General features: G+C 54.3%; 6 protein-coding genes across 13 annotated transcripts in view; 4 read left to right on the top strand and 2 right to left on the bottom strand.

Moving 5' to 3' along the window:
• Nucleotides 1-4501: 4501 nt before the first annotated feature.
• Nucleotides 4502-10443, bottom strand: KIAA2013. The gene is made up of 3 exons (XM_081306019.1): nt 9228-10443; nt 6350-7203; nt 4502-5043 (listed from the first exon to the last, which is right to left on the bottom strand). Exons 1-3 carry the CDS (start codon nt 10258-10260, stop codon nt 5026-5028), a joined length of 1905 nt encoding a protein of 634 aa, XP_081162145.1. The 5' UTR covers nt 10261-10443; the 3' UTR covers nt 4502-5025.
• A 5154-nt stretch (nt 10444-15597) lies between these two features.
• Nucleotides 15598-38557, top strand: PLOD1 (procollagen-lysine,2-oxoglutarate 5-dioxygenase 1). Its single transcript, XM_081305185.1, has 19 exons — nt 15598-15756; nt 22236-22327; nt 23282-23415; nt 24042-24205; nt 25266-25378; nt 25940-26003; nt 27139-27236; nt 27877-27978; nt 28182-28313; nt 29761-29882; nt 31065-31169; nt 31482-31607; nt 31917-32058; nt 32753-32866; nt 33502-33567; nt 34108-34212; nt 35404-35550; nt 36365-36490; nt 37672-38557. Exons 1-19 carry the CDS (start codon nt 15681-15683, stop codon nt 37825-37827), a joined length of 2184 nt encoding a protein of 727 aa, XP_081161311.1. The 5' UTR covers nt 15598-15680; the 3' UTR covers nt 37828-38557.
• Nucleotides 38558-42970: 4413 nt separating this feature from the next.
• On the top strand, nt 42971-70548 carry MFN2 (mitofusin 2). Of its 6 annotated transcripts, none has more exons than XM_081308713.1 (20): nt 43930-44067; nt 44484-44551; nt 48497-48572; nt 49077-49255; nt 52145-52280; nt 56373-56535; nt 57130-57254; nt 58108-58216; nt 58318-58425; nt 59725-59878; nt 60082-60149; nt 60261-60382; nt 61913-62039; nt 62407-62511; nt 62775-62877; nt 63340-63560; nt 64079-64234; nt 66178-66374; nt 67154-67288; nt 68598-70548. In XM_081308713.1, the coding sequence occupies exons 4-20, from the start codon at nt 49081-49083 to the stop codon at nt 68665-68667; spliced, it is 2274 nt and encodes a 757-aa protein (XP_081164839.1). In that variant the 5' UTR covers nt 43930-44067; nt 44484-44551; nt 48497-48572; nt 49077-49080; the 3' UTR covers nt 68668-70548. The 6 variants fall into 6 exon arrangements, with proteins under 6 accessions (XP_081164834.1, XP_081164835.1, XP_081164839.1 ...); XM_081308711.1 differs by having other exon boundaries at nt 44467-44551; XM_081308708.1 differs by lacking the exons at nt 44484-44551; nt 48497-48572 and adding an exon at nt 42971-43196 and having other exon boundaries at nt 43927-44067.
• Nucleotides 70549-77966: 7418 nt separating this feature from the next.
• On the top strand, nt 77967-87994 carry MIIP (migration and invasion inhibitory protein). Of its 3 annotated transcripts, XM_081308715.1 has the most exons (10): nt 77967-78353; nt 79502-79673; nt 79937-80272; nt 80635-80716; nt 83617-83725; nt 83839-83891; nt 84291-84420; nt 84542-84638; nt 85370-85498; nt 85776-87994. In XM_081308715.1, the coding sequence occupies exons 2-10, from the start codon at nt 79542-79544 to the stop codon at nt 85860-85862; spliced, it is 1155 nt and encodes a 384-aa protein (XP_081164841.1). In that variant the 5' UTR covers nt 77967-78353; nt 79502-79541; the 3' UTR covers nt 85863-87994. The 3 variants fall into 3 exon arrangements, with proteins under 3 accessions (XP_081164841.1, XP_081164842.1, XP_081164840.1); XM_081308714.1 differs by having other exon boundaries at nt 77968-78353; nt 85370-85779; XM_081308716.1 differs by lacking the exons at nt 83617-83725; nt 83839-83891 and having other exon boundaries at nt 85370-85779.
• A 108-nt stretch (nt 87995-88102) lies between these two features.
• Nucleotides 88103-88496, bottom strand: LOC308657196 (cytochrome c oxidase assembly factor 5-like). Its single transcript, XM_081308717.1, has one exon. It carries the CDS (start codon nt 88425-88427, stop codon nt 88233-88235), a length of 195 nt encoding a protein of 64 aa, XP_081164843.1. The 5' UTR covers nt 88428-88496; the 3' UTR covers nt 88103-88232.
• Nucleotides 88497-108051: 19555 nt separating this feature from the next.
• The window catches only part of TNFRSF8 (TNF receptor superfamily member 8), a 58809-nt gene continuing 29679 nt past the window's right edge, over nt 108052-137181 (top strand). The window contains exons 1-3 of the mRNA XM_081308773.1: nt 108052-108280; nt 120444-120531; nt 131304-131426. Of these exons, the coding sequence (XP_081164899.1) occupies nt 108218-108280; nt 120444-120531; nt 131304-131426 (274 nt within the window). The 5' untranslated portion in view covers nt 108052-108217. The remainder of the gene's footprint in view (nt 108281-120443; nt 120532-131303; nt 131427-137181) is intronic.

Here is a 137181-nt window from a genome sequence, read left to right as displayed (position 1 = left end):
TTTGAATCTGCTGAAACACACCCATACACCCGTGGTGTCAAGGCCGGATCCCAGCCAGTCTGTGGAGTTGGAAGGTGTCGTTAGACTTCTACAGATGGGAATGTGGGGCTCACAGGCTTAGCTCACTTATTATTAGATCACCTGAAGGACCCCTTTCCCGGCCCAGCGCCCTCACAGCCACCTCCCTGGGACCTGCAGAGTCCTGCCCCCACTGAGCAGACCAGGAGCCTCCTTCCCAGGTAGCAGTCGACCTGCCAAGGAAGGCCCCACCCAGGCTTCCTTAGTAACCCGCATCTGCAAGCTCCCTTTTCTCATTGGTTTTCATTTGTAAATGGGAGGTAAACGTTCTCTCTTTGTTTTTGTTTTGGGGGGAGGGGTGGGATTGTTTACTTTGTTTTTGTTTTGTTTGGAACTGGGGATTGACCCCAGGGAGTTTTACTACTGAGCCAGGTCTCACTGGGAGCGTGCTAAATCCTGGGCTGGCTTCTAACTGGCCATCCTCCTGCCTCAGCCTCCTGAGTCACTGGGATTACAGGCGTGCACCACTGTACCTGCTAGCATCGTCCTCTGGTTTTGGAGGAGGCTACGGCTATGACAGCCATCAGCCGTCACTCCTTGACGGCCCTGCCCTGGGAGGTTAGAGGTGTGGGCAGGCCCCAGCTTCCAGGAGAGGCAGGAGCTGCCGTCCCATTCCTGGACACAGTCCTGACAGCCGACCCCCATGGCCCTCGGGTCCCCACGCCTGTCTTCCTCACCACATCCAGCCAAATAAGTGACCACATCCTGGCCACTTAGGGCCTGGGATCCCCCATCAGGCTCATGAGCTGGAGTGTCCACCACGTCCTGCCGTCCATCTCTCAGAGGCTCTGAGGCCTGCCCTACCCAGAGACCTTCCTGGGTGAAGGGGGTATTGTCCCTGCCTGGTGGAACTGGTGCTGTTTCAGGACAAATAGGCAAGTGACTCTTTTCAAAATGTGTCCCCGCAACTGGGGCCAGCAGAGGGGAAACCTGGCTTGGAGCTGGACAGATCTGGGAGCGTATCCCAACTCCTTGGACTGTGGGACTTGGCCAAGAGACGTCACCTTAGATCCTCACTGTCCTCATCTGGAAGGGACCAAAGCTCACCTTGCATGGCATGTGGGAGACGGCACTCTGCCCTGAGCCTTCATCTGCTCCTTCCTCATTAGACTGTCCAGACTTTCCTTTGGGAAACCACCTTTCTCCTGTGACTATCTGTCCAGTAGTTTGAGATTGACCCCATCCCAGCGCTGGGATGTCCTGTTGGTCTAACCTAATTTACATATGTAAATAGCGACAGTGATTGGCTCCAGGTTGGGCTATCCAATCAGAGGTGAGCCTCAGCGCTTTGGGTGGGAATGCGGGATTGGACTCCTTTGGAGTTGAGGCTTGGGCGCCTGATAACTGGCCATTTTTTTTTTTTTTAACCACAAGGGACAAGGGTAGCCAGTCAGAAGATGAGCCCAATCTACCATGGGGCAGGGCTAAGAATTGCATCCTCCTGAAGTCACTTGAGTCCTGGATCAAACCACTCCTAAATCTCCCACTGGACTCTACTGACCTGCGAGCCAACGCTTCCCTCCTGGGTAAGCCAGTTGTCATGAATTTCTCTATCACCTGCAACACCCCAAGTCCTAATAGAAACAGGAGGGTTACGTGGTATAATATGTAGGAATCCTCCCTTTGTTCCTCCCTTTGTTCCCCAAGGGCCAGATGCATATGAAGCTTCCATCCGCGGAGGGAGCTTTTGAAGGGTGCGGCTGTTTGCTCAGCCATCGCCCGCAGCTGTGGGCCTTCTCAGCCCAGGCTTCCCTGCTCTAGGGAGGGCAGGTGGGGTGGCTGCCCATTGCCAGCCCCCTGACCAGACCTGCAAAGCTCAGGCCCCTGCTGCCTATGAGCGAGGTTCCCAAAGACAAGGGCCCAGGGGCTGGGGCTGGGGCTCAGTGTCACAAATGAGGCACTGGGTCTGATCCTCAGCACAATAAAAATAAATAAATAAAGATATTGTGTCCATCTACAACTAAAAAATAAAAAGAAAGGAAGGAAGGAAGGAAGGAAGGAAGGAAGGAAGGAAGACAAGGGCCAGCATACAGAAGCTCCAGTTCTTAATTTTAAAGTGAGGAAAATCTAAGACAAGCCGTAGACCCCCACCTCGGGAGGGAGAGAGGGCCTGCGTTTGTTGTGATCTAGGTCTTGAAAGTCCCCTAAAGGCTGGAGACTCGGTCACCAGCCCATGGCACTGTTGGGAGGTGGTGGAAACGTGAGGTCACGGAGGACGTGCCTACTGGAACCCCAGCAGGCCCCTCCTCTTTTCCCAGCCACAGGAGGTGAGCTCCTGCACCACCAGGCACTCCTGCCATGATGTGCCACCTTGCCCCGTCTGCAATAGCACCGTCTGACTGGGACGGAAACCTCCAAAACCAGGAACCAAAACAAGCCTTCCTCTTTTTTTTTTTTTTTTTTTTTTTGGTACCAGGGATTGAACTCAGGGACTCTGGACCACTGAGCCACATCCCCAGCCCTATTTTGTATTTTGTTTAGAGTCAGGGTCTCACTGAGCTGCTTAGCAACTCCCCATTGTTGAGGCTGGCTTTGAACTCATGATCCTCCTGCCTCAGCCTCGCGAGCTGCTGGGATTACAGGTGTGGGCCACGGTCCCTGGTCTAAATTGATGTTCTCAGGTATTTTGAAACAGTGACGGAAATCTCACCAACATTCCCAAGGGTCCCAAGGGTCCCTTGAAGCTGCTCTTTTTTTTTTTTTTAAAGAGAGTGAGAGAGGGGGACAGAGAGAGAGAGAATTTTAACATTTATTTATTTTTTCTTAGTTCTCGGCGGACACAACATCTTCATTTGTATGTGGTGCTGAGGATCGAACCCGGGCCGCACGCACGCTAGGCGAGCGTGCTACCGCTTGAGCCACATCGCCAGCCCCGAAGCTGCTGACTCTTGAGCAAGAAAAACCAAGGCCTCTTCTTCCCTGGAGACCCTGTGTGCCTCTGTTCTTGGCTTGTCACCTCCACCAACGGAAGCACTTTATCCTTTCTGGCTTCTAGAACAGGCTGGGCACCCTATGAGCGGAAGAAATGTGTCTGTCCCTCACAGTTCTGGAGGCGGGGTGTCTGCAGACAGGTGCTGGTATGGTAGGGTCTGGGAGGGCCTTGCTCCGGCCCACCAGGCTGGGGACATCTCCTGCACCTAGCAGCCCAGGCAGGGCAGGCCCACTCAGGTTAGCAGCTGGCTGCCCCCACCTAGACTGGCAGTCTCTCCTCTCTGCCAGGTGGTGCACTGGAGGCCCTGCCAGGTGCCATTGGAGGAAGGCAGTGGGGAGGGGGAGCTGGTGGAGACAGCACCTCCAGCCAGGGTGCACTTCCCGGTGCTTGACAGGTCATCCTGCATGCAAGGCCTGGACTCCAGCAGCCTCCTCCCGGTGGGGACATGTGGGTGAAAAACACCTAACGCCACGGGGGGCAGCTCTTAACTGAGAGCTGTCACTTAATGCTAGACGTTCAGCAGACCTTCCTCAGCCACCAGGGACGTGGGAACCTTCCACAGGCCTGGTTCCAAGTACAACAGTGAGTCAGAGTCACCAAGTGTGGCCGTTGTCTAGCAGCTTCCAGCTTAATGGGACAACTGGCAGGCATGTGACACCATAAATGACACCCAGGCCTGCCCTGACACTCCCGCTCCAGTCAGGCAAGCCATGTGCAGCCTCATCTGAAAGATGGCCTGTCTGCGATCCGCACCAACCAGAGGGGTGGGAGGGCCGTGGACTGAGCAGCTGGAGAACCAGGGCCACCGCAGCAGAGAGGACCCGGCTTCCTCTCCTGCACCATCTGCCGGGGGCGCAGCTTCCAGCCTGCAGCCCAGCTTCCTGTGAAGTCATGCTGCACACAGCTGTCGGGGACCCAGGGCGATGGCCCAACCCTGGGGACCTGCAGTGAGGGACTGCCAGGTCCGAATGAGTCCTTTCCCAGTCCCTGGGATGGACAGCTTCCTCCTCGCAAAGGTGAGGGCCCTGATCTTGGCTTGCTCACAGAGGCCAGCAGTGGCCCCGTCAGGGCTCGCTTCTGCTCTGGTCCTGTGGCCAGGCTCCGCAGGACAGGCAGGAGCAGAAGGCATTCCGAGCCGTCAGCCCACTGTGGCCACCAGGCAGCCCCCAGTGAGAAGGTGGCCAGCAACACAGCTTGAGGTGACTCCTTGGCCTGCAGAGCTGGGTGAGGCGAGTGTCCTGCTTCAGGCCACCCAGCAATGCAGCAAGGGAGAGGACAGGTCAGGGCTCTTGACACACAAACCAGTCGTGGAAGTTTCAAAGAGATTTATTTAAAAACAACAAAAAAAGCTTTGGTATTTCAAAACCAAACAATCATCAACTGCTAGAAAGTACAACACCTCCCCTCAAAGCCCCAAAGTACAAAACCACAGGTCCCCACAGGCTCATGATAGGGAGACGGTGTGCAAACCGGAGGACGCGGTGGCCCGGAGGACGCGGTGGCCCGGAGGACGCGGTGGCAAGTGCTCTCTAGTGGGCAGGGCAGCCGCCAGGGGCCCAGCCCCAGCCCCAGGACTGTGGGGCCTCCCAAGGAAGGGACACCACTCACCATCTCCCACAGAGGCAAAGCCGCCCAGCAGATCTCAACAAAAATAAATTAGAATTCATTCAAGAAAGAACACATTAAATTAGGAAAGAACACAATTTTTCCTAAACAAGAGTCTTTTCAAAAGAGGGTCTGTTTCCTGGGACAGAAAAGGGTGTGTGGAAGGAGTGAGTTCAAGTTCAAGTACGCTCCGCACAGGTTCACTTTATTGAGTGGAAGGCTTACAGGTCCACCAGCCCCTCCCTCCCCACGGGACACTCATTCCTTCCAATGCAAGCTGGCATCTACAAGCGCTTCTGCGTCACTGTCCCCCACAAGGCACAAAGGGTAGGTGCTTCCAAAGGATCCCTTGTCTGTAGCAGCAGATGGTGTCTTGTGCAACGGTGGCAGAAAGCAGGACTCGCGGTTCCTCAGACACTGGGGTCTTCCTGTTCAATCAACAAAATAAGGGATTACTGCCCACCACCCGGGGCTGCCACAGAACACCAGGGTGGCAGCCATGGAGGTGGCCCTGGCGACCCCACCCAGGCTCAGACCCGCCTGCAGGCAGCTCCTGGCCAGCAGCAGGCTAGTCACCACGGCTCAGCGGCCTGTGACCGCTGCCTGGCATTCCTCTGCTCTGGCGTAGCCCAGCTGGAGCACTAGGGAGGGACACAGGTCAGGTCCCCATGAAAGCAGTTTGGCTCATGTCTGGGGAACCAAGGTACAGAGAAGCCACTGGTCAGCAGGCTAAGTGGCAGCCCGCTGGCAGAGGCTGCGGACCCCACAGTGCCAGTGTGGCTCTATCCCAAGCGGTGAAGAGGCGGCTCTGGGGTGGCTCTGATCTATCTCTTCTTCAGGCACGAGAACCCGGCCTGCTCCCACCTCCCCTGCAGTCGAGCACTGCTTCCTGGGCAGTCCAGCCTTGGGGGGCACCAGGAAGGAGCCACAAAGCTCCTCCTTCACCTGCGTGGGTCTGGGCTGGGCAGAGAGCCCTGGAGGAGGGAGAGGCTGAGGGGGGGACAGGGGAGAGGAGAGGAAAGGAGGGGCAGAGGGGGGAGGGGAGGGGAGAAGAGAGGAGAGGAGGGGAGGACTAGGGGGAAGGGAGGAGGAGGAGGAGGGGAGAGGAGACAGTAGGGAAGCTCAGCTCCTCTGGACACTTTCTTCCCCGCTGCTGCAGACCAGGGTCCCTCTGGCTGTTCTCCCGAGGCCCTGACGGGGAAAGCACGGAGGGTGGCATCAGGCAGAGGAGGCTGCCTGACCCTGAGACACCAAGATTATCCCAGATGACAGTCCCACTGGGTCAAAATCACAGCTTTCTGGGGGCAAAGGTGTTTCGGGAGACAGGAGGGGAGTGCCCTGTCCTGTGCTAATCAGAGGGCCCTGTGGATAGAGGCCCACACAGAGGCACTGTCCTCTAAGGTAATGGACAGGCCCGGGGTGGGGACGGGGTTCAGAGCAGTTCAGAGGGCTCCATGGCAATCTGGGGGTCTGATGTTTTCTTAAAGGTCTGTTTTTAGTGCCTAGACTGGTGGGGGGCAGCAGCTGCCACAGAAGCCGTGGACTCATCTGCTCCCCCTGGGATTCCACAGCCTTCCCCCCAGGCCTCCTCGTGAAGTCTCTCTGATGGCCTCTCAAGACACGATCTCCTCTCTGTGGTGACGGCTGGAGGCACCAGCTGAGGAGGACACCCTCCTGCCGCGGCCAGCCCCTCCTGTGTGCGAGGCCTGGGCTCTAGGACCGGCGGCGCCCTACCTTGCTCCTGAAGAGGGGCTTGGCCCCCGGCCCGCAGTACTCGTTGTAGATGAGCTTGAAGAGGAAGAGGTGGAAGAGGGTGATGAGGGAGGCCACGCTGAACCAGAAGAGGAAGGGCAGCCCTGGGTCCTGCTGGGCCATGTGCTCGTCGTGGGCCAGGATGGCCTTGAGGTGCAGCGTGTGCCGCAGGTCCTGCAGGTGTGTGAGGTCGGTGGAGATGTAGAGCAGCGGTGTGATGGGCTGCGTCACCATGACCGAGAAGGTGTGGCCCCCGCGGGCCGAGGTCAGCTCCACGGGGTCGTCCAGGCAGCCCGCCTCGCAGGCATAGATCTTGACGGGCTGCCCACGGGACTCCACGGACACGTGCAGGTAGGGCTTGCCCTCGGCATCGGCCAGCACGGCCAAGTCGATGTGGTCGGTCTTGTAGCGGATGCCGTGCAGCGCGTAGCTGTTGTGCAGCACGTCGGGGTCGGCCTGGAACTGCAGGTGGTTCTCCGTGAACTGCAGCCCCCCGAAGCTGAGCACCATGCCCTGCAGGATGCCCGGAGCGCCCACCTTCACCAGCCCCTTGCAGCCACGCTTCTGGAGGGTCAGCCTCCACAGGTCAGAGAGCTGCAGGATCTGCTGCACCGAGGACAGCCTGGCCGGCCACAGGTTCTCGGCATGCATGGTGGCGTGGCCGCTGAAGCAGTGGTCTTCGTAGTTGAGTGTGGCCTCCATCTGGTCTCGCTCCCAGTGGCTCAGGGAGGGGCTGAGCAGAGGGGCTGGTGAGCAGGAGAGCATGTAGTAGAGTGTCAGGTTCACGGTCAGGCCTGATGGCGTGTGGGCGTCGGTGATCTTCTTCATTTCCACCCCTGTAACACCAGGAAGATTGTGTGTTAAGGAGGAGAGTGTGGCCGGGCACAGAGGAGCCGACAGGTCAGGGGCAGCAGAAGGAAGCTCTGGGCCCCAGTGATGAAGACAGAGATCTGGTCCCCCTTGAGTATAGGAGAAATCTACCCGCCTGCCCAACATGGCCACCAGAGCGCCAGGGCCTGAAACCTAAAGTCCCGTCCAAAGGCAATAGGGCCTCCCACCTTAGCTGAGGACTGCACATCCTCGCAGCATGGGGCACCAACCCCAGGACCCCTTCCATGAGAGGCAGTCATCAGAGCCTGGCCAGTCCTGCCGCCTCTCCCACCCCTCTCCAGGCCAGCAGCTTTACTTTCTCAGTTTCTGGGCGTGACTTTGGGGATGGAGGGCCTGGCGCCCGCTAGGCAAGTGCTCCACCACTGCACTACATCCCCAGCTCTTTCTTATTTGCTAAAATGCCCTGGCTGGCCCGGAACTTGCAATCCTCTTGCCTCAGCCTGGGATTATAGATGTATATCACCACACCTGGCTTAGTCCTGTAGCTTTAAATGATGTCTCCCAAATTTGTACACACATGCTGGGTATCACACAGTTACCTCCCGCATGTGAACAAATTCTAGACTCAGCCACTCTCCTGTTGTTTCCACCCAGATGTCTGACAGGCATTTTGAACCTGACATGGAAGGTGGCCCCAAACCAAGCTTTCCCCAAGCTGTCACCAAGCAGATACTCAAACCCCCAAATTTAGGAGTCATCGTCCAGGTCTCACTCCCCACAGCCAATCCATGTCCCTGCTGCCTCCCACCCAGCACAAATTATCAGCATCCACCCACTTCTGTCCGCACGATCACAATCCTGGTCCCAGCTCCCTGCCCCTTGTCAAGGCTCCTAAAGAACCTCGGACCTGCTCTCCCTCATCCATAGGCGCCCCACCCCCAGGCTACACTCTGCACATAGCAGCCAAGGGCCTTTTCAAATGTCATCAGATCTGCCCTCTTCCCATCCCTCTAAGAATAAAATGCACCACCTCTACCAACAGCTTCAAGGCCGCTGACCTCCTTAGCACCTGCCACCCAACCTGCTCCTGCCACAGGGCAGTCTCCAGTCTGAACACCCTCCTCCCCGTCACATGACTGACTGGCTGAGTCTCACCACTCAGAGGTCAGCTGTGTCTCCTCCTCAGAGAGGCTCCGGGGACGACAGGGTAAGCTGTAGCCCCCACTCCACACTCCCACCCATCACATTTTTAATCCTTCTCCACAGTGGTCTTAATTCAAGGTGTCTTATTTAAATTTCACTTTTCTAATGTCTGTCTTCCACCCAACCAGACTTAAGTCCCATGAAAACAGGAACTCTGTTCTGCTCACCTGTTTCCCCCATGCAAAGAACAGCCCCTGACCCCCCCACACACAGAAGCATTTAATAAATGTTTGTTCAATGAACTAAACTCTGAGCAACTGAACATACAAGTTCAGACAACTGGAACCCTGGAGACCAAAATCCCCCCCTCATCCCAACAGGATTTTCTTAACAGTGAATGGGGGAGACAGCTTTCATTTGGTGTGAATGTTCCAATCTGCTGAAAGAAGGGACTGCAACCTCCTTGCAAACAGATACAGCCACGGTGCCAGGAACACCTCAGCCTCTCAGGAGCCAGGCCAAGCCCAGGCCTGTTCCAGGCAGACCCTGATGAGCTGTGGAGAGGGTCTGGGATTCTGCTGGTTTACCTTTATGAACTGACCCTATAAATTCCACCTACTCCAATAAGGCCTCACTTTACAACAATACCCGACCTTTACACTCATTTTTTAACTGAAATCTCATCCTCTGAGGTAGATGAGGCCATTAATCCAGGGTCACACAACTGTTAAGAGATTATAAGTACTGAGATCCCCCATCAAATGCCAGGCCCAAATTTTAACCTTCAGGGTCACCTCTGCAGATCTCAGAGAGACACATCCAGGGTGGACTGTGGGCACCCTGGTGCACAGTGTGGTCTGTGCACCAAGACCTTGCCAGGCCTCACCTGGGCTGAACAGCTGCGCCCAGAGGCGCTGGTGATCCTGAAGCAGCTCAACCGCGGGCATCTCCAAGAGCTCCAGCATCTCCTTCCGGGCCAAGTCCTGGAGTGCCTTCAGCTCCTTAGCTGCTTTGCTTTTGAGCACCTGGGGGTTGATGGGGCCTGAGACGTACACCACCCAGAGGACCGTCTCATCCAATTGCGTCTTGGGAGCCACCTGGAGCCGGTTTACTAGCTTTTTGGCAGCCACCACCACCAGGTGCACCCGCCCAGAGGGCACTGGAGTGGATCGGCCCGAGTAGAGGAGGAACTGATGATCTCCGACCTTCTCCAGGGTGCTGGTGAAGGCTTTCGGGACCGGGCCCGCAGTGGGCCCTACAGTCTGCAGCGCGGCCACGCGCTCCGTTGGGTTGTTGAGCTGAATGCGCTGCAGATAGACGTGGGGTCGGCCCCGGTGCGCCAGAAAGTCCTCCTGCAGCAGCACACAGTCACGGCCGGACCCCGCGGCAAGACCGGAGGCCGAGGCGGGCCCGGGGCCGGCGGCTGCAGGGCCAGAGCCTGGGCTTCCGAGCTGCAGGCAGCGCACCCGGCGCAGCAGCCCCTCGCGCAGCAGCAGCACAGCCTCTCCAGCTTCGGCCAGCACGTTCAGCGGGCGCAGCTGCACGAAGGGCACGAAGTCCGGCGCCACAGCGGGCTCCCGCTCTCCAGGAGTCACCCACAGCCGGTTGGCGGTCACGTCCAGGGCTAGGAAGCCGTTGGCCACCAGGGCCGGCACTCCGGGGCCCAGCGGCACGGCCTCGCCGCGCTCCCGCAGGCCGCGCCAGGCGCGGGTGGCCGCCTCCAGGCAGGCAGAGGGCTCGGCGGCGCCCGGCTCGCCGCGGGCCCAGGGCGGCAGACGCAGACCGCCCGCCGCCCGCCGCGCCCCGGAGCCCGCGAACCACAGGAGCAGCAGCAGGAGGCCGAGCAGGCAGAGGAGGCGGCGGGCCCAGCTGCTCGACAGCAGTCCCGGTAGCCCCTTGAGCCGCTGCTGCAGCCACATCGGGCCGCCAGGCGCAGGCGACGGCGCGGGGCGGCCGCCGGGCCCGCCGCCCAGCCCACCGGCCCGGCCGGCCCCGCCTCACTCCCCGGCCCGGACCGCGGCGCCCACCCCGACGCCCGCCGCAGCCGCCCGGGGAGCCACCGCCACCGCTTCCTCCTCCTTCTCGGTTACCTCCCGCCGTCAAACGACGCCGGCCGTAAAGCGCCGCCGAGTCTTTTGCGACAGATGGAAAAGGGGTGGGGCGGGAAGGAGGAGGCGTGGTCACCGCGGGCCTGGAGGCGTCCAATTCACATGTTAAAAAAAATCCCAGAGATGGCCAAGCTGTACACGTGTTGGGCCTCGTTTGTTACTGATGGATTCAGCAGCCCCAAGATTTAAAAAAATACATTGTTCCTGTAAAACTGATGATCCTCACAGCAATAAATAAATAAATAAATAGATAGATAGATAGATAGATAGATACGGAAAAGTACGAAAAAAAAAAAAGAAAGAAAAAGTAACCATTGGAAAGGACTTCCAGGGAAATATTCTGTTGACAACTCTGCTGGCCTGTCTAGCTGTCTGTATACCAGATGGGGACACAAATCCGGCCCAAGACTGTCAATGTCTCTAATACCAAGTGTTTTTCTTGATGTCAACCTTGAGTTTTAACTCATTAAATGACACAAAACACTAAAATCTTATATTTCTAAAAATGCCTTTAGATTGTGAATTATCAATGCAAAAAAAAAAAAAGAAATTTCGCATTGCAGCTTGAGCAGAAAGTTCAGCATGAACACAGGCTGGACAATGGGCGATTGTTTCCACTTGGTTTGTGGGCATTCCAAAGCCAGACAGAGCTCTCACAGTTGGAAATGGAACTGTTGCTTGAGGTGGCTTCCTGTGGGCTGTGAGTAGACACAGAAATGTTTGTCCAGATAAAGATCCAGTGCCAGGCTGGAAGCTGTCTGTCTGTGTGATCCTACATATGCTTACCCTTGAAGACATTAAAGATTATTAGGGGGGAGTGGTGGTATGCTCCTGTAGTCCAGCTACTGGGGAGGCTAAGATAGGACACTTTGAGCCCAGGAAATCAAGGCCAGCCCAGGGAACACAATCAGACCCCATCTCAAAAGGGAAATGAAATTCCAAAATCTTTTTGGGAGTTCACATATCCCACAGAATATCCGCATGGATGCATGGGAATCCATGATGTCCTGTTACAGAAAGCAATTAATCCACCTGCTCACCCTCCTCCCTTTGTGAAAGCCCAGACCAGTGTGATGGAGACAACCAGTGCTTCTAGCCTCTAGTGACTCTGAGGATGAAGGAGCTCAAGCAGGAAAAGCAAGCATAGTGCAAGACACATGGAAGTATTCGGGTGTGTAAACCTGTTCACGTATTTTTGCTACACATACTGGTGTAACAGATGTGTATATATCTTGGCTCACTTCTGTGACTGTTTCGGGGGAAGCAATTCCTGAAAAACAATCCCAGGGTCAAAGGAAAAGCTCACTTCTGGTCTCTTAACTCCTTCGCCAAACTCTCCAATGCCCTAAGGCAGGTAGGAATGGCCGCTGCAGCTACGGGTGAGTCGCAGAGCCACAGAAAACCAGGGGAGCAAGAAGGAGGACTGGGCATCAGGCTTGGGTTTTGAATTTTTGCCCTGCCCCTTGCTAGCAAGTTGACTAACCTTCCTGGGCCTCTGTGTTTCCATCCATAAAATGGGGATCATAAGGCAAAGTAGGATTGCTCTGAGACTTCAAGTGGATAAGTCCACGGAGCATTTAACACACTGCCTGGTTTAAATACTGCCTGGTTTAAATGGACTGTTATTGTTCATTTATCTTTTTTTTTTTTTGGTACTGGGGATTGAACCCACGGTTGCTTAACCACTGAGCCACATCCCAAGCCATTTTTTTTTATATATATATATATGTAGAAACAGGGTCTCGCTGAATTGCTGAACTCATGATCCTCCTGCCTCAGCCTCTGGAGCTGCTGGGATTACAGGCACACGCCACTACACCCATTAACTTATTTTACTAGGAAACACCTAACACCTGCCCATGATGCCAAATTCAAGCACAAAATTGTGAAGGGTGACCATGTACTTTTCTCCCTCCTGGGGCCCCAGTTAATCTGTTCTTTCTCCTGTGCAGCCACTATTACCCATTCCTTGGATATTCTTCCAGATTCCTTGGAGAGTCTTCTATTTGTATCTAGGTATATCCATACTTTTTCTTTACACAGAAATTGTAGCATATGACATATACTTTCTTTAAAAAAAAATTTAAAAACTTAAGGGAGGGCTGGGGATATAGCTCAGTTGGTAGAGTGCTTGCCTGGCACAAGGCCATAGGTTCAATCCCCAGCACCATACACACACACACAAAAAAATCCTTTTCAGTTTGGAAATCATTATTATCATTGTTGTTTGGGTTAAATACCAATGGGAAGCCAGGCACGGTGGTGCACACCTATAATCCCAGCGGTTTGGGAGGCTGAGAGACAGGAGGATTGCGAGTTCAAAGCCAGCCTCAGCAACTGCAAGGCGCTAAGCAACTCAGTGAGACCCTGTCTCTAAATAAACTACAAAATAGGGCTGGGGATGTGGCTCAGTGATAGAGTGCCCGAGTTTAATCCCTGGTACCAAAAAAAAAAAAAAAAAAGCCAATGGGAGGTGACAGCCCATCTGGTACACAGAGTGTGTCTATCTCTCTGAGCTGTGGCTCTTCCTCAGGCCAACAAAGAAAATGAATAATAGAAGAGGTTAAAACCCAGCAAAGCCCTCCTGTCACTAGGAGCTGTCCTCCAGCCTGGCTGCCTCTGTACCTTCCCTGTAAAGCTGAGTCCTGCGCCTTTAACTATCCACAGCACGTGTTGCACGTACAGGGAGTAGCATCTGGATGGCAGCCACCACTGGTTAAAGAGACAGGCCTCCTGGATGAAGCTTGGACCAGGTGCAAGTTTTAGCGATTCGGAGAAGGGGACAGGAAACAGATACTAAAATAGTGGAGGGCAGGTTTTGCCAGAGTGAATCCTTTCTTCTAAAGAGGCCAGCAGCCTCCAAGAATAATCCCCCCGGGGCTGGGGATGTGGCTCAAGCGGTAGCGCACTCGCCTGGCATGCGTGCGGCCCGGGTTCGATCCTCAGGACCACATACCAACAAAGATGTTGTGTCCGCCGAGAACTAAAAGATAAATATTAAAAATTCTCTCTCCTCTCTCACTCTCTCTTTAAAAAAAAAAAAACCTACAAAACATTAAAGTGACATAAATAAATTCTCTTTAAAAAAAAAAAAAGAATAATCCCCCCTCCTGATTTATGATGATTCTGGGATTTGGGCCAGGTACCACTGGCAAAGAATTTTTTTCTATCCACGGCACATCGTTGAACTCTAGCAAACGGGCAGGGCAGTTAGAGCTGGGTTCCAATGCTACTTCTGTGGCCCCACAGCAGCCGAGTGCTTCAATTTTCCGAGCCCCACTTGTCTTATTTTGCAAATGGGAATGATACTGCCTAACTTGAGGGCTCTTGGGAGTGGGGGAAATGACAGAGAGCTTTGAAATGGAACCAGTCTGCACAGGCTTGCTACTTTTGCCTCTGCTCTTGCTTGCATTTCCTGCTGTGAGGGTTTGGAATCTGTCTGCAACCTCCTGAATTCAAAACATCCGGTGGATTCTGGCACCAAGTCCTGTCCCCAGCTGCAGAAAGTCCCAGCCCTGGGTCCCACAGAGGCCCTAGATTCTGCTCACTTTGCTTCCCTTTACTTGCCTTGTGATCTTGAGCTTGCTGCTGGGTCCCTCTGGGTTTCACTTTTCCCATCTGTACAAATAAAAATCATATGTGTTCCTTTTGTTTGAATTACACCAAATACTGCATATTCATTGTAAAAATTTAAAAAATAGAAATAAGAAAATAAAAATTACCTAGAAATGATAAGTGTTTTATACATGCGCGCGCGCACACACACACACACACACACACACAGGCGCACACACATGCTTGTTTGTTTTAAAGAATCCCATGACCTAGAAATAATCACTGCAACATTTGACTGTAATTTTACCCCAGCACTGTCTCTATGAGTGGCTCCATGTATAAGAATGTATCTTTATTGGGGATGGCACCAGAAGATCTTAGAAATGACTGTCTCCCAAATGAGCAAGTGAATTACAACTCCAGACATGTGGAATGTAGCCTTTGCATCATTCTTTAAAAGCCCCCTGTTCCTGCTGAGGGCAGGATCACAGCCTTCGGGACAGAGTGCCCTGTGTTTCTCCTGTGCTATCAAGGCTTCTTTTTCCTTTTTCTAAAAAAAAAAAAAAAAAAAGGAAAAAGAAAGGAAGGAAGGAAGGAAGGAAGGAAGGAAGGAAGGAAGGAAGGAAGGAAGGAAGGAAGGAAAAAGTATCTTTACTGAGTGGGACCATACTGCAGTGTCCTAGGGTAGAGTATCTCTTTGCAGGCGCAGCGGCACCTAGGCATGGTCTGCCCTATGTTGTCATGGACCTCCACCACATTCTCCCCCCCTCCCGCCCTCACCTATTGTCACACACACCATCTGTTCCTCTAGAGTCTAATCTGCCAGAAGGAACCTCCTGGGTCCCTTCTGAGGTCTCTTCCAAGGAGAGGAGGACTTTGCCCAGAGGTGGATGCCTCTAGCCGGTCTGGATCAGGAGCCCTTGCACTAGAGACCCTCCAATTGTTTGTTGGGCCTTTGGTGTTTCCATTCATTCATTCGTTGGTTGGTTCACTCATCAACCATCAGCGCTTAACCTCCAAAGCTCGGTTTGGTTTCCCTAGGCTCAGAAGTTTGCCTCCCAGGGACATAAAGCCAGGTTTGGATTCCCTTTGGGGGTGAGAGTGGGATTTCTGCATTTCCAGCACCCTGCAGGGCCAGAGCAGGGCCGGGCCTTCCTCCACATCCCTGAACCCCCCAGGCTCACATCCTCTCCCCTTGGGTTTGGGGAAGAACTAATGAAATCTCAAGAGTTGACTTTCTCAGGGCTTGTCCCCAGGGTCACTCTAGTGCGCTCCAGGTCACCCCAGCCCACCCGTGCGCCCGTTGCATAGATGCCCTTATAAGCTCCACTTGGGTTTCAAGTGAGCAAACCGAGACTCCGCGGGGTGGATACCGAGAAGCCTCGGTGCCGTGTCGGGTCTAGAAACTGTGGCTTGGCTCTCCTTCCTCCAGGAGGTGGTGAGACCCCGGAGAAGGGGGCCGGCGGAAGGACCCGAGCGCCACCAGACCCGCGCGGACCCGCCCCAGCGCGGGGAGCCCGGCGCGGCCCGTCGGCAGCGGCACAGCCCTGCGGGGCGGGAGGAGCCGCGGCGCCGCCCCCGGGGCGGGCCCAGTGCGTGGCAGCCGCCGGCCCCGTCGCGAAGTTTCCAATCCGGTGAGAGCCGCCGGCCCCCGCACACTGTCCCCGGACCCCGCCATGCGGCCCCTGCTGCTCCTGGCCCCGCTGGGCTGGCTGCTCCTGGCCCCCGCGAAGGGCGACACGAAGCCGGAGGGTGAGGGTGCGGCCGGGGCGGGGCGGGGCGGGAGGGCGCGGGCCGGGGTGTCCCTGCTGCCCCGAAAGGACCGGTGTGGCCCGGGGCCTGGAGCGAGGGCTGGGCTCCGGCGGCTTGTCCACTTGCCCGCTGGTGACTTGGACAAATCACTTCCCCTCTTGGAGCCGAGGTTCCCACTTTCGTGCAGCGGGCTGGACAGGGTGACAGCTGAAGTCCCATTCAGCGCGGAGACAGGACAATGATAATACCGTTGGTAATGATAACCCACACTGGCTACTATTTATGGGCTACTAGGACCAGACACTGGCGTCGCGCTGGGACCTGTTTCCTTCTATTGTCTCCATTTCTTAGCTTGGCAAACTGAGGCCACAGAGTTGATCACTTGGCTAAGGCCGCATAGCTGTGGGCCTCCGATCAGGAGTCACCCCAGGTATGTCTTGTTTCTAGGGCCCAGCCCAGAGCCACTAGGCCTTGGCCGGTGATGGGGAGGTGAAGGTGTGGTTCAGGTTTGTGGAGCACTTTAAGCCACCCCCCTCCTCTGTGTGCTCTGCCCAGCCTCCTGCTAGGCTGGTCCTCCTCTCTCTGGTTGGCATGTGAGGAAACTGAGGCACAGACAGGTGAGATGCTTGCCCAGCCCTAGAGCAGCTCTGAGTCTGTGTGGACCCTCAGTCTCCTGCCTCTTTACTTCTCCGAGGCAGATTGGGTTTCCAGGTGCGCTCCCCTATCCCAAGTGGGACTTCTGTCCTCCTCAGCCTTCCCTGGTGTGGCCCATTTCCAGGGCTGCCCACTGAGCCCCGGCAAGCCCTGAGGAGCCCATCTGATCAGAGCCAAGTCACACTGGCCATAGCCTCCCTGGTACCCATTCCCCTTGGCCCTCCATGGCACCCTGTTCACCCTTCTGGAGAACCTGGGAGCATCCTCAGCGTGAGGGGTGCTGGGATAGCAGAAGGAACTGGGTTCTGTGACCCTTGGACCAGGGGGGATGGGAACCCCATTTCTTGGACACCTTCTTTGTGCTAGGTTGTACCCAGAACCACGTACCTCTCAGTGGTAAAGCCCTCGGCATCTCCATGAGGCTCAGTGTCCTAGGTGCAGAACAGGGTGATAATATCTCACTTCTAGAGCTCTTGAAGGATTCCAGAGGACGAGGCCAGTGTGTGAGAATTCAGCTCAATGCTCGCCCCAGTAAAGGTCCTCGGAAAATGGCCTTTCCTGTCCTGGGCCAGGGCTGCCACCTTTCCTGGAGAGGCCCATCAGGGCATAAGATGGGTCAAAGAAGTCCCCCTAGAGAGATGCTGAGCACAGGCCTGAGCTGGTGGTGTGTGCAGGGGCCTGTACCAGCCTGGGGCCACTCACTAGTCAGGAGCCACGAGCCCTATGATAGCCTCTTTTTCCTGAGCCTCACTTCTCCCTGCTTCTGCTGATGTGGGCCTCCTCCACCTCAGACCATCCCAGGAGGGAAAATATGGCTGCCCACACTAAAGCCCAGAGAGGTGAGTCAGAGATGGACCAAGCTGATGGCAGGGCTTCGGGCACCCCCACTGCAGTGGGTGACAGGAGGAGGGCAAAGGAGATACAGGGCGGCCAGCATAGAGGTGCTGCTGCTGGGGTTGGGGGATGTTGCTGAGCTCATCAGGGTAATGTGCCTAGCAGGTAGCAGGCCCCATTGATGTGCAGGAGCGAGGGCTCTCCGTCCCTTGCTTCATCTGGAACCCAGGGCCTTGCTCACTTGTGATGCATGATGCACTCCCTCTGAGCTGCACCACCAGCCCTGTTAGACTCTTGATAGGTGAGGAATCACTAGCCCCAGTTGTAGGTGGGAAGATGGAGGCCCTGAGAGGTTGAATGCCTGGTCTCAGGTGGGGTCCCTCAGTGTCTGGGACTCAGATCCACAGCTCCTTCCTGCTGGTCCCCATCTCTGATTTCAAGGCTTCTACCTGGAAATGCTGCTTGTGGGGAACCTGCCCGCTCCCCCTAGCTGAACGGCAGAACAGAATGCAGGCCTTGCCTGAGCCCCCCACTGACCAGAGTCAGGGAAGGCACAGTCATCAGCCCCCAGGGAGGCCAGCTCCTGCCTTACCTGGTCAGGTGTCTGGGATAGGAAGTGTTGATTATGGCAGGGACTGTGCCACGTGTCCCCCTGGTACTCAGCCAGGCCTGAGGTGGGACCTGGGGAGCGTGGTGGGTGGGGTGCTCTTGTCTCGTGTCTAACCTCTCATCTGAACATCCATGAACTTGACACAGGGAGAGAAACATGGGCAGTTGTCACTTTGAAGGGTCCTCCAATCAGAGGGGACACAGAGCTCCTCACCTCAGTAGAGCAAAGAGACACGACTCTTTGCTCCCAGGGAGCCCTGTGTCTGAGGGAGGAGACCTTGCCCTGTCCTCGGGGAGCCTGTGGACCAATGTGGCAGATGGAAGAGGCCCTCAACAGAGCAGCAGTGCACAGGCAGATGCTGGTGCCCCAAGGGAGTGAGTCCAGGTGCCCCCAGGCCCTGGGGCCCATCTCCTGCCCTCCTTAGGCCCATGCCTGTCCCTGCAGGCCTTGGTTTTCCACAGGGAGGGGAGGACACCTGGCAAGGTCAGAGCCCCTGGGGAGGTGAGCTGGGCTTGGGTGGGGTTCCCAGTCTTGCTGTTCCACGGAAGGGGTTGGAAGAGTGCCAGGAGCCAGGCAGCTGGGCTGGATGGGTTGGGTCCTGAGGTGCCTGAAGGCAGCCAGAACCAGGGAGGCCCCAGGCACAGGGATCCCCACTTCTGTCTGCCCTTCTGCTGGACCTTCTTTATACTAGTCCTAGTCAAGGGCTGGGGTGGGCCTGGGGTGGGGCTGGGAGGAGCCTTGTTCATTCCTGCTCCCCAGAGAGCAGCCTGGGTGTGTCCTGACCATGCCTGAAGAGGACACACTGACCACCCTTTCCCTTGCCTGGGCTGGAGCTGCTGGGGAGGACAGGGCCAGCTCAGTCAGCCTGGGTCTCAGCCTTCCCCGTGGGACCCCAGAGGCCCTGTTCTTTCAGGACCTCCTCAGCTCTCCCGCCCGCCTCCCAGAGCCCCCTTGCCCAGCCTCTGTCTGCCACTCTCGTTCTCAGGAGGGTGGCTGTTGTCCACCCTGACCCCAGGCCAGTGCCCGCCCCTGCATGGCCCCTTTTCTCAGGGGAGACTCCTCCCTCAGACAAGAACCCAGGTGCTCCCATTGCCCAGCACTTGACAGCCTGGCTCAAGGCTCCTCGTGGAAGTGCTGTCTTCCATGTTATTCCCATACTGCGACTGGGGAAAGCCGGCCCAGAGAGCCTGTCTGTCTCCCCCTCTGCATCTCATTTATCCCTGCTGGATCGCAGGTTCATCCATCTGGGGAAATCATTGCTGGACTCTAGCCAGCAGTTGGGGGGGTGCTGAGTTCTCTGGTGCCAGGCCCAACGTGGCCCCTGGCCTGAGATCAAGGCCAGTGGCTGAGCAGAAAGAAAGCAGGTGGGCGGACCTTGGTATCTCCAAGCCCAAGCTGAGTCTCCACGTTGACACCCTGAGGGCTGTCCAGAGCTCTGGCCAGCTTGACCAGGGATTGGGAACAGGCCTGGACCATGTGTCCACCCTGGGGAGGCCAGAGAGAAGCCTTGGAAATGCTGGATTCAGTCTGTAGCGGGGAGTCTCTGGAGTCCTGGGTGAGGTTAAGAGCATGGCGTTTGGGGTGCTAACCAACTGGTTCCCATCTTGTGCCAAGGTCTGTGGCCTTGGGCAGGCATTTAGCCTCTCTGTGCCTCATGTCTGCGGCAGGCGGAGGGTGCTGAGGTGATGGGGACTGCAGCAGCAGGTGGCCTCTCGTGGGGATTCGGACCCTGGAGCTCTTTAAACTCACCTCCCGAGAGTGCTCCTCTGGGCCTGACAGGAGCACATCTCGCCTTGGAAACTGTCCAGCTAGGGCGAGGGTCGGGGAGGCCAAGGAAGGGAAGGCGTGACCCTGGCCCCACAAAGGGAAGAGCAGCAGGTCTGTCCCAGTCCTTCAGCAGCCCGGTGGCTAGGTAAGGGGAGAGACTGAAGAGGGCCTCCCGGAGGCCTTGGGCTCGGGGTCTCCCTAGGAGAGCTGTGGCTGCCGCAGACAGGACAAGGGAATGGAGTGCCACCTGGGTCACTGAGGCATTTATTTTCCTGGGGGGTGTTGGGGTTGATGCCAGGGTCCCTTAGGAGAGGCCTTACTTGCGATCTCTTGCTGAGAGCCACTCCCCCACCCCACATTGGAGCCCAGAGGACTGGAGACGGCTTGGCCTGCTGGTTCCCAGATGTGGCTGACACCGAAATCACTTGGGAAAGTAAGGAAGACTCCAGGCTCCTGGGCCCACTGCAGACCTCAGGCCATCGATTGTCACAGCCTCCCATGCTGGTGTGCAGAAACCGCTGAGCCACGTGACCTCGTGGCACCCTTGGCTGGGGAAGCAGGCACTGCCACAGCCCAGGGAGCCCAGGGCTTTAGGGCCCCAGAGTGGGCACTGGCAGCAGGCGAGAGTGAGAGAGGGACAGGCACGTTAGGAGGGTCTGGCATGGTGGGGACCTCACTGTGACCCAGCTAGACAGTTTCCTTAGAGGGACAGACGGGGCCCTCAGAGGAGATGGCCTGGTCACTGTGCCAGGCCTGGGCAGTGCATGCAGTTAGGTTGAGAGGGCACAACCCTGGTGCCACCATATCCTGGCTCCCTAGGGTACGCTAGACGCCACCCAGCCTGTTTCCTAACTTCAGGGTGTAAAGTGCTTAGGGTGGCATGTGGCACGTGGCATGTGGAAAGTGAACAGTGAGCCAGTAAGTCACTGTCCTTTGGAAGCAGAGCTGGAGAAGGGAGCCTGAGACCCTCCCCGGTTCCCCTTCCCTCCCCTGAGCCGCGTTTCTTCCCAGAGTCCAGAATCACACAAGCTGGCTTTTTCCATTGGTGAAATGTGACACTCTTCCTGTCCCCTGGCAGCCCCCTTTTGGCAGGAGGGCCTCAGAGCTGGTGGCTACACAGTTCTTCTCACCTGGGGGAGACAGTCATCCTGGCAGGAGTTGAGGGGAGCCCTTCCCAAGTGTGAGAAGCCCCCCTTTTCCTGGCCCCTGGGGTCAAGTGGGAAGCACCCACTCCTACCCACCCCGGCCGGCTCCTGCCCTTCCCTGCTGGGTTGCCTGGCACCCGCCACCCCTGCTCTGGGGCCAGAGCCTGCAGGCTGCTCAGCTTCCACCGCTCTGGCCTGATGTCCCCCTTTGTTCTTTGAGCCCAGGCCCCTCCTGACTGGGGTGGAGCCTTAGCTGCCTGCTGCCGGCCTGGCTGCTGGTTAATCTTGGTTAATCTTTACCAGAACAGCAGGGTGCTGAGGGAGCTAAGCCCCACAGAAACAATGAGCAGCCAGAGAGGGCGGTGTCCGAGGTCTTCAGAGAGGTGGTGGGGGGAAGGGGTGTCATTGTTACTAGCCCTGGACCTGCAGAAAGGGGACACAGGGGGAGGCAGGGGGAGGCAGAGGGAGGCAGTTGGAAGGGGCGGAGCCCAGTGGCCAGAGCCCTGGCAGGGGGAGAGCCTGAGAAGAGCCTGGATGAGCACAGGGCAAGCCGTTTGCCTCTCTGGCCAGTGCTGGCCATGCTCTTGGTGTGTGCTGAGCGTCCCCTAGAGGATCTCACGTGCCTGGTCTTACTTGACTAGTGCCTGGGAGGCAGGTAGTGTCATTGTTTTTACTTTATAAGGGGAAAGCCGAGTCTGGGGGGGACAGGGACTTGCCCAAGGTCTCACACTGGCAGGGGCACAGCCAGGGGTCTGAGCAGGCAGGCCAGCTCCAGATCCCGCTTCTCAGAGAACACAGTCTCCCAGCGAGTCTGGGAGGGCTTCCCTGGGGCTCCCAGATGTGCTGTCTGGGGAGCTGTTTCTAGCAAGTTCTGTTGGAGAAGTGAAGCCCCACTGCAGAGCCTGGGTGAGGTCCCTTGTCCAAAGGTAGCAGCTGCTGTGGCCCTGTGTCAGCAATGGACCCACATGGAGTTCAAGTCCATTCCCACTCTGGGCCAGCTCAGACTGAGAGATGCTGGGAGAATCCAGGGCTGGGTGAGGCCCGTTGGAGTAGCAGTGTCTGTGCTGGGCGCCGGTGTGAGAGCAGTGGCCGCGGGACCTCGTGTTTGCCATCCTGGGCTAACGTCCAACATCAGCTGGAGAGACCTTCTGGTGGTCAGAACGAATCCTTCTCTCCGCCCCGTGAGGCTCAGCTCCTCACGGCAGGGTGCTGACGCCTCACCTGTGGACACTGCTTGACACATTGGCAGTTACCAGCTAGGAGTCCTGGGAGGGAATAGGGAGTCCTGGGTTTGTCCCAGCTCTGTCACTAACCCGTGGAGTAATCTTGGGTGCACCCCCTCCAACGTGGGTCTTGGGTTGACATGAAGGCACGTGCTGCCAGGATTGGACAGGTCACTGTGACCCCCTGCTCCCCGTCAACTCCCCACAGCTTCTATTCCCATTCAGCACGTCCTTCTCTGCCCACAGACAACCTCCTAGTCCTCACAGTGGCCACAAGAGAGACCGAGGGGTTCCGCCGCTTCAAGCGCTCAGCTCAGTTCTTCAACTACAAGATCCAGGTGAGGGGCTTCCTGGGCAAGGTAGAGCCAGCAAGGGGTGGTGGCAGAATTGCCAGGGCCCCGGAGACAGACTTGGGGCCACAGGGAGGCTTCCAGAAGGTGGAAGGATGAAAACTAGCTAGGACAAGGACAGAGCATGAGCATTTCCTAGGAGGTGAGCAAGAGGTGAGGCGAGACTGGAAAAGTCCACAGGAGACTCACCCCGGGGGGCCTGGGTAATGGGCAGGCCCTGGGAATCGGCATTTCCACAGGTGACCCTGGGACGTTTTGGGACAATGATCTGGGGACCTTCCCTGTGAGCACTGTTCTGAGTCCCTGTCATGGGCTTGGTGTTCTCTGCCCGTGGTCAACAGGGCTTAGTCCTGCAGGTGCTTCTCTGTGTCCCCGGTGTGGGGAACTGGGGATGGAGTGGTGGACAAGACCGAGGACGTCACTGCCTCCCCAGAGCTTGGCCTGAAGCCAGAAAGGAAATGCGTTAGCTCACATGGATGAGGTTGAAGAAGAGGTTTGCTTCAGGCCTAGGTGGCTCCTGGGTTTCAGCAGAGAGAGGGCCCTGTCCTTCTGGGTCCAGGTTCTGCTTGTCTTTACCTGCAAACGTGCTTCCTCTGCTCGGTGGCCAGGTGACCACTGCCGCAGACTCAATGCATTAGAGCAAGAAGCTTTTCCTAAATTTCAACAGAATAGACCAGGGAAGGCTGGTAGACAATGCTTGGGTCACATGCTCAAACCTGGCCCTGGAAAGGTGGGAGGAATCGGACCCTCTGATTGGCCAGGGGTGGTCACGGGACCCCTGGGGGCCAGGCCAGCCTCACACATGGGTAGATCGGTTTTTCCACAGGGGAGGCCCAGAGGGGCTAGGCAAACAGGAGTCAGGATGTTCGCTGCTCTGCTGCGGGTGGGAATTTGGGAAAACATTTCTTTGCCAAAAGCCAATGTTAAGGGCTCTCTCCGCAGGCACTGGGCCTGGGGGAGGACTGGAGTGTGGAGCAGGGGGCATCCACAGGGGGCGGGCAGAAGGTTCGGCTCCTGAAGAGAGCTCTGGAGAAGCATGCAGACAAGGAGGACCTGGTCATTCTCTTCACAGACAGGTAGGTGGCTGGGAGCTTCCTGGCGGCACCCTCACCAGAGTGGAGGGAGGAATATTCTAAACCGAGGCCCTCCCTGCACATCAGGAGCCAAGATTGTGGCTTTAGGGGATCCATGAGCCCCAGGATAAGACCATTGGTGTAGCTCACTCCCACTCCTGGTCCGAAGATGGAAGTGGGTGACCTGCTCAGTGTGGGTTTTTTGGAGGGCACCAGGGATTTAACTCAGGGGCACTTAGCCACTAAGCTACTTCTCCGGCCCTATTTTTATATTTTATTTAGGGGACAGGATCTCACTGGGCTGCTTAGCACCTTGTTTTTGCTGAGGCTGGCTTTGAACTCACAATCCTCCTGCCTCAGCCTGGGATTACAGGCTTGTGCTACCACATCCAGAGCTGTTGTGTTTTGAATGTGACAAGGACATGGGTTATGGGGATCGTCTCTGTGCAGCACTGGGGTGGAGAAGTAGCAGGCTGGGCTGGAGCCCGTGGGCAGATCAGATACGTCTCCCAGCTGGTGACCCAGGGCTGGCAGGGAGAAGGGATTTGTGGGGCACCTTGGTCCCTGTCCCCTCCTGCCAGTGCCCTCCCTGGACCCCTGCTCACCTCTTTTCCCTGCTCTGGCCATAGCTACGATGTGGTGTTTGCCTCGGGGCCCCGGGAGCTCCTCAAAAAGTTCCGGCAGGCCAAGAGCCAGGTGGTCTTCTCGGCAGAGGAGCTCATCTACCCAGACCGCAGGCTGGAGGCCAAGTATCCGGTGGTCTCTGATGGCAAGAGGTTCCTGGGTTCTGGAGGTGAGAGGCCTGGGTGAGCATGGGACCCTGCAGAGGGGTGTCCCCCCCGACCCTGCCCTCCTGAGGGGCCCCTTGGGTGAGACCCAAGTGCATCACAGGCCACAGATGCAGAGCATCATGAAGAGTCTTAACCTCAGCCTGCTCTCCCTACAAAGGGTGGCCTCATTAAACAGCCTCTCAGCTGCAAGGTCAAAACCTGCAGTCACACTGGCTTTCTCTGACGTCCTCACCTCCCGTCCATCTCACATTGTATCACTCATGTGTCTGAAAGGCCTCTCGACTCTTCAGGATGCCTGAACCTGCCCTTGTGGGGTCACACTCCCTACCTTGCAGTCCCCATGCCCCCCCCCCCCACCTCTGGCCCTCTGTAGTCAGCTTCTAATTGCTCTGCCAGCCTTGGCCTCATCCCCTTCCAGTACATTCTTCACCCAGCAGCGCCAGAGGTCTTTAAGAGGATACGAATCCGCGCTGTCACTCAGGGACTTCCTGCTGCAGAGGATAAAACCCACAGGCCTGTGTCAGCAGCAGGTCTGCCCCTGACAGCCACTGTGTCGTTAGCTCAGAGAGTTAGCCCGGCAGATGACCTGGCTGGTCAGGGGCCAAGGTGTGCAGTTTCTCTTCGCCTCTTGAAGGCTGCACCCTAACCAGGGAGCCCGCGTGGGCTTTGCCCGCTTGCCAGGACTCAGCCACCAGAGCGCTGTGTGGCGTTGGCCCAGCCCCTGCCCTCCTCTGGGCCAACTTTACCAGATCAGTATATAAAAGGGGGTCCAAGCCTGGACCCCCCCACAACTCCACCCTCCCAGGGCTGGTGCAGTCCATCTATTCAGCACCTGTAGGTGCTCAGCACTGAGTAGGTGCATGTTGGTGGGAACCATTAATCTTGGGAACTCATCAGTTAATGACACAAATAGCTGCCCTCCTCCAATCCAGGAGGACTGCTGGGAGGAGGCAGAGCGTGTAGGTAAAAGCCTGGGAGGTGGGTGAGTTAGGGGATAGGGGAGGCCCTTGGCTTAGAGGCCAGAAGCTAAGTGTCTGACTCTGTGTCCCCCACACTGCCCAGGCTTCATTGGTTATGCTCCCAGCCTCAGCAAACTGGTGGCCGAGTGGGAGGGCCAGGACAGCGACAGCGAGCAGCTGTTTTACACTAAGATCTTCTTGGACCCAGAGAAGAGGGTAAGAGCTGGCGGTGGCCAGAGAGAGGAGGCTGGAGTCCTGGCTCTGGGTCCCACTGGCCAGGCTGCACTGCTCACCGTCCCCCTGGGCCCCGGGCCGCTGGGTCGATGTCCTAACCCCGTGGGCAGCTGTAACAGATGGACGAGGGGCGTCTAAGCAGTGCTCAGGGTTCTGGAGGCTGGAGTCCGAGATGAGCATGGCTAGGTTCTTGACTGTACAATGAAGCGAGAGTCCTTTCCCCAGGGGTGTGGTGAGGATGAGATGAATGTGTACATGCAGGGCACTTAGACTGGTGATTGGCATTGGTCATTACAGTGGTCATCACTCCTTATGGTAGGACCAGCCCCTTCCTCCGTTCCTTCTAGTTCTGAGATCCCCTGATTCTCTGTGAATGGACCCCCAAGACCAGAGACCCCAGGGCATGGCTGCTGGGTGGCCTCCTCAGGGCTGCCGTCACGTGCCAAGGCAGAGAAGTGGGGGTCAGGCTCTCCCACTGTGTGCTCAGGCCCCGGCCTCAGCCAGGGCCTGTGTCTGCTGCACCTGGTCCCCTCCTTCCCCCAGGAGCAGATCAACATCACCCTGGACCACCGCTGCCGCATCTTCCAGAACCTGGACGGAGCCTTGGGTGAGCGGCCCCTGGGGTCAGTGGGAACCCTCTTCCAGGTGGGCCCCCTTCTTCCCTGCTCTCCCACCTTCCAGATGAAGGATTCCTGGGTTGGGGTCCAGGACTGCGCTGGAAGGGAGAGGAGGGATAGCACTTGAAGGGGCAGACACCTCTGGCCTGGGCTCATGTCCGCGGCTGGTGATGACGTTGCTTTGCTTTGTCACGGGTCTTGCTGGGTGATTTCTGGCGTGACTCTCTCCCTGTACACACACACACACACACACACACACACACACACGCACCGAGTTCCCGTTTCCTATCTTTAAAAATGGGAAACGGCTGGGTACAGTGGTGCTCGCCTGTAATCCCAGTGGCTCCGGAGGCTGAGGCAGGAGGATTGCAAGTTCAAGGTCAACCTGGGCAACTTAGACCCTGTCTCAAAACAAAAAATAAGAAGGGCTGGGTTGTGTGGCTCGGTGGAAGAGCACCCCTGGGTTCAATCCCAGTTAAAAAAAAAAAAAAAAGAAGAAGAAGAAGAGGAAAAAGTGAAATGCAGAACCATCATCCTCCTGCCTGTGGCTTCTCAGGCTCTGGGACCCAGGTTAAGAGCTGGGCCGGGCCACTCCCTTGGCCTTCGGGAGCTTGCACTGAGGGGCTGTCCTCGTGGTTACCCCCATGGAGGCCTCCCTCCCTGCATCCTCTCAGGCCACTGAGAAGAAAAGACCTCTGTGCATTTTATACCGACTGCAGTGCCCCCCCATTTCCCTCCATGCAGAGTACCAGGGTCACAGCATGGGTCTGGAGACCCCATGGGGATCTCCCTGCCCAGCGCTCCTGGTTTGCCTGGTATATTCTCAGTGCTCCTCTCGTGACTGGAGCTAGGGTGTCCTGGGGCTTTGTTCTCCTGTCCCCACTTCTAGTTCCATTAGGACGTCATAGGTTTGGGCTCGTGGATTCTGTGCTCTCGCCACGTGCCCCTGTGGTGCCAAGTGCTGGCTGGACACAGGATCCTCCCATTCACCTATGAGGAAGGGATCTGCCCTGCATTACAGATGAGGAAACTGAGGCTCAGAGAGGTGACACGATGTCACCTGCTGGCCCCTGGGCTTGGCCTCTGGGTCTGACCCTGGGTGGCGCTTTGCCTTCTGACCCCTAGATGAGGTGGTGCTCAAGTTTGAAATGGGCCACGTGAGAGCGCGGAACCTGGCCTACGACACACTCCCGGTCCTGATCCACGGCAACGGGCCCACCAAGGTAGGGAGGAGCCCAATATCTGGGAGAAGGGCCACCTGCTTCCACCTCGCATCGGAGTCCATTCCTCCTGTGCTCAGGAGTCCACTGTCCCCATGTGGGCCTCGGCAGTGCTGCCAGCGCTGTCACAGTGTTAGCTGGGGGCAGAGTCCTTTACTCTCTCCGTGGGCATTTATTGACTTTTTACACCTGAGGCCAAGTCATGGTCAGTTGCAAAGAGGACAGATGGTTCCCGTGTTCGTGGTGCCATGCAAGGGCCTGGGGCACGCTCTGCCTGGGGACAGGATGGACCTAAGTCACTCCTGGGGAACTGGCCCATGGCTCCTAACATTTTTCTCTGTCTGTCCTCTGCCACCTGCATCAGAATTGCAGGACAGGGAGGAAGGGAGTGTGTAAAAGATTGAGGTTTCCTGACTGCACCTGGGGTCTGCTCCCCTGGAGCCTCTGAGGGTGGGGACCATGACCACCAAGTTCTCCCTCTGCACCGCCCTGCAGCTGCTGTGCACTCTGGGGGATGGGACATTGTCACCAAGACCCACTCAGGGCAGGAGAGGGCTCACCAGGGACCCAGGGAGGGCCCTTCATGACTTGGTTGGGGAGGCCGGTGGGCGGGCTCCTCTTCATTCCCGTGTCCCCTCCACAGCTGCAGCTGAACTACCTGGGCAACTACATCCCTCGGTTCTGGACCTTTGAGACGGGCTGCACCGTGTGTGACGAGGGCCTTCGCAGCCTCAAGGGCATTGGGGTGAGGCTATGGCCATCCCTGAGCTTAGGGACATTCAGGGCTCAGTGCCCCAAGGTGGGGCAGGAGGATGGTTCTGGAACAGACGTTGGCTCTGGTGGGAAGTGAAGGGGTCACCCCATGTCTGGATGCGTCCACACTGGGCACTTGGTGGCCACATAGTGTCTGGAAGCTCCTGGATCCTTAGCCACCCCTCCCCCACGCAGGATGAAGCTCTGCCCACGGTCCTGGTCGGGGTGTTCATTGAGCAGCCCACGCCGTTCCTGTCCCTGTTCTTCCAGCGGCTTCTGCGACTCCACTACCCGCGGAAACGGATGCGGCTTTTCATTCACAACCATGTGAGTAGCAGACACCCTGAGGGTCTTCGTGTGGCTTGGGGTAAGGGGACAGCGTCATGAGCTGGCCTGAGCCCTCTGAGGATCTGACCGAGCCATGCTTATCTGAGCCAAACGGAGTCGATGTGGCAGGGTCCCCAAATCACTAGTTGACTCTGGAGTCAGAGGGCTGGGCGTGATTCCCAGTAAGACTGCTTTTATTGACTGTGTGACCTTGGGCACATCCCCCAACCTCTCTGAGCTTCTGTTTTCTCAACTATAAAGTAGGGATAATAATAGCACCAATCACATAGAATTGCTGCAGGGTTTAAGAAGGTTACCTCCAAAAAAGAACCTAGTGCGGAAGAGGCACGACATAGTAGGTGTTCTTAGCTGTTGTCATTTTTGTTTTGTCCCCTCCGGTGCTGCCCCAGCTAATGCTTTCTAATTTGATCTTATGATGTCAAGTTGGATTTTGCTCCTTAGGTTCCTCCCGGGGAACCGCGGAGGGCCTGAGGCTGCTCTTTGGTGAGTGGGCCTGGTTCCACTCCAGCTCCTTCCTTTCTGCCTCTCCTCCTGCCTCTCAGCCTCTGCTCTGACCATCTCCCGCCAGTTCCTGCCCAGTCCTGTGTGTTCTGCCGGGCTCTGTCTTCCAGAGTCTTCTCAGCCAGCTGCAGCCTCCCACTTCAGAGAGCTCTCAACCCCTCCAGAGGGCACCCTGCCCCCAGGGACGCAGCTCAGCTCCTTGCCTAGGTCACCAACATGCATGTCACCTGTTTCCTGCACCCCCAGGAGCAGAAGGGGTGTGGGCCCTGCCTGGCGGGGCTCTCAGCCTCCCTGGAGGGCCCACCCATGAGGTGTAGCTGAATAGAAAAGGAGAACTGTCACAGGTGGTCTTGAGACCTACTGTGTGCTGTGTCTGACTCACAGTGACCTGGGGAGGGATGTACTGCCCTTCTGTAGAGGAGCAAGCTGAAGTGGAGAAGGCCAAGGGACTTGTCCAGGGTCACACACTCAGCATGACAGGGCCACGGTTGGTCTGAACCTTGAATTCGAGCCTGAAGACTCTGCTGTTTCCACACACCTTATGACAGGGCTCCTGGTCTGGGCTCTCATTAGCCAGGTTGTGGCCAAGGGTCATGTGGTGCAATTTGTAACAGAGCATTTTCCTGAGCCGCACCCAGGCCCGCGTGGACGGTGTCTCTGTGCGTGGGCCTGGGGCTGGGTGGGATGCTGTTCTGGCGTCAGAGGCCCTGAAGAAGCCTGCAGGCTTGGCCTGGTCAGGGAGGATGCTCCAAGATGCAGAGGAGGGCAATCCAGGCAGAGGGCCTGGCCTGGGCAGAGTCTGGAGATGGGAATGCAAGTAACGAGCTATGTGCCGAGGTGACAGGGAATAGCCCGGCAGTGACCGTGGGGCTGTGGTCCCTGGGGTGGAACCTGAGTCCTCTCCTCCCCCTGCCGCCTGCCCCAGGAGCAACACCACAAGGCCCAGGTGGAGCAGTTCCTGGCAGCCCATGGCAGCGAGTACCAGTCCGTGAAGCTGGTGGGCCCCGAGGTGCGGCTGGCCAACGCGGATGCCAGGAACATGGGCGCGTGAGTCACAGGCCGTGGTCGTCTGCGCTGACCATGGTGGGCAGATGGGCCGTGGTGTCAGGAGCCGCAGGCCGGGCATCAGGAGCCCAGAAGCTCTGGGTGACCAGTGTGTTTCGGCCTTTTCCCGAGCCTCAGAGTTCCCGTCTGTCACATAGGGAAATGGTCTCTTTCCTGTCAACCTCCAGGCTCTTGGGCAGGCGGAACACTGTCATTTGGGTGCAGAAAGCAAACGAGAAAAAGAGGAAGAGCTGGAGAGTCAGAAAATGACAAAAGCTGACATTAAGGAAAACAACTTCTGGGGTTTTTTTGCCTTTACTATGAAAAAGGCAAAAACACACAAAAAAAAAGGTGCAAGTAATTTGTGTTGATTGTAGAAGAATTGGACATTCCAGATCCGGGTTGGCCAACTTCCTCCATAGCTCTAGAGTGTAAACGGATTTGCCAATCAGCTTTGTGGGGTCATCGGTTGCAACTGCTGGGCTCAGTCCTTGCAGCACAGTGCCAGTCACAGATGTCATGAAATGAATGAGTGGGACTGTGTTTTATTTAGGGACACTGAAATTTGACTTCCACGTACTCTTCTGATGTTCTTTTTTCTGCCCCAGTCATTGAAACACAGAACATCATTTTTTTTTTCACTCATAAGCAGTTCAAAGCCAGGCAGTGGGAAGATTTGGACCAGGGACCGTAGATTGCTGAGCCCTGATCAGATGAAAGAAAAGGACACGCTTTTTAGTTGATTTATTCACCTGCAGCACTGGGGACGGAAACCAGGGCCTCCCTCATGCTAAGCAAGTGCTCTACCACTGACCAACACCTCCAGCCCCCGTTTTTAAGGCATTTGGTACAAGTTACCAAAATGCCCTCCAACATCAGCCTCTCCCCTGCCCTGAGCATGGTGGGGACCTGTCTGGTGGCCTGTGCTGTCCCTTGTACCAGGTTTTCAGGGCACTCGATGCCGGTTGCCAGGCTCTAAGCCTCTGTCTTGTAAGTGCGGAAGCCGAGGGTGGGAGTCTGGGAGTCGGACCGTTGTGGCAGCTGGTCATGCCTCAGGGCTGGCTGACCTCTCTGTGGCCCTTCAGCTGGTACACTGTAAAGCCAAATCATGGTCACAGTTGTGGGCAGCTGCTGGGCGGCTCCAGGACCAGCCTGGCCGACCCGGAGTCCTCCTTTTCCTTGCAGAGACCTGTGCCGGCAGGACAGGGCCTGCACCTACTACTTCAGCGTGGACTCAGACGTGGCCTTGACCGAGCCCAACAGCCTGAGGCTGCTCATCGAGCAGAACAAGTGAGGCTGGGGTGGGACCTCCCGGCTGGGCCCTGGCCCTCCTCGCTCAGGAGAAGCCTGTGCAGGGTGGGAGCCCCTTGGCTTCTCCCCCTCCTCCAGGGCTTGCCTGTGACCTGGGCTATGGGACCCCAGCCTGGGGACTCCGTGGGCTGGTAGAGAATGGCTGTCCTGTGGTGGGGAGGGGCCTGATGAGCCACATGACCCTCCAGGTAGACCCCCACCCCATGAGGTAGCCCTGTGAGCAGGTGTCTGCCCCCCACCCCATCCCTGTCAGGTCTGTTTCCTGTCCCACTAAGATGCCCATTTCCTCAGGAACGTCATTGCCCCTCTCATGACCCGCCACGGGAGGCTGTGGTCCAACTTCTGGGGGGCAATGAGTGCAGATGGCTACTATGCCCGCTCTGAGGACTACGTGGACATCGTGCAGGGGCGGCGCGTGTGAGTGCCTGAGGGGTGGGCCACCTTCTTCCCTCTTCTCCCTGGGCTGGTCGAGGCTCCCTCCCCATGACTCCTGACCTGATTGCCCTCAAATTTTTCTTGGCCCTCAAGTAATGAAAACTGCAGCCAGACACAAAGAAAGACTTCCTGATAATTGCTCTGGGCCCACATACCCAGAGTAGGGGATTCAGATCCACAGTATGCTGCCCTCCCAGCCTGTGACCTCCCTTTCCTCCTGGCCCCAGGCCCCTAGCCTGTAAGTCCTTCCACCAGCCTGTGACCCCCGCCGTCTTGCTCTCTCGCCCTCAGTGGTGTGTGGAACGTGCCCTACATCTCCAACATCTACTTGATCAAGGGCAGCGCCCTGCGGTCTGAGCTGCAGCACACAGACCTGTTCCACCACAGCAAGCTGGACCCAGACATGGCCTTCTGTGCCAACGTCCGGCAGCAGGTCTGTGAGGCTGGGTGGCCATTGGGGTCTGTGGGCAGGGGGAGCTGCCTCCAGCTCTGACCTGCTCAGTGGGCTACCTTGCACTGTAGGCCAGGAAGCACCTGAGGGAGGGTCCAGCAGGGTCACTCAGAGGCCACCAGGGCCACTGCAGTGCCTGAGGGTGGTCCTCAAGGATCTACAGGGACCATTTTGGTGGACTCCGTTTTCACGCTGTTTGTATTATTTATATTTTTGTCAAAGCCTAAAGGAAATTAAACTTCCCCCTAAATGTCATCTAAGTAAGGTATCCAGGGGGCCCCACACTCCATCTCTGCTTCCCAGCACCCCCTCCCCATATTTCTTGGTGATTTTTTTAGTGGGGTCTGGGGATGGACCCAGGTCTCGTGTGTTGGGCAAGTGCTCTACCACTGAGCTGCATTCCCAGCCCCGGGGATGATTTTTTCTGATCCTGGGGTTTGAACCCAGGGGCACTTTACCACTGAACTCTATCTCCAGTCCTTTTTAAAAAGATTTAAAGCCTTGCTTGATTGCCTCCTGGATGCTGGTCCTAGGCCAAGTGCTGGGGGCCCAGGGACAACCTGCACTTATCTATCCCTGGTCTTGGGAACTGGAAACTGGCAGCATCGCTGCCCCTCCTGGGGACATGCAGGGGAGGGGTGGGCCAGGGCTTCTTCAATCATGCCTTTGTCCCCAGGAGGTGTTCATGTTCCTGACCAACCGACACACCTTTGGCCACCTGCTTTCCCTGGACAGCTACCAGACCACCCACCTCCACAATGATCTCTGGGAGGTGTTCAGCAACCCCGAGGTGAGTCCCGGGGTGGGTGGAAAGGGCTGGGAACTGAAGGGACTCCCCTGATCCTGTGGCCTGTAGGCTACCTGCGTCACCCCCTCCCTCTGCCCTGGGGGCTGGTAAGGGCAGATTTCGGGTCAGGAGGGTCCCCCAGAGACAGCGCCACCTAGTGGAGGAGGGACCAGGCCTCAGAGGCCTTCTTTTGAGGCCCAGATCTGTCAGCTGTGACTTGGTCAAGACCCTCTTACCTTTTGGGCCTTGATTGTCTTGGCTGTAGAATGGGTATGCTACCTCAGCCTGTCTTGTCGCTGAGGGTGTCATAATGATCAAAGGAGACAGTTGTGACAATGTTCCTAGATGGTGGGAGCTTATAGTTGACATGGGCATTTTGCACATACACATATACACAGACAGGCATGTTCATATGTGTGCAAAAACCATCTCCTGTGGGCACACTTGGGTGCCTAGACAGCACACCCTCACACGTGGGCACAAGCGAGCACCTACCTACCCCAAGCGCGTACCGTAGCCACTTACATGTTGAGGAGCCCGTCGGAAGCTCCCTTCTTGGAGCGTCCTGTGGATTGAGCAAGTGGTGAGCCCCTGGCTCAGGCCAGACCCGAGGGCCCAGCCTGGTTCCCGCCCTACAGGACTGGAAGGAGAAGTACATCCATGAGAATTACACCAAAGCCCTGGCGGGGAAGCTGGTGGAGACGGTAAGCTCCAGATTCACACTCAGGCCTGCTGCCAGGCCCTCCCCTTCTGCTGGGCCTTCGCCTGCTGCTGGGTGAAGGGTGGCAAGAGGAGTTGGTGGCGGGATGGGCCCTTCCTGCTGGCGTTTCCTCCGTGAGCCTGCAGGGGCCTCAGGGCCCGTAGGCCTCTTCCCTGGCATATGCAGAGGGAAACACGTCTGAATGGGTCTCTGCTGTGGCCCCTGTGCCAGTTGAGGAGTGGCTGTCTGTCCTGTCTTCCATGTCCATTCCCCTGGGGCCCTCGGTATGCACGTTCCTTTGTGATCCTGGTGCTGGTAGCTCTGTGAGCTGGCTGGGCAAGCCCATCTCTGAGCTCTGCCTCCCGCTTTCAGTAGCTCACCTGGTCTGAGAGTCACTGCTGCTTGGGGTCACTCAGGGGTCCCAGAGGGCTCTGAGGTGTAGTGGACGTGAGCTCCCTAGGGGCCCTGCTGCAGGCTCAGCATCACAGGGAAGATACAGGGGTCGCCCTGCAGCCCCCTGAGACTGGGCCCTCTCTCTCTCCAGCCCTGCCCCGATGTCTACTGGTTCCCCATCTTCACTGAGGCAGCCTGTGACGAGCTGGTGGAGGAGATGGAGCACTATGGCCAGTGGTCGATGGGCGATAACAAGGTAGGGCTCCAGACGTTGGGGTCGGCCTGCAGGGGCTGCCCCTCCGCCCGCACTGCTTTCTGGGCTCTTCTCCTGGCTACATAGCCAGTGTCTCTGGGACTCTTCACATAGGAGCGCTGGCTGGGGTGCCTGCAAGGCAGTCAGGAATAGAGGGAATGGGAGACTGGAGGTGGAGGGTCGGTCCCCAAGCAGCCATTACCACTGTGTGACTTTGAGCTGCCTTAACTGTGAGTTGCTGGGTTTTCAGGTCCTGGCTTATTATTAGAATGGTTTAGCTTCCTGCCTGACTTGTGCATGGAAGAGGAGAGGAATAGGCAAGTGTGGGGTGAGGGGCCTCAGGACTTGGTGGTCAGGGCCAGGTTCATCAGCCATCCTCTGCAGGGCCTGGTGGACATGTGTTCTCTGAAGTGGGAATCCCATCCCCGCACTTGCCTGGGACATTCAAGCTCTGCTCGTAAAGGCACAGGAGATCCTGAGCCAGTGTGCCTCAAAGGTTGGGCTGCCTTTGATCTGGAAGCTGGACTGTCCTGTGGTTCTGGTTGCCTGCCCAATCCTTGTGCTTTGGTGGCTGGGCAAGTCTCCAGAACCCAGGAACTAGAATAGCTCATGCATTCTGGGGTTTCTTGTGCTTCAGTGACAGGGCCAGTCCTTGGACCCCCCCACCTGAGCTAACTAGCCCATGGAACTAATTATCTGTGTCACGTGGCTAATGACCACAAGCTTAGTGGCTTTGAAAACACCCATTTATCATCTCCTGGTTTCTGTAGGCCAGAATCTGGCTTAGTCGGGTCCTCTGCTCAGAGTCTCACAAAGCTACAGTTGAGGGTCAGATGGGGTTGGTGTCTCCTCCAAGGCTTAGGGTCCTAAGCTTAGGGTCCTGGTTGGCAGGTTCCTGTGCCTGCAGCTGGAGGACATAAGGCATCTGGCTTTTTTGAGGCCAATGGGAGCCACAGTCTCTCTCCAAGACCCTCCCCCTCAGGTCTGGTCCACCCAGACTCTCTTTTGATTAACCCCAAGTCAACTGATTTGGGGTCTTACATCAGCAAAACCCTCTGCTTTTGCCATATAATGTAGTGAAGCTCCATCCTATGCCCAGGCCAGGGGAGGGGCTCAGAGCCTACATGCCAGGACATGGGGACCTGGGGGACTGTCCTAGAATTCTGCTGCCGCATTCTCTCTGGTCACTTCCAGGACAATCGCATCCAGGGCGGCTATGAAAACGTGCCGACCATCGACATCCACATGAACCAGATCAACTTTGAGCGAGAGTGGCACAAGTTCCTGGTGGAGTACATCGCCCCCATGACGGAGAAGCTCTACCCAGGCTACTACACCAGGGTGCGCCCTCCATGCAGCCAGACGTGGGCGGGTGGAGTGTCTGGGAGGGGCGTGGCCAGGTGGTGGCGGAGTTCCTGTGTGGGCGGGGCCAAGTGAGTGGGTGGGGTTCTGGGGAGGGTGGAGCCAGATGGAGTGGGCAGGGTTCTGGGGCGAGGCCGTTGAGGGTGGGCAGACAGCAGCCCCAACTTCCTGCAGAGGCCCTGATATGTGGTTACCAGGAAGAGCAGGGTCTCCCCATCATAGGAGTGTGGGGGTGGGGATGCAGGGCCAGGAGATGGGTGGGGCCTTGGGGTGACCATGTCCCAGGAGGACACTGCCCCAGCTTCTCACCTTGCCCCTCTGTCCTTAAACCTTGACTCTGGTTGGTACACCTGCCCACCAAGTGAACCCCCCAGTTGGCCTGCGGGTACACCCAGTCCGCCCCTGGGTTTCTCTCTAGTGCCATCGCTCCTCTCTGTCCACCCCATCTCTGGCTCGCTCTCTCTCTTGCTCACTCAGCTGCTTCCTCCTCCCCATGGTTCTGTCCACCTGGCCTGTCTGCATGGTGGTTAGGTTCCTTCCTCCTCCTCCCTCCCCTTCTTCCCTCCTTTTACATTCTTGCTTTCGCTTTCCTCCCCCTCCTTGCCCCTCTTTCCCTGTATTTTTCTTGAGGCTCTTCTGTGCCAGTGCTGTTCCTGGCAGAGGAGGAGGTGACCCTGGGAGCTGCCATGCCAACAGATTGGACTGGGCCCTGCTGTGTACCCTGCCCCTCGGGGTCCTCGGCAGCTTCTCTTGACTGGCGCCTACCCTTGACTGTCCCTCTGCTCTGGCACAGGCCCAGTTCGACCTGGCTTTTGTGGTCCGCTACAAGCCCGACGAGCAGCCCTCGCTGATGCCACACCATGACGCCTCCACCTTCACGGTCAACATTGCCCTGAACCGGGTGGGGGAGGATTACGAGGTGAGCAGGGGCCAGGCCACAGGGCAGAGCAAGGGTTGGCTGGAGAGCATCGTGCAGGTGACTGAGGCAGAGGAGCCTGCCAGGTCAAAGGGCCAGAGGGAAGGGCTGCCGGGTGTGTGGAGGGGGCTTCCTGGAAGAGGTGGGTTTGAGGCACTACTTGGCAGGAGGGAGGGGACTTTCTAGGGGACAGCCTGAACTCTAGGAGATCTGGAGCTAGATTGCTCTGTGGCCTTGCCTCATTTTTTGGCCTCTCTGTTTCCTGTGTCTGAGTGCGCTCCCTGGAGTTTTGAGAACAGTTGAGGTCGTGCAGGGAGCCATGATAGGCTCTCAAGGAAGGGCCTCACAGGGGATAGGGAGCTTGGGTTCTCCTGTGGGAAGGGAGAGGGCTGCCTTGGGAGTGGCAGGGGATGGCATCATCTAGGTATGGGGCACAGGCTTGTAGCTGGAGGGAGAGTTGAGGACGGTGGGAAGCTGTGGGGGCCTCTGGGCCCATGGGGGCCTCTGCATGTGGTCAGGCTTGCCTCCATCCTCTCCTTAAGCTACTATTTTTGAGGGTTTTCTTTTTTTCTTTTGGCCCAGGGGTGGGCCAAAAAAAAATTGTAAAAACTGTTCAAAAACAGTTCAGTTTTTTGGGACTCTGTCAGGCGTTCCCTAAGCTGGGGGTTCTCCGCCAGGAGCCGTTTTTGTCCCCCCCCCCCCCCCCCCGCTGGAGCCATTAGCAGTGCCTAGAGACATTTTGTGTTGTCACAACTGTGAGGTGCTCTGGCATCCACTGGGTAATGGCCAGGGGTGCCCAGGACAGCCCTCCCTGTTGGTAGTGGCAAGGTTGGAACCTCGGCCCGACACTCTTCTGCCTCCTCTGTGACTTCTCACAGCCAGGGCAGCTTCGCTCCCACTTGACAGGCGGGATTCCCACTGACCCCAGAGTTAGTGAAGGGTGGAGCGACAGTTGCCCAGGGCTGCCTGACTCTGAGGCCAGAGCCCTCCACCTCGCAGTCTTTGCCCTGTGTCTTCCTTAGGCAGCTAGTGTCTGTCTGTCACTCCACAGGGTCCCCAGGCTGGCTGTGCTCAGGGCCACTTGGCTGTGGCAGTCAGTGGGACAGAAGAGAATAGGAAAACGGTTGGGTTGGGGGTGTGGGGGGCCCAGCTCTGCCCTGGGCACTGACACTTCTCTCTCCCAGGGAGGGGGCTGTCGTTTCCTGCGCTACAACTGCTCCATCCGAGCCCCCAGGAAGGGCTGGACCCTGATGCACCCCGGGCGACTCACGCACTACCACGAGGGGCTCCCCACCACCAAGGGCACCCGGTATATCGCCGTCTCCTTCGTGGACCCCTAACTGGCCAATCCTGGCTCCCTCCGACTGTTCCTCCTTGCTGACAACCACTGCCCAGCAGCCCCTGGGGCCTTGGGGTCCCCAGGAACCCGGTTCAGCCTCCAGGCTCTTGACCTCCTGTTGCTCTTGGAATGGCCGGTCGCCAGGCCAGTCGCCAGCCCAAGAGATCTAGAGTGCCAGCCCTCGACACAGCACCCCTGGGGCGGGGCTTTCTGAGGCCTGCAGTCCAGCCCCAGGAGAAATGGATCGCTTCCTGTTTTGTGACTCATCCTCCCTGATGAGCCCGCCCCTCCTCCTCCAGGCTTTCCCAGGGCAGGACTTAGCAGAGCAGGGCCACCCGCTGCTCAGAGACTCCAACTAGCTGGAGAAGCCGCCCCCAGAGCGCCTCAGGTGGACTGCAGCTCTGCGGACTCTACTTAAAGCTTTGCGGCGTCACAGAGACCAGAACAGACCCAGGTTCCTACCCTGGGCCTGGGTCCTCTGAAGCCCCTTCCTCCTGGCTCTTGTCTTGAGAGCACAGCTTTGTCCCCTGGAGAGAGCAACTCAGAAAACCTCTCAGGGAACAGAAGAGACATCAATGCCGCAGCAGCCACATCCTCTACTTGATCCTGCTGGGGGGAGGGGAGTGACATGTCCACACTGCACTGGGCCACCCTGTCCCAATGCCTCTGGAGAGAGGGACAATCAGAAACAGGACAGTTCTATTAAAGGTTGTTCAGACCACCGAATGGGAGGCACTTGGTGTGGGGGAGTGTGCAGATGTGGAGGAGAGACTGGGGGTCGGGGGTCAGGAGCCCCTGGCTGGTTCCCAAACCCAGTGCCCTGTGGCCTTGGCATTTGTAAACTTCAGAATCCCTTCGGGCGAGCTGGGCGCTGGCTGCCTGGAGCGCACTTCTTCTTCTGTCAGGCCTGCATCAGGTGTCACCGCCCCTCTGGAGCCTTTGCTGATCCTCCTTCCTTGGAGCATGAACGTGGGAGACTGGTGCTTCCAGTGGTCCCCCGCACCCCGGGGCATTCTCTTCTGATCATACTGAGGGGATGTACCAACCCTAGGAGCTGCGCCTGCTCACCTCTTGCTGTGGCTGGGCTGTGTACAGGTCTGGTGCTCAGCACACAGCACCCCCCCAACACATAGCCCCCCCCCCATTTCCTCTTTACTGAAGGGGAAAGAGGCTCAGAGAAGCCAGGTAATTGGCCCAAGGTCACGCATAAAGTAAGCGGTTGGGATGAGGGGATTTGAATGATTTTACCACTCAAAACACTTGCCCCCAAGGTATTGGTACTCAGCCCTGGTGGGCAGCAGGGGCAGAAAGAACCAAATACAGTTTGGTGATAAATGTCCCAGTGGCTATAAGAACAGAGTGGAGCCAGAGACCAGTCAGTGAGTATAACCTGATGCTCTCAAATGAGGCTTATTTTGCCTCTTAGGGGACATCTTTTTTGTTTGTCACAACTGCAGAGGGGGTGCCACTAGCATCTAGCCGACAGAGCCTAGGGTGCTTCTACAGTGCATAGGGCGGCCCTACCACCACCACCAAAAAAAGAATCATCCATCCCAAAATGTCAGTAACGTGAGGCTGAGGAACCCTGATGCATCTGAGGCTGGACCTTAAAGGGGGAGGAGGGATCCACCAGGCAGAGAGACCCTCGGGGCCTGGAGAACACTGGTTGGTGGGAGTGGGTGGGGTGGCAGTCAGAGGCCTACTTTCCCAGGTGTCTTAGTCTGTTTTCTGTTACTATAATGAGGTACCACAGACCAGGCAGTTATAGAGAACAGAGGTTTCCTGAGCTCACAGTTCAGGAAGCTGGGAAGTCTAAGATCCTGACCATGTGGTGAGAGCCTTCTTGCTAAATCATAACCTGTGAGAGGTCATCATAGGGTGAGGGCCAGAACTATAGGCCACTGATGCCATCATGGGAACCCCACCCTCATGACCTCATCTAATTCTAATTACCTTCCAAAGGCCCCAATCCAAATACCATTAACATGACTTTTAGGATTGAACTTGCAACCCTTGAATATTTGGGGGCACATTCAAACCAAAGCACCAGGCTGTGGAGAGCTTGGGCACCCAGAAGGCAGCTGGAGTCATTTGAGGGTTGTGTGTATGCCTTTTAAAGATTTTTAAATTTTTAGTGTTTAAAATTGGCTCATGAGGGCTGGGGATGTGGCTCAAGCGGTAGCGTGCTCGCCTGGCATGCGTGTGGCCCGGGTTCGATCCTCAGCACCACATCCGCCGAGAACTAAAAAAAAAAAATAAATATTAAAAATTCTCTCTCTCTCTCCTCTCTCACTCTCTCTTTAAAAAAAATAAAATTGGCTCATGATAAATTTTTTTTTTATTTTTTGAGACATGGTCTTGCTAATTTGCTGAGGATAGCCTCAAACTTGTGATCCTCCCACCTCAGCCTCCTGAGTTACCAGGATTACAGGTGTGCATGACCACTCCTACCTCCTTTTTTATTTCTTGAGACAGGGTTTCAGTTGCTGAGGCTGGCCTGGAACTTGGAATTCTGGAATTAAGGTGTGTTCCACCACACCTGGCCAAAGAGCACAAATCTCAGTCTCTCTCACTCCACCCCACCTCCCAGCTGCCCAGTTCTCTCAAGAACTCACCAGGCTAGTCTGTTTCTTGAATTTTTTTTTCCCCCAGTACGGGGATTAAATCCAGAACCTTGCACATGCTAGGCTCTCCCACTGAACTACATTCCCATTCCTTTTTATTTTATGCTGAGACTCACTAAATTGTCCAAGTTGGTCTCAAACTTGGTGATTCTCCTGCCTCATCCATCTGAGTAGCTGGGATTATAGGTGTGCACTACTATGCGCAGCTTTTGGATGTTCTTGAGCTCATCTGTACATACACAATTGTGTGTGACTGTGTGTGTGTGACTGTGTGTATTAAAGTTGGGTTTTTTTCCTGTTTTTTTTTTTTTTTTTGGGGGGGGTGCCAACAATTAAACCCATGGCCTTGCACACGTTAGTCACTTGCTCTACCACTGAACTACATTCCCAGGCCAGGGTTGGTTTTTTTGTTTGTTTGTTGTTGGAACCAGGGATTGAACCCCAGGATACTTAACCTATGAACCATATCCCCAGCCCTTTTTATTTTTTTTTATTTAGAGACAGGGCCTCACAAAGTTGCTGCAGCTGGCTTTGGATTCATAATCCTCCTGCCTCAGCCTCTGGAGCTGCTGGGTTTACAGGTGTGTGCCACACCGCACCTGGCCAGGGTTGTTTTTAACTCTAATTTTACTTTTTCTCTGATTATAGATGCAATTCATGTCGACTGAAAAAATCAACCAGAACAGAAGTAGGGAATGCAGGAAAGAGGCCATCTGCAGCTCCACCAGCCTGCCCTGCGCTTCCCAGTACCACCGTCCGCAGTACCAGGGAGCCTTATCAGAACGGGTTGAAGCAAGGGCTCCACACTTTGGGGTTGTTTCATAGAACCCCCAGGGTCTGAGCAGGGTGGACTCAGAGGTTCCTGGGCCAACCCTTGCAGAGAGGCTTAGAGAAAAGGAGAAAATGACAGGAGAGATCCTCAAGGCTTCCACCTGACTTAGACGATTCTGCCAAAGGGAAGGGAAATGGAAGTTCCTATCCTCTGAGAATCCTTCAGGGAGGCCAGAGGTTATGGAAGAGGAAATAGTGACAGTAGAAGCAGCTGATAATTGAGGCTGCTTGCAAGCCATATCTAAGGACCTGGCTACACCCCAAGTCAGGGCTGGGTGTGGCCTCACAGAGTCAGAGGCCCAGGCAAGAGGCTACCCCTAGGGCAGTGAGGGGGGACAGCTGCCTCTGACCTACCTCTCAGAAGGCTGATGAGCAGGTTAGTCACCGAGCCCTGATTTACCTCTTGAGGCTATTTGTGGCAAGATTCTACCCTGGTTAGGGCACAGAAATACAAGGGGAGCCCCAAAGGGAAGGCACTCATCTACTTTTAAATTTTATAAAAGCCACAGTTTATTTAACTTTGTTTTCTTTTTTCCAGTACTGGAGATCAAACCCAGGCCCTCACAAACACTGTACCACTTAGGTACATCCCCAGCCCTTCCAGAAACCATATATTATTTTAAATCTTTATTTTGCTACGCTGGGGATAAAACCCAGGGCCTTGCACTTGTTAGGCAAGTGTTTTACCACTGCACCACACTTCCAGCCCCTAGCCATGTTTTTTTTTTTTTCTTTTTCTGTACTAGGGGTTGAACCCAGGGTGCTTTACCACTAAGCTACACGCTGTTCCTTAATTTTTTTTTTTAGTTTGAGACAGGGTCTAAGCTGAGGTTCTTGCTAAATTCTGAAGCTGGCCTTGAACTTGTGATTCTCCTGTCTCAGCCTCCTGAGTTGATGGGATTATAGGTGTGTCCCACTGAGTCCAGCCCTAGCCCCATTTTTAACAGTAAAAGAAACAGGTGCATTTAACTCAATTTACATAAACTATTTCAACATGTCATCACTACAAAAATATTGATATCATTTCCATTCTTTTTCATATCATGTCTTGGGGCAAATCTCATTTTTCACCAGCATTTCAAGGGTTCAATAGCCACATGTGTCTGGGGCAGGTATTACATAACTTAGGCTTGGAGCCCACTGCTGAGGCTGTTTCCTGCTGTACCCTAGTGCCTGGCACACAATGAGGGGCCTAGTGACTGACATTGGGCTTGGGTAAGCACCCTCTGAGGCTCCTGGGTCTGTCGTTAGGATTAAATAAAAGGATGCTTGTTGGGTATCCAGTTCGGTGATTGGCGCTCAGTTTGAGCCTGATACGACGTCGAGGCTGCTGTTGTTCTGACTTCCCCAAAGGCAACCGAAGGGCAGCAGGCCCCAGTGTGCTTCTGTCTCCCTGGGTGAGTCACCTCACCCTAACGGACTGGTCCTCTTGAGAGCCCTTCTGTACAATTACAAAATGCAAGTCAGGTTTCCAGCGCTGGCAGAAGCTGTGGGGTCAGGATCTGGGGCAAAGAACGAAAGAGAGGGAACATCTAATCCGCGCCTTTGTTTTTTTGGCTCTTGACAGCTCGAGGCCCCGCCTCACCCGCCCCGCCCTCCCGGCCCTAGCAGGGACCTGCCGGAACTACAACTCCCATGATGCCTCGGGAACCCCGAGGCTCTGCGTCATCGGCCGGGGACTCCCGGGCGGTAAAACAGAGCGCCGAGACGCCTCTCGATGCGCACAGCCGTGGGTTCCCTGAACCTTAGGAGTAATAGAATCCAACTGGCTGATCTCGAAGTCCACCGGTTCATCCTGGTCGAGCGGCAAACCCGCGGCGGCTGGTGACGCGCGCACTCCCTCCGCCTTTCCCTGGGTGGCGCCTGCTGGTGACGTTGTGGGTGTGATGGCGGCCGCGAGGCCGGGAAGGTGAAGGTGAGAGGGCGAGCGCGCTGGGGTGGTGGGAGCGGCCGGCCCCGGCCCGGAGAGTCCAGAACAACCTGGCCTGGGCCGGTGGGACGCTGGGACCCCCAGGGGTCAGGATCCGGCCGGACGGGCGTCCCCACGCTGCGGCCTCGCCTCCGGTCCGCACGGCCCTGCGGGGAGCCGGTGGGGCGCGGGACCCCGGGCAGGGGCGTGGGGTCCCCTGGCGCTCCCGTCGCCCCGCCTCCCCAGACCCCTGCCCTTTCGGTTTTCATCTGGCCCTCTTTTGCTCAGCGCCTGACAGGTGCCCCGGGTCAGTGCGGGCAGCCTGCCCTGCCCTCCCGCAGCCGCCTCGTACAGCAGCTGTGACCCACTGACTTCCAGTCAGTTCCACTGCTCTTCCCCACCACCCTGCCCCGCGACTCTCGTTGGCAGTTTGTCCTCAAGCCCAGTCCTCGCCCTGGTTGTGCTCCCTCCCCTCCCCCTCTGGACGTGCCTTACGGGCCGCAGGGCACCTCCCTGGTGCACATGGTTGAACACATGTGTGATCAACCTGCACCAGTGTTGTGTTTTCCCCGGGCCATTTGCTCACATGACAGCCCTGCTCCCCAGTACCTCAATGAGTAAGCTTCCCTCAGGGACGAGTCTGTTTGGCTTTCAAACCTGATTAGACATGTTTTGCACATCAGTTGTTTTCCTCTTTTGGTCACCTGTTGACATCTCCTTTTTCCTTTCCAATAAGTCGGGACAGGTGGAGTCAACACAATCAGTAGCCAACCTCGACCTGAGACAGCACAGAGGAGAACCCAAATTCTTTTCGTTTTTTTGACTCCAGCCATGTCCATGATGCCCACCCTATGAAAAGTCTCTTACCATCCAAAAAGTAAGTGGTGCCTGTGACTTCTGGTGCCCTGGATCAGGGTTCAGTGGGAAGGGGCATGCTGTGCCTGCCCTGGCCCTGCAGTGGCAAATTTCTGGGATGGGGTCCTGCTTGTATAGATCTATATGGTGCTTTGCTAACTGTGGAACAAAAATATTATATCTCCTTTTTACTTCGTGGAGGATTTCGCTGGGCCTGTTTAAAGGTTGGCAGTTCAGGAAGTGGCTGGGATCTCCTGGGCTCCCTGAGGGTAGTCTTTCTCTCCCTTGTTTGTTCTTCTCTACTGTGCTGACTCTTCTCCTCCCAATCTCTGCCCAGCAGAAGTTGGCTCCTTATCACAGCTCTTCTAAGAGTCTGCTCTGCTCCCTTTACCCTGTATACTCTTTTGTTTCAATTTCTCAGCTTCTCCTCTGTTCCAGTTGTGCCAGCAGACGATCCGTGGATCCATTTTATTTTCCCTGCTAGGAGTTGCTGTACATAAAACTGGGTAAGGAGGTGGTGTGGATTCAGGGACTATGCTTGGGATCCAAACACACCTTGCAGTGAATTTTGCTACTGCCTTGCTTCCACCCCAGATATCTAATACTCCTGAACTAATAGCCTAGGGCCTAGGTAGAGGCAAAGCTTTTGATCACCTTGAAGTGCTAATAGCAGTTTCCATTCAGAGTTGGGTTTGTTTCCAGTCTTAGGTTAATATCTGTTGTGCCTCTAGCACTTCTGGGGGGTGGAATTAGACTACCAGGATAAATGAACCTTTCCCTAAAGTGTGATCCTCAGAATTTTGAAGGCTGTTAACAAAGAAGAGTTTCTTGACTGAAAAAAAGTTTGTGTACTGCTGATCAAATATACTTAAATTGCATTTAAACTGGTCTTCCTTGCCAAGGCCTTTACTGTGTTCATGTGTGCCGGTGGAGAGGGGTGGTGGCGTGTGGTGTGGTACAAACTGATTCTAGCATGGAACCCTTTTTACATGGAACATTAGGTATAAGTAGAGTTCTGTGGACCATACTTTAGGAAGTACTGCTGTAAACTGTCTGAAACCATAAACTCAAGATCACTTTGAGGCTGTCATAAAAACCTGGAGTGTGTAATTGACACTGGAATTGGGCCCTCTGGCTCAGCTATGCTTAAGTGACAGGTCCCACATGCCTGCAGCAAGCCCTGTGGTGAAATAGGACTATCAGGGCTTTCCAGAGGAGGAACAGGAACCCAGCTGCTCTCTCTGCTCTGGGAGGATAGAGTCAGCAGACAATCCCCTGAGGCAGTGGGGTCTCTATCTTGGCTTTTGGGCATATTTTGCAACTTTTTTTTTTAATATTTATTTTTTAGTTTTTGGTGGACACAACATCTTTATTTGTATGTGGTGCTGAGGATCGAACCCAGCTCCGCGCTCATGCCATGCGAGTGCGCTACCGCTTGAGCCACATCCCCAGCCCCCATATTTTGCAACTTTAGTTGTGTTCAGTTTGCTTTTTGGAAGGATTCAATTTCAGAATCTGAAAGGTTTGTTCAACTCTTTTGACTCATGGAACTCCACATAGATAGCTAAAAACTGCTTTTTAGGAAAAAAGTGCATTTATGTATCTAGAAATGGCAAGTTTAAGGTGGTGTCCCTGGGAGGGTGTTCACTCACTCATCCTTTATCTGACAGTGGTGCAGGAGGAAGGTAGCAATGGAAAGAGGTCGATCACTGCTCTGTGAAAGACGGGCTCTCTAGGAGCTCAGGGGACACAAGGTGATTAAAAACTAAAAGTCAGATAAGGGTGTGTGTCCTCTATGGAGGACATAATACCCGAGTTGGTGCTAGAAGGACAGCAGGAGTATGTCAGGATGGTGAGAAAAAGAGTCCAGACAGAGAGGAGGACTAAGTGCGGAATCTTGGCTCGGGAATTAGGAGGGCTGGAGAAATCAGACTGCATGAAGGAGTCAGCAGTTTTAGGAAGGTTTGGGACATGCCGCTGCAGGTGGGCAAGGGCAGCAGCCTCTAGGCCAGCTGAACTCCAGCAGACCTTTAACCTTGAACCACTAAGCTTTGACTGGTGTGCGTTCCCTTCAATCTTTCACTTACTGAGCACTAATGCTTTTGGTTCATACCCTTTGGGCTTGCAGATCATGATCAGGACTTAAAAGCACCTGCTTCTAAAAGCCCAGCTGTGATCAGGGAACTGGCTTCCTGCAAGCCAGTCATTTCTGGGACCTCAAAGAACTGACCTCTCCAGCTGATCTGTTTGCTTGATAGCCATGGTAGGGAGGGGGGTTTCTTCCCTGACACCTGGGTGTTCGTGGGGAGAGCCTTATATCTTGCTGGTAGAGTTTATTACTTTTGCTTTAAACAAAAAGAACTCCCTTTGAGCTCTCACTGTGTGCCACCAATTGCTCATGTCATCGTCTTTAGTCTTCTCAGGGTTGATGTGGTGTCTTACTTGTACACACAAAGAGTCCAAGGTTCTGAAATGAAGTGAGTTGCTTTTATGGCCCAGAGAGGGAACCAGCAGGGTTTGCACCCAGCTGTTACCTGATTTCAGAGTCATCTGCATCGCTATGTCATGCCCCATCCCAGACCCTGTTCTCTTCTCTGTGGCTGGCTTTGTTCCTCTCCTGCCTGCCCACGCCCCCTGCTTACAGTGTGCTCTCCTTTTCTGTTTGAAGGAGCTGGAGAGTCACCTTGTTTTTAGTTCTCTTTCTCAGGACTCCACTGTCTTTTATTTTGGGGGGAGGTACCAGGGATTGAACTCAGGGGCACTCAAGCACTGAGCCACATCCCCAGCCCTATTTTGTACTTTATTTAGAGACAGGGTCTCAATGAGTTGCTTAGGGCCTCACTAAGTTGCTGAGATGGCTTTGAACTCATGAGCCTCCTGCCTCAGTCTCCCAAGCCACTGGGATTACAGGTGGGCACTACCTCACTGGACTCCACTGTCTTTTTTAAAAAAAAAAAAAAAAAAACCAGGCCAGGTACAGTGGCGCACACCTGTAATCCCAGCAGTTTTAGGGGCTGAGGCAAGAGGATCACAAATTCAAAGCCAGCCTCAGCAACTTAGTGAGGCCATCAGCAACTTGGCAAGACCCTGTCTCAAAATGAAAAATATAAAAGGGCTAGAGATGTTCTTGGTGGTTGAGCACCCCTGGGCTCAATCCCTGGTCCCCCCGCCCCCTGCCCCCCCAAGAAAAAGAAGAAGAAGAAGAAAGCTATGTGGTTCTGTAGTGTCATGGAGGAGGAAGGGAAACAGTATTTTCCTCCCAAGGAATCTGTGACGCTGCAAAGAAATTGTATATTTGAGCAACACACGTGGGTACTGTCTCCCTGTGTGTCTGTGTGTCCTGCCTACCCTTTGGGATGGTTAGTACTTTTACGGGGAGGGACGTGATACTTGGAATTGAACTGAACCACATCCCCAGTCCTTTTATTTTTTATTTTGAGATAGGGACTCACTAAGTTGCTTCCGGCCTCACTAAGTTGCTGAGGCTGGCCTTAAACTTGCAATCCTTCAGTTTCAGCCTCCGGAGCTGCTGGGATTACAGGTGTGTGCCTTGCTGGGATCATCAATTCTTGGGAGCCAGCTTTAGCATTCATCTTTGGGTGCTTTTTTCTGGATGTTTCTTCTGCTTCTCTGCTCGGCACCCTTTGGCACTACTTGGGAGTTTCTTGTGTGTGCTCATCCCTGAGCACCTGTCTCATATTCCAACTAGAAACTCAAATCCGGCTGGGCTGCCAGGAGGATGGCTGGGAATAGAGTGCTACAGTCGGGCACACACAGTTCACACGCTGCCTCTTCCAGGGAGAGACCTTTACCTTTGACCTCAGGATGGGAGGGCTCTGTGGGGCAGTGGCTCTGTGTGAGGACCCTCAGGAAGACCTGGCAGGCTCCACTTTTGGGGGCAGGGTTCCCAGTCATGCCTGGGAGCTACCTTCTCTGGAATATTCACCTCTTGACCTTAGCCAAGACCTCTAGGTCTTTGGAGTCAAGTCTCACAGCCCCTAACATGTTATTGCTGTGAAGGGAGAAAAAAAAAAGTATACAAAGATGCATGTGATTGAGGGAAGCAGGAGAGCGCCACCCAGAAACAAGCTGTTAACGCACCTTGTGTTAACAGCGCCTATCACAAAATAGTAGTTATATAGTTTTTTCTTTGGTTTCCAAATGTTCTATAGCATACATGTGATAGACTAGGAGACCAATAGATGTTTTCTAAAATAAGTTTTAGAAGTAAGTATTTCTTACTTGAGGATCACTCTTCTTTGTTTCCATCCCTCCAGCAAACAGACAAATCCTGTTAGGAATTAGGGCCACCGGACTCCTGGACAGCAGAGTGGCAGGGGGTGGGGTGGGAGTGGACATCACTGACTTTGAGCAGCACTTTGCTGATGCTTTTTTTTAGGTGTTACAGTATAAGAGATGAGTCAGATTTCTGTTGCACTTTTCTTCCTTAGACTTGGAGGAGGGCTTCTGATGTCACTCAGGGTTCTACCCCATCACTCTCTGAGGTGCTTGTCAGCTGCTCAGCAGGTGAGGAATGGCCATTGGTGGGCCTGAACTCAGGGCTGTGGCTCCAGGTGTCTGAGTGCCCATGCAGCGGGTCAGGAGACTGGCCTGTGTCTTGGGGGCCCCCCTTCCTATTCTGATGTGCTGGTTCTCGTCTTGCCATCTCTTGAGTGTATGCTGGTTGCCCCAAATTCCATTTTGGGAGGGGTACCAGGTATTGAACTCAGGGGCCCTTGACCACTGAGCCACATCCCTAACCCTATTTTGTATTTTATTTAGAGACAGGGTCTCAGTGAGTTGCTTAGGGCCTCACTCTTTGCTGAAGCTGGCTTTGAACTCATGATCCTCCTGCCCCAGCCTCCTGAGCCGCTGGGATTACAGGCTTGTGCCGCCACACCCTGCTGGTTGCCTTGTATTCTTGATAGAACTCAGAACTGATCCTGGCTCTCCTCTTACCCCATGCCGAGCCCACAGCTGACTGTCCCAGGCGGCTGTTCCTGGGCTCACTCACAAGGTCTTGTCTTGCAGCGCAATGTCCCTGCTTTTCTCTCGATGCAACTCTGTCGTCGCAGTCAAGAAGGATAAGAGACACATGGCTGAGGTGAATGCTTCCCCGCTCAAGCACTTTGTCACTGCCAAGAAGAAGATCAATGGCATCTTTGAACAGCTGGGGGCCTATATCCAGGAGAGTGCCACCTTCCTTGAAGGTAAAACTGTCACCTGCTCATCAGGCTCCCTTTGGTCCATTGAGATGGTGAGCAGGATTGGGGAGTGAGGAAGTGCAGCCTTGCTTTTGAGGAACTCGTGCCAGGGGGGTCGTCACCCTCCACCATGCTCTGCTATTGGAATCCTGTGGAATAGGGCTCCAGGAAGACGTGTGAACTGTCATTTAAGAATTGATTTAAGAATTCTGCATGTTTTGTTTCACTTATCTAAAATGCAAGTTGGTTGAGGCTTGAGAATTGTCCTTGCCTGAGAGTCACTGAGCAGCTTGTGGTCAACTCGTGTGTTCTCCCTGGCCAGTACTGGCTGCTGTAGTGCCAAGCACTGCCAGGTGTGGTTATCCCAGACAGTGTGCCCTCTCGTATTTTTAGTCTGGTGACAGGACTATGAATAGGGAGCTCCTATTACCTCTGCCTTTTCTACTAGTTACTAATTTGAGCCCTGCCTCTAGTTCCTGCTCTACCGGCAGAGAAGGACTGGTTCCTGGAGCCCCATTTGGTCTGATGCCCACTCTGGCCACTAATGTCTCAGGCTCTGTGTCTAGAAGGGCACCATGGCTACAGGTCCAGGGATCGTCTAAAAACCCAGTAGCTGAGTCTTAACTGCCCTTGGTTTTCTCATTTGAGAATGACAGACTCAGGTGAGACCAGGCATTTTGGGAACCCAAGGAATCTAGTGGAGATCCACAGGGCTCACCCCTGGCTCCGGTGGGCCGCCTTCTCCCCATCTTGCCTTTCTTCAACTGAGTCACTTGGCTTCTCTTGTTTTCCATGCCAAGCTCCTATGTGAGGCTTCCACGAAAAAAACGGGACTGTGTCCATTTTCATCAGCTTGTCTGTGCCCTGCCCTTTGTATGAGACTGATGCAAGAGAAGGTGTTCCCTAAATATTCAAACTCTAGTGGGGCTGGGCTGGGGCTCGGTGGTGGAGCGCTCGCCTGGCATGCATGAGGCACTGAGTTCAATCCTCAGCACTACATAAAAACTAAATAAAGGCATTGTGTCCAACTACAGCTAAAAAACAAAACTCTAGGACTGGGGATGTAGCGTGGAGAAGAGCACTTGCCAAGCAGCCATATGGCCCTGTGGCCCTGGGTTTGATCCTTATCACCACAAAAAAGTATAGTAATAACAACTTAAAAACCTGAATTTTAAAAGTTTTTTTTTTCCTTTGGTACTGAGGATTGAATCCAGGGACACTTAACTGCTAAGGCTGGCTTTGAATTTATGATCGTCCTGCCTCAGTCCCTGGGATCACAGGCGTGCGCCACCGCGCCTGGCTTAAAGGTGTGAAAGGTGTGGATTGGAGGGTGGAGTGAGTCCTGCTCACTACCTTTCCATTTGGCAGCAGCTCCGCTGTGCCTGGCCTGCGCTGTCAAAGCTGCTGCTCTTCTGGAGCCCAGAGCACTCAGTCGATTCTGGGGGCACATATGTGCTTCAGGGCGGTGTTTATGTGACAAGTGCTTTGATTTCCCTTTTTGTGAAAGTAGACGGCCTGGACCGATTACTCTGGGTGGGGAGGGCACCCAGGGCACTGACAAGGGCCTGGCGGACTCCAGGCTGTTGCTTTTGTGTAGCCATGTGCTCGAGGGGCATTGTGAAGGCTATTTCACGTGCCCATATAAAGGAGGAACTTGAGGGGTGGTGACTGGTGAATGGGGTGGGGCTTGTTGACTTGGTCACTTTCTTTGGTGGCATTAACTGTAAGGCAAACTCACTGTGCAGGCTCTGACGTGTCACTTGTCATGCTCTGGATGTTTTGAGAGTGGTCAGGGCAGGGGCCTGTCAGCTTGGTGGTTTGTGGGAGTGTGCTAAGGAGCCAAACACCATGTCCTCTCCAGCCGTGAAGTGCTTCCTTGTGCAGGTGCTGGATGGGATGGGCCAGGATCTTGCTCAGTTGTTTGATTCTGGGATGATCTGTAGCCTCGTGCCTGCCGAGACCACTAAGAAAAGCAGTCCGTGATCTAGGTACCCACTCGCTCAGCCAGCGTGTGAGCACCTGCAGGACATAGACTCAGACAGGTCAGCCTCCCGTAGTAGATGGACAGACAGGTCAGCCCCCAGCTGCACTGTAGAGAAGTTAAGTGCTGAGAGGAGAGAATCCAGGGTGCTGCGGGTATGGAAAAGGGGAACCACTCAGGCTGGAGGGTGTGCCCAGGGGAAGCTTCCTGGGGGCTGTGCCATCTAAGCTGCACCTAAGGCCCAGTAGGAACAGGCCAGGGTGTTCCAAGTTCATCAGTTCATCACAGTGTGGGAGGGGGTTGGGCAGTGCCCGCAGAGCCCAGAGGGGTTAAGAGGCTGGTGTTTGGGAGATGCTGAGGTGGAGTGAGAGGCAGTGGGGTAGCAAGAGACCAGGCTGGAGGGGCTAGCAGGACCACTCAGAAAGGACCTTGCACAGTGACAGAGTGGGTAAGAGCCCAGACACCAGGGTCAGGTTTAGATCCCCACTTTGCCATTTACTGACTCTGCCACGTAAGTAAGGAGGACCGAATGAGGCCACATGCGCACGGTGCCTGAGACAGGTGCCTCAGCCTGGCGCCAGGGGAGAGATTTGGGGCCCAGGAGCAGCAGCATTCAGGTGCCCCAGTGCCCTCTCGGCTCTTTGATTCACTTGATCCTCACGGTAGTCTCATGAAGCAGGTTTGGCTGTTGGCTTGTGTGCCTATGGGCACAGAGCTAGGAGGCAGGCAGGACTGGCGTGGGCACCTGGGCGGCTCGCTCCCACCCGTATTCTTAGCTGCCACCCGGCAGAGCCACAGTAGGGTGCCATCAAGGTGGGGTGGAAGTCCTGGTGAGCACAGCTGCTCGCTGGCCCTTCCCGCCTGTGCCGTGGAGCTCCTGCCCATGCCGTGGCCCATTTTCATCCCCGCTCCAGACACCTACAGGAATGCAGAACTGGACCCTGTTACGACAGAAGAGCAGGTTCTGGATGTCAAAGGCTATCTATCCAAAGTGAGGGGCATCAGCGAGGTGCTGGCCCGGCGGCATATGAAAGTGGCTTTTTTTGGCAGGTGAGTCTTTGAAGCCTTCACAGCTTCCTGGATGGGAGAGGAGGTGAGGGGGAGTGAGGGAGGGAGGAAGGCCCTCCGAGCAAGGTCACAGCCAGAGTGTGCCCAGGCAGGGAGTGGAGGGCAGTCCTGAGTTCATTACTCTCTCTCTCCCCCCAGTGCTGGGGATGGAACCTAGGCCTCCTGTGTGCTGGGTGAGCACTCTGTCCCTGGGCCACACCCCTACCCGCATCACTCTTCTGATTTTTATTTTTTTATTTTTGGTTCTAGGGATTGAACCCAGGGGCGTTTACCCATTGAGCCACATCCCCAACTCTTTTATCTTTTATTTAGAGACAGGGCCTAGCCAAATTGCTGATGCTGGTCTTGAGCTCACCACCCTCCTGCCTCAGCCTCCCAAGCCACTGGGATTATAGGCATGCATCACTGCTCCTGGTTATATTTTTTATTTTGAGACAGAGTTTTGCTAAGTTGCTGAGGCTTGCCTCTAACTTGTGATCCCCTTGCTCCGGCCTCCTCAGTTGCTGAGATTACAGGTGTGTGCCACCATGCCTAGCTTTCCTTATTTTATTTGTAAAATATTTATAACGTAAAATGCACCTTTTTGTGTGGGGTGGTACAAGAGAGTGGATCCAGGGCCTCTTGCACACTAGGCATGAGCTCTCTTACTGAGCTATGTCCCTAACCCCTAAATTAACCATTTCTAAGTGTATATTCAGGAGTGAGTGTGTTCATATTATTGTACAACCAGTATTCAGAATGTTTTCATCCTTCAGAACTGAAATTGTCCCCACTAAATAGTAAGTCTTCATTCTCCCTCTCTCCCAGCAGCCCCCATTCTACTTTCTATCTTTAAGAATTGAACTATTTGGGGCTGAGGATGTGGCTCAAGTGGTAGCGCGCTCGCCTGGCATGCGTGCAGCCCAAGTTCAATCCTCAGCACCACATACAAACAAAGATGTTGTGTCCGCTGAAAACAAACAAACAAAAAAATAAATATTAAAATTCTCTCTCTCTCTCTTTAAAAAAAAAAAAAATTGAACTATTCTGTCTATGCCCTGCCCTTTGTATGAGATTGATGCAAGAGAAGGTGTACCCTAAATATTGAAACTCTAGGGGGCTGGGCTGGGGGCTCAGTGGTAGAGCGCTCACCTGGCATGCAAGAGGCACTGAGTTCAATGATGGTGCACACCGGTAGTCACTGGCCTCAGCAACTTAGCAAGGCCCTAAGCAACCTAGGGAGACCCTGTCTCAAAATGAAATATATCAGCCAGGCAAGATGGTGCACACCTGTAATCCTAGTGACTTGGGAGGCTGAGGCAGGAGGACCACAAGTTCAAGGCCAGCCTCAGGAACTGAGTGAGACTCAAATAAAAATAAATAAATAAAAAGGCCGGGGATGTAGCTCAGTATTAGGCACCCATGGGTTAAATCCCCCATACCAAAAAAATAAGAATTTGACTATTCTAGGTACCTCATGTGAGCGGAATAGCACAGTACTTGTCTTTTGGTGATTCCTTCCTCTCACTTAGCATAGTGTCCTCAGAGTTTTCCACGTTGTAGTTGTGTCAGAATTTCCTTCCTGTCCGAGGTTGCTGCTCTCCCTCCCTGTGTGCAGACCGAGCTTTGTTTATGCGCTCATCTGTCCGTGCACTCCTGGGCTGCTTCCACCTTTTGGCCATGATGAGTGACGCCGCCTTGAACATGGGTGTTATCTAGTCCCTGCTCTCAGTTCTTTTAGGTATACATAGAAAGGGAATTGGTGGGCCATATGGCAATTGTATTTTTTTTTTTTAGAGACAAAGAGAGAGAATTTTTTAATATTTATTTTTTAGTTTTCGGCGGACACAACATCTTTGTTTGTATGTGGTGCTGAGGATCAAACCCGGGCCACACGCATGCCAGGCGAGCGCGCTACCACTTGAGCTACATCCCCAGCCCGGCAATTGTATTTTTTAAAAAATTTTTCTTTAGTTATAGATGGACACATACCTATGTGGTGCTGAGGATTAAAGCCAGTGCCTTACACGTGCTAGGCAAGTGCTCTGCCACTGAGCTACCACCCCAGCCCTAGTAATTGTATTTTTCCTGTTCTGGAGAACCACTGTACTGCGGGAGCGACTGTGCCATGGCACATTTACACCCGCAGAGCAGAGCACAAGGACCAGGTTTCTCTAATTTTTGCCAACACTCCCCCGCCCACAGCTGAGGATAGAATCCAGGGTGCTCTACCACTGAGCTATATCATTAGCTCTTTTTATTTTTTATTTTGAAACATGATTTCACTTGATTGGCCTTGAACTTTGTGATCCTTCTCCTTAGGCTCCAGTGTAACTGGGATGCTCATGAGCTCACACACACAGACCCTCACCTCAGCCCACCCACTCCTGCCCTGTTCTGGTTTTCGGTTACCACATGTGAAGTAATATCGTATTGTGGGTTTTGCTGTGTTTGAGATGGGGCCTGCTGTATTGCTTAGGCTAGTCTTGAACTTGGGGGCCTTAGTAATCCTCCTACCTTGGTGCTGGGACTGCAGGCCTGCCAGTGTGCCTGCCTCCTATTGTGAGTTTGGAGTTTTTTTTTGGTTTTGGTGCTGAGGATTGAACCCAGGGCTCATGCATGCTGCGCAAACACTCTCCCCAGCCCCTCCCTAGCCCCTCCATTGTGGGTGTGATAAGCATTTCTCTAATGAGGGGTGGTGTTGAGCGTCTTCATGCACTTACTGGCCATTTGTGTATCTTCTTTGGAGAAATTCCATTCAAGCTCTTCACTTGTTATTGAGCTGAAGGACCTTTGAGGAACACTCTGTATTGGTAAAATATTTTTTTCCATTCCACGCCTACTCTGTTGATTGTATCCTTTGGTGCAAATAAACTACTATTTCAATGTAGTTTGTCTATTTATATTTTTTGACTGTATTTTTGATGTTATATTTAAGCAATAATTGTCAAATTCAGTGCCATGAAGCTTTTCTCCTATTACAAGAGTTTTATTTTCAGCTTCTTATTACACACTGTGGAATCTAGGAGACACTTAAAAAAAAAATCAAAATCCAATACTGTGGAAAGGCCCCAAGACGTATTGGATACCAGGCACACGGTGGTAGTTGAGGGAATAGCCTTGGTGTAGCCCCCAGCTCCCCTGGCCTCCCAGTCCTTCATCCTCACCTCCCTTTGACCAGGAGCAGTGCTGGTCTTGCTGCATGCAGGAAGGCCCATGTGGCTCCGAGGTGTGTGATGTGGCTGGGAAGCCTCTGCTCTGCTCTGAATGAGTGTGAGTGTGTGTAGCATTTGGGGAGCTGTGACACCCAGAGTGGACAAGACACTGAGGAGAGCCACCTTAAGCAGAATTTGGAAGTGGGTGGGAAAGGTGGAAAGATGAAGGAGTCTCCCCTGCAGCCGGGCACTCACAGCTGGGATGGAGAGGTGGGGCCTCGTGGGAGGAGGAGCATGGTGGGAAAACAGCAGCCAAACCGGCCCACGTGGAAAACAAGTCTGTGGGGTCTCTGGCGATGGGGGTCTTTGGCCAAGCTCATTTAGACCAAGGAAGATGGCCCTAAGACAGAGGCTATGTTGTCAGTGGGAGTGCCTTGTGTTCAGAGAGGGGCGTCTCCATCAGGGCTGCTGAGCTACTTCTTTTTTTTTTTTTTTTTGAGAATTTTAATATTTATTTTTTAGTTTTCGATGGACACAACATCTTTGGTATGTGGTGCTGAAGATCGAACCCCTGGCCGCTCGCATGCCAGGCGATCGTGCTACCGCTTGAGCCACATTCCCAGCCCCAGGGCTGCTGAGCTATTTCCTGAGCGGAGCTGGGTTATTATCCAAGGGCAGTTTGCCTGGGGGGGGGGGGCAGCACTTGGCACAAGCCCCTTGCACATCTGAAGTGATGAACTGGGGCACGGCACAGGCTCCTGCCAAGGGGCCTTGCCTATTTCAACAAACCCTAGATGATCCTCTCTGCCTCTCTTGGTGCTACCTGGGCGTCGGTGGCATTGCAGAGAACAAGTCCCCAGACCTCCTGCTCAATAACTGCATGTGAAAGCCAAACCTGTGGCTTCTCTGGGCTTCACTGACAGCCTTTATTGCCTCCTAGGACGAGTAATGGGAAGAGCACCGTGATCAATGCCATGCTCTGGGACAAGGTTCTGCCCTCTGGGATCGGCCACACCACCAATTGCTTCCTGCGGGTGGAGGGCACAGATGGCCACGAGGCCTTCCTGCTCACGGAGGGCTCAGAGGAGAAGAGGAGCGTCAAGGTGGGTGTGCTGCTGAGGCAAGGCTGGCCCAACCAGCCCATCCATGTGACAGGCTGGCGCCACCTCCCAGAAGAGAGCCACGCCTCCCAGTGGTGAAGATGGGAAACCCTGTTTCAGAGGAGAGAGCAGGCACTGGAGAGGGCGGGAAGGCGGGAAGGTGGAGACAGCGCCAAGCAGCCACCCTGCACGCCCGGCCCTCACCAGGGCTCACTGCACTGGGCAGGAGGGGAGTGAGGCCGCTCCTCCCGGGGTACCCCAGTGAGAGCTTCCTGGGTGGCCGTGGGATTCCCACACCCGCCTGGGGTTGTCGCACTTTGATTCCTCTGAGTGGCAGCTGCATTCTCACTAGGGGCCAGGTGCTCGCTATGATTCATAAAGGATTAATCCATGCGCAGCGCATGCAGCTAGGCAGCTGTCGGGAAAGAGGCTTAGAGAGAGGAGAGGAGGCGGTTCTCACAGGTGGCTCCCAGCTTTCAACTTTATGTGTTAAATGAGGAAAAGGAGCAGCCCATGGGCGGCCCTCCCAGGCTCCAGCACCAGAAGTGGGCCTGGGCTCTTCCTTGGCCTTATCTTTCTTTCCTCCTCCACCGCCAGACTGTGAACCAGCTGGCTCACGCCCTCCATCAGGATGAGCAGCTGAACGCTGGCAGCCTGGTGAGTGTGATGTGGCCCAACTCCAAGTGCCCACTTCTGAAGGATGACCTTGTGCTCATGGACAGGTAAGAGGGGAGGAGCCTGGAGGTCCTGGTTTCCCTTTCTGCATGACCCAGGCCCAAGGCCCCAGCAGTCTTTGCTCTGCTCAAGCACTGCTGCCTTTCAGAGGCTCAGCTAGTCCTGCCTCTTGGCTCTCCTCCAGAGCTGGACTGTCATACCCACTGGTATCAGTGCCCTGCACATGTCCTGTTCAACAGATAGGTGGAGAGCTCAGAAGTGGGGAAGGCCCTCAATCCGGCCCAGTACTGGGGTGTGTGTGGGCGAGTGTGTGTGGTGGAGTTGGGGTGCTTCATTCTTCTTGATGCCTTTGCCCCAGCTATGGACAGGTTCCAAAACTATACCAGGAAATACAGCATTGCTGCACTTACCTGGACTCTCATAGATATAAAAATTCACTTTAATATCTATCCCTAGAGTAAAATCATAAGTCATTACTTTTTTTTGGTACTCAGGGGCACTCGACCACTGAGCCACATCCTAGCCCTAGTTTGTATTTATTTAGAGAGAAGGTTTCCCTGAGTTGCTTACTGCCTCATTGAGGCTGACTTTGAACTTGTGATCCTCCTGTCTCAGCCTCCTGAGCCACTGGGATTACAGATGTGTGCCACTGTGCCCGCCATAGCCATTACACTTTTATAAGTGTGACAGATGTGTGTGCTAAAAAGACGTTTCCAGGCAATCTGGAACGACATGAAGTGGGAAGTGAAAGTTCCCCCAAGAAGGCCAGACCTTCTTCCTCCCCTCCCTGGCTTTCTTTTCTCTGGAGGCTGCCTCACAAGTCCCAGATTTGTTCACAGCAGGAAGAACAGGGCTTGTGCTCTGTGGCCGACCATGTTGGTTTACCCCTGTCACCTTTAGCCCTGGGATTGACGTCACCACAGAGCTGGACAGCTGGATTGACAAATTTTGTCTGGATGCTGACGTGTTTGTGTTGGTGGCCAACTCAGAGTCCACCCTGATGCAGACGGTAACCCTCCTTTGCCTTCTCCACGGTCCTGGCTGGGCAGGTGGCTGGTGGGGCCTTGGCTTGGCACAGCTCCTCCCCCTGAGGCTCACCCCCTTGTCTAGGAGAAGCAGTTCTTCCACAAGGTCAGCGAGCGTCTCTCCCGCCCCAACATCTTCATCCTGAACAACCGCTGGGATGCGTCTGCCTCGGAGCCGGAGTACATGGAGGAGGTTGGTACCTCTTGGCTGCTCAGGGGGTAGAACTCTGTGGGAGCTTTGTCTACGCTGGCCACCTCATGCACCAGATATAATGGCTTCCCTGAATTAATTTCTCACCAGCGATTGCCCGGTGTTCCCTTGGTATCTTCTGATGGCATTGAAAGCTCCCTTCCCCTCTCCTGTTCACTTTCTTAGATGACCCTTGTTGAGTGGCTCTCCCCCAGGTCTGAAGACATCCCCCAACTCTGCATCCTTGGGGCCGTGTTTGCTCATTTGGGTTCATTAAAACACATGGGCTGGGTTAGCTCAGTGGTAGAGATCTCACCTCGTGTGTGGAAGGCACTGGGTTCAGTCCTTAGCACCACATAAAAATAATGGTATTGTGTCCATCTACAACTAAAATAAAATCTTTAAAACACACACACACACACACACACACACACACACAGTAAATGTGGAACAGGCACAGCCTTAGGAAGATATCCGACATTCAGGAGAGAAGCTTTAATAAAGGAGAGAGTGATGAGTTCTGCTGACAGCTCACAACTCTCTATGTGTGAAATGAAAGAAAGGGCAATAGATTGGTGATTTTGGGTTTCCTTTGTGGAGCCTGCAGTCAGCAGATGGGAGTCCAGATTTTGGCTGGTGCAAGGCAGTAATCCAACCTCCCCCTATGGGACAGGTATAATAAGTATTGCGGGGAGGATACCTGTTAGGAGTGCCTTACACGTGTCTACGAGGGGCTGTTATTTATTTTGTGGTGCTGGGGATGGAAATGGGCCCTGTGCACCCTAGGCAAGTGTCCTACCGCTGAACCACTTCCCCAGCCCTACTTATCCCTGGAGCCCTAGGACATCAGCGCTGGGAGGGCTTTTCTAGTGGTCCACTCACTGTATGAACGAGGCCCTGGGAAGTCTCAGCTGGTCAGGGCGGAGAACCAGGTTTAGGTTCTTGACCTCCTAGTTCCTTTCTTCTGGGGCACCAAAGTGTGACACTAGATAGAGTCTGACAAGAGGCAATTTGGGGCCTTTCTAAGTGTTTCTGCTTGTACACAAGAAGTGTCCTTGTGAGGCCATACCCCAAGACACTCCCACGATGACTTTTGGTTCTGGGAAGTGTGGTGGCTGGAGAGCAGAGATGGGGTGATTTTCACTGTTTGTGTTTGTAACTTTTGAGAGTTTGTACCTTTTGAGAGTCATGTGAACATATTACCTATTTAAAAAAAAAAGGCAGTGGGGACTGTGGGCACCATCCGGAGGGGCTCACCTGCAGCCCACCATGGTCACATATGCCCCTCTGCTTGGGGTCCAGGTGCGGCGGCAGCACATGGAGCGCTGCACCAGCTTCCTGGTGGATGAGCTGGGCGTGGTGGATCGAGCCCAGGCTGGGGACCGCATCTTCTTTGTGTCTGCCAAGGAGGTGCTCAACGCCCGGATCCAGAAGGCCCAGGGCATGCCAGAAGGAGGTAAGGCAGCTGTGTTCAAGGTGGCGGGTCTTGCAGCAAGTCAGTAGTTGGCAGTCACTCTGGGGATGGGTTGGTGAGAAGAGCCTGTGGGAGAAGACCTTGCTGTCCAGCCAGTGTCCTGTGTGGTCATAGTTGTGGCCCCTGGGTTCCCCCTTTCTCCTGCTGTCAAGCGTTTCCTCGCTAATGCAGTGCAATTCTCCTAGGGGGCGCTCTTGCAGAAGGCTTTCAAGTGAGGATGTTTGAGTTTCAGAATTTTGAGAGAAGATTTGAGGTAAGTCCTCTGATCCTGGTTTCTGGTGATTCTCCTGAGCTCTCCCGGGATGTTCCCTGGTGCTGTAGACCCTAGGTGGCCCCCGCCTCCCTCGGGCTTCTTTCGTTCCAGGAGTGCATCTCCCAGTCTGCAGTGAAGACGAAATTTGAGCAGCACACAGTCCGGGCTAAGCAGATTGCGGAGGCGGTTCGCTTCATCATGGACTCCCTGCATATCGCGGCTCAGGAGCAGCGGTGAGAGCCCAGGAGCAGGCAGGCAGAGAGGGCGCTGAGGAAGGAGCGGTGGCGCTCCGTCCCACCCGGGTCCCTGATGGCAGGCTGGCTCTGGGTTCCTGCCAGATCCCTTCAAGCCTGGTGAGGCGGGCCTCTGAGTGTCTGATTGCGCCTCCTGGCTTGTGCAGGGCCGTCCCCTGTGGTGGAGGTCTCGGCTGTTGTCCTGCCTGGTACTGTCACCAGTCTCAGTACCTGAACTTTTTTTTTTCTTTTTGGAACCAGGGATTGAACCTAGGGGGCTCAACCACTGAGCCACACCCCAGCCCTTTTCATTTTTTATTTTAAGTCAGGGTCTCACTAGGTTGTGTATAGCCTCATAAGTTGCATCCAGCCTGAACTCATTTTTAAAAAACTTTTAAATTACTTAAAAAAAAAAAGCACGAGAATAATATAAAAACACCTTGCTTCTGCCACAGAGTTAACATTGTTGATTTATGTTAAAACGGAAAAGGGTGTTAAGTACCCTTTGATCTTTGACCCTTTCCACTCCTCAGGGGCTCTACAGTTATGAATCTGTAATGCCCTCACTTGTTTACAAACTACTCTTTAGCTGGGCATGGTGGCTCACGCCTATGAGCCCAGCAACTCACAAGACTGAGGCAGGAGGACCGCAAGGTCCAGGCCAGCCTCAGCAACTCAGCCAGGCCCTGTCTCAAAAACTAAACAGGCTGGGTGTAGCTCAGTGGTAGAGGCCCTGGGGCCCACCAGACAGGGCTCTGCGTCAGTCTCACAGGACCGATGGGTGGCTGCCCACGTGCTGGTGTGCCTGTGCCTCTGCTGCGCCTTGCTCCTTCCAGGCAGCGTTGTGTCCCCTCGTCCTTGTCGGAGCTCGTGCGAGTTCCTGAGTGCTGATCGCCATAGGGAGTTCCACTGTGGATATACCTCAATTTCCTGGGTTGATTTTTTAGGCTTCACTTTCCTTATGCCCTTGCAATTTATGCCGCAGGGTTGTGTGCCTGTGGGTGCTTGCTCGCTTTCCTAAGTCTTTCTAGGACCGATTCCTAGAGGTGCAGCTGCTCTGCCACAGGGTGGGTATGTTTTCGTTTTTACTCAGCTTGGCTTTGTTGCTCTCCCGAGTGAGCAGCTATTCCCCCAGTGTCCCCCCAACACTGCCTGTGGCAACTCCCACTTCCGCAGCTCTCCCCACAGCTCCAGGCCTGACCGCTTTTCCTAGGCATCTGGTGGAGTGTAGTACCTCTTTTTAATTTCATTTCCCTGCTTACCAGTGAGGTCAGCACTTTTTCCACATTACTTGGCAGCACCTTTTCTAAACCCCCTTTAGTCTTCCCCTCTTTGTCAACATCTCTCTAACAAATGGAAGATCGGGGAGCACATGGTTGACTCCTTTTTGCCTGGGAGGGAAGTTCGTGCCTCTGTGTGTGCGTGAAACCTGCCCGGGCAGGATGGCGGGTGGCCCATGCTGCCTCCCAGGGGCCCTCATACTCCCGCCTTGTGGCACGTGGCCTTCTGACTGGTGCTCTTTGCTTGTAGTGTTTACTGCCTGGAAATGCGCGAGGAGCGGCAAGACCGGCTGAGGTTCATCGACAAGCAGCTGGAGCTCCTGGCCCAGGACTATAAACTTCGAATTAAGCAGATTACCGAGGAGGTTGAAAGGCAGGTAAGACTTGAGGAGGAGGCACTTGGGGGAGATTTCAGTGGCATCCAGGGTGTAAGTCTTTCTAGGACTGATTCCTAGAGGTGCAGCTGCTCTGCCTTAGGTTGTCTTGTCAATTCACCTTGTTATCTCAGGGGCTTCTCAGCTTTCCAGGAGGAAGTTAAGGGTATGGAGCTTCCCTGGGGTTCCGTTGTCCACTGTGTGACTCCTCCTCTAGGGGTCTTCCATGCCTGATGGGCGATTGATTGACCAGCTTCTCAGATTGTAGATGAGCCAAGATGCTGCTGGGAGAGGAAACCGTCTGCGAGACTCTGAGGCTAAGGGACCACAATGCTCCCTGGTGCTTAGCAGCGCGCTTCCTCTGCTGTAGGTGTCGACTGCGATGGCCGAGGAGATCAGGCGCCTCTCTGTGCTGGTGGACGAGTACCAGATGGATTTCCACCCCTCTCCAGTGGTCCTCAAGGTCTATAAGAATGTGAGTCATGAAGCAGCGGTGCTCTGGCCGGGGCCCCCTGGATTCTCTTTGGTGGGGGGTGAGTGCCACGCAGATGGCAGTTCAGCTCCAGCTGGTCTGCAGCAAAATGGAAGAAAGCAGGGTCACAGGAGCTGGGCTGCGTCACCTCCTTGGCTTTCATGGTGAGCCTGAGTGACCAGACTCAGGGTCTCTTTGTTCTTTGGCCTCCCGGAAGGAACTCTGACGGGGATGCCTCTTCTCTTAACCTCCCTCTCCTGCTGCAGGAGCTGCACCGCCACATAGAAGAAGGGCTGGGCCGCAACATGTCCGACCGCTGCTCCACGGCCATCACCAGCTCCCTGCAGACCATGCAGCAGGACATGATAGGTTAGTGCCCCAGAGGAGCTTGGGGCTGGGGTTCTGGGGCTGCCTAGGAATCAGGCCAATGTGGAGAAATAACGGCCTTTCCTTCTCTGCCACCTTTGATGACGATTCACTTGGTACCTGTACACTCCTGGTGTGCACTGTGGGTTAACTCACTCTGCTCCTAGACCTGGGAACTGCCCTGAGTTACCAGATAGGATTGCCATAGGCAACAATTTGGCCTGCTCCCATAACCCACATGAGGCATGGGGGTAGCAGGTTTGGAGCCTTCAGTTACACAGGGAGAGATGGCCCATCTGTCATGGTGAGGTATTCCCCCAGGCTGACTCATCCTGGGTGTGGACGAGTCCTGGGAGGGACTGCTGAGCAGCCTTCACTGGTGTGGCCTTGGTCCCTGGGGCTTGGCACTGGGTGGCACAGTCCCAGCTGATGTGCTTTCTCCCTGTGTGTTTGTGTCCTTGACAGATGGCTTGAAGCCCCTCCTTCCTGTGTCTGTGCGGAGTCAGATAGACATGTTGGTCCCTCGCCAGTGCTTCTCCCTCAGCTACGACTTGAACTGTGACAAGCTGTGTGCTGACTTTCAGGAGGACATTGAGTTCCACTTTTCTCTTGGGTGGACCATGCTGGTGAACAGGTTCCTGGGCCCCAAGAATAGCCGGCGGGCCTTGGTGGGCTACAGTGACCAGGCAAGCAAATTCCCTACCCCAGGCGTCCCCCAGGCTGTCAGCTATGGCAGGGTGTACCACCCCTGGAACACCGCAGTTAACACTACTGCCACAGACCAACCTGGCCTTGTCCTAATTTCAAATGCTAAGATGATTTTTTAAAAATTCACATTAAAACAAGTAGGTAACTGCCAAGAGGAGGTGACTTTTCATATAGTCATCTATACTGCCATCGTAAAACGTAGACTTTAATCCCCACCCGGAGCCCGTGCATCCTGGCTTTCCATTCATGCCCCACACTTTAGAAACGGCTGCTGCTCCCGTCCTGCGGCCTCTGGTGCTGAACTCGCCAGGGCCATCAGGAGGCGTAAAGCCTCCTCTGTGAGGTGCAGAGCTCATTTCCCCTCTTTTTGCCTCTTGGAAGTTGAAGAACTGTTCTCTGTGTCCCTGTCCCAGCTCCTCTAGCCTTGAGGGTCACTGAGGCTTTTGAATGTGAGGTTTGTCACATTCTTCTCACTCTTTGCCATCTCTTTCCTCAGGTTCAGCGTCCCGTCCCTCTGACGCCTGCCAACCCCAGCATGCCCCCCCTGCCACAGGGCTCGCTCACCCAAGAGGAGCTCATGGTCTCCATGGTCACGGGTTTGGCCTCGCTGACGTCCAGGACTTCCATGGGCATTCTCGTGGTTGGAGGAGTGGTCAGTGATGAGTCTTCTTGGAGTGGGATGAGGGGCCTGAGGGCAGGGCCTGAGGAGCTTTGTGCTGGAAGTGGCCTCTGTACTGGTCCTCGCTTCACAGTGAGCTGAGTGCTTTCTATGGGAGCTGGGGCCTGAGCCCTTCAACATACGTTACTGGCCTCTTTAAGCCTCACTCAGTAATCAGGTGTTTAGCTGGCACCATTCCCACTTCCCAGATGAGGAAAATCCGCAGTGGCTTAGTACAGCCGGGATTTGAGCCATGCCCCATCTGACTGCAAGGCCTGGGTCACACAGTGGGTAAGGGGAGTGACCCGAGGCATTGAAAACCTGGGCTCTAGAGAACTAGGCTTGAAAAAAAGGGTTCCTCATTAGCAGGTGGGAACTTGGAAGGGCTTGAGATGGAAAGAAGCCATGCTGGACCTGGAGCCGATTTTCTCCTCCTCCTGGTTTTGTGGCCCCTTCCTTTCCACTCCAAAGTAGCTGGGCTTCTCCACGCCTTGAATGAAGACACACTGCTGCTGGAATCATTTACACCTGAGATTATCTTGATGCTCTGGCAGGTTCCTTCCTGGACATTTGACAGTGGTGGCAGAAGGTGCCTTCATGAACACTGCCAGAAATTGCTTTCCCCAAATGTAGGACAGGCGGGACACAGCAGAGCCCCTTCCCTGGGACTGCAGGCGGCAGGTGCTTTGGTTCCTTTCTCAAGATGGTGATGAGTTTGGCAGGAGGGTCACAAGCTGAAACGTTGATACCTGGCAATCTTGTCCACCCAAATGACCTGCTAAGTGGACACAGACCATAGGCCTCTTTGGTGAAGGAGGAAACTGTATAAGGGGATGGCCTGGGTCCGCCCAGCAGGGACAGCGGGCCACAGGAGCCTCACTGTCCACCTGCCCCCGGCTCCTTGGTGCAGCCTCATGGCCTTCAGCCATGCCATTGCACATCAGACCCAGGGAAGCCATCTGCCCAGGTGCTGCACACAGCCCTGCCTGTCAGTGTCACCACAGTGAGCTGTTACGCAAGCCAGCTGCAGTGGGGCAGCAGCTTGGGAGCTGAGGCAGAGGGATTGCAAGTTCAAAGCCAGCCTCAGCAACTCAGCAAGACCCTATCTCTACATAAAATATACAAAAGGGATGGGGGATGTGGCTCAGTGGTTAAGCACCCTGGGTTCAATCCCTGCTACCAAAAAAGGAAAACAAAAAAGCACATCAGCATTTATCCTTAAGGCTTCTGCTCAATAGTGGTAGAGTGCTTGCCTAACTTGTAGGGGGCCACGGGTTCAGTCCCTAGCACTGGGGGGAAAATAATCTGCCTGCTTAGATCTGGGCTCTGGTCCACCCTATGTGAGTCTTGTCGTGGCCAACACTGTTTCCCTCCCAACTGGAGAGAGTCCTTGCCCTCTTGGCCTCAGTGGGGTCAAAGGAGCCATTAAAAGAAGGCTTCCAGGGGCTGGGATTGTGGCTCCGTGGCGGAGTGCTTGCCTAGCATGTGTGAGGCACTGGGTTCAATTCTCAGCACCACATATAATATAAATAAATGAATAAAATAAAGGTTCATCAACATCTAAAAAATATTAAAAAAAAAAAAAAAAAAGCTTCCATCGGGCACAGTGGCACACGCCTGTAATCCCAGCAGCTCATGAGGCTGAGGCAGGAGGATGGTGAGTTCAAAGCTAGCCTCAGCAATTTAGCGAGGTGCTAAGCAACTCAGTGAGACCCTGTCTCTAAGTAGAAATAGGGCTGGGGATGTGGCTCAGTGACTGAGTGCCCCTGAGGTCAATCCCTGTTAAAAAAAAGAAAAAAAAAGGGGGGGGGAAGCTTCCTAGTGTGACACTAGGCTCCTTGACTGGGGCTCTTTGGGCAGTCCTGGGAGTCTGGGCCCAAAAGGACAGGGGCTGGGGTCAAAGGGGCTCTGCCCTGGGTGACCATGTGCCCCTGCAGGTGTGGAAGGCAGTGGGCTGGAGACTGATTGCCCTCTCCTTCGGGCTGTATGGCCTCCTCTACGTCTATGAGCGCCTGACGTGGACCACCAAGGCCAAGGAGCGCGCCTTCAAGCGCCAGTTTGTTGAGTACGCCAGTGAGAAGCTGCAGCTCATCATCAGCTACACAGGCTCCAACTGCAGCCACCAAGTCCAGCAGTAAGCCGTCCCAGGGGCCTGGGGAGGACTCCGCTCCGGGTGGGTCAGCCCAGTCTTCCTTCTGGTGGGTTGAGTGTCATGGACCCTGGGTCTTTAGCCAGGCAGTGCCAGCTCAGGCCAGGGTAGGGACAGAGGTCTCAGGATATAGGTCTCTGGTCTCCCAAGGAAGGAAGAAGAGGAAGAGGGAAGACACATCTCTTGTCAAGGAGTTTTTTAAGGTTGTCCTGGGGAGGTGACTGTGGGTGTAGCTTTGAAATCCTAGATGGCAGCCTATTCTTCGCGGCACCTTGGGGTTGGGGTCTGCTGCCTGCCCTGGGCTGGTAGGGGGTGGGCGTGCTTGCGTCCTCCTCTCTTGCTGTGTGGCAAACCTTTTGCTGGTCATTTTGCACCTAACTTTTAGTTTACTTTTCTAATCTTTGAGGTAGATAAAATTATCGGCGTCTCCTTTTTCAAAATAAGGAAACACATTTGAAGAATAGTCCCTTGTTCTAGGCCGCTTGGCTGATTAGCGGCAGAGCCAGGCTCTGAATCCCAGCGCTCTTGTCCAAACCGTGACCTCTGCTCTGTGCTGCCACTTCTCATGGCCATGGCGATAACAAGGGGCTTGGTGTTAGGGTCGGTCACATTTCAACAGAGGCTAGGAAAGACTCCACCGAACTGGGACGGCGCTACCGGCAGGGTGGGGGCAGGCCCAGTGGCAGCCCACCTGGAGTGGCCTGGCCACCAGTGGCGTCCTGCCTGACAGCTGCACGCCCAGTGACCCTACCTTTCTCCCTCAGGGAGCTGTCTGGGACCTTTGCTCATTTGTGCCAGCAAGTTGATGTCACCCGGGAGAACCTGGAGCAGGAAATTGCTGCCATGAACAAGAAAATAGAAGTTCTCGATTCACTTCAGAGCAAAGCGAAATTGCTCAGGTAAGGTGGGATCCTGGGGCTCCGCTGCTGTCTCTCTGGGACACAGCCCTCTCTGGAGGGACCTTAGCCACACGTGTTAGACGTCTGCCAGGCACTGCTGAGTGCCAGGCTCAAGACCGCATCACTGCCTTTGAGGCACCTGCAGTTGGGGCAGGACACGGTGACCTCCTAGGAAGGAAGCTGAAGGGGACCATGTGATGGCCGTTCCTGGGCACCTGTGGGCACTGCAGTACCTCAGCACTTCATGGCTGCTGTTTCATGAAACCGCCACTGTCCCCTCAGGCATGTGTTGGTAGCTCCATTTCTAAGCAGGACACTGCCTGTAGAGATTAGTCCTGGTCTAGGCTCCCACAGGAAATGGTCGGGCGAGGCGGGGCCCAGGTGTGCATGGTGGTAGCAGCCTCCATGCTGGGTGCTGATTTTCCGTGCACATGCTAGATCGCCACCCGTGTGTGGTCAGGGTTTCTGAGCCCAGGAAAGGGGCGTGCTACCACGTTCACCCACAGGGGCAGGATTGAAACCCAGATTTCCAGGTGCCTCACTGAAAGGCAGAGCTCCCATTAGCAGTTTTCCTGAAGGAGCATCAGTCAGAAGAACCAGGGGTCCTAGCTTCTGGCCCAGCATTCAGCTTCCCTGTGACTCACTGTTTTCATCTGTGAAGTAGGAGTAGGAGCTCACGGCAGCCACAGCTGAGGACGAATGTGCCCTGCGTCAGTCCTTGGCTGGTGCGGTCCATGATAACATCAGCACACAGGGACCCTGTACTTCCTGCCCTCGCCCTTGACATCAGAGGCCTGCGGGGCAGCAGAGCCAAAGGGGTGGCACTTCAAAGGGTTTCAGCTCGGGCCCCCTCACTGGTGGCGGACTTTCCCTTGCCGTGTAGACATGTGCCTCCCTATCCACCATCCCGGGACGTCATCTCCCAGGGACATGCTCCTCTCTGGAGTGTAGGAGGGGGGCACACTCTGCTGCTTTTCAAAGCCAAGGACAGGGTCGCTGCAAAGGGCCACAGATAGTGCCCCATCTTCTTGCTCATTAGCAGACACGCTGACTCCAGCAGCTCAGGGACTTGCCCCAGGCCGCACAGCAAACATGGGGCCTGAGAGGCAGAAAAGCCTGACTCCACTCGTCACTGGGGATCTTGGCAAGTCGTCTCCCTCTCTGGGCCCCCTTTCCTCCTCTGTACTGGGGGGTTGATAAGGGTATTGGAGGATTAAATGAGGCTGCCAGTCACTTGTCACTGCATGTAGCTAGTGTCACTGTTACCTGTCCACAATTGCCATTGTTAAAAATGACTATGTCTTTGCAGGAATAAAGCTGGTTGGTTGGACAGCGAGCTCAACATGTTCACGCACCAGTACCTGCAGCCCAGCAGATAGTGGGCAGTTGGAGCAGGGTCCTCGTGGGGAAGGTGCTGTCACCACCCTTGGCACGGTGGGCTCCCTAGGCACGTCAGCTCCAGTCCCTGGCCACCCGAGAGAGTGAACGTATCCACTGTCTCATACTGTTTTGAGCCCTTCAGCACTAGTTATGTCCCCTCCCCTGACCTGCTGCTGCAGGAAGGTCCCCTGGCTCTGACCCCTACAGGAGATTTTAATGATGACCAGACTGCATGGCATCTGGAGTCACAGCTGGGCCCTTCCCTGCTTCATCAGGTTCACTTGATGAAAATCATTTGCTTGATAAGTTCTCGGGTGTCAGTCTTGCAGGATGACTGAAGCCTTCGGGGGCATCAGGCAAGCACCCACCTTCCTCCAGCTTGTGCCACCTGCCCTCCTTGCACCCCAGTTATCCTGCAGAGAGAGGCCACATTGAGAGTGACTGGAATTCCTTCCCAGAAGCATTGGAAATGCTCCTGGAAGCCCGAGTGTCCCAGAAGGACTTGGGGCTTATGTCACCTGGTCATTTGGCTTCAGTGCTCTGTCCGCTTGCAAGCCTTTCAGATGTGTTGGTGGCCACGCTTGGCAGCCCTGGGCTATAGACTGAGGCTGAAGGCAGGGCAGCACTACAGAGCCAATGGGGGATGGGGGAGCTCAGAGAGGGAGTGTGGAGGGGTCTGACGCTGGTGACAGTGACGCTGTCAGAGCAGGTGACCATCACCCCAAGGAGGAGGGACTTGCCTCTCTTCTTGGGATGGCGTTCCTCACTTTGGATTTGGTCCTTGGCCTGCATAGTTTATTTATTATTAATGGGAGCTGGTTTGGTCCAGGTGGTTACAGGATGGTGGGAGGTGGGGCCTTGGTGGCAACTGAAAAGAAAAGGCCCTGCCTGGGAGGCTGGGGAATGTAGCTGGTGCAGAACAGGGGCCTCTGCTGACCTTGTTCTGAGAAGCTCCTGAGCCTAAGAGCCCTACCCTACTAGCTTGGTTGCATCCCCTGCCTTGCCCCAAGCCACCCACCTACCCTCTGGCCTGTTTCCTGTGCCTGCGACTCTGCAGTTGGCCACAAGATAGCGCGGGAGACCCAGCACCCTTCCTCCACTCTCCGTGACCCTCAGAGCTTTCCTGACACACTGGTTTCACCTTGATTTTGAGAAATGTTCCCTGCCCTTGAGTTTTGAGGTTATTACTGGTTAAAGTGGGGAAGGTTCCTGTCACCAAGGTGTTAATGCAAGAGCAGGTCAGAGACATCCCAACAAACCTGCACGGCGAAGCCCAGGGCAAGGCTTGGCAAGGGAAGCCTTGTCCTGCTGGTCCATCCAGCCATTGCCCTTGTAGTTGGTGCATTGAGGAAAAGGAGTTGGTGGGTGACCACACGGCTGATGTCTTTTCCATGTCCTTGCTTGTCCTTCAGCCCCTCAGTCACTTTGAGGGACAAAATGATGGACTTGGGCCAATGTCGGCATGTGGTGAGGTTGTTCTGAGTGTTTTGCCAGGCCTGGGCCCACAGGGTCACCTCCCAGGGAGTCAGGAAGAATCAGTGTCACACAAACCTATGAATTTTGTGTTCTTTTTTGAAGGGAAAAAAAAACTTTTTTTCAGTGTAGCCCCTGGGGGATAAATGAAATTTTGAGCTTCTTATACAATAAGTAAAATTAAATTCACACCACCGAGGGGAGACGATTTCTGAAGGAAGTGTGGCAGAGGCCCTTTAACTAGATGCTGCTAACCTTGTTCTAGTTCATGTTCGTTTCTGGAGCGCAAGGCGAGCTCGACCCAGCGAGTTCTCTCGAATGTATTTAAGGTGTTGTATTTGCCTGAATTCCTCCTGTATCATTGCTGATAATATTGGAAACTAAAATAAAACCTAGTTGGAACCCTGCGTGAGGCCCCTGCCTGGAGCTGGCGGTTGCTGAAGGTTCCTGGCACTGCAGGGCCTTCTGAAGGGACATTAGTTTGAGGGGAAGTTCCCTTTCACTCTTGGAAGGAAACCGATTGGCTCAGGAGAACAAGTGGCAAAACTGGCCTCTAAGCCAGGAAGTGTAGAATGATTTCTTCACAGATTTCTCTGTAACTCCAAACCATTCATCTTTCACTTAAAAAGTAGATGACTCAGAATGGCCCACCATCCTTTGGCTTCTGAGAATTTCGGTATGACCTTTCCTTCCTCCCTCCCTTCCTAGGCCCTCAGGAGTGGATAAGGGTGTGAATGGTGGGCTTCCCTGCCCTTCCACACGCATCCCCTTGACCCAAACACCCGTCTCCCAGGCCACGAACTTGGGGTATCATGCTTGAGTTCACCGTCACACAAGCTGTGTCTGTCATTGTCTAAATCTGTGGAGGCCCTGAGCTTTGTTCACCTCCATCTCGGCCTTCAGTGACTCCCCAGGCAGCCCCCAGAGTGACTTTTGTATCTAGAGCTCAGCTCCTGCTTTCTGCTCACAGCGCTGCGGTGGCTCTGGGTTCTACCTGGGTCGAGGCCGACATCCTTACCCTGGCCCTCCAGATCCAGCCCTCCACGCCCTTGCCCCTCTGTTTGGCCACACATTTTTTGTTGTCCTTGCAATTGCTAAGTATATTCCCTTCTGAAGGCCTTTGCCCTTTACCCTGTCTGACCCTCGGCCTGTCCTTCCCCATGTAGCCCCCGCTAGACTCACTCCTCTACCCGCAAGTCTGCCGCATTGTTGCTATGGTGAGGTCAACCCAGAAGCCCCTGTGGGAGATCTGCCCTCCTTCCCCTTGGCCTCAGCCTGCAGGTGTCACACAACAGTTGTCACCTAACAGGAGACAGTGTTTGCTTTATTGCCTCCGCCTTCAGAACACATACTGCAAAGAGCTGAGATTTGGGTCTGCTTTGGTTATTCATATCTATCGAGCACCCAGGCTTGTGCCTGGCACAGAATTGAGCTCCAGAAAAGATTTGAGTGACCCTGACATTGTGGTGCACATTCATCAGCCCTCCGGCACTAGGGGAGAGAACTAGCAACTACTACTGAAACTGGGGGACTCCAGGGGTACTGGGAAAGCAAAAAATGACCAAAATGGGGACAGACCTTTTTTTGTTTGTTTGTTTAAGAGAGAGAATTTTTTAATATTTATTTTTCAGTTTTTGGTGGACACAACATCTTTATTTTATTTTTTATGTGGTGCTGAGGATCGAACCCAGCGCCCCGCACATGCCAGGCGAGCATGCTACTGCTTGAGCCACATCCCCAGCCCCAGACCTTTTACTAAGCAGCAGAATCAAGCAGTCAAGCATTGGAGGGGCACATCTTGGGGGGACATGGTGGCAGGCCCCATGGGGGTCTGGGTTTTATGGGGCCTTAGCAGAGCCAGGTCATGGGAGGAGTTAACTTTTGCAGGGCTCACTGGGGGTGGGGCAGGTAAGGGAGTTCCTGGGGTCAGCTGATGGGGGGGTCAGGTTTTGTGTCCTCCCCTTCCTTCCTTCCCTCTGGCTGAGGCCTGGGCTTCTAAATGACAAAAGCTCCAATTTACCACCAACATCTCCCTGCACACGAGGCTGGTGGAGGAGTAGCTGCAGATAGGGGAGATGCGCATTCTCAGTGTCCCTCATGTTATGTACTCAGTGTTTCGAACTCTCTGGCTCCATTGTGGAACCAGGCTCAGGGCAGTCGGACCACCTTAAACCCCAGCTTCTTTGGGCATGGAGCCTGCATTTGAACTAAAATTTTCCCAAAGCCCAGGGGCTTTCGAACTTACTTTTTACTCTGATCCACAATTTTAAATATATTGTGATCCAGTATATACGCGTGTGTAAGTGAAAGGAAATACTTGGGATTAATCATCATCCTTGTCCTGCAATGCAAGAGTAGCTTCTATCATTAGCAGGATGCTGTTTACAACTCAATTACTCTCAACAATTCCTAGATGATGGTCAGTTTGAAAAAGGCTCTTCTGGCTGGGGTGTAACTCAGTGGTGGTGCTTGCCTCGCATATGTGAGTCCTAGGTTTGATACTTAGCACTGCAAGATAGATGGATAGATAAAAGCTGTTCTCACATGCATGGAGGAAGGATTGCCTCTTTGGGTCAAGGCTTCCTGCCTCTGCTGAGTTGGACTCAGTCTTAAAGAACAGCCAGCGCCTCTTGACAGTTTACCATGTGTCTGCAGATCACCCCCCACTGTTGTGGGAAACAGACCACAGACCTTTGGTAGAGAAGAGAACGCCAAACTTTATTGTGAATGGGCAGACACAGAGGAGAAAAATTTCAAATTCTGAGCCCTCATCCACAGTTTCTTACAACACTTACAGGTCATTTGGTGTCATTTTAGACCTGTTCCTATATATTTTTTTTTTCTTTTTTTTTTAACCTCTTTTAAAAAATCTCCTAGGCCCGTTGTGGTGGCACATGCCTATAATCCCAGAGGCTCAGGAGGCTGAGGCAGGAGGATCTGGAGTTCAAAGCCAACCTCAGCAATTTAGTAAGGTGCTAAGCAAGTCAGTGAGATCCTGTCTATAAACACAAAAACGGGCTGGGGATGTAGCTCAGTGGTTAAGTGCCCTGAGTTCAACCCCCGGTACCTAAATAAATAAATTAATAAATAAATAAATTTGTGGCTAAAGGCCTTGTGCAGGGTCTCTAATAGAAAGCTTGCCTACAGAAACAGATAAGAAGGAACAGCTCTTTTCACAGGCAGTTGTGAATCTCTAGCCTTGAAAGCCTTTCAAAGGGATGTTTACATTTCAAAAGAGAGTAGACGACTCCTGGAGACAGTTATTTATAATCCAAAAGGTAGGAAAGGGGTGGCTAATTAGGTTTCCTAAGGGGAACTAACCCTTGCCCCAGGCACTCCTTTCTAATCATAACATTTTTATAATTTCATTTTACAACCAGATCTGGTTTTTGCCATCACACCACAAATGCCAGTGATCTCTCTTCCCGTTCAAATGAGGAGGTTGTCCATTTGGCAGAGTAAGTGCCTGCTGCTGCTGCTCTGGGCCCTGGGGATACAGTGGGGAATGAGGTCCTCTATCTGGGCAGGGCCTTCCAGCACAGGGAACACAGAGCAGGCAGAGACCCTGGGGTGGGCACAGGAGCAGCATCTGCCAAGAGCAAAATGAGGGCACTGCAGCCAGAGTGGAGTGAGACCAGAGAGGGGGTGCAAAAGAGAGCTTGGGGCAGACTTGGGTTTTGTTTTCTTCTGGGTGAGGCAGGTGCCACTGGAGAGTTGGAGCAGAATATGAGCCAACTTGGGCGTTTCTGTTTCTGTTTTTTGTGGTACTTGAGTTCAAACCCAGGGCCTTGAGCCTGGGAGCCAGTGCTCTATCATTGAGCGATACCCCACTCCTCTTCAGTATTTGAGACACAGTCTTGCCATGTTGCTGAGGCTGGCCGGGAATTTGTGATCCTCCTGCCCCTTTCTCCCAAGGCCCAGGGGTTACAGGCATGCACCACTGTGCCCAGCTCTGACTCACATTTTCGTGGGGTCCTGGATTGCTGGGTGGAGATGGACAATGAGAGAACATATACAAAACAGCCAGCCAGGCAGCACGTGACGGTGTCCTGGACCAGGGCAATTGGGATGGAGGTAGAGGAAAGGAGGTTCCGGATACCTTTTGAGACACCACAGTGTATTTTATTGCTACTTGATGGATGTTGGGATTCACAACGAAGCTGCCGCTGAAACAGACTCCTCTGAAATTAAGGGCAACTTCCTAATAACTTGTTTTTCTGTGGGATATGAAACAGAGCCCCTGTTGAGCAGGTTCGGTGGCACATGCCTGTAATCCCAATTGAAGAACAGCCTCAGCAGTTTAGCAAGGCCCTAGGTAACTTAGGGAGACCCTGTCTCAAAATAAAATATAAAAAGGGCTTGGGATGTGGCTCAGTGGTTAAGCACCCCTGGATTCAGTCCCTGGGTACCAAATAAATAAACAAACAGAGCCCCCTTTGAAATTAAGCTCAAAATTGTTTCAACTTTAGAACTTCCTTAGCATGAGAATAAAACCTTTCTCCTTCTGAGGACAAACCCATCAGAAGTTGGAAGTCCGAGACCCACAGGTTCTCTGGCTAACTAAATCTGCCTGTGTATACTTCCTGAGTCTTGTCCCACAGTCTCTCTATAAAAGCTTTTCTTTCTCTGAAGATAGAGGGATGAGAAAAGTTGTCTGTCTTCTTCAAAGCTGGTTTTAAGGGGCTGGGGGTATGGCTCAGTTTGGAGAGTGCTTACCTCACATGCACAGGCCCTGGGTTCAATCCCCAGCACCACCAAAAGAAGAGTTGGCTTTGAATAAACATCCCAGCCAAGTTGCCTTTTATTATTATTTTTTTAATGAAATAGTGGAAAAGCCCTTCCGTCTGGGAGTGCTTTTTTGTGTGTGTGGGAGCAGGGGTACCGGGGATTGAACTCAGGAGCACTTGGCCACTGAGACACACCGCCAAGACTATTTTGTATTTTATTTAGAGACAGGGTCTCACTGAGTTGCTTAGCACCTCACCCTTGCTGAGGCTGGCTTTGAACTTGCAATTCTCCTGCCTCAGGCTCCTGAACTGCTGGGATTACAGGCATGTGCCACCGCGGCTGGCACTCTTATAGAAGACTTGGTATGGACAACCTTTCCGCCTTGGATAAATGCTGGGAATAGAATGACTGCATAATTCAGTGGGTCTGTTTTAACTTTGAAAATAAAAACAAAAGAACAGTACCAGACAGGTAGCTCACACCTGTAACCCCAGCAACTTGTAAGATTGAGGCAGGAGGACTGCAAGCTCAAGGTGAGCCTCGGCAATTTAGTGAGACCTTGTCTCAAAATAAAAAGTAAAAAAGGATGGGAGATGTAGCTCACTGGTAAAGTGTCCCTGGGTTCAATCCCTAGTAACAAAATAAAACTCAGCTTTAATGAGGTGTAATTTTCATACCATAAAAATGGTGGAGCTGTACATTTAACAATTTTAATAAGTATACAGAGTTGTGCAGCCATTGCCGCACTCCAATTTCAGAACATGCTTGTCACCCCAGAAAGATCATTTATGCCCTTCTGCAGAATGATGGTTACTTCCTGTTTACATGTTGGACCCAGGGAACCACTGTCTCTTTTATCTATAGACTTGCCTTTTCTGGACATTTCCAATAACAGGAATCATACAGCCCGTGATTTTTGATATCCAGTTTTCTTTCTTTCTTTTTTTGGTACTGGGATTTGAACCTAGGGTTGCTTAAACACTTGAGTCACATTTCCAGCCCTTTTTATTTTTTGTTTTGATACAGTGTTTTGCTGAATTGTTTAGGACCTCATGAAGTTGCTAAGGCTGGCTTGAACTTACTATCTTCTTGCTTCAGCCTCCCAACTTGTTGGGATTACATATGTCTGCTACCATGTCCAGTTTAATGATTCTTATTTTTATTTTTAATTTTTTTAAAATATTTTATTTACATTTTAGTTTTCGGCAGACACAACATCTTTGTTTGTATGTGGTGCTGAGGACTGAACCCGGGCCGGGCCGCACCCATGCCAGGGGAGCACGCTACCGCTTGAGCCACATCCCCAGCCCCCAGTTTAATGATTTTTAATGTGTAGGTCTCAAGAAATTTTTGTCAGAGTTTCCCCTAAATATTTCATTATTGTATTTCTCAATACTATGCAAATGGTGTTTTGTTTCAGTATTGGGGATTAAACAGGGCATTTGTAGTACTGAGCTATGTCTCCAGGCTTTTTAAATTTTTTATTTTTAGATATGGTCTCACTAAGTGGTCCAGGCTGGCCTTGAGCTTCTGATCTTCCTGCCTCAACTGCCCCAGTTGCTGGGGATTACAGGTGTGTGCCGCTGTGCCTGGTATAAATGGTGTTTTAAAAATTTCAACTTCTAATAATATACAGAAATTCAATTTATTTCTGTATTTCAATCTTATATCCTGCAACCTTCTAGAACTCATTAATAAGTCCAGTGACATATTCGTAGATTCTTTGGGATTATCAATTAGGTTGTATGTGGATAAAAATAGTTTTTTCTTTCCAATCTAAATGCCTTTTTTCTCTTCCCCCCCCTTCTCCATTTTCTTCTCCTCCTCCTCCCCCCCCCTCCTCCTCCTCCTCCTCCCAGGAGCACTTTACCATTGAGATACATCCCCTGCCCTTTTTATTTTTTCAGACAAGTTCTCTCTAAGTTGCTTAGAGCCTTGCTAAATTACTGAGGCTAGCCTTGAACTTCAATCCTTCTGCCTAGATGTCTTTTTTTTTTTTTCCTTTCTTTCTTTTCTTATTGCTCTGGCTAAGACTCTAGTATAATGTTGAAGTGTTGAAAGTAAACATCTGATCTTGGGAATGCACACAATCTTTTATTATGAAGTGTGCTGTTAACTGTAGGTATTTCCTAGATAGCTTTTATCAGAAAGTACCCTTCTGTTTCGAGTTAGTTGGAATGTTATTTCTGAAAATCAAAAATGGGGGTTGGGAGTATAGCTTAGTGAGAGACTGCTTGCTTAGCATGTGAAGATCCTGGGTTTGATACCAGTACTGCAAAATTTCAAAAAGTTGGAAGTGAATGTTGGATTTGGTCAAATATGTCTAGGTAAAAGATTGTGGCACGTCCTATTTCCAACTATTAAGAAAAAGGGACAGTGCTGAATGGGTGTTTTTTTCCTGAATCTACTGAGACTGTTTTCCTTTCCTACACCCTCCCTGCCCAATATGGTGAATTATATTGATTTAAACATGTTGTGGCAAGTCACTTCATCTCAGCCTCAAGAGGCTTTTTGGAAAACGGGAAAATACCTCCACGCATATTTATGGCACATGGAAAAGACCTGGCCCAAATGCCTGGCACATAGTAGGTACTCAATATAAACTGACTTACAAAAATTATATAAATTTACACCGGATTCTAGGTGTCTGTGTTCTTATTTTACCCGCGGCCTCCTTCCCCTCTTAATTCTTCCCTGCCTCGCGGTCTAGCATAGTGCCTGCTGGCACACAGTAGGCGTCTATCAATAAAAATAGGAAAGAACGGTTGCGGCGGCCGCCTGCCCCGCCGACCCCGCCCACCCCGCCGCTTCCCACCCGCGCTGCTACCCCGAGCTTCGGACGCTCAAACTTCAGGCCGCAGCCGATGGGGCGTAGCCCGGCCCCTTCCGACCAATCAGAGCCCGTTCTCTGGGGCTCCGCTTTATTCCTAAAGTTGAGCCCGGCCTCAGAAGCTGACCAATAGGCTGTGGTCCCCTGTTACCAGCGTCCCAAAATTGAAACTGCCGCTAAGGACGCGCAGTAAACGCTCGGAAGCATCCCGGCCCCGCCCTGCCCCGCCCCTGGCCAATCAGGACGGCCATATGAGGCCCCGCCCCCGGAACGCGCGTGGCGTGGCGAGGCGGAACTCGGGCACTGCGGGTCAGGGGCTTCCGGCGGTGAGTTCGGCGGATGCTTACGGGCTTGGGCAGCAGGGTCTCGGATGCGTCCGCACGTGCACACCCAGCAGCAGGCCAGGGGCCCGCGATGCTAGAGGACGGGGCTGGCTCCCGTTCTCCGGGGTTCCGCGTGGGCGTCCCCCGCTCTGCCACCGACGCTTTCCGTCCCTGTGTCTGACTTGAACGTTGCCTTCCGCTCTCGTCTGCGCCGCCCTCAACTTTCCAGAGGGGCGGCGGGGCGGCCGGAGGGCCGTGCTGGTTGTGCCTTCAGCCCTGGGCGAAAACAGACCCTCGGCCTGCAGGGGAGCGGCCCGGCGTCGCTGGCCAGGTAAAGGCGGGGCCCGAGTTTGAGAGCCGGGGGCTCTGAGAGAAGTGGGAAACTTGGGGCAGCCTGCAGAAGTCCCTGACGGAGGCAGGTGTGTGTCCCGGAGCCGGGGCCCTGGGGTTGGGGCGTGAGGAGGAGGTGGTTTCTCAGGCCCCTTCCTGCGCTGCCCGGGAAGGGCTTTCTAGACCAGGCCTGGATCCAGATTTGGTTCCGGTCATGGATTTACCCCTTCCTGGTTGTGAGTTGAGGCAGGTTGCTAAACCTCTTTGGACTTTGATTTCTTTCTTCTTCTTTTTTAAAATATTTTTTTTAATTGTAGCTGAACACAATAGATTTATTTTATGTATTTATTTTTATGTGATATTGAGGATCCAACCAGGGCCTCACATGTGCTAGGCAAGCGCTCTACCACTGAGCTGTGACCCCATCCCTGGACTTTGGTTTCTTTACAAGTCAAAAGAAAGAAAATGAAGCCAGGCACAGTATGAGGCTAGGCAGGAGGATCCTGAGTTCAAAGCCATCCTCAGCAAGGGCGAGGTGCTAAGCAACTCAGTGAGACCCTCTCGATAAAATACAAAATAGGGTTGGGGATGTATGGCTCAGTGCCCCGAGTTCAATCCCTGATTATCCACCCCCCCAAAAAAAAAGAATGGATTGTGGTGTAGCTTTGTGGCAGAGCATATGCTTGGCGTGCTCCAGGCCCTGGGTTCAATACTGAATATATCCACAAAAAAAAAAAAAAAAGAAGAAGAAGAAGAAGAAAGAATGAAAAGAAGAAGGGTAGGTGAGAGGCAGGAAAGAAGAAAGTATCCTTTTAGAAGCTTGATTTTTAAAATTTTGTTAGATTCACAGGTTACAAAGCTTTAGATTTTCAGACTTGGCATTGGTTGCTTTTTGCGGATTAAACTAGTCTAATTTCCCAGTCAGGGCTCTTCAAGGGGAATTTGTCTCTCTTGGCCTTGTTTAGTCCTAACAACAACCTGGTGGGGTAGATGCTGTTACCATATTTGGAGGATGTGAAAAGAACAACAGAGAGGTTAAATAACTTGCCTGTGGCTGCATAGTTCAAGAGCATCCCAGTGGGGTTTGAACCCAGGCTTCTGGCACCAAGGCACCTTCCTCATCCCTGTGACTTGCCATCTTGACTTCAGGCGGAAGAAAGGACCTCCTGTGACCCTGATATCTGGAGTGATGGAGGATATGCCCAGGATGATGGAGACTGAGGACCTCCTGCAGCTTCGGCTGCTCAGCCTGAAGCTCCTGAGGCAGCTGCAGGCTGGGCAAGATGCCGTGCAGCGGTCAGTGGCCAAGGCAGCCCCAAAGGTGGGTATCTTCCTTAGGAACTCCCAGGGGACAAGGAAGGGGCTGTCTGACTCTTAAGAACAGTACCCAGGCCTCCAGTGTCTTCTTGATCATTGTGCCTATTTTATGGATGATGCAAAACTGAGGCCTTGGGAGGTAAGGTACTGGGCTGGGACACTGCCGAGGGTGGAGCAGTGATGGCCTAGGCCATGGTGTCTAGTGCAGGCAGGGTGGATGGGCTCTGGCTGTGCTACCCCTTGGGTGACCTGGCTTGCCTTCTCCAGTCAGGCCTGAACTCCTGCAACATCTACGACTCAGAGACGCCATTGTCCCCAGAAACTTCCTCAATCTCCTGGCAAGCCTCCTGTTCACAGGACAGATGCCATAAGTGGGACCCGCTGGATACCCATGGAGATGACCCCTGTGATGTGGCCTGGCTTGACAGGGTCAGCCCAAGGGTGGCATCTCAACCACCTGTCAAGGGCCAACACCTAGAGCCCTTGGGCCAACCCAGATTCCACTCACTGACCACCAGAGACTCAAAGGAGCCAGCGCCTTTATCAGGGTTGTGTGATCGGGTCCCAAGATCCATCCTGGCTGAACAAAGCGAGCAGTCCAAGGTAACAGAGAGAGGTGGGCATCCACCAGTGAGGCTTCCTTGAGCCTCAGTTTCCCTATCTGACAGATGTGCTGTGGGCAGTATCCCTTGGGGCAGAAGGCTTCCAGGAGGTACCTTGAGTTTTATCTGTGCAGCCTAAGTTGTTGATTTCAGACAGCAGTTGGGAAGAATGTGATGAGCCCCATTATACACGTGGGGAGACGAGGCTCGGAGCCTAGACTTCTTCAGAGCCATGCATAAAGTGGGGGCATAAAGCCTAAACTTATGTTCAGGCTTTTGAGCTCTCACTGTATCCCCCCATTGTGGGCCTCTTTGGGCCAGGCCTGCCAGCCCAACCCTTGCCCCCTTGGCCTCCCTCCTTAGTCCAGAGTGACCTGCCAGGAGCCTGCCACACCTGGGAGCAGCTGGAGCCTCCAGCCGTACCTGGGCTATGACTGGATTGTAGGTAAGGCCTGCCCTCTGCTCACACCTTGCCTGGGAAGGGCGGTCGGGTCCTGCTTTGTCTGTTCTCTTAGTCTCTGCACAGAGGTGCTGCATCTATTGAGTGAACAGAGCCAGAGCTGCTGTGTTTTTGAGCATTTATTACATGCTGGGCCCTGCACAGCTCGGCCTAGGTCATCTTTCTATGTTTTACCCCCAGCCCTCCCCATGGTGGCCTCTGCCTGCTCTCCCCTGGCCTTCTCGGCCTCATTCTTGAATGTTTCGGTATATATGACATCAAATTTGCCATCTTACCCATTTCTAAGTGTGCAGTTTGGTGGCATTAAGGACACTGACATTGCTGTGCCACCATCCATGTCCAGAACTTCTTCATCTTGTATACTGAGACCCTCTGCCAAGGAAACAGAGTCTCTGTCCCAGCCTCACCCCAGCCCCTGGCAAGTACCTTCTCCTGTCCCTGCAAATTCTGTATCCCCTCAGGAGGTGGGTTTGTTCATGCAGGACCATGTGTCAACACATCCATGAGTATTCTGTGCATCCTATTCTTATTATTTATTTAAAATATTTATTTTTGTGTGGTGCTGAGGATCGAACCTAGTGCCTCAGTGCTCTGCTATGAGCCACAACCCCAGCCCCTATTCTTATTTTTTAAATAGGGCCTTGCTAAGCGGCCAAGGCCTGCCTTGCTCCTCCCACCTCAGCCTCCCAAGTCATCTGCCTGTCTTCTCCATCACTTTTTCTCACACTGAGCTTTATGTCCTGACGTTCCACCAACACTGCTTCCTCCTCACACGCTCTCCTGTCCCACCCACCTCCATCTTCCTGGCTGCTCCTTCCCAAATCCCTCTGCTGGGTTCTCTTACCTGTTCCTGTCTCTACACCCCAGTATCTGAGGACTCAGTCTTCCAACCCTGCCCTCTCTGTCTTCCCTCCTCCCCTCTGTGATCCCATCTCATCCCAGTACCACGCCTTTTAAAGTTCTCCCTACACCCTCATTTTATCTCTAGCCCATGTCTGTCCTCTGAATCCTAGACTTGTGCTCTGGTCAGCTTTCAATTGCTGTGCTTGTCTATTTTCTGTGCTATCACAGAATACTTGAGGCTGGGTACTTTGTAATACTCTAATAATTAAGTACTTAGCTGGTCATGGTGGTAATCCCAGCAGGCTGAGACAGGGGAATTGCAGGTTTGCAGCAAGCTTCAGCAACTTAGTGAAGCTGTAAGTGACCTAGTGACCCTGACCAAAATAAAAAAAAAAAGGCTGGGGATGTGGCTTAGTGATTAAGAGCCCCTGGGTTCAATCCCTGGTGCCAATACTACTACTACTACTACTACTACTAATAATAATAATAGTTATTATATCCTTTATAATAAGATTTTTATTTAGTCCACAGTTGCAGAGGTTCAAGAGCATGATACCAACATCTGGTTGGCCTTGGAGAGGGCCTCAGAGCTGCATTGTAGCATGGTACACAGCATCATGGTAGACAGCATCATGGGGGCACGGGCAGGAGGAGCAAGCAATCACCTGGCTAGATAGGAAGCAGGAGTAAACGAGGGGCCAGCCTTGCTCTTCAGTTAACAGCTTGCTCTCAGGAGTCACCAGGGTCCTGTGAGAAACACATCAGTCCCTTCCCGGGGGGAACCCCCTGCCTCCCACTAGGCCACACCTCAGCACTGCTGCCCCGGGGGCCAACCTTCCAGCATGTGGACCTTAGGGACACCCAGATCATACCCACCCATAGCAACCAGGTATCTCGTACTGACCTCACATCTAAGTCCAGGGTCCCGATTCCTCCCCGCCTGCCCCTCCTGCAGCCATCCTGCCTCTATGGATGGCAGCTTTCAGGTCCCATAGGTCAGGCCACAGCTTCTGGGTTCACCTCCTGCTGTTTCCCATGGTGCCCATCCAGCTGTCAGCACGTTCTCTTGTGCTTCCTTCAACACATTTCAAGAATCCAGCTCCCCCTCTCTACCTGGACTGCTGCTGTGGCCTCCCACCTGGTCCCCTGCGTCCCCTCCCCTTGCAGCAGCCAGGGTAGGGATCCTGTAGAAATGCGTGGTCTCTCTGATTGTGTCCTTCCTTGTCCCCAAACCCTCTGCAGGCTTCCTGTCCTCTTCCCTTCCAAACTCGCTCCTTACTCCCTTTTTAGCCACTTGTCCCTGCTAGCTATTTCTCACACAGCAGGCACACCCCTGCCCCAGGGCCTTTGCATCTGCATTTTCTTTTTTGGGGGGTGCAAGGGATTGAACTCGAGGGCACTTAACCACTGATAGGGCTGGGATGAGCCACATCCCAGCCCTATTTCGTGTTTTATTTAGAGACAGTGTCTCATTGTGTTGCTTGGCCCCTCTCTGTTGCTGAGGATGGCTGTGAACTAATGATACTCGTGCCTCAGCCTTAGCCACTGGGATGACAAGCCTGCGCCACCGCGCCCAGCTTGCATCTGCATTTTATCTGCCTTCAGTGTCCTTCCTGGGTTGTCCATGTGGCTTCCTAAGTGCCGTCTCATCAGGGAGGCCTCCCTGGCACTGCTGCCTTGCCTCACGTGGTTGCCTGACCCCGCTGTCCTGGTTCCTGGCAGGTCTTGCTATTCAGTTTGTCTCACAGATTTCTTTGGTGACTGGTTTATTTGCAAGGCTCAGGAGGGCGGGGCTTTGCGTCCTGTGCTTTCCCGGCACAGAGCGACGTCAGCCGGCCCATGGTAAGGGTCCCGTGCAGCAGGTTGGACGGGCCTGAAACAGAACAGCGGTGACAGTGGGTGCCGGGTCCCTCCGCTTTGTCTGGGGTGCAGCGGGGAAGGTAGTGGCTGGGGTGCCAGGGTCGCTGTTTGGGCCTCAGCCAGGGGCAGCCCGGTGGCTCTCAGCCTCTCTGCCATCGCCGCTGGTGCTCTGCCCACACCAGGGTCCATGGACAGCAGCTCCTCCATCACCAGCAAGCCCGAGACCTTTTTCTCTACACTGCAGAAGTTCCGGGAGACCAACAAGGAGGAGTGTGTGTACAGTACCCCCGAGTGAGCAGGGGCAGATGAGGGCGGCGGGGCAGATGAGGGTGGCGGGGCAAATGAGGGTGGCGGGGCAGCTGGGGACTCCACTGTGTGGCCTGCTCACCCCCGTACCCTCACAGACCCCAGTTCCTAGGCCTGTGTGACGGCAGTGACGTGGAGGAGGACCACGAATGTGAGTGCCCTCGGCCAGGCTGCTGCAGGGTCCGTCTATCCTGGCCCCGCCCCAACTCAAGGCCCCTGAGTTCTTGGGAACTCAGGGAGGGAAACCCTGGACCAGTGCTGGTAGGAGCGTGGGAGCTGAGGCCTGGCCTGGTGGCTTAGGTCCTACCCCGCATGACACCCTCCCCCGAAGCCCGTGGCAGGCCCTGCTGGGCTCAGTCCAGTTCTCAAGAGCCCTGGGAGGATGCTCTACCCCCCTTGAGTCAAGCCCCTGACTGAGAGGGGGAACGGGTTGCGGGGAAGGTCCAGAACTTGCTCTCCAGAGGGTTGGTGGGCACAATAGTCGGACATCAGGCGCCTGGCATCTGGAGCCCCTGGCTCACAGAGGCTGCTGCTTCTCCCGGGCTCACAGGTGTGTACTGTTACCGTGTCAACAAGCGCCTGTTTCTGGTGCCCTTGGATCCTGGCATCCCCTGCCGCCTGTGCGGGAGACCACGGAACCCTCAGAGCCCTAGGACTCTGGTGGAGTCCACACGGGTCAGGTGAGTGGAGCCATGAGGCAGCAACTGCCCAGGGGACGGACCTGACCCCTGCTGGTTTTGAGTGGGTGAAGATGAGGCTGAGGCTGTGCTGTGGGTAGCCCCTCACTGAAGCCCTGAACAGGGTGAGCATCCCGCTGTCCATCCTGGATCCCCCGCACCAGTACCGAGTCCATCGGCGGAAGAGCTTCGATGCTTCAGACACGCTGGCTCTGCCTCGGGTGAGCAGCTGGGGGCTGTGCAGGAATGAGGGGGCCACATGGACCCTAGGTCTGAGCAGTGCTGTATTGAGGGCAAGCACAGAGTTTTGGGGTATGTGGGGGTGTCGTCCATCACCCCTGCTCAGGCCCCGGGGGAGGATGTGCCCTGTGACCCAGCTTCCAGAATAGCTGTCTGCCTGCACCCGGCATGACATGAATGGACCCCATTTCCTGAGCTCTTGCATGCTGTGTACATGGTGTCACCCCCACTCCATGTTGCAGGGGCTGAGGCAGCGGAGCTCGTGCCTTGGTAGAAGAGCTGGGGTGTAACCCCGATCTTGGTGCTTCCTCAGCACCACCCTTTCCTGTTTCCCGCTAGGATGGGCGTCCAGGGCCACCCACGTACCTCCAGTAGAAAAGGCGGCTGGGGTTGGAGGAAGAGGAGGAGTGGGAGCTAGTTGGCTTCTCTGCAGCAGGGTGAGGGGTCCACCCTCAGGGTGTTGGGGCAAGGGGAGCAGTTCAGTGAGGTAGGACGTGTTGGGTGCTCGGTGCTGGGGCAAAGCCCGGGTGAGACGCACTCTGCCCTCCCTGCCCTTACCTCCCAGTGGCTAGGCCAGCAGGGAGAGGAAAGGCCCAGGGTCATCAGTGGGTAAGACCCCTGCCCCTTCCCTGGGGGAGGCTGAGACTGCTTAGTGACTCTTCCACCTGATGGGGCCCCAGGCCAGGTGCCTTTAACCCTTCGCTCTCCACAGCACTGTCTGCTAGGCTGGGACATCCTTCCTCCAAAATCTGAGACAAGTACAGCCCCCAAGAGCCTTGACCTCTGGTCCTCCATCTCCGAGGCCCAGCACCAGGAGCTGTCACCATCCAGCTCCCGCCTGGTAGGGTCCAGGTTGTGCCCAAGCCTGGGGTACCCTATGAGGGACAGATACCTTGGAGCAGGCCTGGGAACCAGAGTGCCCTGGGGGGGCAGGATTGGGGGTGCCAGGGCCTGCCCGCCCCCACCGACAGGCACCCTTTGACTCCACCACTCCTCGCTGCCCACCCTGTTTTACCCAGAAAGGTGACCCTGACTTTAAAATGCAGGAGGGCCCGAGGCTGGGCCTGGGGACGACCTGTCCCCCAGGTTGCCCCGACACTTCTCTGTTCACCATCCAGGCCTTGCCAGTGCGGGTCCCACCCCCTACTCCTGTCTGGTCAGAACCCCAGGGCACCTGGCCCTGTGTCCCATGGCAGAAGCCCTAAGGACCGACTTCTGGAGGAGGTGGGCGCGTTCACCTGCGCCTCTGACCTCACCCTAGCGGGTACTGCCTTTGAAACAGACGACCCCGCCAGCCTCAGCTCCAGCAGCTCAGGCCCACCTAGGTTGGGCAGCTGCATGGGCCCAGGCCTGTTTCCTCCTTGGGGTCCAGAGGGGAGGGTCTCCCAGGTGGAGGTGAGGGAATTCTCTGCAAGTTTGTAAATAAAGCTTAGTGCTCGCTGCAGCTATGACTCACACGTGTGCCCTCTCCTGGTGCCCAAGATTCCCAGAGGGCACCTGGCCCCCACTGGCCCCCCTCTCCTGGGGAGAGACACTGACCACCCGGGCAGAGTGCACCCATCACTGCGAGTGTGGTGCCCTGCAGCTCCCACCAGACAGGTGGGGGTCAAGGTGGGTGTTAAAAAGCCACCTCTGCAAGGGCCTCAGTGGAAGCTGGATGGTGTTGGGTCAGTGGTCCCTGAAACCAGTCTCCACCCAAACAAGGGCTCTCTTGGGCCCTTTGCCAGGTGGCCCCCACACGCTCCTCTCTAGCCCAGTCCTGGAAGCTGTAGGTGATCCAGAGCCCTAGTGGGGACAGATGAGGAGATTAGGGGTAGACAGATACCCACCCTGTTTTACCCAGAAAGGTGACCCTGACTTTAAAATGCAGGAGGGCCCGAGGCTGGGCCTGGGGACGACCTGCCCCCCAGATAAGGTTGGCAGAGAACCTAGATGTCGCGACCATTTTTAAAAAGCAGCACCCTGGCTGGGTGCAGTGGCATACCCCTGTAATCCCAGTGGCTTGGGAGACTGAGACAGCAGAATCAGGAGTTCAAAGCCATCCTCAGCCACGGTGAGATGCAAAGCAACTTAAGTGAGACCCTGTCTCTAGGTAAAATACAAAATAGGCCTGGGATGGGGCTCGGTGGTTGAATGCCCCTGAGTTCAATCCCTGGTACCCCCGCCCCCACCAAAAAAAAAAAAAAATGCTTCTTGCCAGGCAAAGTGACACAGACCTGTAAGGCAGGAGATAATGAGTTCAAGGCCAGCCTCAGCAACTTAGTGAGACACTATCTGAAAATATACAAAAGGACTGGGAATGTGGCTCAGTGGTAAATGATCCCTGGGTTCACTCCCAGTACCAGGGTGAGGTGGGGCATCCAGTCTTTCTCCTGTCGTGTATATATTAAGTTGAACAATATGAAGTTCCTGATTTTTGTGGGACAAAAGTGGGGACACAGAAACCTGGTTTAGAAAAGCTCTTATGCCTGAACAGAGTTACTTCGGATTAAGGGAGAGAGAAGGGAGGGGTACAAGGGTACAAAGGATAGAATAAATCTGACATTATTACTGAACATACATATAGGACTACACGACCAGTGGATTCTACATCATGTACAACCAGAAGAATGAGAAATTATACTCCATTTACATATGATGTGTCAAAATGCATTCTACTGTCAGGTATAACTAGAACAAATTTTAATAAGAAAGAAAAAGGAAGTCGGGCCACTATTAAATATTTAAAAAGTTTTTTGTTAATACATAATATCTGCTAAAAATAAAGATACACAAATTTTAAAAATCCTCATCTAAATTTAAATAAGCTATCTAAAGAAGGGAAGGAAAACAGAAGGGAAAATGAAAATATTATAATCCAGTCTGAACATAATGAAACAGCAAAATGGGAATATAGAAAAAATTGGACAGCTAGAAGGCAGTAAAGATGCAATCAAGTGGAAACTGGTAAAGGAAACTTAAGGCAAGATTTAAGTCTAAAGCAAAAATGACAAAACAGTAAAGGCAACATTTAGAGAAGTGAGCAGGCTTTAACAAAAATGAAATTTGCATATAGTATTTTTTTAAAAACGTGTCATTAAACATGAACAAGGTGGTCTCAAAAAAAAAAAGAAAAGCTCTTTTTTTTTTTTCTCCAAGGAACCAATTTATTCTAGAACTAAATAGATTAAATAAACTTTCTCAATAAACATCTTGTGGACAGCCTCCAGTGTCACATCGGTCCCTTCCAGATGTATAAATGGTGTAATATGATTAAAGAGGTTTGAAAATAACAGTTTTTCCATTTCCTGTACCTTAGGAAAAATCTCAAAACATTATATTCCAGGCATATAAGTGTTCAGTTAAACTTATCTTCTAAAAATAACTTAGATTCAGAGAAGCATTTGCTTTATACATATTCAAAACCAAAATTCATCCAATTTCTCCAGCGTTCCATGGAGGAAAAACTGGTTCAACCAAACAGATGTAGCAAAAATTATTTCCTATTGTGGCTTTTCTGTGGAAAAATCCTTTGGTGTTTTCATCTTGTTTTCAGTGTAATGGTATCAATATCCTTTTCTTCCTCTGAATCTTGATCAGGCATCCAACATTGATCTTTTACACTCAAAAAGTGAATACTTCAAAGCTTTGCAGTATCCTTCCTTCAAACACTGCCGAGGAGATTTTCCTTCCTGGAGCACACAGTCCGACTGCAGCAGACAGGCGCCCAGGTCCTCCTTCACGCCCGTGCGCGCGCCGCCCTCCGGCTTGTCCTCGTAATAGCGGGGCATGACGGCGCCTCCCGCCCGCGGCGGCGCGACCCTCTCGGTGCTCAACCCCTACCACCTGGCTAGGTGCGAGCGACAAGAAAAGCTCTTATACTTTAGCTAAGGTGGCACTGGGCTGTGCTGTCCTGTGCTCCTGCTTGTGAGGCTTGATTGAAGCCCTTTTCTCCTTGTTTATAGCCACGTATTAGTTAGAATAAGCTGGGTCATGCAGCAATAACAAGTTAATGTCACAAATTTGAGCAGTTTAAGAAGAGAGAAATATTTATCCATTATGGGTCATGCGAGGCCCAGGCCAACAGACAGTGCTGTGTAGAACATCACCAGAAGCCTCAGCCTAGAAGAGACAGGGTTTCTCTATATTGCCCAGAGGCTGAGGCAGGAAGATCCCAAGTTCAAGGCCACCTTAGGCCATGTAGGGAGACCCAGTCTCAAAATTTAAAAAGGATGGGGGATATATCTGTATCCCCAGCCCTTTCCCTGCTTTTTTTTTATTTTTAAAACAAGATTTCACTTAGTTGCTGAGGTTGGCCTCAAACTTGCGGTCTCAGCCTCCAAAGTCACTAGTTTACAGGTGTGAGCCACCACCCAGCTTGAGAGTTGGTGGTTTCTGTTGAAAATTCTTTGGCCAATGGGAGAAGAGAATCTAGAAGTCTTTCTGTCAAAAATTACAGATGTACAAAGGTGAATGAATCAGTTACAGGTGCAGCTGTGGATCACTGACGCTCCAAAGAGCAGCAGCCTAAACCAGACAGGGTTCCTTTTGGTAAGAGTCTGGGCTGGATGCTTTAATGGGCCATTCGGTCACCAGGCAAGTGGTTTCTATAGAAAAAGTTATTTTGAAAATGTAGAAGGTCCCTAACCCACTGCTTCCAGTCAGTTCCAGGCACAAGAAATAGCAGCCCAGGGGTCCCAGATAGTTACTCTGTACACCCCCCAGGAAAATGCTGCTTGTCCAGCTCAACTGCAGACTGCTGACCTCAGAGATGTGAAAATGTGAAGTGATTTGCATCTTAGAGTCAATGAGATGCAAAAGGCCTAAGCCTAAGAATTCCAGTCTTTATGTACTGACCTCGTGCTCCACCTGTCCCGGCCTTCAAGGCCACCTTACCTAGTGGTGGCCTTTTTGAGTCAGTCTGGAGTGATGGGCTGGGATGGGAGACAAGAGTCTTCAACGTGGCTTTGGCTGTAACCTGATCTGTGAGGCTTTCTGCCCAGAATTCCTGGGAGGTTCTGGAAAAGGCCCTGGGCTGCACTTGCATCTGGTGCAACCCTAACTGCTCCCCCAAACCAGAGTTTTTTGTTTTTTGGTATTGGAGATTGAACCCAGAGGCACTATCCCACTGAGCTACATCCTCATCCCTTTTATTTATTTATTTTTGGAGGCAGGATCTCACTAAGTTCTGAGGCTGGCCTCTAACTTGTGGTCCTCCTACCTCAGCCTTTCTAGTCGCTGGGAGTACAGGGGTGCACCACCAGCCCGGATGGACTCACTTCTTAGGAATGCTTTTGTCAGGGCACAGGCTTCTTCAGCCTAAGGGGCTCCCAGAATAAAGGTCACAGGCAGAGGCCCTCTTAACGGCCTCGTGTCTTCCAGTCTGTCCCTGTCCTCCGTTCCACCTTCTGCACCTGTTCCCTGCTGCCCTCCCGCTGCTTGCAAGGCCAGCCTGACTCCTGACCCAAGCTTCCTGTAACGTGGGGGTTCCCAGGACGCTCTTGGAGCTCTTGGAGCACTCGCTTTGGCTCTGTCCACATCAGCTCGCACATCTCTCCTTTGGAGAGGCCCCCCCACCTCTGGAGCCCTTGGACCACGCCCAGGGGCCTCCCTACACTCTGTGGCCCTTCCACAGCAGTAAGTAGCAAACCACTGAGCGCCTCTCTCCTGTGAGAACTGAAACTGCACAGGAGCAGAGCCAGCATCTTTGCCCTTCATGGAAATGTTTTCATTTTCTGCTTTCTCTAAAGTTTCAGCATTTGGCTGCCTTCTCCAGCCTCCTCTCTCATCGGCCTCCATGGTGACCTGGGCCTGTGCTTTCATTTCTCTGAACAGGAGCTTTGTGGTCAGGCCTCAGTGTGCTGTTCTCTGTTCTTTTTTGTTGTTTTTTTCTCCTCTTGGCCCTTCTTTTGGAGGGGGGTACCGGGGGCACTCGACCACGGAGTCCCATCCCCAGCCCTATTTCGTGTTTTATTTAGAGACAGGGTCTCACTGAGTTGCTTCACGCCTCACCATTGCTGAGTCTCTTCTGAGTATGTAGCATTAAAGGAAAAATGAGATCTTTTACTTCTTCATCACTGACGCCTGTGTGAGCCACTTAGAGATGAGGACGACTCGAGTCCTCCTTTGTGTGGACCGCAGGGTGGAGACTGGAGACAGCCGGGTGTGTGGAAAGGCGGCCGCACGTGCTGCAGATAGAGCCTGGGTCCTTGACGCGGTGGGTGGCACCTATGCCCTTCACCCACTCATTCATTCATTCCTTCACCGCATGCGTGTTGGGCACTGTGCCAGCCTCCGCAGACGGTGGTGACCAGGCCACACCAGCACGGACGGCAGCTGTCTGGGCTGCGGAGCTTCCGTGCTGTGGATGAGGTGACAGAAGTGAGCCAGGAAGTGGGAAATGGCAGCTGGTGGCGTAAGCGCCACTTCCCTGTCCTAGTCCTGCCCTCCCAGGTGAGGAGCCTCTGCAAAGCCACTGGCTCTGTCCCCCCTTCTCCCAGCGCAGGGCAAGCGCTGCTCTCCGTGTTAACCCTCGGGCTCCCCGCCTCTGGGTCTTTTCTCGCCCTCTTGCCTCTGCCCAGAACTTTCCCCAAACGCACCCAACTCCTACTCGGGCCTCCCCTGGTCCCCGGAACCCCCTGCACTCTGCTTAACTCTGAGGTCCCTGAGGCAGGCGCCAAGCAGTGTGCCCAGGGCCAAGTCCAGAACAGCCGTGGCACTTGATGGTGCTCAGTAGTGGACGGGGGCTGGGAGTGCCCTCCAGCCTGCAGGCTCTGGCTCCTGGCCCTCAGGACCATGGGCTGCCAGGAGGTGACCTCGCGGTGGTGCCCAGGACCAGGAGAGGATCGGGCCGCACAGCACCTGCCTGGGGTAAAACCCAAGTTCATATTCAAGGGCAGCTGCTCCCGCGTCACGGTCACCCCTAAGCATTGTAGGCCGCACCATCGTAAGTCGGGGACTGTGTGTAAATGCCAAGACGTCAAGGTTGCCATCGGCTCTTCCTGTCCCCACTCACCTGTCATGGGGTGGCCGTCAACCAGAGCCGAGGGACACCCTGAGTTCACTCCTGTTGGCACCTTCCCAGGAGGGTCAGAGGCAAGGAGACGGCCCTCCTCCTGGCCCACGGGGCTGTTCCGGACCAGCGCAGGAAGCAGGAGGCTGTGGTGACCAGGCCCTCTCCGCAGCCGTCGCCTGGGACGCAGGGAGGGCCTGGTCCACTTCCTGGGAGGGTAGACGCCTGAGGTGTGCAAGAGCCATGAGGGGAAGTCTGGGCTGCTGTGGCGAGGGTGGCATGTGAGGTTGGGTCCTTTCTGTCAGGTGTCTGACGACGGCTTGGGGCTCTGGGGACAGCCCCTGTTGTGGCACCAAGCAGGGCTCTGACCACAGGTGTTCTCAGGCCCTCCGTCTGCGGCTCAGGGAGGCAGGTTTTCTTCCTGCGTCCAAAGCCCCAGCAGCTCCCGAGACTCAACGGAAACCACTCGGCCTCCCCGGGCCCCGCTATTAGGACTGACCCCCCACTGTCCCCGGACAGGAGGCCTGTCTTGGCCAGCCAGGACGGGGACCCTACAAGGCTCAGCCTGTGGAGGAGGTGGGAGGGAGGGCTTTGAGGATCCTCCAGGCCTCGGGTGTGGTGTGTATGTGAGATGGAGAACCCCAGCCACAGGAGACCCAGCTGCCCCTCCTTCCCATTTCCAACAAGTTCTGACCACTCCCTGGGCACGGCCACCTCCACTCCTGGGGAAGCCCCTGCTTCGAAAGGGAAAGCACGTGGCACCAGTGCCAGCTGTGTGGGGTAGAGCACTGGCCTGTGGGTCAGTATCTACTCCTGCCTGTGGGCAAGTCAATGGTCCTCTCTGAGCCTCAGTTTCCTCCTCTGTGGAATGTGGGTTATAACACTACCTAAAGCCACTTGAATGTGGGTGTTTGGAGACTACAAGGAAAGGATCAGATACAGTGCCTAGCGCAGTGCCTGGCACAGAGTACATGCATAATAAATGTATGGTATTATTTGAAACAAGGGCCCACGCATATGTTGTAAGATTGGGGTGTCCTGTTCTGGGGGTGGCCCACCTACCTGGACTGATATACAGTAAGGACTGAGAGAGGGAGGGGAAGATCCGGACACTTCTCCATTAAACAGTGGATAGCGAGTTACGCCCAGTGTCTGGCAGGAGCTGGCTCCATGGGGCTTCAAGCCGGGGAGGGCTGGCCAGGGTGGGGTCGGCAGGTGTGAGAGGCCTGGGCACCCTCAGGCCCTTCCAGGAATTCTTGCTTGGAAACTGGGGACATGGGACTGCGTGTAGCATAGTGTAGGACAGCAGGATGTGGTGACCAGCCCCCACCCTCCTCCTCCAGGGGTAAGTCCTGCTAACTACCTGCCCACTGCCAAACCTTTCCCCTCCTGAGCTGTTGGGATTACAGGGTGCCATCGTGCTGTCTGGGATCCTGGGTTTTGGTTTTGTACTGGGGATGGGCTCAGGGGTCTTCTCCTGCTAGCTGTACCCCCAGTGCTGTTACTTTTATTTTGAAACAGGGCCTTGCTAAGCTGCCCAGCCTCTGGGATTGCAAGTGCGCACCCCTGGAGTCTTTTGACAGCCATTCCCTGTGCCTGCTGCTGGGCCAGCACATGCAGGGCTCCCTGGCCTCGTCCATACAGGCCAGCCCTGGGTGAGGGTGGCATTCACAAGCTCCTGGGGCCACTGACAGCCGTGAGCCAAGGCCCAGAGTGCATTTTCCCTTTGTCCCTGTGGTGGTCCCCATCTCAGGCCGTCTCGCTGTGCCTCCTGACCAGTTGGGTGGGCCTCCAGAAGGCTTCCTGTCCCCTAGGCCCAGCTCTTAGGCTCCCACCGCCCCTGGCCGTGAAGGGCACTCAGTCTCAAACCATGAGTCCACCAGGAACCTCCGAATGTGACCTCGTTTGGATTAAGGGTCTTTGCAGCTGCAGTGGAGGTAGATGCGGGGGGTGTCGTTCTGTACTAGGGAGGCCCCAGCTCCAACGTGGGTCCTCCTAGGACACGGGAAAGGAGCCGGCACAGACACCCAGGGAAGGGGCGTTCCAGAGGCAGCTGGGACTTGGAGCCTTTACAAGCCAAGGGCACCAGGAGCCAAGAGAGGAACGTTGTCCCTGGGCCTCCAGAGGAGCCCACCCTGCTGATACCCTGGCCTTGGACTTCTGGCCCCTGGGGCGACAGAGCCTCAGCACCTGGCCCAGTTGGGTCCCCCTGAGCTCAGGAGCCGCAGAATGGCACAGGTGTGGGACGCGGACCTCGGAGGTGAGGGGACCCCCGCCGGTGAGCATGGGGCCCCTGGGGCTGGCATCCTGAAGGAAGTTTGCAGTGGGCCACCACAGGAGGACAGTGACAACGGCCACCAGGAAGCCACACAGCCCTCAGAGGAGCAGCCCCGCCCCCCAGCCTCCAGCAGCAGGGGTCAGCAGCTGCTGGTGCCTGTGCTCTACGGTGATGGGTGGTCGGTGGTTGGTAGGTGAGAGGCTCCCTGGTGCCAGGAACTTCCTTGTGAGGCCGGAGGATGATGGCTGCCTCCCGCCCACGCTCCCTGGACTCCAGAGCTGCCTGGCCTGGGCCTCGTTTTCCCACCAAGAATGCTGCCTGTCCAGCCATGATGGCCTGTGGCAGGTGACAGGTGGGGGAGATGGCTGGCTGTGGGTGGGCAGCGGAAGGCCAGATGGCCGGATGAGGTTCTGTGCCCACCTCACCTCTGGTGTGCCACCAGCAACTGGGACTTGGCCTCGTGGCTCTTCTCTTCACTCCAGCCCCCGAGGTTCTATAAATCTGGGGAAGCATCTGTCTCAGGAGCTGATTAAATCCTGGAGCTCCTGACCTGTGGTGTCACTTAGTATCATAATAAGGAGGGGTTAGGTAGTTCCTGCTGTGTGCCAGGCGCTATTCTGAGAGCTTACACCTCTGAGCCCTCTGAATCCTCCAACTACCCTATGAGTAAAGTATTATTGCCATTTTATAGATGGGGAAATGGAGGCACAGAGAGCATAAGTGATTTGCTTAAGGCCACACAGTCAGCACACGACCACACTGGAATTTGAACTCAGACCATCACGAACTCTGGAGTCCATACTTGTAAGCTCTGCCATGTGCCGGCCAGTGACATGGTTCCTGGTATTTCTTCCCTCCGGGACCTGGCTTGGGGTTGGGCTCTTGTTTTCTTGGGGGGCAGTGCCAAGCCCAGGCATGGAATGAGGGAGACCCTGTCTGGTCCTTGCCCCATGGGCCACTGACACAAGCACCCTCCGAAGCCCTCTCACACACTCACCCCCTCACGCTCGAGCGTGCTCACACGTGGATACAGCACACACGTGCTGGGGGCCCGGGGCAGTCACTGTGGCCCCACAACTTAGTCATCTGACCCCCGGCCACGCTTCCTTCCCCAGAGCTGCTGTGGCTCCTCTCAGCTGCGCCCTTCTCTGTTTCTCTCAGTCTCACTTTTCGTTCTGACTGCGAAGGACTTTTTTTTCTCGATCTCTCTCTTGTGGTTTTCACAGTGCTGGTGGCTCCAGCTCAACCCCAAACCTGCCGGGCCACCACCTGCCGGTCAATCTGCGCACTGGGGCTGGGAGAGGCCCAGGACTTCCCTGCTTGAGGCTTGGCAGAGGAGGCAGGCTCGCGAGGAGGAGTGAGGTCACCAGGCGGGGGGTGGGGACAGACCCCAGACACCCGTGTGGTGTGTGGTTTCAACGTCAGCTCTGGGAGCCCTGGGGGGTGCCTGGGGTCGCCAGCTGATCACAGAGCTCCCCGAGTCGCTGACACCTGGGCACCCCAGATGTGTCACCCCCCCTGCGTCAGGCCTGGGGGTCTCCCAGCTGGCCCTTCCACCTGCTTCCCACAGCTGCTGGGGACCTCCGGGCTGGGCTCAGAGCCACTCCTGGGGTGCTGGACTCCTGTGTGGAGCAGAGGGTGACTCAGCCACGCAGGGTCCTGGGAAGGAGCGGCGCTACCTACCCAAAGGCTGTCCCAGTGAGCCACATTCCCAGATGCTTCCCTCTGATGTGACTTTGGACAAGCCACCTCTCTACTGATTTTCTTATTTATAAAATAGCTTCTCAAGGGCCTGGGAAAGGTAGGAACTGTACTAACAGATTTATTTTTTTTTAAGATTTTTTTTTTTTAAAGATAGAGTGAGAGAGGAGAGAGAGAGAGAGAGAATTTTTTTAATATTTATTTTTTAGTTATTGGCGGACACAACATCTTTGTTGGTATGTGGTGCTGAGGATCGAACCCAGGCCGCACGCATGCCAGGCGAGCGCGCTACCGCTTGAGCCACATCCCCAGCCCTTTAAGAATTTTTTTAATATTTATTTTTTAGTTATTGGCGGACACAACATCTTTGTTTTTTGTATGTGGTGCTGAGGATCGAACCCGGGCCGCACGCATGCCAGATGGGCGCGCTACCGCTTGAGCCACATCCCCAGCCCCTAACAGATTGCTTTTAAAATAAATTCAAGTGTGAAAGAAAATGTCTTTTATAATGTCCACCTCACGGGATAGGTGGGGTAAGATGAGCTCATGTGGAAAAGACCTGTTAGAGGCCGATTGTGTCCCCTAAACTTGTATGTTGGAGCCTTCATCCCAGGGGGACTGTACTTGGAGACAGGGCCTTTGAAAGGTAATTAGGTGGAAAGAAGTCCTGAGGGTGGGGCCCTAATCCAAAAGGACTGTGTCCTCCGTGTAAGAGGAGAGCACACCAGCAATGTCGTGTGTGGGCAGGTAAGAAGGCGGCTGTCTCCAAACCAGAGAGAGGCCTTGTGGGAAGCCAGACCTGCCCACACCTGATCTTGGGCATCCAGCCTCCAGAGTGGTGCTTTGTTTCGCAGCACGGACACGCTGACACAGGCTGTGGTGGTCTTGAGACCTCTGGTTTCAGATTTCAGAGTTTTTTAGATCTTGGAATATTTGCATATACATAATGAGACATCTTGGGGATGGGACTCAAATCTAAGCCCCAAATTCATATATCTTTTATCTACACCTTATCCACACAGCCTGCAGGAAATCTCTATGTATTTTTAGTGTGCCTGTTTTGGGACTGCAAGTTGTCACATGATGTCAGGTGTGGAATGTTCCACTTGTGACATTATGTTGGCACTCAGAAAGTTCTAGATTTTGGAGGATTTGGGATTTTTGGATTTTGGGATTAGGGCCAGGCATACTGGAATGCACCCACAATCCCAGATACTCTGGAGGCTGAAGCAGGAGGATCACAAGTTCAAGGCTAGTCAGCCTGGATAATTTAGCTAGATCCTGTCTCAAAATAAAAAGTAAAAAATGCTAGGGAGGGGCTGGAGATGTGGCTCAAGCGGTAATGCGCTTGCCTGGCATGCACGCGGCTCTGGGTTCGATCCTCAGCACCACATACAAATAAAAATAAAGATGTTGTGTCTGCTGAAAACTAAAATTTAAAAATTCTCTCTCTCTCTCTCTCTTAAAAAAATACTAGGGATATAGTTCAGTGGTAGAGCAGCATCCCTGGGTTCAATTCCCACTTCTGCCAAAAATAAAAATATGAAAAAAATAATTCAGTTTGGGGATGCTCAACCTGTATTGCAATGGCCACGTCCACATAGTCGCATAGTAATTGCTCAATAAATGGCAGTCAGTAATATTGTTAGCCCAGCAACTAGCCTTGGAATCTAGAGACAGTTTCTCCCCCTGGGTCAGAGGACAGATGTACTACTTCCCAGCACAGAAAGCTCTTCTCCCTCAGGGGATGCCTACTTCAGGGCAGTCAAGAAAATGTTTTCTGAGAGCAAAGACTGAATCGATTTGCCAGAAGTTCCTTGTGAGATTGCAGGGTCTCCTGAACTGCATGCTCAGAGCTCACCTGGGCAGGCTTCATGCCATCCTACGGGCTCCACGTGCCTGATGACCAGTGTGAACCCAAAGCTCACGCTGCCCACAGTGTTGTGAGCAGTGAACGTTTAAACCCGCCAGGGCTGGGCTCCCTAGCAAAGGAGTCTATGGAAGCTAAACTCAGTGAGTTTTATCACCATCACCACCATCATCTCAGGATGGCTCTATTCACTAATATTTATGGTGCCAACCCAGGAAAATAAAGCACTGAAGAAATTAGGCAAAATTCCCTGCCTTCGGTGCTTCTGGAAGGAGTCCTGAAACTCCAGGGACCCTGGGAGCCAGAGGCAGGTTCAAGTGCAGTTCCAAAGTTCTGTCACCCAGGACACCTACAGTGCTGTGGGGAAGCAGCTGTCTCCTCTGGGCTCCTGCCTGCGACCTGGCTTTGCGGCTGCATGTTTAGGATAGATCCTGTCTTTGTAGTGGTCGGGCAGCGGGTGCTGGAGGCTTGCCACTGGCCCGAGCTGGTGAGGGCTTCTCCTTTAATCTTCGCAGAGCCCTCTCAAGTGGGTGCCCTTGTCATCCGCATTTGATGGCTCAGGAAACCGAGCCCCAGCAGGTAGCTGGCTTGCTCCAAGTCCTTCAGCTTTGGCTGTGATCCGAGTGAGTTTTGTCTGCCGTTTCTGAATGCCTTTAAAAAAACCCTGAATAGTACCTCCAGTTACATCTCATTGCGTAAAACTTTCCATTGTTTTAATTTTTATTTTCTGAAGGATTACTAATCACATGAAAAAGGCCTTCAGTGCTGCTTGCTCCATCTGGGTCCTGGGGCCAGCGGTGGGGCCCGCTGCTGCAGGCGAGCCTCCGCCTGGGCTCTGCAGGGTGCGCTCCGGGGAGGGGCCCCGGGGGCTGACCTGGTCATTCTGAGATCGGGGGCCCCTCCTGGGAAGAGTGCAGGGCGCAGGCTGCACAGCGGAGTCAGAGTAGGGGCGCGAGATGACTCATCTGCCGCTGCCTCTTACCCAGCCCCTTTTCTCGGTCTGATTGGGCTCCCGAGGGCCGAGCCTTCTTCCTTCTGGGTGCTGAGTAAGCAGCCTGCCCGGTCCCGCCCAGCTCGGGCCCCCTCTGCAGCTCTCTCTCCTGCCTCCTGCGTGGTAGGGGCCCCGGGGCTGCTGGGAGTTCCCCCCAAATGCCCTCCTCGAGGTCTTCCCAGCAGCCCTGCTTGGGCCACTCTTGTCCTTCCTCCCCTTGCTTCAGGTCTCAGTTTGGAGGTCACCTCCTTAGACAAGCCCTCCCTGACCACTCTGCCCACATGTCTGGCCAGGCTGCTTCTCCCAGGGCTGGCGCCTTCCCCGCCCCACAGAGGGCAGCTCTGTCCTCCCAGCTCACCGCCCCACTTCTGTCCATCCAGTACCCACATGTCCTGCCTGTCCCACCCAGCATCTGCCCTCCTGGCCTCTCTACTGCCCCCTCTGATCCAGCCTCCACCTTCTCTGCTCAGGATGCAGCGTTGACTTCTTACCTGCCATCCCCACTGCCATCCTCCCCTCTGCCCCTGCCTGGGCCACCTATTCCAACATGGCAGCCAGAGTGACCCCGGGGAGAACGCACACCAGCCACGTGCTCGCCATTCAGAGCTGCCGATGGCTCCATGTCACTGAGGAGACAAGCCCAAGTCCCCAGCAGGTGCAGGCCTTGCGGACCCTGTGCTGCCCCCTGCCCTCACCTCCCGCTGCGGGTCCCTCTCAGCCCTGCCAGCGCCCCTGCCCTCTCTGGGGCTGTCACCCAGGCTGTGCCTTTGGCCTCTACCTCTGTCTGCCTTTGCTCAAAGAGCTACTTTCTGGGGGAGGCCTTTCCTGACCACTTGATTGAGTGGTCTTTTCTGTGCTGCGGATGGAACCCAGGACCTTGCGCATGCTGAGCAGAGGCTCCACAGCAGCAAAGAAACACATTAGAGCTGGTGGTGGCAGAGGGTTGTGGCTGTCCCTGCACTAACCGGCTGCCTGGCTTTGGGGTCAGAGACAGTTGTGGGGAGGGGTTGTCGGTGGAGTCCCCCTCCCCCGCAGGTCTGACATTCTAGGCCACCTTGTGCTGCAAACCAGAACCTGTTAAGTGATAATGAGTCGACGGGCTCATTGATGACAACTGTTGGGTTTTCCTCAGCCCAAGCTGTGGTCCCAATGGCCACGGGCAAGCCCAGGAGTCCCAGACCTGGCTGAGGCCTGCGCGGGGGTGTGCCTCGGTTTCTTAGGATTTCCTGCTGGGAGCCTCGGCCAGGCCAGGCCTTGTGGCCCTGAACCTCCCATTCGGAGGGAGCGGGTCCTGGGGGTGGGCTGACCCTCACTAGCAGCTCAGAGGGACTGACCAGGGAAATCCCGGAGGGATTTTCTGAATGAACCCCACACATGGGTGGGCAGGGTCCTTCCTGGCCAGGCGTGTGGCCCACCTCCTGCCGGAGGTGACAGCATGGTTGATGGCGCCGACCAGAGGGCCGCAGGGCTCGGTTCCGTTTTCGTTTTCGAACTGTGTCGGCCCTCCCAGCCTGGGTCGGTACCCAGGAGCCCAGCAGCAGCCTGGCGACCAGCAGGCCTCAGGGCCCTGTCCTTGGCCATTCTGTCTTCCAAAAACACCCTGCGAGCCGCGTGTGACGGCGTTGGTGGACCAGACAGATGAGCTCCCTGTCCCCAGAGGTCCCGTCCTAGTGGGGAGAGTTGGGCCAGAGGCAAGTCATTTCAGATGGCGCTGGGTCCCTTGAAGGGATGAATCAGGGCCGTCAGGAGAGGCCTCTCCGGGGGTTTCACCTGAGCCGAGAGGTGAAGGACGGGAAGGGGCGGCATTGGTAGAGCCCCTTCTTTCTTTTTTTAAAAAGTTTTTTAGTTATCAATGAGCCTTACTTTATTTATATGCAGTGCTGAGACTTGAACCCAGTGCCTCGCACGTGCTAGGCAAGCGCTTTGCCCTGAGCCCCGGCCCCTGCAGAGCCCCTCTCTATGCGGCTCCTCTGGGGCAGAGCTGGCCTGCAGTGCGCTTGACCTTCTAGAGCAGGCAGTCGTAAGAGTTTTGTGTCTGCCCACATCCATCACCACAACGAAGGAAATGATTTGTCTGGGAGAGTGTTCTTGGAGGACTTTTGAAGAGCTGGGGGGACAGGGTATCTGGGGGAGGGATCAACAAGTGCAAAGTTCCTGCGACAGGGAAGAGCTTGGTGACACCAGGAACAGAAAGGGGCCAAGGTCAGGGACCCCCACCTGGAGGGCTTCTTGGCAAGCTCAGGTCTGAGTCAGCACCTTGTGGACACCTCTGGACTGTGAGGGAGTGGCCACTGCACCCCACCATCAGAGTCTCCCGGGGGGTTTCTCCCCAAGGTGAAGTCCCCCTGCTTCATGAGCGGCTCCCCCTGAAGTGGTTGGCACTTAACTGAGACCGTCACTACCGTGGTCCTAAGCATCTCAAGCCTGAGTGTCTGCGGTGATTGATAGGTCCATCCTTCTTTTTTTTTTTTTTTTTTTTTTTTTTTTTGTGGTGCTGGGGATTGAGCTCAGGGCCTTGTGCATGCAAGGCAAGCACTCTACCAACTGAGCTATAGCCCCAGCCCCGATCCATCCTTCTTCAGCCTTCCCGTCTTCGACCTCCATGAAAGCCTGGAGCCCTCCAAGGGGATCGTCAGAGACTTGCCCCCCACCCCCCGGGAAGGAGGGAGGGTAGCAGCGAACACAGGCCAGTCTCCTTAGAGGAAATTCCTTCACCACAGAGGGCTCTGGAGCAGAGAGCAGCTTCCATGGCCACCCGGGAGTGGGGCTACCCCTCCCCTACCCGAGAGCAGCACTGGGGGTCCAAAGCTGCAGCAAGGACTGTCCCCTCCTGCAGGGCTGGGTGCCCACGGGCCTGGGTTGAATCGTGGCTCTAGACCTTTTTTTTAATAATATTTTTTTAATTAGCCATTTTCATGGGTATATAGTGTGAAATGGCTCTCTTTTTTAAAAATTATTTTTAGTTGTAGATGGACATGATACCTTGATTTTATTTATTTTTATGTGGTGCTGAGGATGGAGCCCAGCAGCTCACCCATGGGAGGCGGGTGCTCTACCGCTGAGCTGCAGCCCCAGCCCCGCACTAGGCCTTCCTGACTGGGTGGGCGACTTTCACCTCTGAGCAGTCTTTCCCTGGAGTGATAAAAAGCCATCTCTTTGCAGGGCTGTTGTTCCAAGTCAACTGATTGTAAAAACCCCTCTGATTCATTTCTTCTGCATTTGTGTGCATGGTGCTGAGACTGAACACACGGTCACTGCATGTTAAACACCAGCTCTGTCGCTGAGATACATGCACCGCCCCATCTGGGGCACAGGACAGACCCCTGGGAATCCTCTCCTCTTCTGTGCCTCCAACCAAGCTCTGCAAAAGTCAGTTGGTTCCGTTTCCTTCTCGCACTTGGTGCCTCTGAGTTCGTGACTAATACCGGGCCAGGCTCGGTTTCCTGAGTATAAATAACTCACGTTCATTCACAACGGTCCGCTGAGCTGGGACGTCAGGGGCAGATGGGATTCCTTGATGCAGTCTGAGCCTAAGGGGTCATGGCAGCCGTGCTGTGGGCGCTGGCCAAAGCTCTTTCCCTCTCTGGTCTCAGCTTCCCCCTCCATCTCTGGGAGATGCAAGAAATATTGGAAATGACAAAGCCCAGTTACTAGTCGCAGGAGCTCATGAGGGTTTACAGTTCTGAGGCCTAGAATTAGGGAATAGGTGCCTGAGCCCCAAGGCTGGCTGCAGGGGGAAGGGGCTTGGGGAAGATGCCCCTTTGGGGTTCTCCGTGCCTCTAGTCATGGTGCTATTTGAATTCAACTCTTTAGCCCTCAGCAGGGCCCTGGCAGTAGACAGCAGCGTTCTCACATTAGGAATGAAGAAATGGAGGCCCGGAGGGTGAGCCTCACACAGCTCGTAAGTTAGAATTTGACTAGGACCATTTGGGTCTAGGGACAGAGCTGAAAGTGCCCTGCAGAGGCTCCCAGGCCATGTTGCTCACTCTCTTGGGGTCTCACGATAGAGGGACTTTGATTTCATTGATTACCAGCCCCCAAGTGACTGATAAGGATGCAGAGGCCCAGAGAGGGGAAGTCACATGGCTAGATGCTGACCTGGGTTCAGCTCTGGACTCCTGACTCCTCCTCTAGTCTTCCCACACTTGGAGTCACCACCGGTCAAGCTAGAGCCAAGGTGAAATCCAAAGCTGGCTGCCAGGGGCCAGAGGCAGTATCCCCACCACCACTGGGTACAGTAGGCCGGCCTGTGCTGAGGTGTAGGATGTGGCCACTCACTTGACATCCCCGAGGGGCTGGAAAGACCCTGGCCCCCATGATTCTCTCCTATGGGCCTGCCACAGTGCCCAAAGCCCTGCATGAGTCACCCCTTGCCTGGAAGAGGGGAGGCCATAGTAGACAGGGAAGGGGAAACCCAGGCCATGAGCATGCTAGCTGTGGTCCAGAAGGGTGAGGTCTGAGGCCATAGCAGGGGCCTGGGGACCGGGGGCAGTGGGGCCAAGGGAAACAGAATCCCCCACATCTTCCCTTGCGTTTCAAAAAGCTTGCGGGGTCCGCCATTTTACTGAGTGCCACATGGAGGGCTGCTGGGGGTCCTGCCACTTCTGGCAGAGGAGGAAACATGCTCCAGGGTCCCCGCCTCCTGGCGCTCTCCTGGGTGTGTAGCCCTCCCCTTCACTGGGGACAGCCGCACTGTCAGGCGTCAAGAGGCACTGCGTCTTGATCATTTGGGTCACTTGCTGTGGAGGGAGCCAGCTGCTCGGGCAGAGGGGACCCAGTCTCCCACCGAGGCCTGGAGCAGCTCATCCGGAAGCAGGTCCCCCAGCCCAGGTAAGGCTTTGGGTGACCACAGTCCTTCAGCCTCCCAGACCTGAGCCAGAACCTCCTGAAGTCCTGAATCAGTGACCCCCAGAAAGAGTGGAACAGAGGCTGATCCTTGCTCATTCCTTTGTTGGAACTGGGAATTGGACACTCTATCCGGACTCACCCCCAGCCCTTTTTATTTTTCATTTTGAGACAGAGTCTCCCTAAGTTGCCCAGGTTGGCCTTGAACTTGTGATCCTCCTTGCCCGCCTCAGCCTCCTGGGTGGCTGAGATGGCAGAAGTGCTTCACCTTACCTGGCTTATACTTGTTTTAAGCCAATAAGTTTTGAGGAACACAGTAGTGGATACATAATGCACTCAGAGCGCAGAATGACTGGGCTCTCCAGGACCCCCACCCAGGGCTCTTTCTCCTGGAAAGCAAGGGCCTGAGGGGCCCAAGACCGAAGTGGAGGAAGCCAAGGCTCAAGAGTCAGACAAGGTGGGAACCAAGTCCTGACTTTGCCACTCTCAAGCTGGGTAACCTCAGACAAGTTACTCGATGACTCTGAGCCTCAGTTTGTCCACCTATAAACTGGAGGTTTGCTAATACTAACCTGAATCTTGGTACCAGGATTAAATTTAACCAAGGGCCCTGTATTCAGCAGATGCTGAGTGACAGTGTTACTGTGGAGAACGACCAAATTCAAGTCCAAGGGCCTTAGAGTCTGCCCTCCTGCCATGGAAAGAAGCACAGACCCAGTTCTGGAAGGCAGAGCCCTGTGCTTAGTTTCCAACCAGGCTCAGCACAGTCTGCCTGGTCTGCTTGGCTCCCGGGAATCCTGCTTGTGGATGTACATTACTGGGGACTCTGGTCATCAACTAGCACATGGACCATCCACATTAATGGGATGTCCATTAGTGGGCAGCTGGGAACCTTGAACATTTGCTCCTAGCTTCAAGGACATCAACTGCTAACAGCCTATCTCTGGCCTTCATCAGATGCTCCTCACCGCCAGCCTCCGAGGCGCCAGGGCTGAGTTGCTAGGATCCAGAAAGTGTCCTGGAGCTCTGGGGAGATCCTAGTCTGCTTCTTATTATATAATGAAATATCGGAGGCAGGCCAACTCTACAAAGAAAAGAGGTTTATTTAGCTTGCAGCTTTGGGGACTCAAAGCCCAAACAGCAAGCACAGGGTCTGGTGGGGGCTGTAGCCTGGACTGTGTCACTTCATGGCAGATGACAATGGTAGGCACTTGTGTGAGAGCGAGATAGCACACCTGGGAGCCAGAAGCCAAAGGGAGCCTGGAGTCCCAGGATCCCTCCGAGGGCTCGGCCCCAATGACTTAAGGACCTCCCAGTAGGCCCCGCCTCTTAAGGCTTCAGTTAGCTTTCCGCACTGCAGACCTTCAGGAGACACCCAAACCAGGGCTGAGCCAAAGTTCAGGGACTGATTTGAAGGCAGGCTGGTGTGTGTAGCAGTCCTGCCACTGGGGACCCAGCAGTGCCCAAGGGTGACCTGGAGAAGCCCCTCAAGGGCAAGCTCTATGTCCTCAAGGCTCAGGAAAGGCACTCAGAAAAGCACCTGGGCTCATCAGAAGAAAGGTCCAGGTGCCCCCAGGTTTCAGAAGCCTCTCTACCTGGCCGAGTTTGCCTGCGGCAGAAAGAATCCCTTTATCTGTTGAGGGTATTTTGGGGCCATTTGGGGCTGGGGTTTCCAGCTGTTGGGGAAGTCCCTGAATTTCCTGAACCAAGTTGGGACCTGGGTCTTGCTCAGCATCCCTTGGTGACACATTCCTGGTCCCCTGGGAAGGTCTTCCTGTGCACTCACCTTCCTCTCCCCTGCCTGGAGAAGTTGGCCACAATGTTGTGCTGCAGACCTGGCCCCCGGCAGGCTGGCAGCTTGGCCTTCGCAGCCACTGTGTTCTTGGGCTCCTGCAGCACCACACAGGGTTCTGCTGGGCCTGTGGACATCCCCTCCCAGGTTCTTTGTTTTGTTTTGTTTTGTTTTTGGTACAGGGGATTAAACTCAGGGGCACTCCACCACTGAGCCACATCTCCAGCCCTATCTTGTATTTTATTTAGAGACAGGGTCTCACTGAGGTGCTTAGCACCTTGCTTTTGCTGAGGCTGGTTTTGAACTTGGGATCCTCCTGCTTCAGCCTCCCCACCACTGGGATTACAGGTGTGCACCATGGCGCCCGCCCCTCCCACTCTTTAAAGCACTTTCACTCCTGGAGAGGGTCATGAGCTGCCCCAAGCCATGGACGTGCCCAGGGCTTCTGCCTGCCCCCTTGGATTCCTGTCTGCTCCCTGGCTGCAGGAGTGCCTTTCTCTATGGCAGACCAGCCACCTGCTCACAGTCAAGGGCCAGGTCCATCTTGGTTCTCCAAGAGCCCACAGTTTCCTGGGCTGATGGATACACAGACTAGTCATTACAGTTATGACACCGTGAGATAAGTTCTAGAATTGAGATACAAAAAAAAAAAAAACAAAAAACTGACAGAAACCGCCGTTTGACTGGGAAGATGGCAGTGGGGGGGGGAGGGGACAGTGCCAGGAAAGCCACAAAGAGGAGTCAGAGTTGGAACAGGTTCTAAAGATAAGCAGCAGTCCCCCGTGCGAGCTTGGGAGTGGAGGGTCATGGAGGGCAAAGGCCCACCCTAGCAGGAGAGTGGGAGAGGCATGGACACTGCTGGTTGCTTTTGCTGAGGCTGGCTTTGAACTTGTGATCCTCCTGCCTCAGCCTCCCGAGCTGCGGGCATTACAGGTGTGCCACCTCATTGGCAGCACCCATTATCTTCATTGTCAAATAAAGAGCACAGTTCTCCAGGTGGTGAGCCCTGTACCTCTGCAAGGTTTCTGTGCAGGGGGTGTCCTGGGTGATGTGGCTCAGATGGTGCCCTGGGAGGAACAAGAGGAGGGAAAGATAGATTTTTCACATCATCTCCAGAATCATCTTTTTCAATGGATGTGCAATATTCCATCAAAGGGATGAAGCTTGATTTCTTTAATTACTGATTCAGGGTATTTCTAAAATTCTTAAACAACATTACTTAGGAATCTTTTTTTATAGTTTTCTTTTTTCCAGTTGAACTATTTCTTTGGTTTTTCTTCAGTGGTGAAATTATTGAGCCACAAGTTGTAGACAATTTTTTTTTTTTTTTTTTTTTTTTTTGGTGGTGGTGGTGGTGGGGGAGTTGGCTATTGCTAAGAATTGCTGTACTGTTCTCTGAAAATGGTTGTAACATTTACCAGCAGAGTATGAATGAGTGTTCTGGTTTCACCACAACCTTGGGGTTAGATTTTTCCAAAATTGTTTTTTATAAATCATAAAAAAACCTACTGATGATTTAATAGACCTAAAAGAATATCAAAGGTTGCCTTAATCTGCAAGTCTTTGATTACTAGAAAAGTATAACTTTTATGACTTGTAATCCCTTTTTATTTGTAGCTCTCCTTGTGTAAGCTGTTTTGTTCTCTTTGTGTGTTTAACAAGCATTTATTTACTTGGAACACGAGCTTTTCTATAGGAGGAATCTATATATGGGAAGCCTGCATCCTGGGTTCCTCCTGCCCCGACCTGGTGCTGTGGGTGTCACAGGCAGGTGGCTTCCACAATCACTTAGTAAAGGGAGTGTCAGCAGTGGCTCTTGGGAAGAGGCACATTGGGAATCAGTTTTTCCAAGTGGAATCAGGAGCTCTAGAGGGACAGGGCTGTGGGGTGGTCAGTTCTGGACACCTCGCTGGGAAGTTCTGGTGGGAGATAACTGTTCCCAATCTATGGGGCCCTCCCTGTGGGGGCCTGACACTTTGCAGGAGCAGACTGAGGTGCAGAAGCCTGAGGGTCCTCAAGCCATTCTGGGCTCAGGAAGAACAATAAGCCCATCTTTACAGCACACAGGCTGCTTGCTTGTTTCTGAGCCTTGGTTTCCATGTCTGAAAACACTACACACACACACACACACACACACACACACATGCACACACAGGCAAAAACACCCATGACCTGCGGTCCATGTCCTTTCTTTTGAGTGGATGATCAATAAGTGACTATGTATTGACTGTTGAAGGAAAGGAGCAAAGAGAGAAGCCAGGGGAAGGGGAAGTGCTAGAAGGGATCCTGAGCTCTATGCATCAGGATGAAGTGGCACTGCCTCTTTCCCTCAGAGGAGAGTGCCCGCGGTCTGCTCCAGCGGCAGTGGAATGCCTGTGGATTGGTATCCAAATGCTCTGTTCATGAGTTCCTGCCATAGTCAGTCCATTCACCCATCCCACCTGCTTAAGCACCCACCTATTCACCAACCCAACCACCCAACCATCCATCCACCCCCTGATTCATTTCACAGCAAATCTTTGTGAGTGGGGAAGGGTGGATGGTGGTTGCTTTCTCTGCAGTTTCCTGACTCCAGCTGCCCCTTCTGACGAATCTAGAGAGCCTGGGAGGTGGCCTGAGTAATGGTGTCAGGACACCTTTTCCCTTCCTTAGGCTAAGATGGGGCTGGGGGCCCTGGGGATCCCTGGGGCCTCCCAATCTCCAGTCCCACCTCTAGGGCCCAGCGACCTTTCCCACCCTAATGCCCTTGCTGAGACCAGCAGCGCTCTCCTTAGCGCCACCTCGTCAAATCCGGGGCGGGCCATTTAAACAGAGAAGGGGAGTGTCTCCCGTGTCCCCTCCGGTGGCACGTGCTCCCCGCTTCTTCGCTGCTAGAGGCTGCGTTCCTGGAAGCACTTCTGGGTCGGGGGAGGGAAGAATCAGGGCTCAGCCCTCGGAGAAGGGGCAGCCACTTTTGAAGTGACTTCACCGCGTGCGGTTGCGTGCCGGCGAGGTGGCCCCGGCACCGCCCGAGCCCGAGCGCGGACCGCACGTGGGCGCCGCGCTTCCCAGGTGGGCGCGGGTGGCAGCCCAGCCCGCGTCCCGCCCCCGGGATGCTCGCCCTCCGCGCTGCGCTGGGACTGTGGCTCGTGGGGACGCTCGGAGCCTTCCCACAGGTAAGGCGGTGGCAGGAACCTGGGGAGGCTCCGGCTGTCCACAGCCCCGGACGGTGTGTGGTGCCGGGGCGCAGCGGAGGGCGCGGCGGGCGCAGGGACGTTCCTCGCAGCATCTCCGTCCAGCGTCCCTGTCCAGCGGGCCGGCAGGTGGGAGGTTGGCTGGGAGGCTAGCGGGGCGCCTCCTCCCGCCCGCCGATCTCTAATTCTAATTGAACTATTTCTATTGAACTGTCCCCACTGAGCACAGGTGGTCGGGCCAGATGGGGCCTCCCTTGGCGGCAGGAGATTGGTGGCTCTGCCCAGCTGCCGCTCTGTCTCTAGGCTGCCACTGGCTGGAGGTCTAGGGAGAGAGGGCCAGAGAGGGTGAGAGACAAAGGCTGGACTAGCTTCCCCAGCCCTGGGGGCATTGAGTGGCCTGGAGCACATGGTGGACATTGTCCCTGGAGAAGGGTCAGCCGTGGGACTGGCTTCTGTTGTGGGAAGCCCAGAAAAGAGTTTGGAAACCCCATTAGAAAACCTGAGCAGTTAGCGTGGCGCAGTGTGGCACCCCTGTGACCCCCCAGACCAGGAGGATCCCAGGTGAGGCTGGAGGACCCGGAGTTCCTGGCCAGCCCTGGCAACAGTGGGACCCTGTCTCAAAACAAAATAAAATAAAAAAGGCTGGGGATGTAGCACAGTGGTAGAGCCCCAAAGTTTCAAACGGGCGGGCAGGGGGAGAGTTTTTCCATCTTCCAGTAGGGAACCCTAGACTAGGTGCTGGCGTAGGGGTGGGGAGACCTCAGCAGGGTCTGCAGAGCCAGGTCTGCAGAGGAGAGAGAGCACCGGCTGAATACAAGCTGGGGACAAGGAGGGAAGAGCCTGATTGCTGGTGGGGACAGCTCCCTCTGTCTATGGGAACAGCCTTGGGCGCTGGGAAGTTGAGTCCCATCCACCGGGGCCTCAGGCAGGGTGGGCGCCAGGCAGGAGGGAGAGGGAACAAGTGTCCCCTTCCATCTCCAGCCAGGCAATGGGAGCCACCTGCCCTGCAGAGGGCAGAGGAGGGCAGCCCATTGTGCACACAGCAGGAACCCGGCTAGAGAATCCACCCAGCGCTCCTAGTCCTCCATGGGGGCCCCGACGGTAATAGTACTGGTAGAGAAAAAAGGGCAGGAAGGAGTGGGGGGGAGGCAAGAGCTGGGGAGACTTTGCTGTGTTTGGTGACTGAAGCTAGTGTGCTGCAGAGAAATCCCTTAAAAAAAAAAAAACTATAGGGGCTGGGGCTGTGGTCAGTTGTAGAGCACCTGCCTAGCATGTGGAGGCTCGGGTTCTACCCTCAGCACCGCATATAACTAACTAACTAACTAATTAACTAACTAAATATATGTATGTCTAAAAATACAATAACACTGTAAAAGCTATATATTTAATAACACATGGGATTTGTGACTATATTCTAAAAGCAAAAACTGTAAATGCTTCAGATAAAACTGTTTTTTTAAGGTACGAAGGTTTTTTTGTTAGTTTTTTGGTACTGGGAATTGAACCCAGGGGCGCTTAACCACTGAGCCACACTCCCAGCCCTTTAAAATATATTATTTAGAGACAGGTCTCACTGAGTTGCTTAGGGTGTTGCTATATTGCTGAGGCTGGATTTGAACTCATGCTTCTTCTGCCTCAGCCTCCCAAGCCACCAGGATTACAGGCATGCACCACCATGCCAGACGGAACCTGGGGTTCTTGCATAAGCTAGGCAAGCTGTCTACCACTGGGCTACACTATATCCCCAGCCCTTTTTTAAAAATTTTATTTTGAAACAGGGTCTTGCTAGATTGCTCAGGCTGGCATTCAACGTGAGATCCTCCTGTCTCAGCCTCCTGAGCAGCTGGGGTTACAGGTGTGCACCCCTGCACCTGGCTTCCTTTACAGACCTTTGTAGGTGCATGGCCATATTTGTATGTTTTTGTAGAAATACACAGGGCTTCCCATAAACCATAACGTCTGGCTCATATGACTCTTCATTTGGCTTTTATAACATCTTCCATGTCTTGGAGAGCTTTCCATATGGATATTTTAAGATCTGCTTATCTTAAAACACTGCATAGTATTCTACAAAATGGGGAATTTCTTATTTATGTCCCTGAAGAAAGAGTGTTTTTTTTTTTTTTTTTGGTACTGGAGATGGAACTCAGGGGACTCAACCACTGAGCCACATCCCCAGCCCTATTTTGTATTTTATTTAGAGACAGGGTCTCACTGAGTTGCTTACTTTTGCTGAGGTTGGCTTTGAATTTGCGATCCTCCTGCCTCAGCCTCCCGAGCTGCTGGGATGACAGGCATGCGCCACCACGCCTGGCCCACTGTGTTTTCCTTGTTGGTTGTCATGATGGATGGCCCTATATGGATGCTTTGGGGGAATGTGATTCTTTCCTGGAGATGAGGGAGGCATTTAAATTAGCAGAGAAACGCCAGATTGCCTCGGGTGGGGAGTGGGCTATACAAGATAGATAGCTTCCAACAGCGAGCCAGGCCAACTCCCCGCACCCCATCACACTCATCTTTTGAGTTCTCCTTTTGTGACTGGTAAGAAGCGCCATACCCTTATTGACATGATTTGCATTTCCCGCTTCCTGGGGAGGCTGAACATTCCTCGTGGGCTCACCCTGCTGGGTCCTTCCTGGGGGGAATCAGGGTGTCTGTGGGATAGGAGCTGCCTGTCCAGCCCAGTACCCCTGCTGGCCCCTCTAACTTTGTCCACATTCATTTAGGGGGGGGGGGGAATCCCAAGTCAGAGTTTGCATTTCCTTGAGTTTTAAATCCTCCTTTCATCTCCATCTGATTTTTTGAGATGATCATTTTGCCGCTGGCACCCTGAGTCAAGAATGCCCTCTGCTAAAGAGTAGTAGCTTGTGACACTCGCTACCACCCTCTTCCCAAGATGGTTTCTTGGGAAGACCCCTGCAAATCTGGGAAGACTCCTGCAAATCTGCAGAATTGATTCCCCACAGCGCGGTCCTTCTCCTCCGGACACCCCAGGGTGGGGTGAGGGCCAAGCCTTGCTGTGAACTCCTTGGCTTAGAATTCCCGAGCATGGTCTTCCCGGCCAGCGCTGGGGCTACCAGAGCCTCTCCCCCACATCCTCCCATCCCAGCCCCAGTTTCCTCCACAGATGTAGATGGTGGGTGTTGTCAAGAAGGAATCTGCTGGGGTGATGGCCAGGCCCTGTGCGTCTCACCCCCTCCTGGACTCCCCATTCTTAAGGCTTAGCTACTCTTCTAGTAAAGGCTAAATTGGAAATTCCAGGTACTGGTAAGAGGGCCGGAGAGCCTTTCTGGTTTTGTTTTGGTTTAGTTTGGTTTTTGCAGCCCTGGGGATGGAGCCCAGAGGCACCTTACCACTGAGCTACACCCAGCCCTTTTTATGTTCTTTTGAGGCAGGGTCGACTCGGTCCTCCTGCCTTGGCCTCCCCCTCCCCTAGTAGCTGGTTAGGCAGCACACTCCGCAGGGCTCCTGGTTTGATGTGGCTTTTTGTTCAAATCCAGAATTCCTCCTGATGCACCAGGAAGGGACCCTGACAGGAGGGGTGCAGGGAGGTGGGGGTTTGCCGGCCTTCCTTGCCTCTGCGGGGAGCAGCAGGAGCACCCTGGGGCTGGGGAGCCACATCACTCAGCTTGAGAGCAGCCCGTGCTGGGAGGAGGGCAGCCCTTACTGGAAGTTTCTGCTGCTCCCACTCATATCTGCCCCAGACATGCTTCTTGAGTAGATGTGATTCATCCTTAGGTCGCACACGCCCCTCTCACCCCTCACCCCGGGACAGCCATCAGAAGGAAAGCGGGGGAGTCTGCACAGATGGCCAGCTTGGCCCAGCCTGGGCCTGGTGGCTGGGGTGGCCCATCTGAGATCCTGGTCCCCATTTTCCAAAATGGTCCTAAGTCCTTATCTGTTGATGGGCAGATTCAGCAAATCTTAAATGAGCAGCTGCTCTGTGCCTGGCACAGCTCCAGGGGCTCTGGTTCCAGGCTGTCCCAGCCTGTGCTCATACGCCTCTAGTGACAAGTGGCCACTCCGGCCATCGAGGGCAGCTCTGACATTCAGGTCTTCTTGAAGGACTGAAGCTACCTACTGGTTCTGGAAGCAAGTTATCTCCCTCTTCCGCAGAAATACCCCTCGGTGATGAAGACCGTGACCGGGCCCCTAAGTCCTCACACGGCCCTCCCACCCTCCAGGGTGTCTTCCCCATCAGGCGGGGGGGCGTGAGTTTGAGGCCCCTCCCAGCTCTTCCCATCCACTCATTCAGCAAAAGTCTGTGCGCATGGCACGGCACAGCAGGTGTCTGCCCAGGGACCCAGCAGGTGTCTGCCCAGGGACCCAGCAGGTGTCTGCCCAGGGACCCATCAGTCATCCTGCAGGCGGTGATGGACAGTCCAGAGACTGTGCTGGCTGCAACGAGGGAGGACCCCGGGCCAGTGCCAGAGACAGGCAGCTCCCCTGGGTGGGGCCAGCCAGCCTGCAGGAGGTGGAAGGGAGGAGCAGCCAGACGGAGACCAGGGGAGGAGGGGTCAGGGATCCTGTCCACACTGGGGGCTCAGACACTGGGCAGATGACGGGAAGGCCTGCTGAGGGACAGAGCCGTGTCTGGGGGCACAGCACACATTCGGTGTTGCCCACGTGCAAGTGGGGGCTGGGTACTGAAGCCCAGCCTGGAACCAGAGGCCCTGGAGCTGTGCCAGGCACAGAGCAGCTGCTCATTTAAGATTAGCTGAATCTGCCCAAATCAAAAAATCCCAACACACGGTCCTGGGGAATGTCACTCCAGGGCTGGATGCTTTTGACCACCTTGAGGTTTAGTTGAGGTGTGGCCCTGACTCTTGCTGTGGCCCAGACTCTGGTAGTAGCCTAAACAACTTGGTACAGAAACCACTGTGGAATTTTTTAAAAAAAATTTTTTTTAAAAGAGAGAGTGGGAGAGGAGAGAGAGAGAGAGAGAGAGAGAGAATTTTTTAATATTTTTATTTTTTAGTTCTCGGCGGACACAACATCTTTGTTGGTATGTGGTGCTGAGGATCGAACCCGGGCCGCATGCATGCTACCGCTTGAGCCACATCCCCAGCCCCCACTGTGGAATTTCTCCAGGGCCGGAAGAGCGTCCCTGGGGAAGGAAGGCTAAGCAGTTGCCCAATTTGGCCTCGAGGCCAGACCACGGGAGCACTGACTCACACTTTTCCATCCCCAGCCATGTTTGTAGCTCCAGAACCTTGCATGGCTCCCTATTGTCAAACGTCCTTTCCGGACGTCACTCTCAGGGAACAGTAGTTCTGTGAGAACAGGGTTCTGTGGTCACCTCCGTTTGAGAAACAAAGTTCATTCTGTCTGTCTACCCCCCAAACCTCTTCTTGGTGAATCCGAAAGTGAGGAAGCCTCTCAGGCTTGGAGGGGATATGCAGTTTACAATCAAAACCTCTTCAGTGGGATCTGGCGATTCTTTTTGGTTACATTTCTTTTCTGTTGAACCTATCATCAAGGCAGTCCCAGGCTTTGATGAAATCCTACTTGGGAAGCAGAAGTGAAGAGCAGACATGTCCCCAGGGTCAAAGGTCCTGCGTCCTGGTCTGTCTCCTCCTGCTCCCACCATCTGACCCCTCTGCCCGCCCAGCGCCCCCAGCCCGACTCTCTCTGGCCCTGCGTCTCTGCTCTTGCTGTGCCTCTGGCCTGGGATGATCCCCTCAGGTCCGTGTCAGTCATCCTCCACTAAACGAATCCCCCAGATTAGCTCTTCTTCTCTGCTGTCTCCTGATGCTCAGGATATTCTGCTTTGCATTAGGTGATTCATGAATTTATCTGTCCTTATCTATGAGATTCTTCTTCATTGATTCATTCCCCAGATTTTTATTTAGTATCTCCTGTGGGCCTGTTCTGGGCACTCTCCTCCTGAAACTGAATCATCTAGAACTGACCTCTGTATTGCCCCAAAGCCAAGCCCAGGGCCTGGTTCATGCTGGGCAGGCTGGAAGGGGACTGTATTTGTTTGTTGTGTTGCTGTAACAAAAATCCCAAGGCAAGAAACTTTATAAAGGGAAAAAGGGTTACATAGCTCACAGTTTTGGAAGCTAAAAGCCTAAGATAGGGTGGCCCCATCTGTTGAACCTCTGGTGAGGTCTCTGGCTGCATCACAGCGTGGCTGATGGCATCATGGCAGGGGTGCTTGGGACAGGGATAGATCATATGCCAAGTGCCAGAGAAATTCAGAGACTGAACTCTCGATTTTATAGCAACTTGCTGTCTCGGGAACTAACCAGAATCCCTCGAGGACAATATCGATCCCTTCCAATGACCTCACTTCCTCCACTGGGCCCCTCAGCTTTTGAAGGTTCTGCCACTTCCAAACCCTGCCACACCGGGGTCCAGACTCTAGCGTATGGACCTTTGGGAGACCAACCATGTCCAACCACGGCAGGGACTCGGGTTTCTGTCATCTTCTCTGCTTGGGCCCTCAACTTCCCCTCCTGGCTGTCAATCACCACAAACTTCGTGGTTTAAAACAACACAGATTGTCTTTTTATAGTTCAGTGGTTCCGAGGTCCACAACAGTTGCCACTGGGCAGTCAGGACGTGGCAGGGTGTCCCTCCTGCCTGGGGGGTCTGGGGGGCTGCACCCCTTGTCTTTTCCAGCCTTTGGAGCCTTCTGGATTCCTTGGCTCTGGTTTCAAGTTCCTCTGATTGTTTCTGTGGCTGTCACCCCTTCTGACTCTGAGCCTCTCCTGGATCCCTCTGTGGTAGGACCCCTGTGGTGGTGTCTACCGCTGAGAAAATCCAGGATCACCCTCCTCTCAAGATCAGCTGATCAGCAGTCTTAGTTCCACCTGCCACCTTGATTCCCCTTTGCCACACCAGGTGACTTGTTCACAGAGTCGGGGACCAGGATGTGGACATCTTGGGGGGATGCTGTTGGCTGACCACAGAGCCCTCCAGGTCTCCTTCCACCTCACACAGGTCCTCTCACACGGGGTGTGCACGTGTCCCTGAGGTTCCTTGCAGCTGGGCCAGAATCCATCCTGCGCGGCCGTTTCTGTGCCTGCTGTCTGGACTCATCTACTGCCAGGGGCCAGGAAGCACAGAGGTGGGCGCTGGGGGAGCTGCACCCAGGAGCAGATGTCTGTCCCCAAGGTGTGTTCCAGGTGGGGCAGGATGATGCAGTTCAGGGGTCTCTTGGTGAGGTGTTCAGGTAAGTGCTGGGGGGCGGAGAGAGGGGTTCAGAGCCTCCTAGGATCAGGTGACGAAGCCCAGCAAGCTGTGGTGTAGTCTGGTGGCTACCTATCAGCCTGGTGCTTGGCAGAATAACTGTCCTCTAAACACCCACATGCCAATCCCTGGAGCCCCGAGGCTGTCACCTTAACACGGCAAAAAGATCTTCGTGGAGAGTGATGGGCAACCATCCTGAGATGGAGAGACTGTCATGGATTGTCAGGGTGACCTTGATCTAGTTGCACAAGTCCTTAAAAACAGAGAGTCCTTCCTGGCTGTGTTAGAGAGATGATGTGGGAGAAGAGAGAAGTGAGGTGAGAGGGCACAGCCGCCATTGTTGGCTTTGCAGATGGAGGAAGGGGCTGTATCAGACTGCGATGCGTTGCTATAACAAAATACCCGAGGCTGAGTAAAGAGGTGTATTTGGCTCCTGAGTTTGGTGCCTGGAATGTCCAAACAGCACGGTGCAGTTCCCTGGGGAGGGCCCCCCTCCCCCCCAGCTGTGTTGTAACATGGCGGAGAGGTGGAAGGGGAGACAGCCACCTGCAGGAGAAGGACCCGCGTCAGGGAGGAAGCCAGTGACCTCACAAACAGGGCTTGTTCTTTTCAAAACCGTCTGCTCTGGGGGGGGCCACCAGAATGTGCCCCCACAAGGGAAGTGCCAACCCCTCGACACCCTAATCACCTTCTCTAGGTCTCACTCTCAAAGCTCCCCCAACATCCCAACGCCACCACACTGGGGACCAAGTTGCCAACATGTGAACCGCCTGGGGGACGGAGCCCCCACACCACGGCGGGGCCAAGGCGGCCTCAAGAACCTGCGGCAGCATCAGCAGGCGGCCAGCGGGGCAGCGGGACCCAGGCCTGTAGCCCGGGGCACTGCCCACAGCTGGGGTGGGCGAGGAAGGACGCGGCCTGCTGATGCCTTGCCTTTAGCCTGCTGAGACCTCAGCTGGATGGGGTGACCAGGGAGGGCTTTTCTGAGGAGGTGGCACATGAGTGAGCTGGGGTGCCCCAGGTGAGGGGCTTGGGGTGGCCAGGGGATCAGTGTGCGCTGGGCACTGGAGGGAGCACGTGGGGTGCCAGGGGGGAATGCGGAGAGGGAGAGGGTGACGGGGGTGCCCAGCGGGCGGAGGGCAGGGCAGCTGGGGCAGGGCCTCTTGGACAAGGTCAGGACTTTATTCACAGCTGGGCTGGAATGGTCTGCGTGTCTTCCCTGGGTAGAGGGAAGATCAGATTCATGTGTTCAAAACACTCCTCTGGCATCTTCTCCGCGAGTGGGGTGCAGGGACAGCGAGGGTGGGAGCAGACCCTCAGGTGGCCACAGGTGGTCAGGTCAAGAGGGCAGGGAGGTGAGGACGAGCTGGTGGACGTCAAACCTCAGTTAAACAGACACAGCCAGTGACCAGGGGAGGCAGGGAGAGGAGGAATTTCGAGAGTCCACCTCTGGGGCCTGGGGTGGGCTCCACGCTTGGCAGCAGAGCCTGGTGGATAAGGTGTGTGCAAGATGGGTCCAAACCCTGGCTGGGCTGTGGCATGTGGGTGACTTAAAGTCAGGTCTCTTAACCTGCCTGTGTTTTCGTTTCCCCAGCTGTGAAGTGGGCTGATAGTTGCTGGCTGTTAGAATTACTTTCCCTGGACAGGTGCGGTGGTGCCCGCCTGTCATCCCAGCAGCTTGGGAGGCTGAGGCAGGAGGGTCGCAAGTTCAAAGCCAGCCTCAGCAACTTAGTGAGACCCTGTCTCAAAATAAAAAACAAAATGGGCTGGGGCTGGGGCTCAGTGGCTAAGCGCCCCTGGGTTCAATCCCCAGAACTTCTCTTGCCAGAAGCAATCCATGCGGCATCTCTTGCTTTCTTTCCAGCGCTCCTCAAACTTTAAAGTACCTTTGACGCCTCTCGGGATCTTGTTAAAATGCAGGTCCCCATTCAACTGGCCACACCTGGCTCGAGGTTTGGAATTCTGCTTTCGGAGCAAGTTCCCAGGTGATGCAGTTGGTGGCTGCTGGTCCCAGCTCCTCACCTTGGGTGATCAAGTGTGGGGACTCGCCACCTCCACTCTGGCCCCTTTGGGGATTTCGCATTCGACTCCACCCCGGCCTCAGACTCTGGGCTCCCACAGGTGTGGCCCGGCCCCTTTTCCTCTTGGCTGGGACCAGGTGGGGCTTGTTGAAAGTGAAATTTACCAGGTCTAACAGGGAAAACCAAACCAACCTGAAAATAGGCCCCGTGAGGGTTCAGGCCGCTCCCTCTCGGTGCCGCGCGGGTTGGACCATGGCCTCCCCTTGCACAGCTCAGCACCCTGTGGACACCTTGCCTGGCCTCCAACCTGCCGGGGAACCCCACCCAAAAGCCCCCCGCCAGTCCTCGGGCTTCCCCCTCCCACTCTTCCCTTCCTGACCCCCCCTCCCAGGCAGGAGCCAGTGCAAAGTCCCAGCCGGTCACCCCTTTCCCCAGGGGCAGAAGCAGTGGATGGGCCCCTCAGCATCTGGGCGCACAGCCCCGGGGAACGGCGCGTCCTTCTTTCTTCTGTTGTTATTTAGGTCCTTAACATTTAGAGCTTCAAATTTCCCCAGACGCTGCAGACGCCAAGGCTGTCGCTGCCGCTCTGCTGGGACGGGGTGGCTGAGGAAGGTGCTTGTGCCTTGACAGCGGGGGACACAGCAGGGGAGGGCAGGCACGGGGCCCGGTGGAAGCTATCTATGCTTGACATGAGGCCAGGCCAGCTTTGGGCCCAGGCAGTGCTGCCAGGGGGAAGCTCAGGGTCCCTGGGGCCATTTCTCTCTAGTTTATGTGCTGGGATATCCGGGGAAGGTGGCTTGTCTCTTCTGGGGGTGACAGGTCCCCAAAGGAAGTTCGGGTTTCCATTTGCCCCTGGCCCAGAATAGGGGCTCGATGCCCTTGGGCTGTGGCTACAGCCAGTTGACCGCAGGCTGGCACGCAGGGTGATCTTGGGCAGCCGCGGGAGCTGGTTTCCATGGTAACAGGCCTCATGGACCGCACCTGGCTTCTGCCACTGCTACATGCATCACTTCTAGACACTAAGTGTCCCTTGGCTTGTCCCCATTTTCTGGGCTCTTGTAAATGACATCACAGGCACAAAAGATCCCCCGGTGTCTCTGCTGGAGAAGCTGCTCTCTGTGGCCTGGGGCATCGGGGGCCTGGTAGAGCTGTGCCCCGACCTGGGCCCCACCAATGTCTCTGGGAATGGCTGTGGGGACCTGGGGCTGGTCCCTTCCTCCATAACCCCCACATGGAAAATGGGGCTACCGGTCCTCCTCTCCCTCCTTCATGGGGCTCTGAGGAGCAGGTGCGGGACATCCTGGCTGAGATCCTGGCTGAGAGCCCCGCCTCTCTGGAAAGCCAGAGGACAGCACCCCCTGTTGGCAAGCCGCGGACTTACACAGTCTACCCAGAATTGTGGAAAAGGGGTGTCACCCAGGGCCCAGCTTGTTTTTGAAGCGTCCGATGTTTACATGGTGGTTTTAACCATATATCTAAATGGTTAACGTGGGCTAGGAGTGTAGCTCAGGGATGGAGCATTTGCCCAGTATGGGCAAACCCTTGGGTTCTCTCCCCAACTCTGAAAAAAAAAAAAAAAGCTAATAAACACAGGAAAAGGTATACAATGACGGTACTCTGTCAGAGAAATGCAGATTTAAAATACAAGGAGATCACTGCACAGACACCAAATTGAATAGAGTTTTAAAAACCAACAACACCAAGCGCTCCCCGGGTATAGACAGACGCCCCCGGGAGCAGTAGTTTAAAGACTGTCAGAGCTGAGCACATACACACTTCATGACCCAGCCAGCCCACTCCCAGGTACGTGCACAACAGCATGCACGTAAAAGTATGTACGAGAATGTCCCCAGAAGCATTATTATTAAAATGTGGAAAGGACCCAATGTCCTTCCAAAGTAGAACAGATAAATTGTGCTTATTCCTGCTTTGTGGTACTACACAGCCACGGCAATGGGAGTGACTCTTACAATATAATGTGGAATTAAGCTGGACACAGTGGTGCATGCTTGTAATCCCAACAACTCAGGAGGCTGAGACGGAAGGATCGCAAGTTCAAGGCCAGCCTGGGCAACTTAGATTCTGTCTCAAAGGGAAAAAGGGGCAGAGATGTAGCTCAGTGGTAAAGCACCCCTGAGGGGTTCAATCCCCAGTACCATCAAACAAAACAAAACAAAACAAAACAAAACAACAAAAAATGTTGAATTAAAGACGCCAGGTATAGGAAAACAGACTGTATGGTTCCACCTAGATCAAGCTCAAAAGCAGACAAGACTGAACCATCTCTGGTGTAGAGGTGAGGCTAATGTGTTCCTTTCCAGAAGGGCATGAGGAGGGTGCTGGGGTGGGGGGCCAGGTCCTGGCTGCTGTTCTGGGTGCACCTTGTGTTCACCCGTCTGAGGACCGAGGGCTCTGGACTTGGGACCTGTGCACTTCTCTGGGGCTGTGTTAGACTTCAATCGATGCTTCTTTTGCTGCTGGGGATTGAACCCAGGGCCTTGCACGGGCTAGACAAGCATTTGACCACGGAACTACACCCCCTGCCCTTAATCAATAAGTTTACTAGGAATTTTTATTGCTGGGCCCAACCCAGAGACCGGGTGTGAGGCAGCCATGCTAGTTTAGGGGAGGGAGTGGGGTCATGGTCCAAAGAGGGCCAAGAGAATTTGCTGGAGGGTTGTCTGTGAGTGGGAGAGGAGGGGAGAACAGGAGGCCCAGGTGTTCGGCCTGGTCGCGAGTTGCCATCACCCCCAGAAGCAGCGGGGTTGGTGGGGATGTGCAACAGAAATCCTCTCCAGTTTCTCTTCTGCAACGAGAGCTGAGTCTCAGGCCTGGTTGGCAGCAGGTGGACTCCAGGCCTCCTGGGTCTGGAAGGAGCTTGGACATCTGGGACCTGCCTGGCCTCACCAGCCTCTCTCACCCTCCAGGATCGACCCCTCAAAGCCGGCTGTGCTGGAGACCCCAACCGATACTACGATGAGGCTGCCGGAGCGTGCTGCTACCGCTGTCCCCCAGGTGAGTGGCCGTGCTGGGGGCGGGGAAGGGGCATCTTTGTCTTCAGGGTTGTGACCGCTGAGAGGATGGGAGCTGACAATCATTGTCATTATTGCTACAGGTTTCTGAGCACTGTCCCTAATGTCACAGAATCCGGCCTCTCTTGCAAGGGTCAGACTGGTGGAATCAGGCTAGGTTTGATGCTGATGCAGACAAGCAAGTCCATCTGTGTGGGGATCTGTTATTAATTTACAGCTGCCCCTCACTGGACATTTGCCCTGTGTACACTAGTCTGAGACCCGTGGGCTGTTTCTTTAGTGGTCACCACTTTCCCTTATCAGTCCCATTTGCAGATGAGGCCATTGGGGCTCAGCAAGCTTCAGTAAAGTGCCCAGGTCACAGAGCTGGGGCAGGGTGGAGACATCTGGGGCTGGAGCCTGGGGCTTCGTGACCCCAGGGCCTGGACTGTCACCATTCCTCCACTGTCCCTCCTTCCTGGGGTCTGGAAGCCCTCTCTGGTATCTGCTCCAGCTCAGAGCACACATTTTGTCCCAGGGTGACCCGGACTACAAATTTCTAGGGGAACAGAGCTTGCTTGACCACAGCTGGCTTTCTGGAATGCTCACTCACCCCCAAAACGGTGGCAGATGATCAGGAAATCCTTCTGGGACATTTTTCAAATGATGCTCAGGCCAAGGAGGTGAGCAAATAGAACAGGGTCACGGGGCCTTTTGGTCCCCCTGTGGTTATTATCAAAAGTCCCAAGGCGCAAGCAGTGACCTCAGATGGCTGGGCATGTGATGAAGTTGCAGTGTGGTCTCTGACCTCAAGAACAGAGATTGCCACTGGGCGGAAGAGACCTTCACTTTGACAGAGAGGAAGTCCCTGTACGTGACTTGTCACTCGTACATTAGAACTGCCACTTGCTTTGAGTAGGGCAGGACCCTGGGAGTGGGCAGCTGCTGTCTGGAGGGCTTCCTGAGCATGAGGAGCTGGGGCTCATCTGCCCACTCTTGTCCCCTGCCAGCCCTGCTGCTGGAGGGTGGCCACAGGCTGTGATATACAGGTAGGAGGCAGAGGGGATGTGGCCCTAGCTGGGCAAGAACCTAGTGAGTCCGTTCCCAGGCCTGTGGCCTCTTAACTTTCCCGTGAGATCTGGACCCAGCAGGCACATCAGCCGCCAGAGGACAGAGACAAGTGTTTGGGGGGGAAATTTGATACTTTGAAGACAACTCCAAGTAGTTATCATGGGAGGGAAAGTGGGACTTCGTTGAACTTTGTTGCCATATTTAATGGTTTTGTGTTGATGTTGGATGATGTCACCAGGGTCTTCGTGCTGGGTTCAGTGCCGGGGACCTCAGTGCTGAACAGGTCCCCCAGCTTGCCCTGCCCCCTTGTCTGCCTGCCCGTCCGTATTGGTCTGCTCCGGCCGCCGTCACAGAAGGCTGCAGACAGGTGGCCTAAGCAAGTCATTCTCCCCTGGAGGCTGGCAGGGCCAGGATCAAGATTCCAGTAGGACTTGGTTACTTTCTTTCTTTTTAAATATATATATATTTTTTTTTAGTTGATGGACCTTTTATTTTATTTATTTATATGTAGTGCTGAGACTTGCACCCAGAGCCTCACACATGCACTGAGCCACAACCCCAGCCCCAGGTCTCGGTTTCTGATGAGGACCCTCTTCCTGCCTTATGATCAGCTGTCTTCTGATAGTGGGGAGGCCTCTGTCTTTCTCTCTTCTCTTCCCCCTCTTCCTATGAGGCCACAAGTCCTATGTGATTAGGGCGCTGCCCTTAATGACCTCATTTAACCCTAATTACCTCCTGAACTCCTGTCTCCAAATACAGTCATAGTGAAGGTTAGGGTTTCAATATATGAATTGAGGGCTATGCAATTCAGTCCCTCCCATTATCCTCCCACCCATCCCCTGCCCTCTGCCCACCTACCCAGCTGCCCAGCAAGCAAAAGTCTTATACTGAGGCCACTTCTCACCTTTCCAGCTCTTTCTCTGGGAACTGCGGGGTGTTTTGGAGCCTCTGGGCCTTAAGACATGCCTGTCCCCTCCTGTCATCTACACCTGCTGCAATCCCAGCATCCCCTTCCTTGGGGGGCCTTCTCAAGAGCCCAGTGCTGGGGGTGGCTCCACACACATCTCCCCAGCCCCTCTTGTTGGGGATTTCACCCTCGCCCCCGTCTCTGGGATCGGTGTGACCCACAGTTCTCTGTGAACCCCCAGGGACCCCACCATCCCAGCCACAGGAGAGAGAGAGAGTCCTTCCCACCCGGTGTCCCCTGGATCCCAGCCTTGACAGGGAGCAGGTGCAGGGGGAGTGACATCCTGGTCCCAGGTGCCCTGCACTTAGAAGCTGTGGCTTAGGAAGGGGCTCCTCCCACCACTTCCCCTCTCCCAGGTGCCACCCTGGAGGTAGCCAGGCACCTGGTGCCTGGATGTGGGCGGGGCATTTTGCTGGAGTTTTATTGACCCTGCGCTTCTGGGTAAGTCACAGAGGAATCGCAAAACCCCCACAAAAACCCCTCCCTCCATCTTTGGGGGAAATTTCTGACATTTTGTCTGCCCTGCAATCAGGGCTCGGTGCGGGTCAGTCAGGGTGTGCCCGTGGGCGGGTTGGTAGAGGAAGGAAGCTGGAGCCTCTGAGATGGAGGGCTTGATGCCTCCCCCTCTGCTCACTCAGGCTGCCGTGCCTCTTCACGCCTTCAGACAGCCCCTCCCTGGCCCGCTCGCGCACCCCTGGGGACAGGGAGCTCCCTCCCTCTGTCCCACCGTGGGACATGCAATGTGGCAGCTGTGGTGCTGGCCCTTGGCCCACGAGGCTGCTGGGAAGGTCTGCCTGTGGCCATCTACTGAGCCACCCTGAGCTCTTCCCCTGGACACTGCTCTCGGGGGCTCGGGGAGCCCGTGGGGAGCCCTGCAGGCCCTTGGTGTTCCGCGCAGGGATTCTGGACCCCTCCCCTGTGCTCAGGACTCGCTGTCTGCCCGGGATTTTTCCAAATGTTCTGCAGAGAGCACGGCTTGCCTGGGGCTGGGCAGGGGAGTCCGTCCCGTCCCAGCCCCTCTGCCATCCGTGCTTGGCTGGCTCCTCTTCACTGCGGCCCCCAGCTCCAGACCAGCTCCAGTGTCTGTTGTTGCTCTGGGCTCCGGTGCCTTCCCGTTCCACTCTCCTGACCCTCATTCCACCTGTCAGGACCTGAGTGTCTTTGTCATCCTAGTAGTTTCTCATTCAATGTTTGAATGAATGGAAGAGTGACTACGGCTGGGTTGCCCTAGCGCGCAGTTCTCTGTGTCACCTGGGGTCCAAGCTTCCATTGTCCCCAGCACCTTTTGCTGCTGACGTCAGACCTGCAGGGGTCGAGATCCTCATAAGCGTCGCAGAACCCAAGCTCAAGCTCGTCTCATTGAGAACTCGGAGGCAGGACACAAATGGGCAGTTGTTGCCTCCTCTCCCTGCCTGTCCCTCCTGCCTGTCCCTCCTGCCTCCGTCTCCTCCGACCCCTGCCCTAGTCTGTGGCCATGACAACAGAACACCACAGACTGGGGAACTTATAAAAAAACAGAAATGTATTTCTCATGGTCCTGGAGGCTTGAAGGATCAATTTTGAGGTGCTGGCCGTGGCAAGGGCCTCCTTCTGTGCCATCCTATGGTGGAAGGCAAGAGGGTGACCTTAATCCACAGTAGTGACATTAATCCATTCTCAAGGGCAGAGCCCCTGGTCTAGTCACCTCCTTACTTTCCACCTTTTTTTTTTTTTAATAAGGTAAACATGTCCTTCCTTCCTTCCTTCCTTCCTTCCTTCCTTCCTTCATTAGCTTTTTGTGGACACAGTATCTTTATTTTATTTGTATGTGGTGCTGAGGATCGAACCCAGCGCCTCGCGCATGCCAGGCGAGTGCGCTACCACTTGAGCCACATCCCCAGCCCACTTTCCACCTCTTGACCCTTGTCCGGGAGATTGAGCTTCCAACACAAGTGGCTGCACCCTAATCCCTTCTTTTGGTGACGTTCTCTCTCTCTGTACGGTGGCCTGCCCTGGCCTCCCTGCCCTTGGCCAAGCTTGCCTGGCTCACAGCCCCTTCCCAGTCTGCAGGTCTCTTTTAGGCCACCAGGAGGGCAAATTCTTTCAGCCCCCAAGTCCAAAGCACAAGAAGAAAGCACCCAATGGCTCAGATAAATGTGAATGGCCACCTGTGTTGTGGTCACTCAAGGCCAGGACTACACTGGACCACTTTTGGGGTGGGGAGAGGGGTGGAGCAGGGAGCGATTCTCCTGGGAGGGCAGCCTGTGGGCCGGGAAGAACTTCCAAATGTGTCTCTGCAGCAGCTGGGGGGATCCTGGGTGAGGCCACCAGGAGCCCTGGGGGACCTGACTGTTTGGAGCAATCAGGGAGGCTGGCATTTTGAGGGTGGCATCTGAGCATCCTGAGGGCGAGCAGGAGCTGGCCAAGTGGGGAGGGGTGTGCTCAGATTGGAGGGCACAGGATATACCAAGGCCTGGGGGTGAGCAAGGTTAGGCTGCCCCAAAACTGGGCTAGGAGGCGGGGCGGGTCATTTGTCCAAAGCACCAGTGATGAGGCAGCTGGAAGGGGAGGGGTCGGCGGCCTGGACACCCGCAGGAGCAGCTGTCTGTGGGAGTCCCGGGGCCCCAGCAGCTGGCGCTGGGTGGGCAGAGGGCCCTGACACTGAGCCAGAGACGCGAGGCGGTGACGGGAATGTTGGGGAACTTTGAGAACATCTGGGGAGGCAGACAAGTACTGACCAGAGATTAGGCCTGGGGCAGACCAGGACAGGGACACTTGGGACTAACTCTAAGACTACCTCAACTCCGGAGCCTTTCCTAACCATGTTGCTTCTGATGACAAGAGTGATGCTCGGTAGGAAAGATCTGTCAGAAAAGGAAAAAGAACAAAAAAGAAGAATTGCTCCCTCTGCTACAGCCCTGGGACCTGTTGGTTCTCTGCCCTGTCTGCCTCAGGGCCTTTATATGCCCAGTCTCCTCTGCCTGGAACACCCTCCCCCCAGCACTCTGCATGGCTGCCATCTTCCTTCCTTCCAGTCTCCTTGAGGTCTCTGCCCACACTCTGTAGAGTGCTTACTCCATCCCCCTGCCCGTTTCTGTGGTCTTCAGTTTGCCTCCATATCAGAAACCAACTTGCTCACTTCTTTCATTACTGCCTGTCTCTTTCCTCCACCCTGGTGTGTAAGACCCAGGGGAGCAGCAATCTCCTCTTCTTTGACTCCTAAATTGGGACCTGGGCTATAGGTGGTGGTCAGTAAATGTGAGTTGAATGAAAATTCCTCTGCCAAATTTGCCACTCTGAGCCCTTGAGAGTATGTCCTGCAGCACATGGTCCCTGGCACTCAGCCCAGAACAGCCTCTGGTATTGACAGGCGATTTTAAAGGGACCAGAGAGGGTGTCTGGGTGGGGTCAGATGATCAGGAAAGTTCCATGAGGACACCATATTTCAGTCTGTCCTTCCCAGCAGATGGGGATACGGATAGAGAGGGAGATGGGGATGGGGTTGGAGATGGCCGTGGAGATGGGGATGGAGATGGGGGTGGGGATGGAGATGGGGGTGGGGATGGAGATGGAGATGAATGGAGATGGATGGAGATGGGGGTGGGGATGGAGATGGGGTGGGGATGGAGATGGAGATGAATGGAGATGGATGGAGATGGGGGTGGGGATGGAGATGGAGGTGGAGATTGAGGTGGAGATGGGGATGCAGGTGGGGGTGGAGATGGGGGTGGAGATGGAGGTGGAGGGGGGAGGTGGAGATGGAGGTGGAGGTGGAGGTGGAGATGGGGGTGGAGATGGGGATGGAAATGGAGGTGGAGATGGGGGTGGAGATGGAGGTGGAGGGGGAGGTGGAGATGGGGGTGGAGGTGGAGGTGGAGATGGGGATGGAGGTGGAGGTGGAGATGGAGGTGGAGATGGAGGTGGAGGGGGAGGTGGAGATGGGGGTGGAGGTGGAGATGGAGGTGGAGGTGGAGTTGGAGATGGAGGTGGAGGTGGAGGTGGAGATGGGGGTGGAGATGGAGGTGGAGTTGGAGGTGGAGATGGGGGTGGAGGTGGAGTTGGAGGTGAAGGTGGAGGTGGAGATGTGGGTGGAGATGGGGGTGGAGATGGAGGTGGAGATGGAGGTGGAGATGGAGGTGGAGGGGGAGGTGGAGGGGGAGGTGGAGGGGGAGGTGGAGGTGGAGGTGGAGGTGGAGGTGGAGTTGGAGATGGATATGGAGATGGGGGGTGGAGGTGGAGGAGGAGGTGGAGATGGAGGTGGAGATGGGGGTGGAGATGGAGGTGGAGGTGGAGATGGAGGTGGAGATGGAGGTGGAGGTGGGGGTGGAGGTGGGGGTGGAGGTGGAGGTGGAAGTGGAGGTGGAGATGGGGTGGAGATGGAGGTGGAGTGGAGATGGAGGTGGGGGTGGAGGTGGAGGTGGAGATGGAGGTAGAGTTGGAGATGGAGGTGGAGGTAGAGGTAGAGATGGGGATGGAGGTGGAAGTGGAGGTGGAGATGGGGATGGAGGTGGAGATGGAGATGGAGGTGGAGGTGGAGGTGGAGATGGGGTTGGAGATGGGGGTGGAGATGGAGGTGGAGATGGAGGTGGAGGTGGAGGTGGAGATGGGGTTGGAGATGGGGGTGGAGATGGAGGTGGAGATGGAGATGGAGGTGGAGATTGAGATGGAAGTGGAGATGGAGGTGGAGGTGGGGGTGGAGGTGGAGGTGGAAGTGGAGGTGGAGATGGAGGTGGAGATGGGGTGGAGATGGAGGTGGAGTGGAGATGGAGGTGGAGTGGGGATGGAGGTGGGGGTGGAGGTGGAGGTGGAGATGGAGGTAGAGTTGGAGATGGAGGTGGAGGTGGAGGTGGAGGTAGAGATGGGGATGGAAGTGGAGGTGGAGATGGGGATGGAGGTGGAGATGGAGATGGAGGTGGAGATGGGGTTGGAGATGGGGGTGGAGATGGAGGTGGAGATGGAGATGGAGGTGGAGATTGAGATGGAAGTGGAGATGGAGGTGGAGGTGGGGGTGGAGGTGGAGGTGGAAGTGGAGGTGGAGATGGAGGTGGAGATGGGGTGGAGATGGAGGTGGAGTGGAGATGGAGGTGGGGGTGGAGGTGGAGGTGGAGATGGAGGTAGAGTTGGAGATGGAGGTGGAGGTGGAGGTGGAGGTAGAGATGGGGATGGAAGTGGAGGTGGAGATGGGGATGGAGGTGGAGATGGAGATGGAGGTGGAGATGGGGTTGGAGATGGGGGTGGAGATGGAGGTGGAGATGGATATGGAGGTGGAGATGGAGATGGGGATGGAGGTGGAGATGGAGGTGGAGGTGGAGATGGAAATGAAGATGGGGGTGGAGATGGAGGTGGAGATGGAAATGAAGATGGGGGTGGAGATGGAGGTGGAGGTGGAGATGGGGATGGAGGTGGAGGTGGAGACTGAGGTGGAGTTAGAGATGAGGTGGAGGTGGAGATGGAGGTGGAGGTGGAGATGGGGATGGAGGTGAGGATGGGGGTGGAGGTGGAGATGGGGGTGGAGATAGAGGTGGAGGTGGAGTTGGAGATGGAGGTGGGGGTGGAGGTGGGGATGGGGATGGAGATGGAGGTGGAGATGGGGGTGGAGATGGAGGTGGAGATGGAGATGGGGGTGGGGGTGGGGGTGGAGGTGGGGATGGGGATGGAGATGGAGGTGGAGATGGAGATGGGGGTGGGGGTGGAGGTGGGGATGGAGATGGAGATTGAGGTGGAGGTGGAGATGGGGGTGGAGGTGTGGATGGGGATGGGGATGGAGATAGAGGTGGAGGTGGGGGTGGGGATGGAGATGGGGATGGAGAATGGGATGGAGATGGGGTGAGGATGGCGATGGAGGTAGAGATGGGGATGGGGATGAAGAAGGGGATGAGGAAGGGGTGGCGGTGTAAAGGCTGCCTGGGAAGCATTTGTGCTTGTTGGCTGATGTTGCTAGAACAGCGTGTCACCACCCACAAGTGGTTGAACAAGAGCCATGTATTGTCTCAGAGTCCAGGAGGCTGAAGGCTGAAGGCTGCATAGGAGTTTACTGGGAGAGCAGAGCAGAGCCTGACTGGTTCCAAGGCCCAGGGGCAGAAGGAAGCGTGGCCTCCCTGGGGGGACAGGAGGCCTGAAGTCCTGGAGCAAGGTGCTCACTGGGCCATGCTGCCTCTGAGGGCCCCAGGGGAGGACCTGGCTCCTCTCCTAGTACCTGGTGGCTTCTTGGCTGTGACAGGATCTCCCCACTCTTCTCACATGTTCTGCCTGTGCACATGTTTGTCTCTGTGTCCAAATTTTCTCTGCTCATGAGGACATCTGCCCACACAAATGACCTCATTTTAACTTGAAAAACTCAGTAAAGACCCTTTATCCAAATAAGGTCCCAGTCTGAGGTGCTGGGGTTTAGGAATCCAGCCCGTCTTTTAGGGGGACACAATTATACCCACAACGATATTCAGGACATGAGGGTATTAGAGAAAAGATGCCCAGGGTGAACGCGAGAGCGTGTGGGGGTGAGCAGTGCACCCCAATGCTGGGCCAGGAGTTTGGGGCCATAGAACGAGGCCCAGAATGCCAGGCCAGAAGTCCCTGTCAATGGGGTTGGCAGAACTTGTGTTAACTGAGGATGACGTGCCAGGTCCTGTGATGGGGACTCGTGGGGGAGTGGAAATGGGAAGACCCACCTGGAGAAGCTGACAGGCTTTCTGGGAATTTAGATGCTAAGAATTAGTTCACAAACTGTAATCCCATGCCTGTAATCCCAGTGGCTCAGGAGGCTGAGGCAGGAGGATCCTGAGTTCAAAGCCAGCCTCAGCAATTTAGTGAGGCGCTGTCTCTAAGTAAAATAACAAAAAGGGCTAGAGATGTGTCTCAGTGGTTGAGTGTCCCTGGGCTCAATCCCTGGTATCCAAAAAAAAAAAAAAAAAAAGAACAAGAATTAGTTCACAAATGAATGCAAGAATTAGGTGGAGGAGGTGAGGCTGGTGGGTCTTTGAGGGTTAGGTCAGGGGTCTTGGGGCAGCCATGCTTCAGTGATGACCTGAAAGCTGGGCAGGAGTTACGGCTGGAAGGTCTAGGGGTATGAAGGGAGCATGACCTCCCTGGGGGACAGGGAGATGCAGCTGTGGCTGAGATGAGAGAGGGAGGAGGATGTGGGGGCAGAACCTCATCAGCCCTGGCTGGGGCCTGCACATCTGTTCTGGGAGCCTCGAGAAGCCCTTGAAAGCTCTCAGCAAGGAGTGAAGGGGTCAGATTGACCTCTCAGAAAGACCCCTGGGGATCTACTGAGGTGTCTGAGCTGGAGATGACAGCCACCAGGCTAGTGGTATTGAGAGAGAGCCTTTGTGTTATTTGAGAGCAGGGGTTCTTACCCTGGGGGTCCGTGGACTCCCAAGGATTGATTTCAGGGGGCCGGGCACCTGAATGGGCTCACTTATTTAAATCAGCCTCTAACTAAAATTCCTTTCTGAATTCCCTCCATTATGAAATTTGGGCAACAAAGCCCAGTGGTAATTGTAGCTTTTTTGGGCAAAAATCACAGATATTCTAATATTTCAGTTGCTGCTAATATAATAAAGTATTGATTAGGCTCAACACTGCCTGGAACTTGGTAGTTATTATACCTTGTTCAACGAGAGCCACATGTTCTCTACCTCGTTGAGTGTGATGCTTTGATAACCCTATCAATACGGTTGGGTTCCTTTGAAATCCTGTTTTTGGTTTTATGATTCTGTGCAGTGTCCACAGACTTCTTCAGAATGGCGAGAGTCACCAGAAATGAGGGGGAGCTCCTGATCTAGATAATTTTCATTGTTGTGACTAAGAAGCCTAATTCCAGTTAGGCCCAAAGAAGACACAGAGAAACAATGGGCTCGATAACGAGAAGCCACAGGGTGCCCCACATTCAGGGGTTTGAAGGAAGCTTTCAGGAGTCCCCGCATCTGCTGTCCCCTGAGTAGCCACAGGCAGGTCCAGCCCGTGTTCATGCCTGTGTGGCAGTGGCCATGATCTGGTGTCTCTGGGCTTAAATGCCCCCCTCAGTCAGGAGTCCAGTAGTGTGGGAGGGTCTCTTTCCAAATGGCATTTGGAGATGGGGCTCAGAGTTGGGGCCCCAGGACGGGCAGGCCTGAGTCATGTGCTCCTGTGGAACCAATCACAGAGGGCGAGGACGAAGGAGTACTCTGATTGGTCTGTTTGGGTCATGTGCCTTCCTGGGCCGATGATATTGGCTGGAAGGATGAAGTAAACCCTTTGGGCTGCCCATCCAGAAGGCGCTCTTGGGGCCCTGCTGGCTGTGGGTGGGGTGCGGTGGCGGGCAGGACAGATTCCTCCTGGCATCCCTGCTGTCAGGGTCAGCGCCTAGACAGTGGGAGGCAGGGGGGTTGGGTGATCATCTGCATCTCCCTCACCCTAGTTTGGGATCTTCAGGCTCTCCACCCCCCCCCCCCCATGGCTCCCCCTTCCTGCTGAGAAACGGACCCTCAATGAAGAAGGTGACAGCCAATTCCAGACAGTCTCCCTGGCTGCCAGGGAGCCGGAGCACTTCACGCGGGTTCACCTTCTGTGCCTTTAATCCTTGCAACAGCCCTTCCCCTCACCTGTGTGGCTTTCCTGCCTGCCAGGTGACCTTAGGCAAGGTCAGTGCCTGTCTTTGGCACTAGTTGTACTGATAGGTTTGGGGGTTGTAGGTGGAGCTGGGCGTGGTGACCAGCGGTCCAGGAGGTCAAAGCCTTTGCCACAGCCCTGGCCTGAGGCTTCTCTGCTTTTCTCCCCAGGGCAGTCCCCAGAGAAGCCGCGGCCATGCCCGCAGGGTCCCTCTGACTGCAGGAAGCAGTGTGAGCCCGACTACTACCTGAGTGCCTCCGGCCGCTGCACGGCCTGTGTGAGCTGCTTGGGAGGTAAGGACCTGGCTCGCTTCTAGGGCTCCTTCCCCGGAGCCTGAAGGGCTCAGAGGAGCCTCTGGGAGGCGGGAGCACGGGGTTTGGTGGGAGAACTCGGGTCGCCACCTTGCGCCTCAGTTTACCTCCGCATTTGTGAATTGGCTTCAGCAAAGATCCTTTGTCCCCGTGCTTTGCAGAGAGACTTCGCGTGTCCCCTGAGGGGGGATTCACCTTGGCAGTGTTTGGTCTTCAGACTGCCCCAGGGAGGGCCCTTTTCTTATTCCTGCTTTGTGGTGAGGGGCTGAGGATTCTCGGGTGAAGAGCTTTTCCAAAGTTGCAAAACACCCAGAAGATGGCAGAGCTGGGGGCTGAGCTGATGTTCTTTTTTTCCAATAAGCACTTCTTATGGTTAGAAAATGTGGTCTGGTGTTTGTTTGTTTTTGTGTCAGTTTTTCTGGAAGACAGGATCGGGGAATTTTTTAAGATTTTGTGACCTAATAAATAATCACATTAAAAAAAAAGTGTTCAGTGTGTGTATGTGTGTGTGGGTTTCTCCCTCCCTCCCTTTCTTTCTATTTCTTTCCTTTCCTTTCCTTTCTTTCTTGAACCCAGGGTTGCTTAACCACTGAGCCACATCCCCAGGCCCTTTTTGTATTTTATTTAGAGATAGAGACTCACTGAGTTGCTTAGGGCCTCACTAAGTTGGTGGGGCTGGCTTTGAACTCAGGATCCTCCTGCCTCAGCCTCCTGAGCCACTGGGATTACGGGCGGGCACCACTGTGCCCAGTTTGTGTTTTTGTTTTTTTTTTTTTTAAAGAGAGAGTGAGAGAGGGGAGAGAGAGAGAATTTTTAATATTTATTTTTTTAGTTCTCGGCGGACACAACATCTTTGTTTGTATGTGGGGCTGAGGATCGAACCCGGGCCGCACGCATGCCAGGCGAGCGCGCTACCGCTTGAGCCACATCCCCAGCCCCCAGTTTGTGTTTTTTAAAATGTGTATATTGCTTGTTAAATTGCTTGTTCTCTATATATCTGTTAGATCAAGCTTATTCATTGTGTTATTTAAATAATATGTACACTTAAAAAATTTTTTTTATAGTTGTAGATGGACATAATGCCTTTATTTAATTTGTTAATTTTATGTGGTGCTGAGGATCAAACCCAGGGCCTCACACATGCTAGGCAAGTGCTTTGCCACTGAGCCCCAGCCCCAGCCCAAATAATACATATTCTCATTCTCTTTTCCACCGTTGCTTGTTGATTTCTGAGATATGTTACAACCTTGCCCCCCCCCCCCCATGCTCAACATCCATTAGGTCTTCTGGTTTGTCTCATATATGTGAAAGCTGTTGTTAGGCACATAAATGTTCATGAACATTGTTTTCTGGTGAGTTGGATCCTTTGTCCATATAAAGTATACCTCTTTGTTCCCTTAATTCCACTACTGTATGGTATTAATATTGCCGTTCCTTCTTTCTTTACGTATATTAACATATATCTTTATTTTTTTTCTTCAGTGCTGGGGATTGAACCCAGGGGCACCTTACCTCTAACCTATACCTTCAGTCCTTTTTATTTATTTTTTTTGAGATATGGTCTTACTAAGTTGCTGAGGCTGGCCTTGAACTTGTAATCCTCCTGCCTCAGCCTCCTGCATTGCTGGGTTTGCTGACATGTGCCACCGCACCTGGCGATCTTTATATTTTTAAATGTAATGACCGCGGTGTAGGAAGTGAAAGTTATATATGTTTGTTTTAAGACATTCACACACTCTAGGAGAGTGTGCTGTCCTCCCCAGTCCTCCATCGGTAAGGAATTTGTGTCATCATTGGATGATTGACACCTCTCTGTCCCCCTCCTGAGAGAGGAAGATGGGTAGCTAGGGGCCAGACAAACTAGACACAGAGAGAGAGAAGGCCTTTTAAGAGAATGGCAGCGTATTATTCATGACATTAAAATCATTACATTCAATTTAGTTGAATGTATCAGAGGAAGAAGAAACTAAAATGTAACTAAGGAAGTGACAGATCTTAGATAAACTAAGTATTTTTATTAGAAGAGATAGTATCTCCTTAAAAAAATTTCTCTAAAGTTAAGAAAAGAGGGCTGGGGGTGTGGCTCAGTGGCAAGAGTTCCACCCAGCCCGGGCAAGGCTGATCCACAGCACCAGAAAAAAAAAATGAAGAGGTCATGATTCTTGCTTGATGAGAGGTTAAGAATCTTTTAAGGCAGCACTGTCTCCTGTGGTAAAGTCACAATCCTCTTATTTTGACTTTTTTGGCCAACATGGTGTGGATCTGCTGCGGGGCCAAGTGGCTGCGGGGTCCTAGCTGCTCGGTGTCACAGCCTCGCAGCAAGAGTTTCCAGTGAGTCGCACAGAGTGACAAGCAGGAGTTCAGGACAGACTGAGCGGGTCACCCCAGGGCGGTGGCTCCGGGACCTACAGAGTCCTGATGTTTCTCAGGAGGCTTTGCTCCCTTTGACCTGATAAGGTGGCCCCTGGGCCTAGGAAGGGGTTGAAATTTCATCTTTTGTCCTAATGCACCCCTTTGCCCCTTCTGCTCCTTTCTAGAGCTTTGGGGATGGAACTTCTGAAACAGTAATTTCCCCCGTCTTCCCCCAGCTGCTCCCTGCCCACCTGATCGTGGGTGGAGCCTGGTGGCTGAGCTTCCTTCCTCCTGCACAGCAGGGATTAGGGCTGCCAGGGGGTCAAGGCTTCTTTTGTGTTGAGGTTCCCTATTATCTCCAGCCCCAGTGACCTGTGGACTCTGATTCATCCATACTGCCCTGACCTGCCCAACCTGGTCATGGCTGGCCAACCTACCTAACGATTGACTCCACTGGGGACTGAGCAGCACTTTGGAAACTAGGAGCTGGGGCCCAGGATGGGAAGCGCGGTTCAGCTAGAGATGGGCCTCTTCCTTGCTGGGGGACAGGGATCTGCTTGGCATCTGTCAGCGTCCCGGTCAGAGCTCCTGCTGCCTAGACAGCGGCACACCCCACTCTGTGGCATCTGCCACTCCCAGAGCTTGGGCTGCCTCCGGAAGTTGGCGAATCCAGGGGTCTTTCCTGCCTCTGGCCGGGCTTGTGCTGCTTCACCGCTGCTTCTTGGGGCCTTTCCTGGGAGACCGCTGCCCTCAGTCTGATTTCTGAGAATTCTCTGGGTTTTCTTCCCTCCCCATCACGGCTTCCAGGGCGTAGGGAACCTGAGCAGTGGTGCGGCGTCCCCGGAGTTGGTTTCGTGGACCTGTTCCAGAGGGGCCTTCTCATTCCTGCCCATGTCCTGTGGTCAGAATGTAGTCCCATGACCCCTGACCCCCGACCAGCGACCAGGAAGGCTGGGAAGGGCGGTCTTCTCCGGCCCGTGTGAGGGGAGCCGGTGCACCCCAGCATCGTTCTGAAGTTCGTTTTTTGTCTCGGGATATTGATCCTGCTGCATCCAGAAGCTCATTCCGTTTCCCCTTTGCTGCTTCCTGGGGTCTCGGCTCTCTGAGTTTAGGGCTCCTCTTCCTGGTGCTGGTTTCTCCTGATGCTTGGTGGCTTCTCGTCCCTGTACACATGCCATCGGATGATGCTGGGGTCAGAATGGGGCTTCTGAGGCCCTCCACCGGGGGCTGGGAGTGACCAGGGGGGCTCCCAGAGGCTCTTCCAGGGGAGACGCTTGGCCTGCAGCTCTGCGGTGCTCCAGGTTGAGCAGGGTGGGGAGCCTGGTGACGGCTGCTACTTCTGCTCCCTGTCGATTCCCTCTTCCTGGGGACCTGGGGGACCAGAGCCCCAGAACCTCTCCCGACTCCCTGGTGCCACCCTCCTGTGTATATTTGGCCGTGGGCTCCTTCTACCTAATTCCATCTACATATTTCAGGGTGGCCTTGTCCCTTCTGGTCTTCCAAGGCCACCCCTTGTGCTCCAGACACGGTAAGCATTAATTAATGAATCTGACCAGTGACATATTTTATATATATATATATATATATATATATATATATATATTTCAGTTGTAGTTGGACACAGTACCTTAGTTTTTTAAGTTGATTTTTTTATGTGGTGCTGAGGATCGAACCCAGCGTCTTGCGTGTGCTAGGTGAGCGCTCTACTGCAGAGCCACCACCCCAGCCCCAGTGACACGTTTTTATTGAGGTAAAATTCATATAACATGAAAAGAATCTCACCATTTTATAGTACACAGTTTGGTGGTTTCTAGAATACTCACAATGTGCAACTTACCACCACTGTCTAATCCCAGAACATTTTCATCTCCTCCAAAAAACACCCTCACCTCCCATTTCTCCTCTCCTCCCAGCCCCCTGGAGGCCCCTAGTCTGCTTTCCATCTCCATGGATTTGCCCCACTTTGGACATTTCATATCAGTGGAGTCAGGCCGTACGTAGGTTTAGCGGCTGCTCTCTTTCACGTAGCAGGGATCTCAATGTTTATCCACACTGGAGCCGGGGTCAGTACTTCATTTCTTTTTATGGCTGAATATAGCACTATGTCTGGAGGGATTCAGCTTGACCTGACCTCGGCCATCTGGAACCATAAGACCACAGGGCCCCCGAGTGACCCTGGCCAGAGTCTCCCAGCATGCTGTGGGTGAACAAAGCCATTGGAGCAGTAGGTGGAGCTTGACTACAGGACCCACTGTCAGCTCTAGGAATGTGCTGATGGCCTTGACATGACCTTGAGATAAACCAGAACATTCCGGCATGGATAAAGTCCCTTTGTTCCTGACCACCAACTGCAAGAACCCCTCCCTCTGACCCAAGTCAGGGGGATTCACCAGTCTTGCTGTTGCCCTTGACCACGCTTCTCTCAGAGCCCCTGTAGGTGCGCTCTGCAGCCCTGGGGATGTCTTCAGCCTGACAGCAACTTGCAGTTGGTTCTTTTGCACGGGTTTTCCGAGCACAGCGTGGTCTCTGCATTGTCTTTATCATCCATCGGTCGGTGGACACTTGGGTCTATACTTTCCAGCCGCTGCCAATAATGCTCCTGTGAACCCTCGTGCCCACGCCTTTCTGTGGACACAGCTTCTCAGTTCTCTCGGGCATCCACCTAGGTGTGGCACGGACACCACTTGGTGACCGTGTGTGTACCTTTCTCAGGAAGGGCCAGTGGACTTGCCTTCCTTCCAGCAAGGTCTGAGGATGTCAGCCTCCCTACCTTCCTGTCCGTCTTCTTTCCAGCACGTGACAGAATACCGGGGACTCTCAACTTGACAGAGGCTTACCTTGGCCAGGGTTTCAGTCCATGGTCACTAGGCCTGTTTTGTGAGCCTTTGGTGGCCCAGTACATTATAGTGGCAGAGCCTGGAAGAGGCCTGTTCACCTTTTGGTGGCCTGGGAAGCAAAGAGGGTGAGACAGAAAGGGGTGGGAGGTCCCAGAATCCCCTTCAAGGGTGCACCCCCACCAGCCTCACTTCCTTTACCAGGCCCCACCTCCTGAGGGTTCTGCCACCTCTCAGTAGTGTTGCTGGCTGGGATGCAAGCCTTCAACACATGCACCTTTGAGGGACTGTAGCCAGGCATGGTGGCACACGCCTATAATCCCAGCAACTTGAGGTTGAGGCAGGAGGATTGCAAGTTCAAGGCCAGCCTCAGCAACTTAGCAAGACTCTGCCTCAATAAAAAATAAAAGGGCTGGGGATGCAGCTCAGTGGCTAAGTGCCCCAGGGTGCGATTTCCCCACCACCACCACAAAGCCAAACTGCAGCTCTTGGCAACACTTGCTCTTGTCTTTTTTCTTTAGACACCCCAGTGGGGCTTGTGATGTGGAGCA

The sequence above is a fragment of the Spermophilus citellus genome (genome assembly GCF_964194105.1).
Source record: "Spermophilus citellus genome assembly, chromosome: 9".
In the NCBI taxonomy this organism is placed as follows: domain Eukaryota; kingdom Metazoa; phylum Chordata; class Mammalia; order Rodentia; family Sciuridae; genus Spermophilus; species Spermophilus citellus.
The sequence above is the reverse complement of the archived record's forward strand: the minus strand, read 5'-3'. Positions and strand labels throughout refer to the sequence as shown.

Excerpts from the sequence above, each read along its gene's own strand:
- MFN2 (XM_081308708.1), top strand. The coding sequence starts at position 44,042 with ATGAAAAGTCTCTTACCATCCAAAAA. Across the intron at positions 49,256-52,144 it reads GAGTGCCACCTTCCTTGAAG|ACACCTACAGGAATGCAGAA; the intron begins GTAAAACTGTCA and ends TCCCCGCTCCAG. Across the intron at positions 60,383-61,912 it reads ATCGCGGCTCAGGAGCAGCG|TGTTTACTGCCTGGAAATGC; the intron begins GTGAGAGCCCAG and ends CTTTGCTTGTAG.
- PLOD1 (XM_081305185.1), top strand. The coding sequence starts at position 15,681 with ATGCGGCCCCTGCTGCTCCTGGCCCCGCTGGGCTGGCTGCTCCTGGCC. Across the intron at positions 26,004-27,138 it reads GAACCTGGACGGAGCCTTGG|ATGAGGTGGTGCTCAAGTTT; the intron begins GTGAGCGGCCCC and ends TCTGACCCCTAG. Across the intron at positions 29,883-31,064 it reads GATGCCAGGAACATGGGCGC|AGACCTGTGCCGGCAGGACA; the intron begins GTGAGTCACAGG and ends TTTTCCTTGCAG.
- MIIP (XM_081308714.1), top strand. The coding sequence starts at position 79,542 with ATGGAGGATATGCCCAGGATGATGGAGACTGAGGACCTCCTGCAGCTT. Across the intron at positions 80,273-80,634 it reads AACAAAGCGAGCAGTCCAAG|TCCAGAGTGACCTGCCAGGA; the intron begins GTAACAGAGAGA and ends CTCCCTCCTTAG. Across the intron at positions 83,726-83,838 it reads TGTGTGTACAGTACCCCCGA|ACCCCAGTTCCTAGGCCTGT; the intron begins GTGAGCAGGGGC and ends GTACCCTCACAG.
- KIAA2013 (XM_081306019.1), bottom strand. The coding sequence starts at position 10,260 with ATGTGGCTGCAGCAGCGGCTCAAGGGGCTACCGGGACTGCTGTCGAGC. Across the intron at positions 7,204-9,227 it reads GGCGCAGCTGTTCAGCCCAG|GGGTGGAAATGAAGAAGATC; the intron begins GTGAGGCCTGGC and ends CTGGTGTTACAG.
- LOC308657196 (XM_081308717.1), bottom strand. The coding sequence starts at position 88,427 with ATGCCCCGCTATTACGAGGACAAGCCGGAGGGCGGCGCGCGCACGGGC.